The sequence below is a fragment of the Akebia trifoliata genome, chromosome 3, assembly GCF_017979445.1.
Source record: "Akebia trifoliata isolate Shusen 1 chromosome 3, ASM1797944v1, whole genome shotgun sequence".
In the NCBI taxonomy this organism is placed as follows: Eukaryota; Viridiplantae; Streptophyta; class Magnoliopsida; order Ranunculales; family Lardizabalaceae; genus Akebia; species Akebia trifoliata.
This window is the reverse complement of record NC_141377.1, coordinates 6,430,140-6,564,720: the sequence shown is the minus strand read 5'-3', so window position 1 is coordinate 6,564,720 and position 134,581 is coordinate 6,430,140. Positions and strand designations below refer to the sequence as shown.

Genomic DNA, 134,581 nt, shown 5'->3' with positions numbered 1-134,581 from the left:
GGGGACCATGAAGAAAGACAATAAAATGGTTAAAGGGGATAAAAGAGACAAGTTGGTAAAATTGGAGGAATATCTTTGAAAAAGAAATGAAGAGGAGAGGAAAGCCAATAAGTTGAAGGTGGTGGATTGGGAAGGTGTAGTTGAATGAGATGTGTGTCCCCTACAAAATTTTAGTTGAGGGAATGTTTATCCTCCATAAGTGGACGCAACTGTTGTGTTTTATTATATAGATTTATAATATATATATACTGTTCACCAACAAACATTTTGGCAAAACATTTTTCAAAACATGGGTTAGAGGTTTTGGAATAGGCTGATTTTTGGTGAGGATGATCTCTACGGTGAGGAGATCATCATCACCAAAAATCAGCCTATTCCAAAACTTCTAACCCCATCAAAAATGGTTTACAAAAATTGGACGGTCCACGATTTTTCAACTTGTAAACTGGGGCTAGAAGTTTTGGAATAGGCTGATTTTTTGTGAGGATGATCTCTACGGTAAGGAGATCATCCTCACCAAAAATCAGCCCATTCCAAAACCTCTAGCCCATGTTTTGCAAAATGTTTGTTCCTGAACATTTCCTATATATATATATATATATATATATATATATATATATATATGAACAGCGTTCCTAAGACTCATATTGGGACTCACATTGCGACACACCGTTTTGTCTTATATGGGCAAAAATATTTGGAATGGGCTGATTTTTTGTGAGGATGATCTCTATGGTGAGGAGATCATCCTTGCCAAAAATCAGCTCATTATGAAACTTCTAGACCGTCCAATTTTTGTTGAAAAATTATAGACCGTCCAATTTTTGTAAATCAATTTTGATGGGGTTAGAAGTTTTGGAATGGGATGATTTTTTGCCAGGATGATCCCCTCATCACAGAGATCATCCTCACAAAAAATCAGCTCATTCCAAACATTTTTGCCCATATAAGACAAAACGGTGTGTCGCAATGTGAGTCTCAATATGAGTCTTAGGAACGTGACCCTATATATATATATATATATATATGGGTCGGGTTCCTGCAACACACATTGCGACACACATATAGACAACGTGTTTGTGTTATATGGGTAAAAATATTTGGAATGGGCTGATTTTTTGTGAGGATGATCTTTGTGATGAGGGGATCATCCTGGCAAAAAATCATCCCATTCCAAAACTTATAACCCCATCAAAATTGATTTACAAAAATTGGACGGTCTATAATTTTTCAACAAAAATTGGAGATCATCCTTGCCAAAAATCAGCTCATTATGAAACTTCTAGACCGTCCAATTTTTGTTGAAAAATTATAGACCGTCCAATTTGTGTAAATCAATTTTGATGGGGTTAGAAGTTTTGGAATGGGATGATTTTTGGCCAGGATGATCTCCTCATCACAGAGATCATCCTCACAAAAAATCAGTCCATTCCAAACATTTTTGCCCATATAAGACAAAACACGTTGTCTATATGTGTGTTGAAATGGTTGTCCTTTGAACCTGACCCATATATATATATATGGCGCGGTTCGAGGGACGTTTTGGAAACCGTCTTGAAAACCCATGCGTTTCACTCGTTGGATATTTGGGAAACAACGGATAAGATTTCTAATTGGAAACAGGAAAGAGAAATTACAGTTTAAAAAAGAATTCTTGGATTTTTAAAAATCTCCTTCTATTTTTCATTACATTAAAAATAAATCCCTGTTTTTTATTAGTCTCTCTCAAGATATGTTCTCTTGAACCCTTCTCTCCCACGAATCTCTCGACAGGAAACCAAAAAAACAGTGGGATAGCTCTCTCTTCCCTCACGTATATATTTTGAAAGAGAGAGAGATATCTACTATATAACTAAGGGAAATGATTTGAGGGGTAAATCTACTTCGAAGGCTTTGTGATTATTATAAGAATGTCCTGAAATCACAAAAAAGTGCTTACCAAGTAACCATCCGAATTAAGAAAAATATAGCAGGGCAGGGACGATTCGAAAAACATGTTTTGAGATTAACAAGGATAAAAGATTGCTCTAATGCCTCCAACTAGGGCAGAATTCTCTCAAATTGGGAGAATCTTGAACCTGGTGGACTCAACATAAAGGAACTCCAATCTTGGCCCACACATGATGAATCGTTTTGAACCACCAATAGAATTTCTTCATTCCACTCCAATGACATCCAGCCATAGCAAGATCTTCTGAGCAACTAAATCCATATTTGATGATAAGAGTAAAAACCCTCATTCAAAGCAATTGAGATTACACAGCCTCAAGACAACGTGAGTGTCAATGATAACATGATTGAAGAGATTTGAGGAAGGGCCCTGACCATGGCAAATAAGGAGACCTTGATAGACTTTGAAACAATATCATCATCTTGCTCATCCTCATGAATTGGAATATTGACAGAGCGATTCCAAATGAGAGAGAGAGAGAGAGAGAAACACGTGAAGGAAGAGAGAGTTATCCCGTCATTTTTGAGGGTTTCCTGTCGAGAGATTCGTGAGAGAGAAGGGTTCGAAGGTGTTCTCTGTATGTGTTATTTCTGCAGAGAGAACATATCTTGAGAGAGACTAATAAAAATGGCCTGTTGAGAACTTGAGATTAAAACAGGGATTTATTTTTAATGTAATGAAAAATAGAAGGAGGTTTTTAAAAATCAATGAACTCTTTTTTAAAACTGCAGTTTCTCTCTCCTATTTCCAATTAGAAATCCAATCTTATCCGTTGTTTCCCAAATATCCAACGAGTGAAACGCATGGGTTTCCAAGACAGTTTCTAAATCGTCCCTCGAACCGCCCCCATATATATATATATATATATATATATGGGTCCCGTTCCCCACCCTAAGACAAAACATGTTGTCTATATGTGTAGAAATGGTTGTCCTTTGAACCTGACCCATATATGTATATATATATATATATGGGTCCCGTTCCCCACCCTAAGCTTTACCCTACACTTTAACAAACGTGTTTTGTCCTACATGAGTTAGAAGTTTTGGAATGAGCTGATTTTTGGTGAGGATGATCTCTATGGTGAGGAGATCATCCTCACAAAAAATCAGCTCATTCCAAAACTTCTAACCCCATCAAAAATGATTTACAAAAAATGAATGGTCCACGATTTTTCAACATGTAAACATGGGGCTAAAAATTTCGGAATGAGCTGATTTTTGGGGAGGATGATCTTCTAATCATAGAGATCATCCACATCAAAAATCAGCCCATTTCAAGACTTCTAACCCATGTAAGACAAAACACGTTTGTTAAAGTGTAGGGTAAAGCTTAGGGTGTTGAACATTTCCCTATATATATATATATAGGGTCGGTTCCGTAGACACATAAAGCTACTCATATTGCGACACAGTGTTTTGTCTTATATGGGAAAAAGTGTTTGGAATGGGCTGATTTTCTGTGATGATGATCTCTATGGTGAGGAGATCATCCTTGCCAAAAATCAGCTCATTATGAAACTTCTAGCCCCATGTTTACAAGTTGAAAAATTTTAGACCGTCCAATTTTTGTAAATCAATTTTGATGGGGTTAGAAGTTTTGGAATGGGATGATTTTTTGTAAGGATGATCCCCTCATCACAGAGATCATCCTCACAAAAAATCAGCCCATTCCAAACCTTTTTGCCCATATAAGAAAAAAATGGTGTCGCAATGTGAGTCGCAATATGGGTTGTAGGAACGTCACCCATATATATATATATAACTCCACCATGTTTCCTTCTGCGCCCGACACGCTTCATCACTTTTGATTTGTCGACTTCTTCATATTGATCCACACCATGAGAGAAGTTTGATGATAAACAAAAAGCTCAAGCATTGACGGACACCAATTGAAGAGCCCTTTTCGCAGCTAATTTGCTAAGATCAATGCCATGATGTACTCTACAAGCACCAAGAAGGATCCTCCAAACCAAACCATCAGCTTCAATATAAGTGTACTGTCAACAAAACTTTCTACCTCTTTCTGTTTCGGCCTTACACTATTGTCTTTGGTCATTGACCTCAAATGGAAATAGCTTTGTTCCACCAAATCATCATCACTAGAAGCAAATAAACCCAATGTTTTAAAAACCGAACCGATGATCAAACTGAATTTTACTCAAATGGTCGGACTGGGGCCTATCTAGGGTTCAATTTGGTTGAACCGATTATATTTATTAATTTATATATATATATATATATATTAGACACATAAAGCTACAATGTTTTTGTCTTATATGATTAAAAAGGTACGGAATGGGCTGATTTTTTGTGAGGATGATCTCTATGGTGAGGGGATCATCCTTGGAAAAAATCATTCCATTCCAAAACTTCTAACCCCATAAAAAATGATCTACAAAAATTGGACTGTCTAAAATTTTTCAACTTGCAAACATGGGATTAAAAGTTTTATAATGGGCTGATTTTTGGCAAGGATCATCTCCTCATCATAGAGATCATCCTTAAAAAAATTCAGCCCGTTCCAAACATTTTTGCCCATATAAGACAAAACACGTTGTAGCTTTATGAGTAGCTTTCTGTGTATAAAGATCCTAATCCATATATATATATATATATATATATATATATGGGTCGCGTTCCGAAGACTCATATTGCGACACACCGTTTTGTCTTATATGGGCAAAAATGTTTGGAATGAGCTGATTTTTTGTGAGGATGATCTCTGTGATGAGGGGATCATCCTGGCAAAAAATCATCACATTCCAAAACTTCTAACCCCATCAAAATTGATTTACAAAAATTGGACGGTCTATAATTTTTCAACAAAAATTGGACGGTCTAGAAGTTTCATAATGAGCTGATTTTTGGCAATGATGATCTCCTCACCATAGAGATCATCCTCACAAAAAATCAGCCCATTCCAAATATTTTTGCTCATATAAGACAAAATGGTGTGTCGCAATATGAGTCTTCGGAACGCTGTTCTATATATATATATATATATATATAGGGAGCGGTTCAGCAGCCCTAAAGTTTGCTAAGTTTGGTGCCAAACATTTTTTGTAAATCACTTTTGATGGGGTTAGAAGTTTTGGAATAGGCTGATTTTTTGTGAGGATGATCTTTATAGTGAGGAGATCATCCTCACAAAAAATCAGCTCATTTTGAAACTTCTAACCCTAATTTACAAGTTGAAGAATTGTGGACCGTCCAATTTTTATAAATCACTTTTGATGGGGTTAGAAGTTTTGGAATATGCTGATTTTTGATGAGGATGATCTCCTCATCATAGAGATCATCCTCACAAAAGATCAGCTCATTCCAAAGCTTCTAACCCATATTTTGAAAAATGTTTGGCATCAAACTTGACAAACTTTAGGGCTGCTGAACCGTCCCCATATATATATATATATATATGGGTCAGGTTCAAAGGACAACCATTTCAACACACATATAGATAACGTGTTTTGTCTTACATGGGCAAAAATGTTTGGAATGGGCTGATTTTTTGTGAGGATGATCTCTGTGGTGAGGAGATCATCCTTGCCAAAAATCAGCTCATTATGAAACTTCTAGACCGTCCAATTTTTGTAAATCAATTTTGATGGGGTTACAAGTTTTGGAATGGGATGATTTTTTGCCAGGATGATCCCCTCATCACAGAGATCATCCTCACAAAAAATCAGTCCATTCCAAACATTTTTGCCCAAATAAGACAAAACACGTTGTCTATATGTGTGTAGAAATGGTTGTCCTTTGAACCTGACCCTATATATAGTAAATCGAATTGGAGAGAACATTAAGAATATAGTTTTTGCAAAGAAAATCATCCATATTTTGTTTCTTATGCCTTTCTTTCAATTCCGTACTGTTTTCTAGAGTAGCCTCAGGAATGAATTCTAGATCATCATCTAGAACGTAGGCTATGTTCAATGTAGTAAGGAAGAATAACACTTTTTGTTGTCATCTAGTAAAGTGTTGTCCATCAAAACAATCAAGACGTGACATATCTTGATTCATCATTTGGAGATAATGAAATGTCGAAACCTCCATCAAATAAGAATATTTGTCTAAAACTATTGGATATTAATGGGAGTAATTCCATTAAGGAAGAAAATAACTTCTAGGCTAGAATCCGATTCGATCTCTTTTAGACAAATATTCTCCCCTACTGGTTGAACCAAAGTACACAAGGGATCAATGACCAAATGCCTTCAGGATACAAAGAACTCTTACACACAATTTACTAAATCAGATTATATACGATCCGATTTAGTCTAGAACACTCGAAAAAATAAGAAATTGATGATGCCTAGATCTTAAGTTTAGATAGAGGAGAATACAAAAAAATTTAGTGAAGAAATCTAAATTCTGGTTGGCTTTTTATAGTCATTTTTGTATTTGTTGACCAAGAGTCATGATTTAATATCTCTTAATTTAATAGTCGTTAGATTGTGTCTGATCTGAGATCTAACGATCCAAATTACACCCTATCGAAGGTATGTGTCTCATGCCTTTTAACTAACAGATTTTAGTTTAATCTATTTGATCTAGTGGCTCTGATCACGTCCGATCAGTTACCATTTGATCTAACGGATCCAATCTTTCCTGATCGGATACCAATCATGAACCAACACACCTGATCGATTATGATTGGGTGGGTACTAACTTGATCCAACGCATCGGATCGTTTCTGTTCCAGTATTAATTCGATCCATCGTATCCAATCAGATACTAACTTGATCATGCGGTGTTGATCGCACCCAATCCATCATATGTGACAGATCAACCACAACCGTTGGATGATTTCATATCTCGAAAACTTTAAGGCTCCCCAGTTCCTCGAGATGATGCGAAGCGCAAAGTGCACATCAAAGCGTCCAATGCAACCTAAACGCCCAATCGCTCTTTCGCACGTCGCGCATGCACAGGTGATGCTTCGCACCACCTCGAAGCACTGGATCAAAGCTTTAAAGGTGTGACACAAATACAACTAACTATCTTGACTATTACTTATAAAATACACCACTTTCTTACTTGTGAACAATATGGGACTAAACCTTATATACACAAAAATCTCAAAATCTAACTTAAGAAAAAACAAACCAATAAACCACAAAAATCTTATTTTATTTTGAAAATATTCAACATTAAATGAGTGGGGTTTGATGATTTTGTAGTTAATTAAGACCAGGTGCAACCTACAATTACATTAGGTGTTTTTTATTTTGTCATCGCTTGGACGTTGCTTTTTATCAATAAATTTTGGCTTATAAAAAAATGTCTTAAACATCTAGCTTTACTCAAGGTGACGTCATATTTTTTTAAAACTATACTTACTGTGGTTGCATCAATATGTTAATCCATGTAAAAGTTCAAATGATCCTTCCAAAACCTTGGTTTTTACCTTTTCGGCAAATAATAGAGAATAAATTTTGCATCCATCGCTCAATTTGTCATCAGTTTATATCTGTGTATTTTTAACTTTGATCTCAAATTGATGGCTCTGCTTAGGGACCTCAATTGGGAAAGAATTTGAGTTTCAAACATTTAAAACTTAGCATATATTCCGTTTCAATCAAACAGAAAGTTGAGGGCCAACAAAAAGCCTTAATCCACCTCAACATGTATAGTTGGATAAAGAAAGACTGTACAGTAAAATCATGAACAGAATATATCTATCAAACAAACTCAAAACTTAATCACTCAAAGCAAATAAACATATTCTTCTAGTCTACATCGATTGATCACGTATAGTGCTTACTTGTAGAATAACTTGTAGACAACTCACTAGGACACGAGGGAGAATCCCAAGGAAAATTGGATTTCCATGCATCAGAAGTAGTCGAAGGAAGAGCGAATGGAAACTCTACTGATCGAACGGTTCCCCACTGATTATTAACACTTGGTATGTCTGGATTTTTCCTCGTGCATGTATTTTCTTCTGCCATGCCCATATTCCCCTGCATCTCATGTGCTAAATTCATCGAGAAGCCACTACCAAAGTCTACACTCTCTGAAGCTTTACCGATGTCTCCAAATAAGTTAGGAGACATGTTTAAAAGCATGGAAGCAACATCGTCGTTATACTTAGCTTGTCCTGACATGTCGGGAGCCGAGAACATGAAGCCTGAGGGAACGTCTCCATTTGAAATGGGAAGTAGAGATGACTTACCAACCATTGGGTTAACAGGTTTGTAAGTGGAGGTATCGATAGGGGAAAAGCTAGTAGTAGAGGTGTGTAAATCATTATTATTACAATAAAATTGGGTGGCCGACCCCCTTTCAGTTACGCAAGATGTGTTCTCCGAACTGAACTGAGTGAAATGTGTTGCATGAGTAAGTATATCAGATCCTACGGTTTCAGGAAATGAAGAGACCCAAGAATGAGAGAGAGCTCTTTGTGCAATGGAGTTGGTTTTTTTGAAGATCCTACAAATAGCCCATGAATCCTGTTGTACAAAGAAGAAGAAAAAATCAGTTATTTTTCACATCGATATCACCTAAGTAGAAGCTTGACACAAGACTTACATTAAGAGGAAGGTTTTTATCCATGGGCCTCTTCGGTGGAGCCGAGTTGGTGAGAGAAGGCAATCTGAACTCATGCATCATCCAATCGGTTTTAATCCCTTTGGCCGCTCTACCTCTGTAGAACACGAGGGACTTCTTTAGGCCAATGCACTTGATACCTTCGGAGGAGTATATGGGCCGATCAGTTCCGGTGGCTTTCCAAAACCCAGCTCCGGTTACTCGGTTAGGCCTTGCGCTGTTCCTATATTTTCGGTCTCTTGGGCAGTAGAAATACCATTCTTTCTCTCCCGTGGCCGCCAACTCTTCTTGCAAAAATGAGGATAATAGTATTTCGTTAAGTTTCAAAATAAGTTATGAAGGAAACAATGAACTAAACCATCCATAATCAGCCCTTAAAAGCTTTGATAGCTCAATAGGTAAAAAGAAAGAAAATAAAAATATGTATATCCACTAGTTTTAATGAAAAATGAGGCGATCGACGGTAATTTTAGCGATAGTTTGAACGCTTGTGAGCAGAAAAAAATCCTTCAAATCTTCGAACTTCTGCTAAATTAGCATTTAAAACAACCCAATGAAGGGTGGCTTTAAACCTTTGTGTGTCACTACAAAAGAAATTTAATATATGGTCTCAACATAAACAAAACTAGACAACAAAATAAATCATGTAGTATAGTAGAATTAGCATACTTGGAAGATCCCATGGATCATATTTGTAGATATCGAGTTGTTTAATAAGCTCGATAGAGAGAGGCTGCTGTTGAATCTTTCTCTTTAAATAGAACCCAACGAGTTCCTCGTCAGTGGGATGAAATCGGAAACCAGGCAACATGATCTCATCTATCTTATCAAAATCGTGCTTTTCATCCATAACTCTTAATAATCAGAAACTAAGAGAACCCAACTTTCTAAAATGCTAAACAAGAACTATGAGATAAAAATCTTGAACAGTTGAAAGCTAGATGAAGCAAACTATAACATGAACTTAAGAGACTTAATTTCACAATGAAATAGTCACTTAGTTCAAAGCCATTATATGCTTCCTATGAAGGGTGTTTGCTTCCGAAGCTTCAGCCGCCTTTTTGGGATAATTGTAATGGAAATCGTGCCGCGGTGACTCTAAGAGAAGCTTAAACAGAGTTACCTTAAGAACAACTACCAAGAAACTTAAGTCAAGAGAAACTATTTAATTCATCACATCCCTTCATGAATCCATTTAAAGGGTTGTTTAAAATCCATAGTGAGGGATCTCAAGAGACTACAAAATCAGCAGTTTTTGGGGATTTTCAAATCAATTTCTTTTCACACTTCTCATGCACATCTCATGGACCTTCTTCTTGTTCTTTATCAATCTATAAATCAAGACAAATCAAGCTTCCAATGTAATAGTGTTTTTTTATAATCTTTGTTTGAATTGTTTTTTGTTAATGTGGACTGAACCAACTTCCAATACAAAAGCTATAATTTTATATTAAATCCCAAAGATTCTTTTTTTTTTTAAAATATTATAAGACCCATTTAGTCAATTTTTGATAGATTATAGATATTATTTTATTTTTAGTTCCTCAGGATCCAAAAATATCCCATTTCTTCTATTCTTTCACAAAGCTTCTATTCCTCATTCTTCCTCTCTGACCTGTCAGACTGATTGGTATAGATAGATAGATACCAAGTATAAAAAATAGTGGGGCCCACTTATACTAATAAGATCAAAGTAAAACATCACCAAACCCCTTAAAGGTAGGCCCACTTTGAGGACAGCTAAAACCATCCAACTTTTAAATAAATTGGCATATTTTGGATTTGTTTGGCCGTGGAAATTAAATATTTCTTCTGACATGATGACTGTTTTGGCCTTTGTTTTGGCTTTAGGTGTGTGTTTTGTTGGCCTTTGTCTTGGCTTTACATTGTTGAGGATAAGTAACATGGTTTTAAATGTAGGAGAAATTATTAAAACAGTCAAGTATTTCTTTCAGAATTAATAAATCAAGCCTTTTTTAATATTTATGAAATGGTTATATGTTACATTTTCTGTTTTTTTTTTTTTTTTTTTTTTTTTTTTTTTTTTTTTTTTAAAGCAGTTATGTGATGTATGGAAGTTGTATTCATAATTAGACGAATTTGCCCTTGTACCTTTCAGTCGAACGCATGATTTCAAATCTCGTCCAAGATCGAGATGACTCATCTGATACGTTTTAGTATCATCCACCAACAAGACGGATAGACAAGTCAAACATATCGGGCGAGATTTAAAACTAGGGTTCATTTTTCTCATTGTTGAATGAGAGGGCTCAAACATATTGGGAAACTCATCTGAGACGACTCAATCTCGTTCAAGAATGAGATGTCAAAACGAGTTTCAAAACCATGGTTGAACATAGATTCACATGAGGGTAAATAAATAAATAGGAAATGTTCAACACATACGAGTGTAATTGATTTAAGATAATATAAGTATTTGTTTCTTCTATAAAAAATAATAATAATAAAGTAAAACTGGATTAATATATGCTACGATCACCAAATCTCATTTTAAACAATATTTAAATTATGAAATACTATTTTAATATATTTAAAAAGAAAACATTAAAATCTCTTTTAATCATAGATTTGAAAACATTAAAATCGAGTCAAATCGAAATAATGCAACATTGTATAACACATGTTTTCAATATAATGGCTGGAAAAATAAGGTAATCAAACATTGTAAAACTCAACTCGACTCGACTCAAATGTCCCAACAAGTCAATCCACTCAAAAACTCATGATAAGTTTTTGTTTTGCACAAAAATATTATGTATAACCAAATAGTTATGTCAAGTTTTTAATCTGATTTGGTGCATTTTCAAGTTGACACATTAGTTCCATCAAGTTTAACGGTTGAATCACATCGAAATCCAATAAAATTGAGTCGACTCAAGAAGTTTTAAAGATATGGATATTAAACTGGTGATTCAGGCATAAAAAACACTGATTAGGAGAAAAAGAGCATTATATGGTCATAGAAGACATGAGTCAAATTACCCTAATTTTCTGGGCCTTGGAGAAAAACCAAACATGGGCTTTCCCATCATATTTAAATTAATTTTGATTACTTAAGTTTGCTAACCATGTCTGCTATATAGAGAACAAGAGTAGTACACCTCTAATAAATGGAAAGCTTCCAAGTCAGTTAAAACCAGCTTGATACAACAAAATTAGTGAAATACCCCTAAATCTAGACCTCGATTTGAACCCATTTTGTCTGTCCTTGACCTAGGGTTTTGCAACCCATGCGTGCAAACCAAGTTGAAAACTGAGTCAAACTCTTCAAACCGAAGTTCTCCTTACTCTTTCTAGGTCAACATTAGCCAGATTTACTTGGGTGTGCACAGACTACCATGCCACCTATCTACATCACACTAAGTACTACATAGGAAATGGTTAAATGGGCCCCACCTATCTCTCTCTCTCTCTCTCTCTCTCTCCACATTTCCCATATATGTAACATACATAAAAATAATGTAATAATAATAATTTTCAAAATATAGGTTAAAAGTTTATTTTTATAAGGATGAACTCTATGATAAGAAGATCATCCTAAAAAAAAAAATCAATCCAATCTAAAACTTCTAACCCCATAAAAAATGATGTAGAATGTAGACCATTGATTTTTTTATCAATAATTTTTAAATCGGTTTTGATGTAGTTACAAATTTCAGATTGAGCTCATTTTTTTGTGAGGATGATATGCTCATCATAAAAATCATCCTCACCAAAAATCGGCTCAATTCGAAACTTCTAACCAATATTTTGAAGAATCATTGTTTATATATGTATATATATATATATATATATATATGATTAGGATCCGTATACACATAAAGCTACTCATAAAGCTACAACGTGTTTTGTCTTATATGGGCAAAAATGTTTGGAATGGGCTGATTTTTTGTGAGGATGATCTCTATGGTGAGGAGATCATTGTCGACAATAAATTTCAACGGATCTACCTCGAGATTTGTGAAATATTATCGCAAATGATTTTATTGATTTTTGATGAAAAGTGGATACAGATCTCAATGTTTCCTCTGATTAACAGTCAAATACAAAAATAATAGTGATGATGATGTATGTAGCTTTTCTTCTCTCCGTGCTTCGCGCTTTATCGATTGAGAATGATGCTTTGACGTTGGCTTTGTTTTGTGCTTGATCTTCTGTAGAAGCTTCTGTCCGTGCTTCGCGCTTTGTTTTCTTCTGACGTTGGCTTTGTTTTCTTCTCTCCGTGCTTCGCACTTTATCGATTGAGAATGATGCTTTGATGTTGGCTTTATTTTGTGCTTGATTTTCTGTAGAAGCTTCTGTAAATTTTCTTCTCTCCGGGCTTTGCGCTTTATCGACTGAGAAGGTTTTCTTGACTTCCAAAGAAGGGCTTTATGCTTAATATTCTTTTTAGTCGGAGTCCGGATCTCTGAAGAACCTTCCTTTATCTCTAGAGGAGGGCTTGCGAGCTTCTTCTTCTCTAGAGGGAGAGCTTCTATCTTCTGAGATAAAGTGATCTAGATACCCTCTCAATGAGGGAGGCTCTTGTATTTATAGACTTAAAGGTAATTTAGCTTTCCAATTATACCCCAACTTAAAGAGATTTAATTGATTTGTTTAAAAAACTAAATTTGTCCAAATCCAATTTTCAAGGATTCTATAGATTATTATTGGGCCGAACTCATTTGTTTGGGTGTAAGGCCCAATATTTTAATGTATGGATTACTTGTATTTACTGGATCATGGGTTTTATCTGCGAAAACCCAAAATCCAGGCTTGTAAGAGGCACGTTCCTATTGGATGGACTCAATTTGGGTTTGAGGCCCATTAATAAAATTAAGGATTTTTTATTTATAAAAATTTGTAAAGGCCTCCTCAAAATTTTGGTGCCTACAATCATCATTGCCAAAAATCAGCTTACTATGAAATTTCTAACCCCATGTTTACAAGTTGAAAAATTTTAGAACATCCAATTTTTGTAAATCAATTTTGATGGGGTTAGAAGTTTTGGAATGAGATGATTTTTTGCAACGATGATTTCCTCACCATAGAGATCATCCTCACAAAAATCAGCCTATTTTGAATCTTTTTAACCATATAAGACAAAAACGTTGTAGCTTTATGTGTCTACGGAACCCGACCCATATATATATAGGGTAGCCTTCTTTTGATATAATCCTAGACAATATTCTAGACAAAGCATTTTATCTTATATGAGCTAAAAGATTCGGAATGGGCTGATTTTTTGTGAGAATAATCTCTATGGTGAGAACCTCATAAAAAATCAGCTAATTTTGAAATTTATAACCCTAGCTTATAAGTTGAATAATCGTAAACCATCAATTTTTTACTGTTAATTTATAACCATTTTTCATGGGATTAGAAGTTTTAGAATTAGCTGATTTTTTGTCAGGATGATCTAATCACTATAGGGATAATCCTCACAAAAAATCAACTCATTCTGAAACTTGTTAGCCATATAAGACAACTTTGTCTAGGATTTTGTCAAACTTTGTATGGGAAATGTTCAGCAACAAACATTTTTCAAAACATTGGTTAGAGGTTTTGGAATGGGCTGATTTTTGGTGAGGATGATCTATACGGTGAGGAGATCATCATCACCAAAAATCAGCCAATTCCAAAACTTCTAAACCCATCAAAAATGGTTTACAAAAAATGGACGATCCACGATTTTTCAACTTGTAAACTGGAGCTAAAAGTTTTGGAATGGGCTGATTTTTGGTGAGGATGATCTCCTCACCGTAGAGATCATCCTCACCAAAAATCAGCCCATTCCAAAACCTCTAACCCATGTTTTGCCAAAATGTTTGTTGTTAAACGGGACCCTATATATATATACAGGATCCCGTTCAGCAACAAACATTTTGACAAATATTTTGGCAAACATTTTTCAAAACATGGGTTAGAGGTTTTGGAATGGGCTGATTTTTGGTGAGTATGATCTTTACGGTGAGGAGATCATCCTCACCAAAAATTAGCCCATTCCAAAACTTCTAGCCCCAGTTTACAAGTTGAAAAATAGTGGACCGTCCATTTTTTGTAAACCATTTTTTATGAGGTTAGAAGTTTTGGAATGGGCTGATTTTTGGTGATGATGATCTCCTCACTGTAGAGATCATCCTCACCAAAAATCAGCCCATTCCAAAACCTCTAACCCATGTTTTGAAAAATATTTTGCCAAAATGTTTGTTGCTGAACATTTCCCATATATATATATATATATATATATATATATATATATGGGAAATGTTCAGCAACAAACATTTTGACAAACATTTTGGCAAACATTTTTCAAAATATGGGTTGCAGGTTTTGGAATGGCCTGATTTTTGGTGAGAATGATCTCTACGGTGAGGAGATCATCATCATCAAAAATCAGCCCATTCCAAAACTTCTAACCGATCAAAAATGGTTTATAAAAAATGGACGGTCCACGATTTTTCAACCTGTAAACATGGGGCTAGAAGTTTTGGAATGAGCTGATTTTTGGTGAGGATGATCTCCTCACCGTAGAGATCATCCTCACCAAAAATCAGCTCATTCCAAAACCTCTAACTCATGTTTTGAAAAATGTTTTGCCAAAATGTTTGTCAAAATGTTTGTTGCTGAAAGGGACCCTATATATATATAGGGAACGGTTCAGCAGCCATAAAGTTTGCCAATTTGATGCCAAACATTTTTCAAAATATGAGTTAGACTCTTTGGAATGAGCTGATTTTTTGTGAGGATGATCTCTATGATGAGGAAATCATCCTCACCAAAAATCAGCCTATTCCAAAACGTCTAACCCCATCAAAAGTGATTTACAAAAATTGGATGGTCCACGATTCTTCTACTTGTAAACTAGGGTTAGAAATTTCAAAATGAGCTGATTTTTTGTGAGTATGATCTCTTCACCGTAGAGATCATCCTCACAAAAAATCAGCATATTCCAAAACTTCTCATCAAAAGTGATTTACATATATATGGGAGCAGTTCGGCAGCCCTAAAGTTTGCCAAGTTTTGTGCCAAACATTTTTTATAAATCATTTTTGATGGGGTTAGAATTTTTTTAATATGCTGATTTTTTGTGAGGATGATCTCTACGATGAAGAGATCATCATCACAAAAAATCAGCTCATTTTGAAACTTCTAACCCTAGTTTACAAGTTGAAGAATCGTGGACCGTCCGATTTTTGTAAATCACTTTTGATGGGGTTAGAAGTTTTGGAATAGGCTGATTTTTTGTGAGGATGATCTCGTCATCATAGAGTTCATCCTCACAAAAAATCAGCTCATTCCAAAACTTATAACCCATATTTTGAAAAATATTTGACACCAAACTAGGTAAACTTTAGGGCTGCTAAACCGTCCCCTATATATATATATATATATATATATATATATATAGATATAGGGTCAAGATCAAGGGCCATATGTAAAAACAATGTAACATTAATAAATTTTCAAAATATGGGTTAGAAGTTTCGGATTGAGCTGATTTTTTGTGAGGATGATCTCTATGATAGGAAGATCATCCGAAAAAATAATCAAATCTAATTGGAAACTTCTAACCCATTAAAAGTGATTTAAAATGTGGACCTTCTATTTTTTGCCAATTGTTATCAATCATTTGTAAATCATTTTTTATGGATTTAGAAGTTCCAAATTGAGTTGATTTTTTGTGAGGATGATCTTCTTATCATAGTGACCATCCTCGCAAAAAATTTGCTCAATCCAAAACCTCTAAGCCATATTTTGAAAAATCATTGCTTTTACATATGTCCCTGAACCGCCCCCATATATTTAAATATTTATGGAGGTGGTTCAAGGGACATATGAAAAAATAATGGTTTTTCAAAATATGGGTTAGAGGTTTTGGATTGAGCCGATTTTTTGCAAGGATGGTCACTATGATGAGAAGATCATCCTCACAGAAAATAAGCTCAATCAGAAACTTCTAAATCCATCAAAAGTGATTTACAAATTATTGATAAAAATCGACGGTCCACATTCTAAATCACTTTTAATGGGGTTAGAAGTTTCAGATTTGAATGATTTTTTTTTTTCGGATGATCTTCCCATCTTAGAGATCATCTTCACAAAAAATCAGCTCAATCTGAAATTTCTAACCCATATTTTGAAAATTTATACATGTTACATTGTTTTTACATATGTTTTCTCAAATGTCTCTTAAACCTGACCCATATATATATATATATATATGGTAGCGTTCAATGGCTAACTTTTTGGCAAAACATGAGTTAGAAGTTTTGGAATGGGCTGATTTTTAGTGAGGATGATATCTACGGTGAGGAGATCATCCTCACCAAAAATCAGCCCATTCCAAAACTACTAACCCATGTTTACAAGTTGAAAAATCATGGACCGTCCATTTTTTTGTAAATTATTTTTGATGGGGTTAGAAGTTTTGGAATGGGCTGATTTTTGGTGAGGATGATCTCCTCACCATAGAGATCATCCTCACCAAAAATCAGCCCATTCCAAAACTTCTAACTCATGTTTTGAAAAATGTTTTACCAAAAAGTTAGCCATTGAACGGGACCCTATATATATATATAGGGGCCGGTTCGAGGGACGTTTGAAAAACAGTGTTAGAAACCCATGTTTCTAAGTCATTGGATTTAACGGTTCAAACAGCTTAGATTTCAACTGGGGAGACAACCGGAAAGAAACATGGGTTATAAAAAGAGTTCATATAACTATAGAAAACTCCCTCCATTATGGGATTTATTAAAATTAAATCCAATCCAATTCTACAGAAAATTCACTCCATTTCTCTTTTGTTTGAAAAACAGTGTTCGAAACCTTCTTCAACCCTTCGACCCTCTCTCTGTCTCTCTCTCTCTCTCTCTCTCTCTCTCTCTCTTCTCTCTCACGATTTCTCCTCTCCCATCGTTTTATCTTTACAGATTAAATTTTTTGAGACAAAAAAACAAATAGTAACAAAATAGCCATAATAGCTCCCTTCTCCATTTTCATCATCAACAAACTCATACCTTTATAATAATGATCGAAACTTTTGTTGTTTTAAGATAAATGTCGACCAAACCTAGAATAATAATCTCATAAAGAAGAGAATCTTAAATTTTTAGCAACCCAAACAGTTAGAGTGACAGATTTGAGGGAGACAATATTACATATCTAGTAACAAACAAGCTAAGATCTTTGGGCTTTGGGTTAGTAAATATGGGTTAGAGGGAGAGATAAAAAGATGGTTTATGGTATCGGTGACTTTCTTGTCTTCTCTCTCACAATTTCTCCTCTCTACCATTATTTGGGATTGGTTGGTTATAAGCTGGACTTCTACCCATATCATGTCTTCTTGGTTGCAGTTAACATCAAACAATTGAATGACAGGATTAAGCACCATAGATCACCAAATTGACCTTGAAAAAAAATTAAGAAATGAAAGAATTTATTTTATGGTTTAATAGATTTTATTTTAGGATTTTTTGTAGAGATGAAACGATGGGGAGAGGAGAAATCCTGAGAGAAGAAAGGGTTTAGAAGAGAGGGTTATTTGCAAATAATTCAAAAGTTTGAAAGTAAAAAAAATGGGATCCAGCTAGAACGCAAGAGATCTCTCTAGAAGGGGATCTATCCGTTAAAATGCACCAAATCCCATTGTCTTTACATATGTTTTCCAAGACGTCCCACAAACCGCCCCCATATATATATATGGGTCCCGTTCAATGGCCAACAGTTTGGCAAACATTTTGGCAAACACTTTTTCAAAACATGGGTTAGAGGTCTTGGAATGGGCTGATTTTTGGTGAAGATGATCTCTACGGTGAGGAGATCATCCTCACCAAAAATAAGCTCATTCCAAAACTTCTAGCCCCAGTTTACAAGTTGAAAAATTGTAAACCGTCCATTTTTTTGTAAATCATTTTTTATGGGGCTAGAAGTTTTGGAATGGGCTGATTTTTGGTGATGATGATCTCCTCACCGTAGAGATCATCCTCACCAAAAATCAGCCCATTCCAAGACCTCTAACCCATGTTTTGAAAAATGTGTTTGCCAAACTGTTGGCCATTGAACGCTACCCTATATATATATATATATATCAATCAGGATCAAGAGACATATGTAAAAACAATGTAATATTAATAAATTTTCAAAATATGGGTTAGAAGTTTCGGATTGAACTGATTTTTTGTGAGGATGATCTCTATGATGGGAAGATCATCTGGAAAAAAAAAATTAGTCCAATCTGAAACTTCTAACCCCATTAAAAGTGATTTAGAATGTGGATCGTCGATTTTTTGTCAATTTTTGTTAATAATTTGTAAATCACTTTTGATGGATTTAGAAGTTTCAAATTGAGCTTATTTTTGTGAAGATGATCTTTTCATCATAGTGACCATCCTTGCAAAAAATCAGCTCAATCCAAAACTTATAACCCATATTTTGAAAAGCCACTATTTTTACATATGTCCCTTAAACAGCCCCATATATATATATATAGGGAGCGGTTCGAGGGACGTCTCACAAACTGATTGAGAAACCGATGAGTGGGCTTCGTTGGATCTGAGGGAAACAACGGTGGGGATTGCATATTCAGGTAAGTGCGAGACAGCTGGAAATGAAACAAAATATTTAAGATATTTTCAAATACCTCCCTCATTTTGTCTTTTTCCTTTTTTTAACTTAAATAAACTCTCATACTCTCTCACTGTAATCCAACGAAACCTGTACATTCTCTTATCTCTTTCTCCCTATTGAAAACACAGAGAACTCATAATTCTCTCTCTCTCTCTCTCTCTCTCTCTCTCTCTCTCTCTCTCTCTCTCTCTCTCTCTCTCTCTCGACTCTCGAGAGACGACTTCAAAGAACTCGAAACATAGAGAGTAGAACAATTCGAGCTCTCACACATTCTCTCCCATCGACAGCTTCACACACACTCTCTCTCTCTCTCGATCTACGGCTACGGTTAGAGATTGTGGGACATCTTCCTTCTTGACAATGATCGTATATCAATTACTTGGTACAAAGAAATATCAGTCATGGTGACCAACAATGAACGTCCAGGTTTGATCGAACTGTGATACTCTCCACAAAGAGAAGAGGGAGCTTCAAGGAATCCTGTAATTTGTTTGTCCTTTTTGATAATAAAGGAAATTTGCAATTTAATTCTCATTCAAAATCATGATAAATGAGGGAAAGGGAAAATTTTGTTCTATCTATGCTTGAGTTAAAATTACTGTTATTAAACTAATGATATATTATTGTTGAAAGTTGCTCAAAATTCCTTACGAAAGGGCTCCATAACCAAAGGTAGTTCCAACAACTGTTGAGGGAAAGGGCCAAATCATCAAATCTAGAAATCAATGGGGTATCCTAGAATAGATTTGATAAACCAAACTCTCACATTCCAGTTGACGGATGAAGGCAACCAATCTACAAACTATGGAGGATAAAAAGGTTGTGTTGATGTGTGCCTCTATAGCTCATCAATGGTAGGGGCACCTCAACACAAGTGTTGTATGTATAGAATAATGCGCCAAGATGTAAACAAAACCAAGAAAATAAAGCATAAACCATAGCCAAACAACTAAAGATCCAGATGCACATCTGTCTGTGTTTTCAGTAGAGAGAAAGAGAAGAGAATGAATTGGTTTCGTTGGATTACAGTGAGAGAATGAGAATTTATTTAAGTTAAAAAAGATAAAAGATAAAATGAGGGAGGTATTTGAAAATACCTCAAATATTTCGTTTCATTTCCAACTGTTACCTGAATACGCAATCCACGTTGTTGTTTCCCTCAGATCCAAGGAAGCCCACTCATCAATTTTTCAATCAGTTTGTGAGACGTCCCTCGAACCGCCCCATATATATATATATGTGTGTGTGTGTGTGTGTGTGTGTGTGTTTGTGTCGTTCGGAGACCCTAAAGTGAGCTCAAAATTGTGTTAAACATTTTTCAAAACATAGGTTAAAAGCTTCAGAATGGGCTGATTTTTTATGAGGATGATCTCTATGATGAGGAGATCATCCTCATCAAAAATAAGTCCATTCCAAAACTTCTAACCCCATCAAAAGTGATTTACAATAATTGGACGGTCCACAATTCTCAACTTGTAAATTAAGGTTAGAAGTTTCGGAATGAATTGATTTTTGGTGAGGATGGTCTCTTCACCGTAGAGATCATCCTCACAAAAAATCCGCCCATTCTGAAGCTTCTAACCCATGATTTCAAAAATGCTTGACACAATGTTTGACTCTCTTTAAGGCCTTCGAACGCTCCCCTATATAGATAGGGGGGATGACTCATGGGACATATGTAAAAACAATGTTTCTTTAAAATATGGGTTAGAAGTTTCGAATTGAACTGATTTTAATGATGATGGTTTCTATGATGAGAAGATCATCTTCACAAAAAATTAGCCCAATCCGAACCTTCTAGCCCCATCAAGACATCTTGACCTTACAAAAAAATTTTAACGTGCAACAAAGTAAATCAAGAGCCCATGCAATTTCGAACACATGATTAGAGGGAGCAAATACATGTCGCTAGTTTTACCATTGGGCCAACACCGTGAGGTTCTACCGAATTGATTGGTCCAATGATTTTAGCCCTTTTTTATCTAGAGTTTGTTATTTAGTCACATAAAATCTGATCCATTCTGATGCTATAACTCCGGATACATATCAAGGATTTGGATTTTGATTAGGACCGGATTGGATAATCTGTTTGAAAATATATAAATTATGAATATTTTTAGTATATATTTTATCTAGACATATAATGTATAGCATATTTTGTGTATACTTTATCAAATTGAATCGGATTGGATTAATATTGTTATAAAAATAATGATTTTTGGGATTGGATCTGAAACAATACACATATTATATCAGATCGGATCTCGAACTTAAATTGATGATATTGGTCCGGTCTGGATCGAGCAATTTCATATCAACCTGATCTAAACACAATATCGACTAGAAATTCAATATGTTCATATCAGTTAACTTCTTATCTGGATCAAGGATTTGGATTTGATATGGATTCGATGTGATAACCTATCAGGTCAGTTCTAAAATCCAAAAGTGCCCTAAAATGCAAGAAAGTTTTTAAAATCTATTTTGTTTAAATGTATGATGTTCATCTATATTTTGTATATCAAATCGGATTTGATCCAATTAATGGTTTTAAAACTCTGTTTCATGTCTCGTCTCGTCCATGCCAGATACCAAGTTGTCGCGGACAAGATTTTGGATACGTTTCAGATGTCTCGTTCTAAAATGAGAAAAATGAATGTGGGGTTTCAAATCTCGTCCAAAAAATTGACTTGTTCGTCTGTCTCGTCTATGCCCGATACCGAGATGATTCGGGCGATATGTCTTGATCTCGGACAAGTTTTGAAACCATGGATCCAATCTGACTGAAAATCTTGTGCTGTGATATAAACCATTGGATCAACGGACTAATGCCCATTTCTTTTGATTGATCAGATACGCATGAAGAAAAAAAAAAGTCAACTGGTCAATTTTGTGTGGTAGATTCTCCACGTGGCACAAATTGAATGGTTGGTTCTCATCCTTAGGATGAAATTCATTGGTCTGATTAGAATTTACTCAATTGATATTCATGCATGTCCGTTTACAAAATAGGTTCGGTTCGGACCTGGTCGGATCACCAGTTGGGTCCAGTTTTTAATATATGGGTAGAAACCCAATGTAGAATCGGTTTGAACCAATTTCAGAAGGTTCGACTCTGCTCAGTTGGTTCAAAATTCTGGACTGTAGAGTCCAACACTGGGCTCGAGAAAGTCGTTTTCAGTGAAGTTCGAAGGGTCCAAAAAAATTTACAACACACTCAAACGTCAATTTGTTTGTTAAAGTAATAGTGTCTCTTTGAAACCAACTTTGATTTTAATATTATTATTTTTCTTATTTTATTTTTGTGATTTTTATAATCCATATTTGCTCATCATACCTTAAACGGTAAGTTACCATTAAGACATATACGGCCACAAGTGAACTCTAAGGATCTATCCTAATCTAATAAATAAATAAATATTATAAACATTAATCATAGTTGATTTTGTAAATTTCATATTTACTATTTAGACAACTTTGGAGTTTTAGGGCTGTCGATGGATTGGATTAGACCCAAAATATAATTGAATCCAATCTAACAACTTTGGATATAGATCGAGAATTGGAGATCCAATAAGATATGTGAAGGGAAGCATTTGTGGGATAACCTAATTTCGGCATGACACGATCCAACAACTCTTTTCAGATAGGTTACACAGATCAACCCTGATCCAAATCTCTTAGACAGCGCTGATGGCACTAGAGTGAGTGGTGTCGGAATATGTCATCAAAATCATAGGCTGATTTTCAACCATCTGATAGCAATAAAGGGTTCATGTTTATTGGGAAGCTATCGGGCTGCAGCGAAGATAGGTACGACCCTAATGCACCAACCCCCATCAAAACTCTATAGTTAAACATACTTGGACTATAGGTAAACATATTTGAATAAGAGTAGTATTTGGATGGGTGACCTCTTAATAAATCCTCAGTTATATTTATATTTTTTTTAAACTGATCCGAGAGCCTTTGAGTCCATGTTTTGTTTTATTTGTGTAATGATTTCCTCGGGATATACAATCATAAATCTTTTTCTCATGTATCCCAAGGCAAATGATTTATGCTTCTTTGATACAAGTCGTTTTGCTTTTTTTATTGGTTTTTGAGACCTTTATGTTGCCACTTAAACCTAGTTAACAATCAATTGGAACGCCAAATTGTAAAGTATCTGTGGTGATTTAAGGACTACAAGCAAAAGCCAACATAAAAAGATACTTGAGCAACACTTGATCATTCTATATCAGTTTTATTTCTTGATGTAAAGACACCCCAACCACACATTAAAAAAGAGAGGATTCTTTTGGAACCTCGACCCCAAAAATAACAAGAGAAATAAAATACAATAACAAAAGTTGATACAATCAATCTAGACTTGAGAAAGCTAACACTGCCAACGTTACAATGGACCAGCTATTTACTACATCAAATCAAAGCAAGTGTGATGTAAATAATAAAAACAGACTAAAAATCCACTAATATCCCCTAACACCTGAAATAAAAATTCCTTGGTTACACTACATTCCAAATGTTAATACACACAAGACATCAGAGATTTCTCTCTTAATAGAAGAATCGACAAGCTGATGAAGTTGACTGCCAATGCACCAAAAATACAGTGATATTGGCTCATGTTGTGAAGAAGTTCCACAGCTTCTTCCCTACAGAAGCTTCACCGGGATGTTCAGACTCCTCCCCATCATCATCTTCATCTTCCCCATATTCATCCTCCTCACCACAATCTTCGCTCACAAATTCACCTTCATCAACATACTCTCCAGTACCTTCTGTTGCCCCATTTACCTCCTCACTCAACACCATATTTTCAACCAACTTTGTTGCATCGGCATTGTCACCATCATTCATTGTCGCTGCTTCAAACTGTGAAGGAGAAAAATAAGATACCCAAAGTTAGATTTAGGACATAAAATGAATCGGATTTTATCTGAAATCCGAGTGACCAAATCTAAATGTAGCGGGTTTGGACTCTTGGAGTAGAGCCGAATAAAAAATGGGTCAAATCCGGATCAGGATTTAGTGAAAGCAAAATGGTTCAGATATGATTTTAGCTAATAAGATCCGAGTTGGATTTGGATCTGGATCCAAATAAAAATTAGGATATGGATATATACTCAGATCTAGTCTGAAAACGACCCATTTTAAGCCCTAACCACAATAGTGAATAGTCAACTAAACTGCTGCTGAGAAATAGTAACTAAAGCTGCTCTGAGAGAGGGGTCATTACCGTGACCACCCTATCTGACGAGAACTCATGCACCTCCACAATGCTTTTTAACGTTGTCACCTGCACCATTTGTGTGCTTTTGCCATTGTCACTAGCAACCTCAAGAGAAGGTGCAATGCCTGTTTCGGATTTAGAAGCATCTTCCCCTATTGCAATACCACGATCAGCTTCTTTCACCTTACCTTTGGTCAGCTTGGATGAGGCTTGGGCTGTTGAAGCAGTTTGCACACTGTTCACCATTTAAAAACAACTTTAGATGTCTGATTAATTGCTTATATAAAGGCATAAGAATGGTTTCCAAGCAGGGCAATTGCATGGCTTGGAATGGTGGGGTATCTTCTCTATAATACTCGGTTCATGCACACATTCGTTATGACCCTTCAAAAGATATTGAAACACCTCCTGGAAAGCCTGAAGAGCAGGAATTACACCTACCAGGTAAATTCCTAATCACCCATCACAGAAAACCTGATAGAGAATCAATGCAACTAATGATCCCCAAAAAAGGTTTATTAAGAGAGCTGCTATTGGCACCCCAAGTTGTATTTATTACATCGCAATTAAAAATAAAGAAAATAAGCGAATGATTGATAATAAGTAAAAGTTGGGGTGTCAATTGAAGCTCTATTTTTCGGGGGCGTTTAGGATTTTATTTCTATCAGCCTAATCATACTTGTAAACAACTACAGAACTTGTTGAATAAGTGTTATAATGTTTTGTAATGTTGAGTCTAAAGATTACAATTTGAACCAGACCTTTGTAATGTTTGAAGTGTGCGTTTTAATCTTCAATAGGGTGGTGATGAATATTTAAATAACCTGGGGTGTAATAAATAAACATTCGGGTGCCAATAGCAGCTCTCTTTATTAATCAGATGATTGGAATGGCTCATTCAGATAAATTCAGGAGCCATGGCCCTTTCAAGAGGTGCTATGAACGACGAGTACAAACCACCAATTGGTGTGTAGATCCCAAAGTCATCCACAATGATGGGTTGCTACACCCCTACTAGTCAAAATAAATGTGAGAACTTACGTTTTAGGTCGCCGAAGATTGTATCGTTTTTCTCCAGGAGTTTGCAATCCCGGATCAACAGTTTGCCGCCTCTTCCTGCGCCCTCCTGTTGTAATACTACTAGAACGGGCTTCATTTTCATCAACATCCGGCTCACTCGTGGAATGATCAAGGTGCCGCTTTTGCCCGACAGTTTCAGTTCCTTTATCCGCAAGACTAAAATTTCCTCGACTTTCCTCATTTATATGGTTGGGATCTTCACCGTTTCCATTTGGCTGACTACCCTCTTTTTGGTCTGAGGTTTCCCCAAGTATAACCTTGGACTCTTTAACAACCGCCTTCATAGTGCGTGTTCTCCTAACTCCCGGATTGCGTTTCTTGCGAGGTTTACCCTGGCCATTCATCAGCTCTGAATGCTGAGAATCTTCTCGAACTTCTTGTTCACCAAAAGATAGAATGGGTTCCCCTTCAACCTCATTGTTGTTATTATTCGATTGGATCCTCTGGACATCGAAAGAATCATTTGGTATCCCAGCGGATGGTTGTGGTACATTATTGGTGAAACCCAATCCTTGTGATGCTTCTCTGTTAACTTGCACGACAGATGGAGGTGTCTCCTCAACAGCGTCCCTAGTCCTCTTAATCGGGGACAAGTTTATTATCTTTGACGTACATTTGCGAAGCCAAGACATGCGCCCACCTGACATACCAGAACCTGAACCAGTTTCCAGAGGAGAGATTTCAGTATTTGGCCTCTCAGAAATCAAATTATCTCCCACAAGCCTTGGCAGAGGAACTTCTGAATCCTCCATTTCTTGTAAAGATTGGAGATCAGATAGAATGAACTCACTAATTACTTCTCCACAATTGTAACAATTCTTGTGCTTCTGAGCAAAATTTTTAAATTGTTCTCGTTGATCCTTGAGCTTCTTAATAAGGTTATCCAGCTTGTCAATGTCTTTCCTCATGTCAAGTTGTTGTTCTTCAAGATGCTGTTTGTCTGTTGAAACCTTCTGTTTTTCTTGTTCAATTTTAAGCCTTTCAAGCTTCATTTCTTCCATTTCCCTTCCAGCTACGTCCCTCAAGTAATTGATATTAGAAAGATCTCTCTCCATCTGCTCATTAAATGCCCTCTCTCTTTCATGCAGTTGTTTCTCCATTTCCTCACGCTTACTCTGCATATCAGCCTCAAGTTCCCTTTTCCGCAACTCAAAGTCCCGAGCCATATCGTCGTGTTCACTTTGGGTTTTTTCAGCTATCACCGATCGTTCATGCTCCATAATGGCTTCAAATGATTCCTTCTGCAATCTGAGACCTTCCAACTCCCTCTGAACGTAATCTTGAGTTGTCAGCTTCTCGTTCTTCAATTTTTCCTCCTCAGAGTGTTTCAGTTTCTCAAAACTTTCCTTCTCCTTACTAACCTGTTTTAACTCTTTAGTGATCTCGACTCTTTTCTCATCCAACACTTCCCACTCCCTCTCAAAGTTCTCTCTGTCCTGCTTCAGTTCTTCATGTTCCTTCAAAAGCAATTCTTGCTGAAGTTTGCACTTCTCTATCTCCTGTTTCAGTTCCGATTTCAGGCGGAGATGTTCTCTCCTCTCTTCTTCAGTTACTTTGAGATTTTCTCCCTCTTCACGTAACCGCAGTTGTCCCTCTTCAATGTCGGCCCTTTTCTTTTCAAGGTCCGCAATGAGAACCTGCAAGTTTTCTTTATCAGCAAGAATCTGTTTCTTCTCCTCCTCCAAGTTCTTCTCCTCACTTTTGATAGACCTCTCCCTCTCTCTAAAAGCTTTCAATTTTAATTCAAGGTCTTTCTCCTTCTCCTTAGACTTCTCTGTTCTCTTTTCTAAAGCCTGCTCAAGTTTGCTGATCTTTTCCTCTTTGTGGTTGATCTCAATTTCCTTCTGCTCTACTGCAATGACCTTGCTTTTCAGCTCCTCATCGAGAGATTTTCTCTTATGGTCCATTTCAAGCTCAAACTCACGTTTTTTTGAATCCAAGATGGCATTGTGCTCGTCAAGAAGCTTCTGAATCCCCACCTGAAATAACTCAATGCATAAGAAAACCTTAAATTTATTTTTTATTTTTTAAAAGAAATCTTTTACTAATCATTAATTACGATAACTCAAAATCTGACACAATGAACCATCTTTTCTGTCTACCTTTGGCTCTTTAGAAACATCAAAACAATAAATTGTAGCCTTGAACCAAACTATTCAAAATAACCAAAGCATAATGATGATAATATCCTAATTCGGTTGTTAGAGCCTTGACCTGAAGAATCGACAACATTTGATCTCATTGTTTCTGATATCAGTTCTTTTATAAATAATGGTCATGATTTTAACACACTTTAGTTATTAACTTAAAGTGAGCCAAAACCTAAAAATGAACCAGATCTAGGAACATGTTCAATTAAGCAAGTCATTCCAGCCTTCACAATATACGTCACCAAGTAGAACAAAGGTATCATCCAGATACGATTCGATAACATATGTTTGACGATAACTCAACCTCATGATCCATGTTTTCCAAGTCACAAGTTGATAAGCCACACAACACAATAGCAGAAACATAAAGAAATACCCCATGAGGTTTGAGAAAGCCAAACCACAATAACCCAAAAACGAAAGCATATTTATTATAGTATCTTCCTCAATTTCAAGTGTAATGGAGCATTCTATCCACACAAAAAAAAACATGCGCACCCTTTCTCTATCATTGAGTTTTTCTTCTAATGCAAGTAGTGCCCTCTCTTTCATCTCGAGGTCCTTTTTCACAGTGTCAGCTTCCTGGAATAAAAAGAGAAAAGAAAAGATTTAAATATAAAACCATTTAAGGAATGAAAAATATAAGCAACAGCTCAGACAGAAGAGAAACTTGCCCCTTCTTTCCCAGCTAGATTCGCCAGTCTGGTGTTTATATCATCTTCTTTCTTTTTCAAAGTTGAGTTTGTTATCTCAATCTTCTTTTGTGCCTCTTCCAGGTCCATCTCTTTCTGCTTAACACACTTATCATTCTCATTCGCCCTTTCTTCTCTCTGATTGAGGATTCTCCGACCTTCAATTAGCCTCTCTTCTCTCTCCTGCAGCATTCTCTCCCATTCTCGCAATTCTTCTCTTTGTTTAGATAAAGCCATTTCATGCACACCTCGCCTGAATAATGTAACAAATTTTGAAATTTAAAAGGGAAAATGCTACTCAAGAGAATTTTGTAAGGAACAAGAAAGCAACTGAGAGAAATAAAGTTGAGATATGATTAAGGGTATTTTAGTAATACGGCCATGTTAAATTAGTGATATTAGGTTTACCCCCTTGCCAAATGCAAGATTAGGTTTACCCCCCTTGACCGTAAGTCAGCATTGCATTTTCCTGATGATTTAACAGTGAAATTTTGATTTTTTCCAAATTTTGATGTTGTAATTTAAGTATTTGAAAAGCATCTTTAAATTTCACCGTTAAATCATCAAGAAAACGCAACGTTGACTTACGGTCAAGGGGGCAAAACCTAATCTTGCATTTTGCAACAGGGTAAACCTAATATCACCAATTTAACAGGGGGTTGTACCCTATGAATAAATGAGCAGCCAAAGGTTTAGGGCATACTCTGCATTAAAAGACTGCCGTTCACTTCGAAGCAAACTTTCACGAGTCTCCACTTCTTTCAATTTCCTCTCCATCTCCGAACTCTTACGGCTTGCTTCAGCAAGCTTGGCATCAGCAGCATGCAGCTTAGCTTCTACCTCCAAAGATTTCTCTTCAATGCCAACAACCAAAGCATGAGCTTCAGCCATTTTTGCATCAGATGTATATTTGATTTCAGCAGATTCTGCTCGCATCTCATGCAACGCCTTCTCAAGCTGCAGGAATAAACATTCTGAGGATATGAATACCTACTCAAGTAGCAAATTTATATTCATAATAAACAAGAGTTCATACATAGAATAAAAGAACCTCCACATATAGAAGTCAACAGAGACTAGCAATGCAGAACACCATCAACCTGAATATCTATTTTGCTCTTATACTCCACTAGAAGGTGGCATGTGCAAACACACATGTATCTGAAGGGTTTATCTGTAATTTAAAATTTATTTAAAAAGTGGTTTTGAAGATTATGGATATTTTTGTAATTATGAAAACTAACCAGCAATTGCAATTTTCTAAGTTTTTTACCAAAATGACCCTGATTATATTAAAATGTTAAAATGGGGACATTTTTGGAATCCAACTTTTGGTGTCGAACCACTTCTACTCCGCCTTCTCTTCTTATAATAGTAAAGACGAGTAGTAATAATGAAACCAAAGAAGAATTAAATATTTAAGAGACAAAAGCTGTAAATGGATCAGATAAACAAGTAACAAAACAATCAAGTAAGCAGGCTACTTTAGTCGGATCTGGATTTTATGGACGATGGATATTTCTAAACCAAGATAAAAAAATATCAAAGGACTAAGTGATTAGAAATTCACCAATTGAGAATAAACAACACTGAATTTTAAGGGCCTAACTCCCCATTTGCACTCCTGCTTAGATGGGCGTATGTCGGTTTCATGTTAGACAACTCAACCATAAAATAAATGGTCCAAATCTTGAAGACCATCCTCACAAAATTTCAATCCGTTCTAACATACTTAACCACATTAAAAGTTGACTTGAATTTGGAGAATATGGACTGTTAATGTAAGAAAGTTTTTAACATACCATGCTGAGAATGACTCCATGCATGGTTGGACATCTAAAATGTAATCCATATCGACCCCACAGGAAAGAGTAAAATGGGGAGCAAGTATAGAATACCTCTGATATAGGACATATCAATGAGAAGGGATTTTTAAGATTTACATCGATATCACAGTGGTAGTCAAATACCACATATAGGGATGCATCTCCGGCAGGGTGGTGTGGTTGGAGGCCAACCCAATCTAAGAACTCAGGTCAGAGAGAGAGAGAGAGAGCTCCTTTCTTACTGGTGGTTGTATCCAGCTAAAAATTCAAAGATGATAAAAAATTCTATTTATGCTAGTTATTGCATTCATATTAAAAAATCCAAAAGTGATCAATGCATGTTTAATATAAGAAAAAGAAAATACAGTACCACCACTCATGCTCTATGTGCCAAAAAAATAAAAAGATTTTCTTACTCGCCACCCATCAAACAATTGATCTTCACCATGTAAACTTCTTATCTAAGTTCAGAGATCATCAAGAGCTCTTCTCCAGTGAATCAATGTTGATGCCAGATTATGGTGGACAACAACACTGAGACACCAATAGAATAAGAGAACAAGATAGGAAATAGAAGGGAGAGAGAGGGAGAGCGATGAGAGAAAAGTTGATATGAAAAGTTAATTCAAGATATATCCGGCATGTATAATACAACAAATGTCAGGTTCAACTTGGGTGGATTGCCCAATGCTTCCAACCCAACCTAGGATCAGACTTTGATATACAAATCCAAGTCCAAAAAATTTCAACCCAAGCCCGAACAAGTAAACCCAACGAGCTCGGGTTGAGCCCAACAAAGTTGCAACTCTAACCTCAAATCTGACTGTAGTCCAAGCAAAATGAATCTCCCATTGCTGAAATGCCCTCCTACGATACTAGACTACCAGAGCATTGGATTCTACTCTGTCAAACTGCCCTATCAGGGATTAGTTCTACAATGCACCTTTCATTTCTCAATTTGGGCTTGGATTTACCATCTCGAGCCATGGGTCGAATTGGATTAGAGTTGAGAGATATAGAACCTGAGTTGCAATCTACACTGAAAAAACAATTATTTTTTTCAAATTTCTTGGGGAAGGTTTTTGACAGTACATTCTTCACCAAATAAAACTCAAAATGTAAGATATAAGCCGCAGGATTCAGACATGATGATATAGAAATTTTGGTATATCTCAACCAACCTACCAAAGGAGTGAAACATAAGCCTCGTTTTCAAAGTCCGGATCACAATAAATTTGAGATAATGGATATGGGATACAGGAAAATGAAAACTTAAACTATATGTCAAGGATGCAGTAAACTTAAGACTAATTTATCAAACTTTGTTAGAAAATGAAGTGCTTGTAACAAATTCATACTCATACTCCACAGAGTAATAAGAAATAAAGTAAGTTGAACACAAATCATAATTCATCATAGAAACCATAAACACTACAACATATAAACTTCGTGAAGAGATCATTTTATTCCCTAATTCCTGATCAAACAGCACAAAGGAAAGAATTGTCTAAGGTTAGAATTTTACATTATCTTCTTCTTTCTTTCAGTATAAAGCTTTTGAACTCATTGAGAAAAGAACCATGATAAATTTTAATCAATGAACCAACTAATCACATGTTCGACATAAGATAACAATATTAGAACCCAACACCAACATCCTCATTCATGCATAGAGAAGATTTGTGAAATGTTTCTACTTCCATGAAGAAAATAAAGGAGAAAAAAAAAATGCAGATACCGTACATCAGCCACACACTGCTTCTCCACCCCCAAGGTCTTCTTCAAATTATCCTCTCGCTTCTCCATTTCGGAAATTCTAACTCTGTGTGCAGTTTGTTCCCGATTGAGAATCTCTTGTGTTTCTGCTAATGTTTGTCTGAGCTCTTCATACTTAGCAGGCCACTCTTTCTTCTCAATGAGGAGAAGCCCCATATTATATTGGTATTCAAAAAGCTGTTCATCAAGTCAGTCAGACAAATAAGAAGAAAGCATTGTATGCAGTATGAAAAATGGAAACAAATCTACGAACAAGAAAAGGCTGCATTAAGTCCATGATCAACTAAACAAAAACAGATATAATACACTGAAGATCACATAGTCATTGAGTTACAATAAGAAAAAATGATAAAAATATTTAGATAATAATGTATTTCAAGAAAAACAAACAATGAAGTTGACCCATGCAACTACTGTACCTACTATAAAAAAATTTAAAATTTTCATTTACAATTGTAGATCATCAAGATTACTGTTACCTTGACATTTCCAATATCCAAAAATTTCAGTGTCTACATGCCAACACGACACTTCTAGGCATTTTCCATGCGTATGGTGGAATCAATTTCCCCATTTTTTTTCCTAAAGTAAATTAACATTAAGCGTTTGGTTAATGTACTCTAGTTAGATCGGTAGCTATCCAACTCAAAGTTTCCTTCATGTGCCAAAAATAACTAATTACCACCCATAATTATACGCCGTACCACATGCATGGACTTGATATTGGAAATTTTGCAGGGTATCATGTCGGACACCTTGGTGAATTGAAAGTTTGTTTGCAGTCCAACAAAGGTTGGGGGCCTAGGAATCAGACAAACTAATCAGGCTTTGTTGGGTAAGTGGCTGCGGAGATTTGGGTTGGAAAAGGATGGGCTGTGGAGAAAGATCATCAAGGCTAAGTATGGGGAAGAACCAAGGGGTTGTAGTGTTGAGAGAAAGAAACCCTTTGGAGTGGGGTGTGGAAAGGAATTCAAAAAATTGCTCCTCCGTTTGATAAGTTTATTATCAAGTTGGGTAGAGATGATAAGATTCTTTTTTGGCAAGACTGGTGGTGTGGCAACTCTCCTCTCCGAGTTAGTTTTCCTGGTCTTTACACTATGTCCACTAAGAAACGGATGCCTATTTCTTCCTTTATGTTGTGAATGGGCCAGTATGTGTCTTGGGATTTTTGTTTCAGAAGAAGCTCCAGTCTCATCCCTTATTAGCCTTTTACCTTCTCGTGACTCCCCTTTTCTTGTGGAGGATTCTTGGAACTGGGTGGGTATGTACTTTCAATGGCATATCCAATGTTAGATCTTTTTATTCGCTCTCTGGTGCTATCGAAGATGATCCTTTCCTTGTTGCCTCAGTTTGGCCTAAATTTCTTCCCTCTAAAATTGCTTTCTTCATGTGGCTAGTGGCTTCGAATAAGCTTCTAACCCATGACACCTTAGAACGATAGGTGTGGTTCTCGTAGAGTTTTGTTCTCTTTGCAAGTCCAATGGTGAGTCTATTAACCACCTCCTAATCCATTGTGCGATGGTTTGTCAGGTTTAGTATTTTATTTCCAATCTTTATTCAATTTCTCTTGGTGCGCCCCTCACTCGGTCTAAGCGTTATTTGATTCTTGGCGGTCCACTGCCTTTGTTGGAAGGTAGAGGATGTTTTCGAACTTTATTCCTCCTACTATCTGTTGGGGGTCGTGGAAAGAAATGGATGGGCGATCTTTGAAGGGAATGGGCAATCTATTAAGGAAATAAATTTTAGCATTGTGGGGTTGTTGTTTTACTGGTGTAAGTAATTCCAAGAGTTTGAAGACTTCTTGTTCAGATGGGAGTTGATCTGTAGCGGGTGTTTTTTGTTTGTTGGGGCTGGATTGTTTGTTGGTTGTGTTTTGTGTTATGTTTTTGTTCTCTTTTTCTTCACCTTTTTGTTCGTCCTTTAAGGACTCCATGTCCTTTTCAAATAAAATTTTGGTTATCAAAAATAAATAAAAAATTTGCCGGGCACCTTGAAAATTAGCAACCATGCTACTTGTCAAGCTAAAATTGATAATCCAAAATTAGCAACTTTAAGACACCACATAACGTCCATCTCGGAGTAATGAACACTTGTCAAAGATATTATAAACAATACTAGCCTCAGGATTTCTAAAAGAATAATCAGTACATGGCCATATTAAACATTAGACTCTTGGGCATCACCAGATATCATACCATGAATGTATTGTAAATATGCAATAGCATACAGGTAACAAGGAACAACCCAAAATCTGCAATAATTCCCAAAAGATTTAAATGGATACATATCTTCACCCACAAAACCACTTATCAATTTGCCCATGAAGTTAAAATATTAAAGTCATACAGATGTGACAAACATAGTCTCAAGAATGCCACCCCTTATAAAAGATGAGAAGATTCCTTGTCAAACATTCTTATGTCAGGTCCATATTTTTGAGCTAGCAACGCTTCACCTTGCATTCAAATCAGGGACACGTTCACAAATAGATATGGGACAATTTTGGTATGAAATGTTGAGACACAAGTTCAAACTCCCGGGCCAAGTGAAAGTAGTGGTGGTGGAGAGTACCACACTTACGCATAACACCATAGCTCAGATTTAAAAAATGAATCTTCAACCGCAATCTTTCCAAATATAACATGTGATTCTTTATTTCTTTGTTATTAATGAACCAATAACTGTCTCTTGTGCATGGTTTTAAAACTCATTTTGACGTCTCGTCTCGTCCATGAACGAGACCGAGTCATCTCAGACGAGTTTTCCAATATGTTTTGAGTCATCTCGGATGATTTTCCAATACGTTTGAGTCATCTCGGACGAGTTTTCCGATACGTTTGAGTCGTCTCATTCAACAATGAGACAAATGAACCATGGTTTTAAATCTCGTCCAATAAGTTTGACTTGTCTATCCGTCTAGTTGGTAGACGATACCAAGAGGTATCGAACGAGTCATCTTGATCTTGGACGAGATTTAAAGCCATGCTTGTGTCCCTTGAAAACTAGGCCTCTTTTTTAATTAAAATTGAGACATAAAGTCTTATCATGGACATGATAAACAGAATATACCAAAGTTTTTTTTTTTTAATCAGTCAATATACCAAAGTTTAAATCTTGATCAATACTGACTTATATCCAAATTGTATTGATTTTGAGAGCACCGATACAAATTGCTCAAACAAGTCATTAAGAACTTCATAAATACAACAACAAATCCTTGTCCCAAAGATTTGGGATCGGCTTTAACATATAAATCTAACAATAAGTTGGCTGAATCTTGCAAGAATTGAATAAGTCAGTACCAGTTCATATCAAATTATTCCTTAATTCCCCAGCTAGACACTTAAAACTAAGTTTCTAAAAACTCGAAAAAATTAAAACTTTACTAAACAAAATTACACAAATCAGCCGAGATTATCTCCATTTCACAGATACTTGCACAAGAATGATTCTTTCTTTTCTTTATCTAATAAAGTGGATATAACTAATATGAGAAAAACACTAAGACATCCAAATTTTAACAAAAATATAAGTGTAAAATTGAAATTAAAACCTCATTTTCGAGCTTCAAGACCCTCTCCAAGAGCGCAGCTCTGTCTTTCTTCTCCAACGAAGCTTCATCCAACAAACCCGCCTCCCTAAACTTCCTCCACACATCTGGGTCTCCACTCTCATCGATTTTCCCCCCATTTTCTTCTAACGAAGCCAAAGGAGGTGGCGGACCTTCAATTAAATCAACACTTTTTCCTTTTGAAACACTTCCATCAGCGTTTCTAGGGTTTGATCCACCAACGTTCTTCTGTGGTGTAAGAGACCAACCAGACCAAACCTTTCTCTGAGGCGTAAACATCACAGATTTCTCTCTTTACGAAATCGAAAGTTAAAGATCTCAGATTTAACCTTCATAAGCAAGAAATCAAAAGAATCGAAACCGAAATTCGCTCTATTTTGAAACCCTAGAATCCGTTAAAAACCCTAACTTACTCTGCAAGAAGGGTACGAAAGAAGAAGAAAAACCAGAAACTGTAGACGGACGTGAACGGAATTCAAAATTTACGGCGAATCTTTGCCCTGAAATCCGAAGAAAGAGAGAAACACACACACGCTCCCTCTCTCTCTCTTTCTCTCTCTCTTTCTCTCTTTACTGCGACCGCAGCCTCTTTTTCGCGTAATTTATTTTATTTATTGGCTCGACAGCATTGCTACCTTGCGCTTTTACTGAATTACCCTTACTTATTAAGTCGATTTCTATTTTATACCTTTTGGTAGAAGGGTATTTTGATCATTTCATTTGTTTTCTTTGCGGTTCATCACGTGGGGCATTTGAATTTTTTTTATCGTGACGATAATACCCCTTTGTGGTTTAGTGAATATTATAATATGCTCCTTGACCTCAATCTCTTATTAAAGACTTTTGTACAATGACGTAATTGCCCTCATTTACAACCTCTAGCTGAACCACTCTTCACCCGAAAATCGGTGATCTTAAACTATTTAGGGGCTGTTTGGAAAAGGAGAGTTCAGCCCCCAAAAGTTGAGTGTGAGAGTTAATTTTGAATGTATGTGTTTGGATGTCATCTGAGTTCAACACTTCAACTTCTATGTGTTCTCCCCCAAATTGCAAATAGAAAAAATATATCAAAAATATTTATCAACACAATATTGAGGTTTTGTTATGTGCCTAAAAATTATCCTCTTGTATCAAGATTTGGTGCATCTTGATATATTTTATTTTAATTGTTTTAGAGTTTCAATTAGTTAAGGAGTCTTATGTAATATGTATGTAACATGTGATTGTGTGATTACGTAACGTGTAAGGGTAGTTACGGATTATGTAGAAGTTATGGTTATGGGTAGTTAATTAAGGATAGGAGTGGTTCTTAAAAAAGTTGTTGTGTATCTATATATCTTAATTGGAATGAAAATGAAAGTCAAATTTCTAGAAAATTATAATTATTTAGGAGGTTGGTTGCCTTCGAAGTTATCTAATATCTATAAAATTGCTAAAAATAAAAAGGCATGTAACATTGGTATCAGAGCGAAAGATCTTATTATTGCTTAAGGAACAAGGAATTCTAAGCTCGATGAGGCAATTGCGTTGTTGAAGGGAACTACTGAAATCCATTGCGAAAATGTTGCAAGATTTGGTACAACAGATGGATGCCCCTTAGGGAATCTGATCGCACCATTCAAAGTTGAACATCACAATTAGATTTTCTACGGTTCAATAGAACCAACCCTACAGGTTGGTTGTATAGAGCAGAACAATTCTTTCTTCACCAACAAACCCTTGCTTTTCAAATGTTACTCATGAATTCCTTCCATATGGAAGGAAAGGTTCTTCAATGGTTCGGATGGATGGAAAGGTCAATAGCAATTCCCAGTTGGGAAGATTTTGCAAACGCTCTACTGACGAGGTCCGATCCATCCCCTTATGAGGATCCCACAACCTTATTATCAAAACTGTGTCAAACTGCTTCAATTGAGCACTATCAAACTTAGTTTGAAGAGTTAGCAAATATAATTGAAGGTCTTAATGAGTCTTTCATGGTAAGTTGTTTTGTGAGAGGAATGAAGGAAGAACTTTATTTGAGTGTTCAGATGTTGAAACCAACAACACTCACTGATGCAATCGGTCTCGCTTGCATGCAAGAAGAAAAAAATATTGGTTTAAGGGCGGTTGAACAACCTTACAAATGACACCAACACAAACATTCATTTAAGAAATATTAACAAACTATTAATGATTTCTTTCATACAACTCTCACTTATAGATATGAAAGAACGTAGAGACCGCTGGTTATGTTATAATTGCAATGAGAAATTCTCCCTAGACCATAAATGAAAAGTTCATAAACTTTTCCTTTTGGAGGGAAATTGGCCAAACGAAATAGGCGAAGACGATGGGCGATGATGAAAATGAAATTGAAAACGAAAGGGGAGGGAATACTTTCTAGATTTAAACCTTAAGGATAAAGTTTTTTATAAGGGGTAGAGAATTTTATGTGCCTAAAAATTATCCTCTTGTATTACAATTTGGTGCATCGTGATGTATTTTATTTTAATTATTTTAGAGTTTCAATTAGTCAAGGAGTCTTATGTAATATGTATGTAACATGTGATTATGTGGGTATGTAACGTGTAAGGGTAATTACAGATTGTGGAGGAGCTATGGTTATGGGTAGTTAGTTAAGGATAGGAGTGATCTTAAAAGAGTTGTTATGTATTTATATCTCTTAATTGGAATGAAAATGAACGTAAAATTTCTAGAAAATCATAATTATTTAGGAGGTTGGTTGCTCTCAAAGTAACCTAATATCTATAAAATTCCTAAAAATAAGAAGGCACATAACAGGTTTTGTTCCTTGCTCTCTCTCTCTCTCTTATTTTCATAGTAGAAAGAGGTGGAGCAGTCAATCCCAAAGTTTCTTTTCATATACTCTCTCTATCTCTATTTTAGATTTGGTGAGTTATTGCATAAATTCAACTAAGTTTTATTCAATCTATTGGTGGAGAAGAAGAAATCATTATGGAGAAAAGTCATCTTTTGATGGAGAAGAAGAAATTAATCAAGAGAAAATAATTTTCAAAGAGAACATGAGGGAGATGAAGAAAATGTGAAGTATGGGTTTTAAGTATTCATAATTCACAAGAGAGGGGATGAGGATGAGAACCTACTTGCAGGTTTCCAATGCACTTGATGGAGAGACACGAAGAACAAATTATTTGTTGGACACATTGAGTGTTCACAACATTCACCATTTAGGGTAAATGTTGAAATGTAAAAAAAATCATGACTTCAAAAGCTCATGAGTTGGCAACTCAAACACACCCTTAACCTCTTTAGTAAAATAGTTTAACCTATTCAATCTTATATTAATCCATCATCTTCAATTTCATTTTCAACTTTGTCCCCAACTCTTTAAATATAAAAAATAAAAAAATCTTGATTTTTACTCAAATTTTTTTTTTTCCAATTGTTTCTTGCTTTTGAGACAAAGATTTAAGGAGATAAAATCTTAAGATTGAAAATGGGGTAAAAAATGTAATCTAAAGATTAAATATAATTTATTATAGGAGAAAAATCATGATGATTTGGCTAGATATTGATGAAGTATTTTAGAGTAAACCAAGATCAAGGTTGAAGATAATGTGTTGTGGGGAAATTAAAATCAAGACTGGTTAAAGATGAGGGTTTTAGGTCATTTTCTATTCTTTTTTAAGGGTAGAACAAGGTCAAGGGGCTTGTCACCGGTTTGAAAGTATAGCAAGGTATCTAAAATACTTACCAAGATGTGGAATCTCCTTGTCTAAATCACTCTTCTTTTTCACGTTGAATTTTTGATTGGCTACCTAAAGATGAGAATCATGAGAATGGCGGCTTTTAGTTTGGTGTGCATAGTAAATCTGGTCTGAGAGTAAGGTTAATTTCGTAATTGTGATTTTACATAAAGCTCCATAGGATAAGGTTTATACTTTATTGAGTTGCCTTTATATGCTTCTTGGGAGTGGGATCCTATGCTATCTCCCCCCAACACAATGCCTCCCTTGCACACCACAAGACACATTCTTTTAAGCTCTTGGAATCATTAGTGTTTGGTGATTCGTCCTAGTAATTTGACAACAAAATCTAGGGTTTCAATTGGGTTTGTTGGCCCACCAACTTGGCCAGGATTGATTAGAAACTTAACAAAAAAAATGAGTCATGATAATATGACGCCCCCCTCTGACATATGCCCTCATCACAGAATCCTAAATCATTTGCTTTGGGATACATAAGAAAAAGATTTATGATTATGCGTATCTCGAGAAAAATGATCTACAATTCTGTGATGGGGGTGCAGGGGAGCGAGTGTTAGAGGGGAGCGTCAGAAAATCATTACACTAAAAAATTAGTATAATTTAAGGCCTTTTGATTAAATTTTGTAATTTTGAATAGTCAATTTTAATGAATCATGTTTTTCTATAAAATTAAATGAAGGTAATTTAAGGAAAAAATGTACATATTTTAAACTTTTTAAGGAATATAGATCAACCATAGTCAGACCAACTTGATAAATTTTTGGGTTTCCATGTCGATAGGTTTAAAAAATATAGTTTTAACTCGTAGAATAGGGGTGGACTCGTAATTATCAGCCTTATGAAATTTGCGTGCACATAGAATTTGATAGGATCAAACCCTTAATAAGGCACTAATGTTGGAACATGATAGTTTCGTTTTCTAAAATATCTTAGGTTGTAGAATGTCTTTAGATGTATCATGCGTTGGCTTTTTCTTAACTCTTCTCATCCTATATAAATATTAATTTATCGTTATTTTTATTATTTTACTTCACCTATTTCATCAACACTCTCATATCAATATAATAATAAAAATTACAACTTAAAAATGATAATATTTCTAAGAAAGTAAATCAATTTTATTTTATTATTAATGAAAAAATATTTTATTTAACTATTTTACAGTAAAACGTAAGCATTATGTTCTTATTCATAATTCAGTTATATTTTCATTCATCACATATATATAATTTCTTGTGTTTTCTCTTACCCTAGTATACTCTATTTACTAGAAATAAATATTTAATGCACTTTTAATGATTTAAAGTTTCTAATACTTGAAAGATTTCATATTATTTGCAGGTGGCAACTAGATTAGTTGGTAAAATCTTTCGATGATGATACCGAAGACCAGGGTTCAAATTTCGACAACGTTGAGTTACTAAACTCATTAAAAACATACTTACCAATTAAACAAAATGATTTCTTATTATTATGTTGTAATTTGAAAAATATTTTAGTTTTTAATCAAGATTAGTTTACGAAAAAGAGAAAAACTAATAAACTAGGCGGGGGATGCAATAAGGTTTTCCGTATGGAACGGGTTTCCAACGTTTGGAAGGATCTAGTCATTAAGGTCGAGTCCAACTTGACGGAGAATAATATGTTAAGTATATTGATTGATATCTCTTAGATATTGGGACTATCTACTTGTCGAATGTGTTGGGTCAGATAAATTATCTTAATAAAGTTAGTAAAGAATATGTAAAATTCAGCAAGATCATATAAAATTTTGATTAAGATATTAAATACACGCCGACTCATCTTTCTTACAAAAATAGGATTTGGACATGATATTACATATAGGCTTTGTCAATCTATCTTATTTGAATATGCAAAATTTTCTTATTTTTAAGAAACATATACCCTTTCCTTTTAAATGCCAAGAACTTCACTCAATGATCTTTGATAAAAACAATTGAGGGTGCGACTCATATAAGTTGGAAAGGTGTGTGGAGTGTTGACCCCATGAATTAGGCTCAAGTCTTGTTGAACCCACTTTCACCCTTGACCATTGATCCCCTTCTTGCCTAGAAAAAAAAAAAAAGAACTTGATTACAACAAAAAATATTAGAGGAAGTAGTATTATAGTTGCAACTAACTTGGGCCAAATGTAAGAAATGAAAGTTAAAAAGTAAGGAAAAAACAGGATCGATATAAGAAAAAAAGGGAAGGTATTTTGTGTGGTGTGATGATAAAAATTTGGTGTGAATATATAATTAATGTGTTATAATAATAAAAAATGGTGTGACAATAAATGTTTTAACAATTGATACGTCATAACTGATCTATCATCATTTTGATGGAAATAAATCATACAAAAGGGGGTTTAAGGATAATCTACCTAACTCCATTAGAAGGTAAAGCCGAGCATCTTTGTAGGCAATTGATCACTTGTGTAGTCGAAATCCTGGTAGGGCTGACACCTCAATCTTCTCAAACAAATGCCATGGCATACGTGCGAAATGACCAATCCATTAGGAAGTTGACTTTTAGACTTTGATTAGCATTTTTCATTTTGACTTTCTCTGAGTTGTAGTCTCTTAGAATCACTCTTACATTTTTTAAATACATTCATTTTTTATTTTATACTTCTTACAGTCAACAATTGACTCTATAAGGCATAGTTGAACTTATTACCATTTCATATATTTAATAAAACACAATTGTAAGGCTCACTTTGTTATAATTGTCGGGATAAACGTTTCATCCATTACAGTTTTGTGTGAGATAAACATCCTATCAACTATAATTTTGTGATTCCACATAATTGCTACTCCTCTTCTTCCCTTTCAACTTTATTACTTTTTCTTTTCTCCTCCTTGTGATGTAATGTCTTTTCTCTCCCTCTCCACTCCTTTAATAATATTCCTTTAACTTTACTATCTTTCCCTTTTTAACCATTTAATGTCCCCTCTACCTACACTATTAGATTGGGGTCCACATTAGCCACCTCTTCAACTTTAATGTATTTCCTCTCATTCTCCCTTCTAATTTTTAATAATATCCCTCAAATTTTACTATATTTCCTCTTTTTACACCATTTTACAAAAAAATCTATTTTTCTCTTTTACCCCTTTAACTTTATTGTCTTTCATCTTACCACCTTCCCCATTTTCAATTATGTCATTCCAATTTTAATATCTCTCGGGTGAACTCTAATGTATATGTAATGTATATATATAGGACAACATTCAGTAGTAAAATTGCAAACAACATTCTAGACAAAGTTTTGTTTTATATGGTTAAATTTTTTTGGAATAGGTTAATTTTTTGTGAGGATGATTTCTATGGCGAGGGGATCATCCTCACAAAAAATTAGCTCATTCCGAAATACTAACCCCATCAAAAGTAGTTACAAACTAATAGTAAAAAATTGATGATTCATGATTCTTCAACTTATAAATTAGGGTTAGAAATTTTAGAATAGGTTGATTTTTTTTGTGAAGATGATTTCCTCACCATAGAGACTATATCCTCACCAAAAAATTAGACCATTATGAAACTTTTATCCCATATAAGACAAAACACTTTGTCTACAGAACCTGACCCAAATATATATATGGGTCAGAAGTTTTATAATGGACTAATTTTGTTGAGAATAATCTCCATGGTGAGGAAATCATCCTCACAAAAGCATATAGCCCATTCTGAAACTTTTAACCGCAATTTTACAAGATGAAGAAGTGTGAACCATTCATTATTTGTAAATAACTTTTGATGGGTTTGAAGTTTCAGATTGGACTGATTCTTTGTGAGAATGATGTCCCCAGTTCCCACCACATATCATCCTTACAAAAAATCAAATCATTTCGAAACTTTAAATCTGTACAGGATAAAACACGTTAGCTAAAATGTTGGCTTCTTTAGGGTCAAGGGGATATAAAGGAAAAACAATAAAGTTTGAGTGGTATTATTTGTCTAAGGGGAGAAAAGAAAATTGAAGGGTAATTATTGAAAAAGGTAGTAGAGGACAAACAATAAAACTAGAGGGATATTCCTAAAAAGAGAGGTAAATGAGGAAAGAAAATAAAGTTGGAAAGGCATTTTTAAAAAGAAAAAGAAGAGGAAATTATTAAAATTAAAAATAGTCCTCGATGGGAAATGTTCGGCACCCTATGCTTTACCCTACACTTTACTCTATGTGTTTTGTCCTACATGGGTTAGAAGTTTTGGAATGAGCTGATTTTTAATGATAATGATCTCTACGATTAGAAGATCCTCCTCACCAAAAATCAGCTCATTCCGAAATTTCTAGTCCCATGTTTACAAGTTGAAAAATTGTGGATCGTCCATTTTTTGTAAATCATTTTTGATAGGATTAGAAGTTTTGGAATATGCTGATTTCTGGTGACGATGATCACCTCACCATAGAGATCATCATCACCAAAAATCAGCATATTCCAAAACTTCTAACCCATGTAGGACAAAACATTTAGGGTAAAGCATAGGATAAAGTGTAGGGTGCTAAACGGGACCATATATACACACACGCAATTGGATTGGTTTTCATCTGTCCCATAACACTCATGATACGTACATCTACCTTAATCATTTAGCTTTGATTATATGGATAATAATTTTATGTTATAATTGATATGCTTTTATTATACACGATAGAGACATCCAGATCGTGTTTTTCATCACCCAACACTCAATCAACTTTTAAATTGTACTCATGCATTCAAAATTAGACAGTCCTCAAAAAAAATTACAAAGTGAGTATTAACAACCTAGGACCTCATTAAAACCTATTGTCATCTTTATTAGATGGACTTACCCTATGTCCCATGACATCTTTATGCGTCCAATGAAGGCCGCATACATGCATTTAATAGCTTTAAGCTATAGCCAAAAAAACATCTCCCTTCATCCCATACATGCAAAAATATTTAATAAACCCTCTAATGGGAGCCTTTTTTAATAAATGCTCCTTAACTTTTAAGGGGGTATCTTGATATCACAATTAATAAAATATTTCTTTCTTGATGCTCCTTCACCCTATGAAACGTAAAACTCAAATCATTCAGATCTACTATTCAAATAATTGAAATTGACCAGTCGAATAGTCAATCTCGATTAATTTGAATCACTGATCTCAATGATTCATCAAGATTTGCATTTTTAGAATCATTGACTTGGACCATTGTAAAAAAAATCAATTTCGATAATTCGAAGAAAGTTTGAACGATCGATCTCAATAATTTTACATTGAAAGATTGAAGACTGAGGAGCATTAAAAAAGAAAGATTTTCCCAACGTTAGGGTTGATTAAGTAATTTTCCCTTAAATTGGGTATAATACAAAAATACGCACCTTAGACAATTACCATTAATCAACGGTTGGGACGTGATGGGTCCACTTGGAAGATTGACTTATAACTCCCACCAAAATTCTTTGATGACAAGAGATCTGTCGGTGATTGACTGACTGTGACTTATCTATCACCAATCAGAATATTTTCTTTTCCTCTATTTGATCCAACGTTTGTAAATCGGACACGTATAGTTTTGAACTTCATGATCGAAAAGACCAAAATTATGGTCAAAAATCGCCCTCTAAGACCGATTTGGATGTGAAAAAATCTACATAAGGCCGAATTACTGGTCAAACATTAATTGACCTTGTGGACCAATAAGGCTGTGCCACGTGGCATTTATTTAAGAGAGTATCTGATTTTGATGGGCCTTACTGCCCAGCCAAGTTGGTCTCCATTATTTTTGTTGGGTCCCTCCACAGAGACTGGTGCTTGGCCCACAGAATGCTTTTCAAACCAGGGTCTAGTCCATCTCGTATCGACTCATAAACAGGGTTGACTCACCCGACTCATCTTAATTTAAAACTAATAAAATCAATTAAACGAAACCTAAATGACTCGGACGAGTCATATCGTTCTCGAACGATTTTTTAAAACATATGGGCGCCTACCCATTCGATAGAAACGCGGTTCTTGAATATCTCTGCCACTCTTCGTCTTCTCTCTCTGACTCTGCCTAATTTAGAAACACAGTCTTTAAGGCTTTTTTCCTTTAAAATCTCATACTTTGCTCCTCTTCTTCTACAATTCCAAATCTAGGGTTTCGAAAAGTTAGCAAACACATCTCCTTCGATTGAACGATCCAGATCTCCTCCTTCTCTCAGTTTTTAATTTCTCTTTCTGCTCCGAATCCACCATTGTAGAGCAGAGATTCTTTGTATCAACAATGAAGTTGGCGTGATTAGTTATATTTTACGAGATCTAGATTCTGGAATTAGCTTCCTTTTTTTCTTTCATGAGATTTGTAAGTCATTTTGAGCGTTTATTATAGATCTGATTTCTTCTCAATTATGATTCGTTGTGTTGGATCTTTTGTTTCTTTTTTTACTGATTTTGTTGTTGTTGCTAGATTTGATGTGAGAATTACCTTTTTTTTTTTTTTTTTTGGTGAATTTTTAGTTGCTGCTGTGGATCAGTGTTATTTAGTTTGATCAATCTGTTTTACTTTAGACTTGCTTTGCTGAGTAGAATATTTGAATATATTAGATACTTAGGTTAGCTGTTTGTGCTGTGCTCAGAAGTTCATGTTTTTATTTTCTTGCCTAATATGGGAAAAACTTCTTGAATTCTTCAGAGAGATGCTAAAGGTCTGTTGAAAGTGCAATAGTTTGTTAATTTTATATTGATTGTTTGGTGATTTTTACAAACATGGCGACAGACTAAAGTTACTAACGGTTCTTCAGTATCTTTCTTGCTTTCATGGATACTGGTGCTGTTGTCTACTTTTTACTTATTTTTGAGTTATTTTGAAGTAGTAATTTTTAACAGGGAAAATTAGCTGTAAAAAGTCAGGTTTGCTTTACTGTTCTTCAATCTTCTTATTAACTTAGATGCATAAGTCCAATGCGGAAGAACACTCACTCCTTGTTTCACACTATGGAATTATATGAAGAACTAAAAAGAGAAAAAAAAAATAATCTTTCACAGCAGGCGGCCGTCATGATCTACTAGTTACGATGTATAGTAGAGGTCATTTTGGGCCATGAGTTCCTCCGAAAAAAAAAAAAAAAGAAGAAGAAGAAGAAGAAAAAAACCTTATCTTTTGCAGTCAATCCTCATGTTCTACTAGTTATGATAGATAGTAGAGGTCATTTTGGCCATGGGTTTGTCCATCGAAGATCTTTTTTTAGAGGGAAAAATGACGAATTTTCGTTTAATTAATCACAATATTATTCTCTTAATAGTTATCCTCAATGGGCATTTATTAAGCTCGAGTTGTTTTAAATTGCTACAATTTTCAGGGTTCTTATGCTAGTACTAAAATGGGCTGGGAATTATTTCCAGGTACACCATGGCGAAAATGCATCCAGGAGATAGTAGAACTCGGAGCTCCGTGTCTATAGTTATTGTAGTTGGCTTGTGCTGTTTCTTCTATATTTTAGGTGCATGGCAGAAGAGTGGTTTTGGTAAGGGAGACAGCATAGCTTTGGAAATCACCAAGCAGACAGATTGCAGTATTATATCCAATCTAAATTTTGAAACACACCATAGTGGTGAAGCAGGGGCAACAATCGATGAGTCTGAAATAAAATTCAAAGTTTTTGAACCTTGTCATGCTAAGTTTACTGACTACACGCCTTGCCAAGATCAAAAACGGGCGATGACCTTCCCTAGAGAAAATATGAACTACAGAGAGAGACATTGTCCACCCGAGAAAGAAAAGCTGCATTGCCTTGTCCCTGCACCGAAAGGATATGTGACCCCATTTCCATGGCCCAAGAGTCGTGACTATGTACCATATGCAAATGCTCCATATAAGAGCTTGACGGTTGAGAAGGCTATTCAGAATTGGATTCAATATGAGGGCAATGTGTTTAGATTCCCGGGTGGAGGAACACAGTTCCCCCAAGGGGCTGATGCGTATATTAATCAACTTTCATCTGTGATTCCAATTAAAAATGGGACAGTGAGAACTGCATTGGATACTGGCTGCGGGGTATGTTGAAATCTTTGAATGATGCTTAATCTATTTATTTTCAGCAAGTTTTGATTTGGTGACTGCTATTTATTTTTATTTTTCTAGTTGATCTGATAAATGAGGGAAAATGTGATTAGGTTGCAAGTTGGGGTGCGTACCTTTTGAAAAGAAATGTGATAGCCATGTCATTTGCACCGAGGGACTCACACGAAGCACAAGTGCAATTTGCTTTGGAAAGGGGTGTGCCTGCAGTAATTGGTGTGCTTGGAACCATAAAGCTCCCTTACCCGTCAAGAGCATTTGACATGGCTCATTGTTCACGATGCTTAATTCCATGGGGGGCAAATGGTGAGTATAGGTAGTGTAGTCTACGTGTAGAAGTGATGTCTTTTGGACAACTCCCAAATTTAAGTTTAAAATTCAATGGTGAAAAATATCTTTTGTTTATTTAATATTTTTTGCTTTCAAAGTTCATAAAATTTTGTCCTCTACAACCCTGTGGCATCGGATCATGTTTTTGTATGCCACAAGGTGAGGTCAACAACCTTTAGTAAGAATTGATATCTTACTGAGTAAGGCTAGTCGGACTCTTTACTTGTTTTGGGCCTGTTGAAAGTACCTGGTTAGACACACCCCATATGCATGTCTGACATTAACACACGTGCATTTACATAGAACAAACGTCAACTATTGCAATAGTTAACCTCAGAACATTTTCAGTTTTTTTTTTCTTTTTCAAGAAAGTATTTGGGTCATTGCATAATGATTGTGTGGACTGTCTGATAGCATTTGAACTCCTCTATTTGCAGATGGTATGTACATGATGGAAGTGGATCGTGTTCTCAGACCTGGTGGTTACTGGGTACTTTCTGGTCCTCCCATCAATTGGAAAAATAACTACAAGTCATGGCAGCGTCCCAAGGAGGAACTCCAGGAAGAGCAAAGAAAGATTGAGGAGATCGCCAAACGACTTTGCTGGGAAAAGAAGCACGAGAAGGGTGAAATGGCGATTTGGAGAAAGAGAATAAATGCCAATTCATGCCCTGGTAAAGATGATTCTCAGGCTAATATGTGTGAATCCACAAATGCAGATGATGTTTGGTAAGTTGATGCACCAATTATTGTTATTATTTTTACTTGGAACCAATTTGATTCCGTCTTTTGCTAATGTTAGGAGCAAAGTTATGGGTAGAATTGAAGGTGCCACCTTGGTGAGATGGTAAAGTTCGTGAATGGTAGTGCCATAGACTTGGATCAAACCATTTCATCACACTTAAACTAAGTTCACAAATTCCCTAGAGCCAAACTTATCAGGGTACAATATATGATCTTTATGTGGAACATCACTTACTAGTAGCTACATCAAACTTAACTGCTCTACTAGATATTAAATTTCCTCTATGAAGTCTTACCAAATTTAACAAAATATTGTAATAAGAGAATGGAGTGATATGGTGCTAGATCTTACTGTGATCATTATGCTTCCTCGAATAAGATTTAGTCAAAGTTCTTTCACTACTAAGCCATGCAAAATCATTATATTTATTGCAACTAGAATAATCACATTATTACAGTAAATAACCCATTACAATAACTACTCAACTTCCTTTATTCTCATTATCATAACTACCCTAATACATCTCAACCACTATGTCATCACCATCTGTTGTTCCTCACATGGAGAAACTGTAGGGGCCTAAGTTCTTCATAGTTCATGGCACAAAAAGTCAAGCTGCAGCCTGGCTGTTATTGCTCTCGTTTAGCAGTTGTGCATTCTGTAGCACACTTATGACATACTTGCAACCTGGCTTAGAGCACTCCCTTTTGTATCATGCTTGCATTCTAGAACTCATATATTACATGGCTTTTGTTAAATGTTAATTGCACTTTGCAGAGTGCCCAGATCACATTTGACTACCCATCAGGGATTTTGTCGTTCTTTATACACACAACATTATAAGGTCATTGGAACAACTACGGGGTTTTCTCTCCTTCTGATGAGTTTTGTAGGGTTTTTTTTACCCTTCTTTTTAATCATTAACTTGTGAGGAAGGAATATGATCATATGTTTTTTACCTGTTTTAATGAAAGTTTTTATATTTTCAGTTTGGGTTTCTATATTTTGTCATCATCAGCTTTGCACCCTAAATATTTTTTTTTTCCTTTTGGGGATGTTTTAGGTACAAGAAGATGGAGGCATGCATAACTCCTTTTCCCGAAGTTAACAGTCCAGACGAAGTTGCTGGAGGCGAATTGAAGGTGTTTCCTGACAGGCTTAATGCTGTCCCTCCCAGAATATCTAGTGGATCTATTCCTGGAGTCCCTGTTGAGACATACCTAGAGGACAACAAAATATGGAAGAAGCATGTAAAAGCATACAAGAAGATAAATAAGATCATTGATTCAGGGAGGTATCGCAACATTATGGATATGAATGCAGGATTGGGCAGCTTTGCAGCAGCAATTGAGTCTTCAAAATTATGGGTCATGAATGTTGTACCCAATATTGCTGAAAAGAACACTCTGGGTGTTATATATGACCGGGGGTTGATCGGTATATATCATGACTGGTACATCTTTCTGAACTTTTGACTTATTCTAGTCATTGTGTTGAAAGCATTGCACTTATTGTATGCTTTTCCCAAATATCGTTGCTTCTAATTACCTTATGTATTGAGCTTATTTGGATAGGGTCCCTCGTAGATTCCAAGGTAAAAGAACAACTTCATTGACAACCACGTGGATCAAATTGATATACCTATTTCTGGATTCTTGTCTTGTTGAATATTTTGACCTTACAAATGGCCATTATATATCATATGCTTACAATTTTGTTCTCTTTGATTTTACATTTTATGCTTCTATAGACACAATAGGATTAGTACTCAGACTAGATATACCTTTTATGTAAATCTAGGGAATCTTTTTTCCCTTTTACACTTTTTGTTATCTTGTATGTATTAATAGTTGCGTCGCTTACTAGTTGATATGTCAAGCCCTGGATTTTGGGGATCTGCAACCCGGCATATGTCCCACAGCTTGACCCGCAATCCAGAACGTGGGGGTAAGATGAAATGTAACCTTAATAATACACACTCTTATACATGAGTCAACTCAACTCACATCATAACTCGGTCGAGACACCTTCCCCACTAATTTATTTACAAACTTTTTATTACTAGATAGATTGACTTTTAGTCAATTGGGTGATAGAAAAGTTACTCTTATCATTTTTTTCTTTATTTATTTATGGGTTGTTTGAAGTAAGGTGTCAAATCTGAAAATTATGTGCTGTCCAAAATTTGGTCCGACTTGGGATCCAATTTGCTTGCACCCGCTTCCGTGAAGAATGAGAATCTGGGCAAACCTGAACAAAGTTATGATTTTCATTACTCTTTTCATATCAAAAACCCTTTTGCAAAACCATTTAGAAACAAAGTGTAGAGGAAATTTCTATTATAAGGAGTTCTAGATTTCAATGTGTTTAACAAGTACCTTTGTTAAATTATAGTGCTTCCACTCCAAGTACATTATCACATAGACATTTACACATACATTTTGATTTGTCATTTGAGTCAATCATCCAACGGATGTGAGAAACGCTCAAATTTGGGCTTCAAAGAACTTGTACAAAATTCCGATTGCCTAAAAGTTGATCTATCTAATAATAAAAAAATTAGTTAGTACGAAAAATAGTGCGGGAGTGTCTCGATCGAGTTACGGTGTGAGCTGACTCATGTTTATGTGTGTATTACTAAGGTTACATTTCATCGCGCCCCCCCCCCCCCCCCCCCAAGGTTCTGGATCATGAGACGGGCTGTGGGATATATACCAGTTCACAGGTCCCCCAAAATCCAGGGCTTGACATAGTAGTATACACAGCATGAAGAAGATCTATGTTCCTCTTGTTTATGTCCCATCATGTATTGCTTAAAGCTTTGTGACTGCTGCTCAGATTTTTAACCTTTGTAGGCTGCCCTTGAGTGTAAGTCTGTGTTACCACATACAGAGCACTTTCTCCTCCATGGTTTCTACTTACGCTGCTTTGCAAATGCTTAATAATCACCCATCTTGACTTGAAGCCAATTTTGCTGTAATGTGTTTGTCTACTGGTCTTGCATGTCCAAAGTAGTCGTTTAATATTTTTGTTCTGAGATTGGTTCACTTTATTATTATTATTCCAACATTTGTCATTGTTCTTGGTTCATTTTCAGGTGTGAAGCCTTCTCAACATACCCAAGGACATATGATCTTATCCACGCTAATGGTGTTTTCAGCTTGTACAAGGACAAGTAAGTCTTTCAAGGGTTTTGTATCCCTTGGATACACTTGATACTATACAGTAAGAATTGTTAAAAAGTAGCTAGGGTTATGATTATGACCTACTTTGTACTTCATATTGGTATAAAAGTTTCGAACCATGGTCCTTACACTTGGTACTAGTTACGTTTTATATTGTTACCACTCTCACTCTTTAACACGTTTAAAATTAAACCAGATGTAATACGGAAGACATTCTTCTGGAGATGGACCGTATTCTGAGACCAGAAGGAGCAGTCATATTCCGAGATGACGTCGATGTGTTAATCAAGGTGAAGAAGATTGTGAGTGGGATGAGATGGAATACAAAGATGGTCGATCACGAGGATGGTCCCCTTGTTCCCGAGAAGATAATGATTGCTGTCAAACAGTACTGGGTTGTAGGTGAAAACAACTCCACAACTTCATCATGATAATTGGATAATAAAGATAGGAAAGGTTACGTCCAGCAGGATTTTCAGCATTCTGCAATACTGTTCTCGGGGGTCTGTGTTTGCAAAGAGTATTTTTAATTCCCCTGAGCATATTTTATTTGTCAAATTGGTTGACAACCCAATGGAGATGGGGTTTCTACAGTCTTCTTGAGTGTATTAATTATTTTAATCGAGGCTGTGTTTTGTTGTGATGGTAATAGGTAAGTCTAGTTTCTGTCCCACGCTCCATAATATTCATGTTGTATTATTTAATTTGCAATTTTAAGATTGTAATGTTTACGTCTCTTAGAAAACAACTCTAAACAATGGGCCGTTGTCTGATTCTAGCTTTAGTCGATCCCGAGCCCTTTAAAATTATGAAAATTTTGTTTGTTCTTGTTGGCCAGCAAAAAAAGGGGAAGAGTGAATTAGTCAGAATGGAGTTTTTGTGGAAACCACACAGAGAATGATCAGTTATTTAGTTTTACTCGGTTATGGATGAACTTAGTCCATCACAGTAAGTAAGAGCAGACTCAAAAGGTTTCAAGTTGATCGTGTGTAATGAAACCATTCTGATTAGTAGGAACTCTCAAGTTGAAAGTAAGTAAAGAATAAAGAAGAGGTAGAATAAAGGATTGAAGATTAACAGATCAGGTTGATTATTCTTAATGAAAATAGTTAAGGATGAAGAATCTTCTCGATTCTATATAATTTGATTAAAAAAATCAATCTTATATCATGAACTTTAGTTAAGAAACCAAACTTAAATCTGTTTGATCAAGTGATTCCTTAACAAGATCTTGATTTAATAATAATATATAAGATTCTCCCAACTTTTCCCCATTTTTGTTCTTTAAAAAAAAAAAAAATAATAATAATAAAAAATAAATATATTGAATATATAAAATGACATTTTAGTAATGATAATAATAAGTCTTAGGACTAGGGAGGGTATTTTGAATATATAAAATCAAATATCAATATAATATTTTTATTTTTATTGATTGTCTTGAAATAATTATATATATATATATTCTAATAGAAGGGAGAGCGCTCCCATCACCTTTTGGGCACCTCAACATGGACGTGGAGTGGGTTATTCTGGGAATGGAGGGAATATAAAACGCAAAAGCAGTAGAAGATGGTTCTAACAAGCTCTACTACAGAAATCTCTAATTAATATCTCAACTTTCAAAGAAATTGGGCTCACATTCCTCGACTCAAATCAAACAAATAAATTATTGGGATTTTATCAGGAATATCAAGTACAAACATCTCAGCACGGTCTGCAAGGCACTGTTATAAATGGTTCAAATTTTATCGTAACGAATTTATTGGCTGGTACTTACTGATTTTTTAACATTTCAATACAAATATTCTGAGATTTGGGTTCGTGTTCATAAGCTCTACTTACTTATGGTTGGTACCCGTTATTACCATTATTTCACTGAAGCATGGCCAATTTTATGGCTAAAAATGAAAAATAACCATAACAACTCATTTTCAAACCATACGTCAAAGCCAAGGAAAGAATCTAAATGTCAAGAAGTAAAGGCCATAGCTGGGTCATGTAATATTTTAACAATTTGGCTTAGAGTCATGCTGGAGTGACCTCAGGCTGGAACACCTCATATCACACTTCTTGACATGAAAGTGGATAGGAACCGTAGATGCTTTTTCACTCGTATCTCGATTAAAAGCATCTATGATTCCCATACATTAAGAAGTGTGATGTGAGGTTCAGAGGTCACTTCAGAATTATTCTTTGGCTTAAACGCAGAAATGAAAATCGTAGAGCAGTGTACAATAAGTCCCAAGTGTGGAAAGACCAACTTCACAATGGCTGTCTAAAGCTTTTTGTTTTTTTGTGGAAAAAAAAAAAGTATGTTCTAGGGAACTCTGAACTTCATTCAAGAGAAGTAAAATATAAAACCAGATAAACAAAGTACCAATAATATACACAAATGATTTAAGTATTTTGGCATAGAAACAAATAAACTACTCCTGAAATTCTCGTGGCACACAAAAAGGCAATAATACAAAACAGATATCCCATCAGTAATCAATCAACCCTGTCAGCTTTTGTGGGCCGTGCTTCAAACCCCCCACTCTCTCTCTTCTCAAGAGAATAAGGCATGTAGGTTCCAAGAATTCTATCCCAAATATCGAAGAATGGCTGAGAAAAGTTGTATTTGTTTCCATAAAGCTGATGATGGACATCGTGATAAGCAGTGTTGTTTCTAAAGAACACATGGAATAGATTTCCGGGAAGCCACAACCCACAGTGGTCATCTACTGTTTTGATGGTAGCAAAAGAGAAGAAGAAGATCGAGGCTCGAGGAGACATACCAGAGAGAAGGAAAGATAATGCCCCACCGATTGTGTCCAAGAGAAGTCCCTCTAAAGGGTGATTGTATAGAGCTCCAAAGGCATAGGGAACAATGAGGCGATGATGTTGAGAATGGATATGTCGGTACAAGAACTTGTTATGGTGCATGTATCGGTGCATAAAATATTGCCATGTATCTAAAACAAGCATCGCAATCAAGAATTGCCTTGCTAGCACAATGAAGGAAGGTCGGAGATCTTTGGCAGTACTACCACTATCATCTCCTGTTACCTACACAAACAAATAAACACGTCATAACCCATAATGATGTTTGCAATATTAAAACATGCATATAGCCATGTATGTTTGTCATGGTGGTAGGGTCAGTCATGGTTTGAAATATCAGAAAGTATTGGTAACGGCCAAGATCAATGTTCCGGGAATGTATCAGTTTGTATTGTTGAATGTATCGGCTGATACAGTAATGGTTTTTCCATTAACCAAAACATTTAATCGATACGATATTTTAAACCATGGGGGTAGTAGGTCGTAAAGGTAAGTACAACATAATAAAAAAAAGGCTGAGATATTTATTGAAAAGGACATCTTTGATTCGAGTACAATTGACAGAATTTAATGAGATCAACAGAATATCAAATCAATTGGCACCTGACTAGAAAATATCTCAAGGAAAATTTCTAATTTGATTAGATGATCACAACCATCACATACATAGTTTTCTTTCCAATGGTTGAATATTTTTTGAACGATCCAAAAGTTTGTGATACAGTCGGGCAGAGCCAGGATTTTTTTGCAGTGGGGGCAAACTATAGTTAATGGTATGGTTGAAGAGCTTGAAGATGAATGGTTTTGGGGAGAAATTCCAGAGGTTTTTGATTGGAAGTTGAAGAAAATGATATTTCGGTCTTTTCCAATTAGTCTGTGGGAGAAGGCCCAGTCAAGAGCCAAAGTCAACTTCAAAAACTGAAAGGGGGGGGGAGGTGAGGGGGTAGGGGCAAATAGGGAGGGAGGTGAGGGAGTGGGGGCAAATGAGACACGTAGTTAGTTGAAAAACACGGTTATCTCAAAGTTTTGTGGGGACAATTGCCCCCACAGGCTCTTTACTAGCTCCACCCCCGGACACAGTAGAAGGTTACAATTATCTCCTTGGATTTCCTTTTAAAGTAGAAGTTCCTGCATGTGACACCAATCAAAAGGTGGTTCCAAGGCTTCAATAAGTGAGCCATATTAATATTTCCTTTATAGAATGGAACGCACTGTCTATGCAAACAGAATTATAGGTCAATAATGTTCTAATTTGCTAGGCCAACATTAATTAGTCATTGAAGATGACATCTCTTCATCAGCGAGTGAACATTTGGAAGCTTTGTTGTTGACATATTGCAATGCAACATAGAGAATAAATTTTTTGTTTATCAAATATGAATATGTTTAAATTTTGTGGTGCACTTCCAGAGCAGGAAAAGAAACAATTTTAACTAAACTTCAACATATACCAGCTTTTTACACTATCAGTCTAAATTTCTATAACATATGGTTCGTTGAGAGCATCTGTTGCAAATGATGTTCTAGGGTATTTAATTCAATCAGATGAAGCACAATTCTCCTTATATGCATGAGCATGCATAAGCACTCTTAATTTCAAGTCAATGGCTGACATTTAATAGAATGCTCAAGGATTTGGTATTATGAAACTTCAAGATGTTCAACTATATAACACATTTCTACATGAGCTCATGAGTAGTAGAGATGAAGATAGTACCCACTCTGAACATAACAAAAAGCCTGAGCAGCCTAACTTCCAAACTACAATGTGGTCATTGATAAAAGGGGAAAAGCTGGATGAAGTCTGAAGAAAGGTAAGTAAAGGGTGGTAGGGATGTGTGATTAATCTCAAAGATTTAGCCAGAAGACACGAATTTGGAGGTTCGTTTAAAGGAGGGGCGTTGTTCATAGGCTCAAACTTGATTTAAGAACTTTAAAGTTTCAATACTCCAAAAGACCGATCTTTTGGAGAGGGGGAGAAGTATGAATATAAGTGGGTCATGGGGGCTTAACTGGGGTATGACACACCTGAGGGTGGAGGAAAATATACACTCAACATTGGTGGAAAGAATCGAACCCGTGACCTATATGAACCTAGCACTCTGATACCATATTAACCAACCAACTACTCCAAAAGACTGATCTGTTGGAGTGGAGGAGAACTATGAATATAAGAGGGTCACCAGGCTTACACTCAAGAGTGGGAGGAGAATATACACTCAATATGAATCTTGAATAGCCCAGAGGAAAGAAATGAGGTTTGTGGGATTCTTTTAACTCAGATCAGAACAGACGGAGATGTTCAAGATAAGAAATCCAAGGAACCAATCTCCAACATGTGCCTCACTTTTGGTAGAGAACAGTTAGTGGGGGGTTAAGCTTCTTCATCAAAAGTCTCCCTTTGGGCCTCAAAGGTCTCCCAACCAAGTATTGTTGCATCTCTCTCTCTCTCAGAATCCATTCCTGATTGAGAAAATAAGTACGAGGATTGCATCTTTTATCTCCATTTTCATGTTTCCCGATGTTAGATTGGTGGTAGTTGACCACTTTGAGGTCTCAATTGTTTCCTATCTTGCATCTGGATTGGCGTTCCTTGTTTCATAGGATTTACTCAAAATACTACTGGTTTCTATCTAATCTGTTGATCACTAGGACTATTGTTCCAATGGTGATTCTTTGTCTGGTGGTCTTTTAGAAATTGTTGGGGATATCAGATCAATGTGAGTATTTTGATTAGGGGGTTCAATGGAAGGGATGAGTCAACGGTGGCTCCTCACCCTTGCTATGTTGTTGAAGGGTCTCAGGATTCTCGATTCTCTTCCATGATCATCTTTGTTGTCGGGCAGATATGCAGGTTGTCCCTCTCATTACTGGGGAAAGAAGTTCAATGAACAAAAAAGAAATGGTGAGCAGGAACTAGGTCGTATGTTTCTCCATGGAGGACATGACAAGGATGTCTGATTGGCTAATAAAAAATGTGCTGGATGTCATTAATGGGTTAGATGGATAATGAAATGTGTTTCTTTGGCATCCTCCATCTTGGTGAATGGGAGCCAATAGGTTACTTCAAGAGCTCAAGAGGCCTGAGACAAGGAGACCTGCTAGTTCCATTCTTATTTCTCATGGTGACTAAAGCTCTAAATCAAATGTTGAGAAGAGTGATCAACATTGTATCAATACTGGGTTTCCAGTTTCAATGCAGGAATAATTGGTCCGAAGCTTTTTCATTTGTAATTGCGGACGATACAATCATCTATTATCTGAAAATCAAATAAAGTTCCTCAAAGGAGTTTTCTTTGTTTTCAGGCAACTTCGAGATATCAATCAATCTAGGAAAGAGCAAGATGTTCGGAGTTGGTCAAATCGCATGTGTTTCCCTCCTGGCTAGTTTGCTTGGTTGCATAGTTGACTCTCTCCCAACCTTATCTTTAGGCCTTCCCTTAGGTGCACCATACAAAAGCAAATCCATTTGGGATCCGCTAATTGATCGGATAGGAAAAAAATGACCTTGGTAAACGAAGTACCTCTCAGAAGGAGGAAAAATAACATTGATAAAAGTACCCTTTAAAGCATCCAAATCTACTTATCATCATTGTTTTCTATTCTTAGGAGTGTGGACTTCTTAGGTAATGACAAGAAAGGGAACAAGAAATTGCATCTTGTTAAATGAAATCAGATTTGCCTTCCTAAGAGAAATGGTGGCCTTGGCATATGAAAGCTTGGGTCGATGAATTAGGCTTTCCTCAAAGAACGGGCCTTGGAGAATTGGGGAGGAAAGATATAGTTGTGGAAGGAGATCAATAAGGCATAGTATGGAGTTGGGATATTTGGCTGGGAAAGTGGCTCAAACAATCTGCTCACGAATGTGGTCTTGTAAGAGGTATGTGTAATATTCTTCCTAAATTTCGACGAAGGATTGTTTTTAGGATTGGGAAGATTGTTGGTGAGGTACATCCACACAGAAAACAGAAAACAACAAAGAAAGAAAAATAATCAAGATGCAATTACACACAGAAAACACAAATTTTACGTGGTTCCCTCAAGATTGAGGTACATCCACAAATCACACCGATTCCACTAACGAGAAAATTTTCAGTTATAGATTACACCCTTCTGCCCAAAAGAGAAACATATATACCCAAGGATAACATAACACTAGGGTATTACATAATATCAATGAAATTATGGAAATACCATTGGAAGTCCATAGTTGTCGTACCTTCATCAATGTTATTCACCAAATAAAAGGCTTGATCATGAAGACAATCTAATTATCTGAGCTGGATCAGTTGAAACCCTAACTATTTGTTAGACAAACATATTTCCTTGGAAAATCAGTAAATACTATTTTCTAGGGATCTAATGTAGGTTTAAAGAGAAGTTGTCCAAATAAAGATTGAGATCTTAGAAGGAACTTTTGAACCCTAAATGGCACTTTCAGGAAAAATAACTGGTTCAAGGAATTCAATGATTTGTAAAACTATGATTTAGAAATCTCTGCTATTTTCCCAAACACGAGTATTTTCTCCCAAGTAATCAATCTATGTTAAAGATAATATGTCAATTAATTTAGACAATTCTTGAATTTCCTAAATCGTTAAAGCATCTTTTAAAACTGGGAACCCATGTGATTTGTGTTATGGTTTGTGGAGCCTAATGGTACAGGTCAGCAAGGAGTATTGTTCATCATTTAACATAGTATTTGTTGGTGCAACAGTGCAAGTGTGCCATGATGCAAGTTGAGAATATCTTCTAAGAACTGCTATGCAAAACTTATTGGCATATTTGGACAAGAGCATTAAAACACAAACAATAGTTTTGATTCCAAAGCCTGAGAGATCACTTGAATCTTCCTTCCATGGATGATGCAAACATAAAAAGAAAAGATGAATATCCACCAAGAGGCATCCATTGGAAGTAATGTCGGACTTATTATACTCTGAGGATAATATTTTCTTCTTTTGTCAGTGGAAACAATGTCTCCTTTCTTAGAAACCACGATTTCTCTTCCTTTGCTGACTTAGCCACCTTTGGAAGTTTCTCCTCTTATCTTAGTGATTTCTCCTCCATTGTCAATATTTCTCCTTCATTTTTAGTAGTAATTTTTTATTTTCTTTTTTTTAACTATCATTTATCAATGTTGATTTTTTACTTTTTTCTCATCTGGTAAATCAATTATGGTCTCAACAATGATGGCGGCAATTTCTCATTATTTTCTAGTCTCAGCACCGACAGGATTGGAGATTATTTTTAGTATCACAACAATGACAGTTTTCTCCTTCTTCTTTTCTAGTCTCAACACTGGCGACACTATTGAGACTGGCACTGTTGAGACCACCATTGATCTACAAGTTGAGAAAGAAGAAAACCCAACCTTGAGAATGGAGGAGACATGACAGCTAAAAAAGAAAAAGAACAAGAAAACGCCACTAAAGACAAAAAAGAGATGGTTGACAGTAGAGAAGAAATCACCAAGAAAGGCGGAGAAATTGTTGTTTTTTGAGAAAGGAGAAATTGTTTTCCACATACAAATGAACAAAATATTATATGCGAAGTATACTGATCTTGACATGACTTCTAATGGATGACTCTAGGTGGGAATTCATCTTCTCTTTTTCTGTTTGCATCATTCAATGAACGAGGATCTAAGTGATTTCTTAGGCTTTGGAATTGACACTATTGTTTGCATTTTTAATGCTCTTGAGGAAACATACTAGTAAGTTTTATATAGTAATTCTTAGATCTCCACTTGTTTATATCTAGAAACTACTGAAGAAAATCATCAGATTTTTTTCCAACATTCTCCAAAGAGCAGTTTCTCAATTGATGGCCGTGGTGTTAAACGAATTTAAAACCTAGCACATCAAATAAAAAATGTGAAAATTTTATACTAATTCTAACAACAGTAACATTAATGAGTTTCAAGAAAAGTGTTTTGATACATGTTGTGGCTATCATGGCATCATGTATTGGATGGTTCCTATATTGATCGTGTATTATCCATCAAAAGTACATCTGAACAATTTTGGAAGGGCTGGGTTATGGCGTGGTTAGTGAATTAGCTATCTATCTTGGTAGTTGGAATTGTTCAATCAATATAATACTTTCGACATTTTTGCTAGTAATTATCATGTTGTAATAGGTAACGTTTTTTATGTTTATTTTTTTTCTCCATTAAATTAATTTTTCAAAATAGAGAATAGTACGAAGAAGCAAGTCGATAAGCAAGCAATGGGCAAATGTAGTATTTTGATTCATGGTGGTCAATTTGTGTTTGATTGTTTAAAATTTCTTAGCAAACACATTGTGTGGTTGAACTGTGAGCATCACCATTCGATTATTGGTGTTTCATGAGACCTTTTCCTACTATCATGTTGGAAGTATTGGGCAAAAATTTTTGGGATGATTGCCATTACTCAGGGATTGTTTATTAAGTGATCATTAAAGGATGTTGAATATGTTTGGGTTTATGGTAACAAACTACCTTTGAAAAATAATTAGTAATATATTTTATAACGTAAGGAATACGCCCTTTTGACCAAGTCCTGACATGACTTGCAATAGAATGTGACTTGCATATCTTATTCTATTTTTGATAGGCAAAACAATTCTATTAAAAGGCGGTTGAGATGACCCAACCAAAAACAATTGACATGACAAAAACAAAACCAAAACCTTACTAGGGAACAAAGAGCATCCAATCTAAAAACAAAATCCTCAAAAAAGACACCTCTAAAAGCTACATCCACCTTACACCAATAAAACAACAATCCTAATACAAGCAAGATCATCTCTTGACAAGGCCTTTCAACACTAGAGAAAATTCTCCTATTCTTCTCCAATCAAGTACCCCAATTAAATGCAAAGGCGAGTAAGGCCCAAAAAGTTTTCTTTCTACCTATGAATCCTATTGTACTCCAACCAAAAAAAAGAGACAAGGATGTAGGAGGAAGAACCCAACTCACATTGAATAATTGCAGAAAATGAGCCCAAGTCATTTCCACAAAAAGAAAATGAATAAGGATATGGACAATGGATTCCCTACAAGCATAACACAAGTAACAAAAGTTTGATGTTATAAATCCTAGCCTAATAAGATGATCAAGAGTGAGTAGTTTAGTAGACACTGCTAGCCAAGCAAAAAATGATACTTCTGAAGGGTTTATTGCCTCCCAAATGGTGGCAATTGGGAAAGAATCCACCCCATGGGGCTCAAGAACTTCCCTAAAAGAACTAGCCAAGAAACTTCTCACCTTGTTGCAAGTCGATTCACAATCATCCTTCCCAGAAGGCTCCAAATGCAAATGGTCCAACTTAAAGGATAGATTTACGAGCTCCTGGGTCTCCCAATCATTGAAAGCCCGTGTAAAACGCAAGTCCCAGGAGAAAACATTCCCATCTTGGTTCACTAAGGAAGAGATAGGCAAATCCTTTTTCAAGGATAACTCATAAAACATATGATAGTGTAAAGATAGAGGAACCTCGCCAACCCACTTATTTTCCTAGAACCTAACCCTTTCGTCATTACCTACTGAAAACGCTATGCACTATCTAAAACCTTGGCTCACCTTCACTATTCCTTTCCACACCCCACACCCAAAAGAATGTGACTTGCATATCATGTACTCGTAATTAATGTCATCATTAAACCAAAATACCCTATGTGATATTCCTAGCTTGCACCGTGGCATACTTGCACGGCCGCATAGACGAGCACTAAGTTAAATGATGAATAGTACTCCTTGTTGACCAGTACTATCAGACTCCACAAACCACAACACAAATCATAAGGGATCTCAATTTTAAAAGAAGTTTCAATGATTAAGAAATTCAAGAATTGTCAAGATTAATTAACATCTTACCTTCAACACAAATTGATTACTTGGGAGGGTAAGATACTCGCGTTTGAGAAGCTAGCAGAGATTTCTCAATCATAGTTTTACCAATTGTTGAATTACTTGAACCAAATTTTTTTCTTGAGTACCATTTGGGATCCACAAATTCATTTTAAGATCTTTCTTCATTTTGATAATTTCTCTTGATAAAATTCTAACTTTGAATCAGCTTATGCCAAAATGAATCTCCTTGGTCAATTTTTGCTTCTTATATAAATCAAATGGTAAAGCAACTGACCATATCCTCATTCATTACTCTTTCGTTTGTGAGGTATGGGCTCATTCTCTTTCTATATTTTTTTTGTCTTGGTGTTTCCCTATTTGATAATGGAAGGTGGAATTGAAAAAGGAGTTGTTGGCGGAGTTAGATGAATTGGACAAGAGTGAGGAGGGTGGCCTACTCATTCCAAGTGGAAAGGCTAGAAGGGGAGTAATTCGGGAAGAATATGTTAAGAGGGTGAATATGGAAGAAGTTTGTTGTAAACAAAAAATCGAGGATTCATTGATTAAAAGAAGGGGGCTATAACACTAAATTCTTCTATTGTATGGAAAATGAGCATAGAAGGGATAATTACATTTCTAAGATTAAAATTGGAGGGAGTTGGGTTGAAGGGGAGGAAAAGGTTAAGAAAGGGGTGGTAGATTTTTACACCGACCTTTATTCTGAATCACACTTGGAGAGACCAAAGCTAGCGGGATTGCATTTTGATAGTATTTTGAATGCGCAAAGGATTTGTTAGCAAGGCCATTTGAGAAAGAAGTTTTTACGTCTATCTCTAGTCTTTATACGAATAAGGTCCCTGGCTCGGATGGGTTTACTCTATGGTTCTTTAAAAAGTGTTGGGAAATGATCAAAGGGGAGCTAATGAATGTTTTGCTTGATCTCTTTGAGCATAGTGCTTGGGATATCGGGTCGAATTGTTCATTTCCAAACTACTTGCAACAAAAATGAAAGAGGTTCTAACTGCAATTATTAGCCAAAGTCAAGGAGTTTTTGTGAGCAGAAGACAGATCTTGGATGGAGTTCTCATAGCTAATGAGTGCTTAGATTCGAGGTTAAAATCTTGGGATTTACTTTAGGGAGACTTGCTTTCGCCTTTTTTGCTCTTAGTGGTGACAGAGGCATTGGGTAGAATGGTTGGTAAAGCAGTTGGAAAATGGAGATTTGAAAGGTTTCGTCCAAGTACAAGGGATCCACTGGTTACCCAGTTGCAATTTGCATATGATACTTAGTTATTCTTTGATGCAGACATGATCAGGTTGGATTCCTTGGAGGCTTACTATATTGTTTTGAAGCCATTATAGGTTTGCCTGTAAACCTTCAGAAGAACAAGGTTTACCCGATGGGTTTTGTGCTGAATGTGAAATCTAGCAGCTACTTTGGGGTGTCATGCGGGTTTTTCTCGACTTCTTACCTAGGCCTTCCCTTGGGTGCTCACTATAAGAGCGAAAGTATTTGGGAGCCGGTGGTTGAGTAGGTATATAGAAGATTGAGTTTGGCAAGCAACTTACCTATTCAAGGGTGGTAAATTAACTTTGATTAAAAGTGTGTTGTTTAGCATTCCAGTCTATTTTCTTTCTTTATTTTCAATTCCTAGAAGTGTGGAATTGAGATTGGACAAATTGTTTAGAGATTGCTTGTGACATGATAAGGAAGGAAGAAGCAAGCTTCCCTTGGTCAACTATAAAAAAGTGTGTACGGTCAAATGTTTGGGGGTCTCAATTTTATGAAGTTGGGGACACTTAATGGGGCTTTGCTAGGGAAGTGGATTTGGAGGATCAAGAAAGGTTGTGGTGGAAAGTCATAGCGGCAAAATTTGGGGAGGACCTTTGGGGTGGGAGAGTGGCGTTACTAAGAATCTGTATGGGTTTGGGCGGGTGTGGAAGGATATCTTAAAGATCTTTCCTCAATTCAAAAAGAGGATAACCTTTAAGGTGGGGAGGGGTGGTAGAGTAAGATTTTGGGAAGATGCGTGGTGCGGGGGGGGGGGGGGCATTGAAGGAGAAATTTCCTTCAATTTTTGCAATCTCGAGGAAAAAGAACCCTCTTATTGGATCTTGGGACATCGGGGTGGGATTTGGATTTTAGGAGATCATTGAATGATTGGGAAGTTTCGGAGATTTCATAGATGTTGGGTCTTCTATATAGAGAGTTAAGAGGTTGAAGTGAGGAAGATATGAGAATTTGGAAACTCAATAGTTAAGGTTTGTTTTCAGTAGTAAGAGATTTTATTCAGACCATACTAGGACTGGAGACCCCACTTTTCCCCATGTTGTTGTGTGGGGCCCAAGGGTTCCATCCAATGCGGCTTTTTTCGTTTGGGAAAGGATTCAAACGATAGATCTGTTGAGGAAGAGGGGTTCTTGTGGCCCAAATGTTTGTTATATGTACATGATTAGGGAAGAATCAATTAATCATTTGCTCATTCATTGCGGGGTCGCAAAGGAGGTGTGGGGTCATTTTCTTTCTTTGTTGTATGTACATGATTAGGGAAAAATCAATTAATCATTTGCTCATTCATTGCGGGGTTGCAAAGGAGGTGCGGGGTCATTTTCTTTCTTTGTTTGGGGTGGTTTGTTGCTTTCCTCGTTCGGTTAGAGAAGTCTTAACCAAATGGCTACAGTTGGGGTTGGGCTTCTGCCATTCCAGAAAGTTGATTTGGAGTTTAGTCCCTTTTGTGATTACTTGGGACGCTTGGAAAGAAATGCGAGAACTTTTGAAGGAAAAACTTAGGCCCTGTTCGTTTGGGCTTTCGAAGCCAGCTTTTTTAGCTTTTTGGACTTTTAAGCTTAAAAAGCCAGATCAACCACGTTCGTTTGGGCTTTTTTGGCTCCAACGAATATCAACAAAAGCCCAAAAGCAGAGGCGTGTAGAGTGGGCTTCTATTTTGCTTATGCGCAGAGCTCGTTACTGAAAAACCGCTTAGGTAAAAATACCGAAATACCCTCCCTCTTTTTTGGAATTTCCAACGAAAATGTAAATCGATTTTCAGGCTTTCAGCACAGACGGCGTCACTCTTGGTTGCAAGAGACAATCGAGAAGGGTTCGGAGAAGGTGGATACAAAACCCCAACTCTTCTCTTCACCTCTCTGTAATCTCTTCTTCTTCCCCAAAATTACGCATCAGCCAACTCCTCTCTGTTTGATGTTTGTTGTTTATTGTGAACAAGAAGAAGAGAAAGGAGGAAGAACTTGGCTTAACTTCCTCACGAAGTAGGGAACGGTAGGGGGACAAAGCGCTTCGTCTTAGGGAAGTTTTGGGTTTTAAAACCCATATCTCTCTCTTTTGAGTTTCACTCTTCAGGTCTATAACAATCTCAGTCTCAGACTACCACTAACACTTCTCTATTATTCAGTGTTTCAATCTAAAACCCATGTAACAACGGAGGCCCAAAACCCACCTTTTAAGCTTGCTCGCTCTTTAGATACTAGTACTCTCTCTCTTCTTTCATCATCACCCACAAAAATTTTGGTATTTTGTTCCTGTTTCTAGGTTTTAATTCTGATCTAATTTGTGTTTTTTTTTTTTGAAAAGGAATGGGTTTGATATGTGGAGGAAAATCACTAGCAATTGGGCTTGATCTTGGCCTTGGGTCTGGTCTCACCCATGGAAATCCTACTTTCACTTTACTTCAATTTCAAGAACTAGAACACCAAGCTCTCATCTTCAAGTACATGGTTTCAGGTGTCCCTGTACCCTCTCATATCATTCTTCCAATTTGGAAAAGCTATTTTAGCTCTCCTAGCTATAAGTCCAAAACCCTCTCTTGGGTTTCTGTTAATCACTCTAATTTTTCTTTTTTTCAATGGGTTTTTGCTGATTTCTTTGATTTTTCACATTTTTTTTCATGGGTTTTAAACAGATTTGATTTGGGTTTTTATTTTTTACCTTGATTTTAATCTTTTTTTCATAGATTTTTAACAGATTTAAGATGACTTTTTGTTTATTTCTTTGGTTTTTTACCCTTTTTTCATGAATTTTTAATAGATTTGAGATGGGTTTTTGTTTGTTTATTTGATTTTTACTTTTTTTTCATGAATTTTTAACATATTTAAGATGGGACCTCACATGATGATGATGATCAAGCTTTCAAGTTTTAAAGTTTGATTGGTGATTTATTCATGGATAATTTGACCATTAGATTTGATCATTAATTACTGTCTAGATCTAATGGATAGAAATTACTAATCATGCTGAGCTTTTGTATCTTGGGCTATGAAGAGGTTGGTTCAATATTTCTTTTTGTTTCTCCTAAATTATCCAAAATTATGAAACATACCCAAATTTACAAAGTTTTCATGCAAGTTGAAAATTTATAATAGTTAAAATATTACAATAATTATTTTTAAAGCATAATTTGTATAAATATGAATGATTGTACAACTTGTATAAATTATTCATAACTTTTGTAAATTTAATAGGAAATTGTCTCTTTGGCCAGTGATCTTTAGGATTTTATACAATTGTCTTAATAAAATTATAATCATAAAATTTTAGAATAAAGTTTGATGCATGTATTTTTTTTTATCAGGAAAATTTCATACGTCCATTTTTAAGAGGAGATGTTGTCGAAATTTCGATAGAATTATAAAATTATAAATTTATTTAAATTGAAAATAATTATTTTTATAATTTTTTTAATATAAATTTATTATATATATAGTGTAATTATATATTTATTAATGTATTCTGATAATTGTTTATGCATTCTGGATGTATTATAAATATTAAGGGTATTTTGGTCATTTTACCAGAATCCAGTACTAAAAAGCTGTCAAACGAACATCAATTTCTAGCTTCTATGCTTCTGTAACGAACAGGCTTCTGCTGGATATGGCTTTTTAGGCTCTGGGCTTTTGCTTCTTCCAGAAACCAACTTGTGGAGCTGGAGCTGGAGCTGGCTTCTGTAAAGAACAGACCCTAGTCTACTCAAGAGTTTATTGTTTCAGTTCTTAAGTTTTTGTTTTTTGGGTGCAAGGCATTCAAAGAGTTCAAAGAGGTGTTTTTTGAGGACTTTTTGATCCAATGGGAGAACGTTTGTAACATTTTGACTCCCTAGTTTTCTTATCGTTGTTTTTGCTATTTTTTGCTTTTGGGGAGGGTCACTTCAAACTTTCCTTCGTTGTATTTTCCCTTCAATCTATCAAAAAAAAAATGTTGGCATCTGAATGATTTTTCTCAAAAAAATGATCATTTAGTCTTTAAGTCCTTTTGCTGGATGTTGGGGTATCTAATTGAAGAGGAACAACAGGATCTTTAAAGGAATGGAACAGCATAAAGTTATCACCTCCATAATGGGGTTGATTTTCTATTAGAGTGGGATCTACAAGAAGGGAACTTTTTAAAGGATGGTTTGTTTAAGAGGACTCTTTATGCCACTCGTGACTACATAGTTATATTTTGTTGCTTTTTTTATATTATTATTTTAAAATAGATCAGCGGATTTCTGAAATGGAAAGTCCATATATAAAGGGAATGTTTATTTTTTTAACATCTAATCGATTCGATGAATTATTCCTAATGGTTCACATCATAATAGTGCTAGAAATTTGGTCTTTTTTGCTTTTTTTTGTATGTTCGGTAAGTGGCCTCCATGACCATGCTCTTTTCTTTTTTCTCTCAATAATTTTTTTTTTTTACCTGTCAAAAAAATGTGTTGGATGTTGGGGTTGCTATTGGTTTGTCTTATTCAAAGAAAAAAGAAGAGGCAATGCTGCTATTCCCCACAATCATCAGGAATAACAAAGAGCTATGGATTTGCTTCAAGAAGAAAATTAGGACTGTTCAGGCTAATAGCGGGGGGAACCAATTCTAATAAGGTAGTCTCCAACCTACCCATAAGGAGTCCCCTCTTCAACATAGTGATTCTGCAACAAGAGATAAAAAACACAACAATAATTCAAATGGCCAATTATCAAATATGGGATCAGTGGTGGCCCAGAGTAGTAAGGTGTTCATTCCGAGATTACTTAAAGAACTCGAAAGGCTTGGAACTAATCTATGAGTTTTCCTTATTTAATTTGTAAGTGCAAAGAAGAAGGGGAGGAATGTGAGCAGATTGGATGATAAAACCAAGAGAAGATTGGCTAAAGCAATGATAAAATTTAAAGGATCCATTTAGAGGTATTGCAAGAGACTAAGTTGGAAGATTTAATGAGTCTATTATTTCTTCCCTTTGGAGTGCTAGAGATATAGATAGGTGTGTGTTGCCCGCAATTTAGTACTTCTCAATGTATTCTAGTTATGTGGAATAGGAAATGTGTCGATGTGTCAGGTCCTTTAGTGGGGGGCTTTTTGGTTTCGGCGTTATTAGGTCTTCACAAGGGGTCTATGGGCCCAACTTAGATAGAAACAAGGACCAATTTTGGGAATAACTAGATGATGCAACGTGGTGTCTAGGGGCAGACTTCAATGTGATTAGATTCTTGTCATAATGATTGAGTAAATCCAAGTTAACAAGGGGTGGTGTGAGGGATTTTGGTCCTTTTGTAGCACAAAATATGTTGTTGGATATCCAATTGGGGATTGGATCTTCCACCTAGTCAAATAATCAAGACTTTCTTGCTATGTCCAAACAAGATAGATTCCTCATCTTAAGTTCCTACCAGGAGTATTTCAATCATATATCCCAATACCACTCTCTAAACTTACCACATATTCCTAAAAAATAGTATTTACTAGTTCTCCAAAGAAATATGTTGGTCTAACAAACAATTAAGGGGTTTCAATTGATCCATTTCAGATAATTAAATGGTCTTTCTAAGCAAGCCTTTTATTTGGTGAGTAACATCAATGAAGCTACCACAACTATGAATTTAAAAGTAGAGAGGAAACTTGAAGAAATGACCTAAATACATTTGGATGTGTTGAACTAGAATTCGAAATTGACATGTGTTTGATAGGCTGCTTTGCCAGTTAACAAGTAAATAAACAACATGGCACTGACTCTTAAGTAAAAAAGTCTAGCACAAGCAATGGCCACCTCCGCATTGCTTCCATCTATCCTTTTTGCCTAACCTAGCCGGCCTTGACTCTTCGTCCATAATTCCACAACGGGATAAAAGCAAAGATTTTGCAACTTGTAATTATGTTCACAACTTTTTCTATTTCATAACTTCTTTCACATCATTACCTCCCTCAACACTTTCCAAGGTAGACTGGTCTTTCCAAGATATCATATAAGAGCAAAGATTTTGCAACTTGTAAACTACGTTCACTTCTTTTCCTATTTTATGAGTTATTACCATCATTATCCCCCAAAAGATCTTTCTAAAGTAGGCTGGTATAACCTTTCTAACACTTAGAATTAAAATTAAATAAAATGAGGATGAAAAATCATCTACAGCTTTCCATTTATCCTTCATAAACAATAGCTTGCAATTCTCAGATTTCCCCCTATAGACCTAACAAGATAGAGAGAAAGTAATGGATGGGATCATTCAAAGATTTCAAGTTGGAATTTCCAACACCAGTAACATCAAAAGGTCTCTTGCCTATCCAAGCGGGAACAAAAAAAAAAACCTATTACATTGTAAGATCAAGGAATGTTAAAGACACATGCATACAATATTTAACCAATCTACCAAAATGATCATGTTTGTCTTTAAAGGTTTAGTTGCCTTTTGTTAGATGACTAATGACTCGCCAGGTTTTCCTATTAGTACCAAATTGATCGTGAGCGTTTCACTTTGAAACAATTCCTCAAATTTACCTAAGAGGAGATTTTTAGTAGGGGATAGATTATATGCGAGCCTTGGAATTAAACTTCAAGACAAGTTATAGGATCACAATGTTGAAAAAATCTCAAAGGCATTTACTTAGATACATATGGGCTCAAGACCAGTGGGGTCTTCCAGTAACAAAACATTCTCTAAAGTCTCCCTTTGTCCCTTCAAAATACCTCATTCTCTTTGATTCTCTCACTATATAACTCCCTCCCTCTAACAAATCTTCACCAACAAGAGATGTTCATGATAGAAAAGCCGCATTGCCAATGTCCTTCCAAAAGGCTGATGGAAGCCATTCGCATACTTCAAAGGTGTAACACTTACCTCAAGTGCTTGAAACCTCAATGGCATGGAATTACTTAAACAGATGATCCAGGCAAGATGAGCTGAAGGACTTTTACCAATTTATAAAATTAGTCTCACTAAAACTCTTGATTTAGCTCACAATTATGGATCACAACCAGCCAAAACTTTCATGGACAAGTACTCATTTCCCAAGTCAAGTTCACAAAATCTTCTTGAAATTCCAGAAGGACATCTGAAAAAGCAATTTCCAAACCAGAATGGCCCAACTGCACATCTGATAAACAATCCAGATGACATAAGTGCTATTGTCTTGGGGCAATGGGGGCACTTGCCCCCACAAGATTTTTTTTTTAAAACCATAATAAGTTATATGTTATTGTGACTAACTGATAACAGCAGCGGAAAACAAAATTAGCCACTACTGCCCCCACAATGTTTTTAAAATTTTATAATCTTAATTGCCCCCACTTAGACAAAATCCTGGCTCTACCCCTAGTATTGTCCATGTCATGTATATGCCCTACCATGGAGTTTACATTTCACCTACAAATGGTAGCAAAGGGAAAAGGAAAAAATAATCTACTTTTGGGCAGCTAGAGCTGAATTTCCCATGTGGGGAGAATCAGAGATGGTAAAATTTGAGGACCCCATTGGGTCCACCACCACAGCTGTAATCACTCATCACCCTCAAGCCCTCCACTTCACTGAACCCTTGCTTCTTGTTTGTTCCAAAACCGTAACTTTGCATCATAAACCTCATCATCTTCATGCTTCAGAGTAAAAATTATCATTCCAAATGTTTTTGTTCGAGTACGTCTAGTTACAAAAAGACCATGAGATGGGGAGGGCGAGAATACGAGTTTGGTAACTGAAATGACTCTTTCAACATTTAACCCTTCAAGACATGTCAGGTTCAAAGATCCAAAAGCTTAAAACCATTTACCGTTTTGAGTACTCTTTCAAGGTGTCTCACAAGATGTACCCATCTTTTATAAATAGTAATTCCCATTACATCTTAGTTCTTCCACCACAAATGGGTCTCCATTAACACATAAAGTATGAAATACCATTAATGATACCCACCAACCATAAAGCATAAAAAATTAAATTCTAACTATAATTCTAATTTTTCTCCATGGTTTTACTGATTTTCATATTGGGGAGTTGTCTTGTCGGTTAGCTAAATCAGAACTATACCATTACAAACCAAATTAGGGGAAAAAAGCAAAAAAAAAAATAAACCTACCTAAATCTCTAAAGAAAATAGACATGAAAAAAATTAGCAACAAATTTTGAAGAAAAATTAGCTCGTTTGTCAAGTGTCTTAAATTCCTAAATAAACCAAACAAAGAAAAAAAAAAAAAAGTTAAATTTCAAAATAATTACATACAGTGAACAAGATGATCGCAACCACAGCCTGAATCGTCTGTTGGAGAAGAACACCTTTGAAAACAGTCATCTTCGATACCAGATTCTTGACATCTTCATCTTTCCTCGAGTGCAAACGATAATTATCAAAGGAACCCAATAGCAAATAAATACCCGAATACACCCAATAAACCAAAATAGGCACAAAAGTTCCCAAAAATTCGTCTGAAATAGAAAAATCCATGGGTTGCAGAACCAAAACACAATTCAAACGCACAGAATTAAGATTAATCCTCCAAATTGTGAAGTAGAGCTACAGACACGCCTGATTTCTCATCATCTTAAACTTAGCAGAGGAAAATCCACAAAAATAAAAATAAAAACAGAATTTTTCAGGGTTTTACACTTACGGGTTAAGGCAAAACGAGAGAGAAAAAAAACCTGATAAAAAAATTAAATCGATTGGAGATATAAAATCGATCAATTTACGCGAAAATCTAACAAGAGGTTGAAATCCGATGAAGAGAAACCAAATCGATAGGTTTCAGAAACTTGATCGAATTATAAAAATCGAGAAACCATAAATCTATTATCCATCAGGGATTTATAGAATCTCTAAAACGGAGTATAATGGAAAGGGAGATCAAGCGCAAAAGAATTTTCTAGGGTTCTTTGGAGATAAGAGAGAAACTCGGCAGCGAGTCGTGGGAAGAGGTGACTCTGAATCGAAGATGACAGAGAAACGAGGGGAGGGAGAGAGATGAAAGAGTGCGGCTCGTATGCACTAGGGTGGAGGATTGAAACCTGCTCCCACACGTCAATACACGCCACGTAAGCCTCAATCCAAGGAAAGTTTTAAAAGGATGTATTTCTAAATTCATCCAGAGTTTTGGGGGCCGCATCGTAATAACTCTTCTTTTTTTTCTTTTTCGATGAGTAAGCAACTAAGCAGTGTAATATTGAAACGGCCAATTCAAAATTTCAAATCTTCAACATTGAGATTCAGATTCTCGAAATCAATAATTCAATTTGTGATCTCCACGATTCAAATTGTTGATGAAATTTAGATATTGATCTCGATGATTCATGTTCAAATGTCAAGATTGACAATTTATGATCTTTGGTATCGATGATCGTACCAGTGATCTTGACGATTAAAACAAGGATCAACTTCAATGATTTGATTAGTTAATCTCAAAATTCTGAATCATGGATCTCACCAATTTAAAAAGAGGTCAAGGCATTAAGAAATATAAATATTGGTAAATGTATCGTAAAGTTTTCCCACAAAAATTAAGGGAAATTTAGAAATAAATACGTAATGGAGCGTGCATTAAATAAGTTTATCAAAAATAAAAGTCATGGTGGACTTTTCTTAGGTAAGTTGGATGCTCCTTCATGGAGTCTTCATTGTGCATTTAATCATGACTAGTGAAGGACCATTAGATGAATCAACAATAAATCAAAATTAGCATGATTGGTGATACATAGATAAAGTGATTTAAGTCTCTCTTTTTTATGATGATTAAAAATACAATAATTAGATTCAAGTCTCTCATAATGCTTGCATTCAATAATTGGAATTTCTCCATTAAAGTTTATTTTTGGAGTGTGTAATGATGAGATTTTCAACTAAGAAAAATCTCGTTACCATTTATATTTAGAATGGCTATCATTTTTTTTTAAATGGGTATGAATGAGCATCTAAAAATGAATTTTTAAGGAAATATGACATTGTAGTTATTCTCTTTAATGGATACAAGTAATTGTCTACCTAGAATCTACGTACAGGATACAGTTAGAGAGTAAGGAAGGTGTTAGGTACCCTACTATCTCCATCCTAAAACAGTTTACCTTATTAACTTGTCCATTTTGAAAATATTTGAAAATATATATCATAAAAATACACAATAGGATGCATGTTGAATGGGATTGTATGCATGTGAGCAAAAGAATGTCCTTGTTTCTATAGAGGGATGTTGATGTTAGTGTAAGATATAAGGGATCATGGTATAAAGAAAGATATCCCTAGTAAGTCTACACTAGAGGCATGTATGTCTGAGAGTAGTGTGATGTTGGTCTAGGTATTTAGGGACATTTCATTGATAGAACTCCCCTAATATCATAACTTTAGAATGCATGCCTAAACATGACTAGAATCTTGGCGATTCAACGTCAAGAAAAAGAATACCTTTATCATTATTGACATGCATAGTATATGCGTACAAGAGGTATACAAAATGATGAAGCCATTTGGCTAAGTCCTGATGACAATACCATGGTGGCATGATCTTGGTAGTGTTTAGGTGGTAAATGAAAAGTTATTTTATGAGAACAAATGGGGGAAAGACATGTTGAAATAAGGTCTTTGGTTTCTATTTAATTATATTAAAAAGTATGGACAACCAGAGAAAGTACATATTAGGTGAAAAGTGATTTTGAAAACGTGAATGAGATAAAATAATATGTTAAGGTGACGTGATTGGTAAAAAGTGATTTTTGATAACATAAATGAAAGGATGTCATGTATAAAAGTAATTGATAAAAATGATATTTGGTTATCACGTAAATATCTCAAAAAATATATGTAAATATACATTTTCAAAATGGACCCTCTTAGAGAATGACATGTGACAAAAATGACGAAATACATATACTTTAATTCTTTCTGTTTTTTAAGGCAAGATAGTCAATTTTCATGTCTTTTGACAAATTTACAGAGACCCAAGCACTAACTTTATCAATTCTATATTCCAATAAGCATAGGTGAAGCCAAGATTTTTGGTCAATGGGGACTAGATCACCATATTTTCGTTCAAAGAGATTTATCAAGCAAACATTACTATTGTATTTTTATTACAAAAACTCCAAAAGAGACTTACTTCATCAACTTTTTTACCCAACAAACATTTGAGTGGGACCCACACCATTTAAAAATATTCAATACCTATAATACCCTCATTACATTCAATCGAATACCTTTTATATCATCTCTCTCTCTCTCTCTCTTCTCTCTCTCTCTCTCTCTCTCTCTCTCTCTCTCTCCTTAACATTTATTCTCTCTTAAAATCACGAATCAAACCTAAATTTTTTTTTATTATTTAAAAAAAAAACTGAGTTTCATCATGAAATCCAAATGGTTGTGGCGTTGGATTGCCAATTTGTCTATGTAAACTCGACAATGATTTTGGGAGAGATAATTGATGTTGAGAGGAAACAGGATATGATAGGTATTTAATTTAAAAAATGATGGTATTTAATCTTTTAGGAAAATGTAGGTCCAAATTTAAGGTTTGTTGGGTAACAAACTTCATAAAATAATGATAAAGAAAGAAAAAAATGAAAGAACCGCATGGATATGACCAGCAATTTTTAATCACCAATCAATAGAAAATAAAGAGAGACTATCATAGCCTTTGCATGGATATGACAATCATGAGCACTACAACCAATGCATGGACAAAAATATGTTTGTGCTCAGATCATGCCAAGATAGGTTCATAATCCCCCAAAAAAATTGTCAAGTAGCATCGATTAAAAACAAATTACTTCTCTAAGGAATGAAAAATTGGACTAGTCGATGATTCTTTTAATTAAGAATCTTATGTCAGAGGACTATGTTTTCCTTTGCTTTTGAGAGGTAGCTGAAAATAAATTTAATTTTATTTGTGATTATGATTTTAATTATTAAGTACATGGAAAGGGTCAAGCAGATTCTGTTGTGATAATCCCAAACTGTATAGGGATGAATTTTTAGAAATTAGTTTCTGGGGTCTATGTACACATTTTCTTGACTCTAAATAATTACAAATTGTGTTGCCCTTTTTTTATTTTTCTTTGGTTTCCCTTTAACAAATTAATATATTGATAGGTGAGAACTTGAAGTGTGTATACATACATATTTCATAAATACTAGTTTTTTTCATCAACATTATTACTTGGTTTACCTTAGTTATTATGAAGCACACACTTTCAAAATGTACTAATTTGAAGTTTATCTATAGACCCATTGGAAAGAGTTGACTGAATTGGTTTGATTTTTTTTAATTGTCAATTGTGTGGTCTATGTGTTTGGATAGATTTCAAAGTAACTCATTTAAAATTCATTAGTAGATATATTGAATTCTAACATTAAAACTCAAAATATGATATGAATCATATAAGCCCACATGTATATCACACGTATAAGGCCATTAATCAAGTGTAAATGAAAAAAAAAATGAGAGAATTTATGAGATCCAAATTCAATATCATGTGTCAGATCATTTTCTTACTAGGGGGAAGGGGTGATGTGGCGCCATCTATTTATGTTAGCATTCTATGGAACTCGAAGACCTGATAATCTATTATACAACAAATCCTGTATATAAGAAATTACAAACACGAGATAACAACGGAAGACTAAATATATCTAACACGTGAGTAGATCAGAGTGTGAAAGTTTAACAATATACAGGATTACAAAAAGTACTCTCACTCTAACATAAACCTAACATTCAACTCCAAAATCTATATATATCCTGGACGAAACTGACAACACTAAAGGGTGTAGCCCTAGTGCTCACCATGCAACAGACTCTGATCGTCGATCTGACTGACCAGGTACTCCTCACTTGTTGACTCCACGCCTACCTCGATATCTGTAAGTTCTAAAACTAAAAAAATAGGAAGAAAATGAAGATTAATAATGGTTACCCAATAAGTCCACAACCAATTCCTACCAATAACATTTTCTAAATATGATCGAATAAGCATACTGAACATTTTAATACATGCAAAGTTTTATAAAATAAAATACGATCAACTGGTACATATAGCTAAGGATGAGCAATTAAACAGTTTAAAGGTTAACATAACATCAATCATCAATACTCACTATACATTTTCTTTCTTATACAAATATAATTGACAACATTGAAATGACAGACATACTTTTCAATTTATATTTCGAAATAAAACAACAGTTACATAATACATAATGGTGGAGCAGTAGAATTAGAGAGTTGAGATTCACGACTGGATCACTCCTAGTCGGGACATGATATTCCTCAAATAATTAGTAGTTCCTGATTTTGTTGTTGGTCGCTGTTTACCACATTTGCGGGTCCATTTATCCAGCTCAGGCTGGTCGTTTAACGTGACCGTAAGCAATGGGTCTCTTTTCAATGTGTCAGAACATTTGACTACTACTAGATTGTTAGTGATTACTAACTAATCATCTTCATCTATGCCTATCAGGAATGCATGTGATTCCCAAGTTATACGCTCCATTCGTATACGATCACTTTTACAATACACGTTCACTGGTAAAGATAGAAATGAATAGACTCGGATTCCAATTGTGACTCAGTCTCATACTGTGTATGAGCTTGATGGTCCCTACCGTACATCCCAGGATAGTACACTACTCCAGATGATATGATATACTATTCCTTTAGGCATTCATAGGTTTTTTAATGGCTCACAAATAGCTACATATATTATCATTTTCATTTGAACACAAAAGAGAAATTAACAATACAGGGTTAAGAATGGATATCCAGTTTCCTATCATGCAACTGTGGCCACTCAACCTAAAATAAACAACAGTACTCGGAGCCTCTGCAACAACATAATTTAAATAAATATGCAACCATTCATTATCCCTGGATATCCCTTCACCAACCTACACACAACATACAATGTAAAATGCAGACATCACTCATCGGGTGTGATTCTGACATTATACCGTTCATCCCTTTTTTCATTCTTTCGATGTTTTCACTTTTTGACTTTTCAAACCAAATCTTTTTTTTTTAAGCTTTCAAAGTCACTTTGATCATTCAATCGACAAAATCATTAAATTTTTGATAAAATGGGGTCTCAATGGGTACGCAAAGGTAAACTACTAAAATTAAAAAAGTTGGTGAAATTTTGGTTAAGTATTGGACACTCAATTTTTCAAAGTTCTCGAAAATGAAAATAGATTTTTGAAAATAAAATCCTTGAGCATGAGATTTGACACCATGTAATTTTTACAGTCTAATTCGCGAAAGATATTAACTTTTGAAAGTTTGCCAAAAACATCGAAATTTACGTTTTGTTCTTCAAATCAAAATTCAAATTTTGATCCTTTGAGATTTGGATCTTGAAACCATTCCTATTGTTTCGAAATGGGGGGTAAAACCTTAATTTTATTAAAGAACTTAAAGTAAATGTTACTTAAATATTTTTAATGAAATAAATGGTGAAAAAATGTGTATAAGGCATGAGGAAGAAAATCCAAAAGTTAGAAAAGAGTTTTGAAAAGTTTTTGTTGGTGGTTGTCGGTGGCAGAACCTTGATTCTGTTGGTGGGACTGACAGAATGGTCATCGGTAGGTGTCGGTGGCACCAATAGCTCCTGCCGACAATACTGAACTATTACATGAATTTTCGATTTTTCAATCCATTGTTCAGATTTTTCTTCCGTTTTTCAAACCCTTTGACCCACCCACGAATATCTTGTCAAAACTTAATAAAAACACATTAAACCTTTAATTCTAAGATGAATTTAATATCAAACATAAGATTTCTACGATTTAAAAACAACCAATAAGTTTCGTTAAAAACTTAAATGCACATTTCCAAAATCTAAGGTTACTACTAAGAATTGAGAATCCCTTACTGAAGTTTGTGGACGTCAAATGTGATGAACTAGCACGAGAGCCTAGGTTGGATGGAAAAAAAGTTGAGGTTGGGTTGAGTTTGGTGCAAAACGGGTGAGGGTTTACAAAGCATTCGACGACGGCACTCTCCTTCGCTTTTACAATGAAAGGTAGATCTAACTCCTACTTGATGAAACCTTTGGGTAGAAGGTGTAGAGTTTCCCTAGAACTATATGACTGGTTATTGATGGAGGATTGGAAAAACGAATGAGAATAGGCAAGTAAGGATGGTGAAGTTGTAGCTCTCGTCGTGACCGACAACTTTGCTTTCTTCGTCGAGATTCAACTCGGCCTCGTTCACGCTAGAACTTGATGGGAATAAGTCAAAACCCTTGGGTTGAGAGTGGTTGTCATTTGGTTCTTTGGAGAATAAGAGAAAGGAAGAAAAGAAAGCTAGTTTTCTTTTAAATAGAAAGTGATGAGGGTATATTTGTAATTTTCTTCTCATCGTTTCTAGTTCAACCGTAACTTGATTATTCATACTCGAAAAATGGCAAATGAATATTCTATTTCGAATATTTTTTCCTTGCGGACCTAATGGTGGTGTCGAATTTTCTTGATTCTTGCTTTAACAAAATTTCACTATTTTGGATCCCACTTAACGCGAAATTCAAGGATTTTATAACTTTTTCCTCTGAACTCGAATTCGAACTTACTTATAAACTAAAGTATATATTTCGACCTTTTTGAATTTAATGGTGAAGTCGATTTTCCTTAAAAATAGACAAAACAATATCCGAGTATTTTATTGTAAGACCTTATTTCGGAATTTTCCTCAAAATATCACCATTTGATTTCTTCGATATATGAATTAAAAATTCGGGATATTATAGGTGAGAAAAGATTTGTTGCCTCAAGCAACAAATCTCATGCACGTGACTAATCATTTTCTCCGTCCTTTTTTATTTTTATTTTTACACTCAAACACTGTAATATTGAAGTCTTGTATTCACACATTTTCAAACTTGAATCAAATCCCCCCAAAAGAATATTTTTTTGAATTTTTTTTATTTCAATTATTGTTTTTCATGGAATTTAAAGGGTTATGGTGTTTGATTGCAAATGTGATAATCCATTTGAACTCAAGGATCATTAGTAAAAGTTAAAATCTGACTAAATTAGTAGGAAAATATTTTTCTAAGAGAGAGCGGATATTATATATGCATTCAACACAAACCAATTTAAGCATTTGCGCCAAATGGCTATCATAACCTGAATAAAAAATCCAATTACAACTCAATCTATCATTAAATATCCAACATTGAAAATAAAGTTCATCTTAGTAAACATAAAAAAGATGATTAAACCACTGTTAAACAAAAAATGATAATATATATATAAAATGTCCTTATAAAAAAAACAATCACGCTGAAAGTAATACAATCATTCGGTAGTTCCAAATAGAAACAGAAGTACAAGGAGACATGGAAAAAATCTCAAGCAACAACAGTATACTAAAACAAGTATGATTATACAACTTGTAATAATAGAATTACAAATGAAGTCGAAGGCAATGAAACTACATTGAAAATATGATGAATTATAAGCTAACAGACAATAATATTTTCCTTTCAATATCAATTGGGGTTCAAAATATAGATATAGAAATCAATTATAACTGGTTTAGATTTTGATCCATATTGCCATGACAAATATGATATCATTACACATTAAAAAAATGCAAACCAAATGAAAGCATAATCATCGTTGACAAATAAATAAGAGTGTGACATATACATAAAATATAAACCAATAGTGACAGGTTATGATAACCAAACTAAATATGTTGTTGGTTACAAGAGCAATGCCTATTGCTCCTTTAATGATGTTGATGAAGTATTGTTTGTGGCTCACTAAGGTCTTGTAAACAAATAAAAATTTATAAAATCTTAATTTGATAAGGCAAGTAAGGGTTGATCCATAGGAAAAAGAGAACAGTCTTAATCTAACTTAGAAAAATTATCCAAATCTCTTTAAAACAATTAATTTTATATAAAAAAAAAGTTAAAAATTAGGAAATTAAAAAACTAAATTAATTGAAAATTTTTGAAATTAGAAATTTTTTAAGAAAACTAATCTACCAAATATCTAAGTAAAATTAATTTATTTTCAAAAAAAAATTTGATAACCCAAATCAAGAAACCAATAAAGCCTCTTGATTCTAAAAGTTTTACTTTAAATTTTTTTTATTTAAGAAATCTAGTAATTGACTAAGATTTTATTCCCTTCAAAAGTATTATTGCCCAATGATCCTATATCTTAACGAGCATCCGATATAATGGATTTCTCCAATAGTAACGAATCACGCCCGAGATGAGGATAAAGAAAATAAATAAAAGAATACTAAGAAACTAAGGTATTGAAATATTTCACCCTATTGAAATATTTATATGTGGTTTCATTGGACTCTTTTTCACTTTTCATTTTTCTTTCTTAAGTTTTTAATTTTTATACTTTTGTTTTTATTTTTCTTTTATTTATCTTTTATATTCTTTTCATTTTCCAAGAATAGTAGGAAGTCAATTTCAAAGTAGTCAATTTAATCCTAAAATTACTGTTTAAGACATAATATCTCAATTTTATTTTTCTTTTAAGTAATCAATTTAAGGATAAGGAAGTTAGAGTTTACTGGACCTAATTTTTCCTAACACTCTTAATGTGGTGCCCCGCTAAACGCTAACACAAGTCCTCATGTCAGATCTCGAGGTACTAGGTGGCACCTCGAAATTTCGGCATAGTCTCCTATGTTTATGTTAGCATTTCAAGGCGTTCAACTTGCATCTAATAAACAACATACAATCCTGTATATATACATACAAAATATAATACTAGAGGAAGCCTATATACATCTAATAACGAACGAAAAATCAAAGTGCGGAAAATGAAATTTATACACAGGATTATACAAAAATTTCTCATTCTAACAAAAGTCCTAACGCTCAAAACAACATCTATAATACTCTTGGACAAATCGACACCACTAGGGGGTGTAGTCCCAATACTCACCAGGTGATGAACTCTGGTTGTCTATCTGACCAACCAGATGATCCTCACTAGTGCTCTATACCTGTCTTGCCAAGCTCTGAATCTGAAACTAAAAAAATGGAGAATGAAAGGGTAAGTAACAATGATTACCCAGTAGGAAATCAAATAATTTCTACCAATAACTTCTCCTAACATGAACGAATAAACATACTGAATCATTTTAAAATATGTAAAGTTTTATAGAAAAAACTACGATTAACTGGTACATATAGGCAGGGATGAGCAACTAAACATTTTAAAACTCGCATTACATTGATCAGCAGTACTCACTATAACATTATCTTTTTATACAAATCTAATTGATCAAATAACAATATTAAACATGCATTTCATTTTATATATCAAAATAAGGCAACAAATACATAATACACAATGGTGAAATATTGGAATTAGAGAGTTAGGATTCACGACTGAATCGCTTCTAGTCAGGACATGATGTTTATAATAAAATATTAGTTTATGATTTTTTGGCTGGTTGCTATTTACCACACTTATGAGACCATTTATCAGGCTTAGGCTGGCTGTTTGACGTAACCGTAAGCAATGGGTCTTTTTTCGATGTGTCAGAACATTCAACTTCTATAGATTGTTAGTGATCACTGACTAATCATTTTCGTCTATGCCTATCAGGCGTGTATGTGATTCTCAAATATATAAACCATTCGTATACGACCACCTTTACATTACAAGTTCACTAGTAAAGATAGAGAAGAATAATCCGGATTCCAGTTGTGACTCCACTCTCATACGCATCCCATACCACGTATGAGCTTGGTGGTCCCTACCGTATATCCCAGGATAATACACCACTCCGGATGATATGACGCACTATCCCTTCAGGCATTCACACTCTTTAACAGCTCACAAAATAATTATATATATATTATTTTTCTTTGAAAACAAAAGAGAAATTAACAATACAAGGTTGATAATGGATATCCATTTTCCTACCATGCAACTGTGACTACCCGACCTAAAATAAATAATTGAACAGAAAAGTAAACAGCGCTTCGTGCTAACAAAAAGTAAATAAATATGCAACCAGTAACATTATCCCTGGATATTCGTCCACTAACCTATACACAACACAACAATGTAAAAGACAGACATCACACCTCATGTATGATTCTGACATTTACCATTTCATACCCTTTTTTTCCTTTTTTCCTTTTTTCCTTTTTTCAATTTTTACAATTTTTACAATTTTCAATCTCTCAAATAAAATATCAATTTTCTGATATTCATTATTCAATATGAGTTCATTGAATATTAAATCATATTTTCCAACTATAGAATTTATTTTTATCAATAATATTGCAAAAGAACAAAATTTATATCAAAACGAGGTCTGAGTAGTACACATGACCCAACTGATGGAAATAATTTGTTGAAATATCCTACCCACGTATAATTTGTTATAAAATACAATTAAACATATCGAATATACAAGTTCTGGCGTGAATTTAAAATAATCAATTGAATTTTATATTTTTGAAAACTCACCACAAATTTTTAATAAAATCCTAAATGTAATTTTCACAATTTACGATTACTAATAGAAATTGAAAGTTCATTACCATCTCTATGCGAAAGGATTGAAGTACGTGCACGAAAATCGAGACGATCAACATGAAAATCAAGATGGACCAAACTTCGAGACTGCTGATTTTTGAGTTTGACTTGGTGGTTTCGAAGAACTTGACGTCGTCGTCTTTTCTCCCTTCTACAGCAGATAACGATTTGATCCCGAAACGGATAAAATCTGAGGTCAAAGTTTCAAAACCCCCGTATATAAATACAGCTGATTTTTTATGATATGGGGTGAAAAAGAAAGTGAAACGAAAAAAAGTTTGGTAGATTTTGTAGAGAACGAGGTTGCAGACGTTTCTCCCTTCTGCGTCGATCGTCGATGGCGAGCAGTTCGCGATAAATCTAAGTTGGACCATTGAGAAAAAAAAATGAATTAAAAAAAAAATCGTTGACTGGTTTTTTTTGATGGGTTGGGGAATACGATGATAAAAAAAATTAAAAAAATTTATTTATATAATTTTGAGACGAAATCGGTATTTTGCCTATTGTTTTGATCGACGCTAACTTAACCATCCGGACTCCAAAACTAACAAACGAATACTCTATTTTATCTAATTTTTCATTTCAGATCTAATGGTATGATCAATTTCTACAAATTTTATCTCTAACAAAAATTTACATTTTTTGTCTAAGGTGACCCTTAAAATTGACGTCATTTTCATTTTTGACGATAATTCAACTTCCTGATCTTCAAAAATGATAAATAAATAGTCCATGTTCAATAATTTTTTATTACGAACTCAATGGTATAATAAAATCTTAATAATTCTTACTCTAGCAAGAAATTACTATTTTATCCTAGTCCGACTCGGTAATCGAGGATTTCGCAACTTTTATATTCGGACTCGTACTTGAGCGTGTTTATAGGCTAAAATATGTTTTTCGGTCATTTTGAATACAATGGCAAGATCAAATTTCATTAAAAATAATCAGAACAAGGTCCTACAATTTTACCCTAAGTCCCACTTTCAAGATTTTCTCAAAATTCTACTATTTATTTTTTCTCGAGATACAAATTGAAAACTCGGAATTTTACACTTAATAAATAGACATTTTACTCTACTCCAATCAATTAAGTCTATAAGAACTAATCAAATGTGTAGTGAATTTTTCAGAGATATAATTATTTAAAAGAAAATCTACTAAGTAAATAATAATAAAATTACTCAAATCTAAAAATTCATTATTGAAATTATAATTTTTTTTAATTTTAATAAAATATTAAAAAGTATTTATTCATGTTTTATTTTGATAATAAATATAAAAAATATATATATATTTAAAAAAATTAAATTAAATTATTCAACTTATGTACTTCCAGCAATTATAAATTAAATTTAGCATTCAAAGTTTAAAAATTATATGCATGCAGTACAAATAGAAGATACTAAGTGAATAATATCTAATAAAGATTTCTATATTACAAGTAAAATCATGCATATAATATACTACAGGTCTTAACTGTTTTGAATTTCATAATGTTTATCTTAACTTTGGATAAAAACTTAAATTCAATAAAACATACAAATTAATGATAAGTTAATAAATAAATAAATAAATAAAATATATTTGTATTATTTTACTTAAATGTTAAACATCTTTTGAAAGTGACAGAAATTATTTTAATGTTACTCATTCAGTTTTTATCGTTTAATAACATCTAAGTAATTCAAATATTTTATTTTTTATTTTAGATTAAAAAAATTTGTCAAATCTATTTTCATTGATTAATTAAAATATATTAAAATAATAAAATATTTAATAATAAAATTAAAATAAATAATAAATAATTTATACCATTTTCTCAATTTTATAACTTCTTTAATTTAATGATTAATTCTTGATATTGAATTTGTTGTAGAGAAAAGAGACAATTATGTATAAAATATAAAAAAAAAATTGATAAGAGATAATACCAATTAAATATAATAACAAAAATAAAAAACTAATAAATACAAATAATATTATTTAAATATATTTAAATATAAATCTCTAAATAATTATTATAAGATTATGTTTAGCAATTTAGCAAAGTTTATTTATGAGAAAATTGTGTTAGATTTGCTTATAATGTTAAATTTATTGGAATGAAAAATTTATCAAATTAAATAAAATAAAATTTTAGTATTAAATTAATTTAAAATAAATTATTAAGATTTTTTAATTTATTATAATAATAAAAAAATATTCTTAAATATATAATCAAATTATTACTTAACAATGATTTATTTGATATATGTTATTATATTATATAATATAATATTATAATATTATTATATAATATTATATTATATTATGTTATAAACATATTATAAGTTATAAATTTGTTAATAGTTTAGATATTTGATCTCTTTATTCATTTTATATATTATATTATATTATATATTAATTCTAACAATTCTGAAAAATTATTATTAAATTATTAATATCTAACCGTCATACTTAACAAATAAATTATCACAGATAATTTGTATTCTTAATTTGACAAAACAGATATAAAGGTTGCATTGGAATATCCTCTAGTGAATCATCGTAAATTTAAATGTCTTCTTCTTTTATGTTCTCTTAAAAGATTATAAAATTTAACATCATGACAACAATACCAATCATCACTCCCTAGTTTATATCTATTATCTCTTGCAAATTTAAAGAATGAATTAACTTCTTATCGATATTAAATGAATAGTCTTGGTGTCGTCATCCATTATTTTGTTAGGGGTATGGGCGATGAAGACATTTTCTACAAATGGAATAAAACATTAATTTATTATTGGTGAAAGAAAGTGAATAAAAAGTTGAAATAAAGCTATATAAATGCCTTAACAAAATATTTTTATAATACATAATTTTCTATTTTCATATAAACAAAATATTAAAGGAACTAATTTCATATCAGTCTGAAATAAATGTGTTTTGGATACATTTCTACACTTACTAGAGTAAATTTTTGTATTTTTCTTGTCTTCAACGTGTTTGGTATGCCTATTACAAACAGAAATGCTGATAACTAAAATTGAATATCAATGTTCCATACCTAGTAAACTTTTTCAAATCTCTCAACAAAATGAGTCAAACCATAATTTACACCATTACCAATGATATGACAGTAATAATGCAAATTAGTTACCAAAGTAGATACATATCTTAATTATAATTGCTAAATAAATAATGTATCTATTATAATAATAACATTATTTATAGGAAATATCTTTTTTTTCCTGATTAGTGTGAAATTATACTAAATTAAGAAAATAAGTACAAAAGAAAAACAGATTGATAAAACCTACCTGAGAATTGAACCTACATAAATAAATTAATGAATGAGATATGACAAGATCCTATACGCCTATGGACAGTCTTCAATACACATACATAAATAAATTAATGAATGAGATATGACAAAATCCTAGACAATATTCTAGACAAAGTATTTTATCTTATATGGCTAGAAAATTTATAATGGACTAATTTTTTGTGAGGATGATCTCTATGATGAGAAAATCACCATCACAAAAAATCAGCAAATTTTAAAATTTCTAACCTTAATTTATAAGATGAAGAATCGTGAACCGTCAATTTTTACTGTTAGTTTGTGACTACTTTTCATGGGGTTAGAAGTTTCAGAATTGGCTGATTTTTTGTGGGAATGATTTATTGACTATGGAGATCATCCTCACAAAAATCATTGCATTTCAAAATATTTTAGTCATATAAGACAAAACTTTGTTTAAAATATTAGCTAGGATTTTGTCAAAAGAACATTACCTTATATATAGGTAATATGGTGATAATAAGCATGCAAGTTTATGATAACCCAAGATATGTTCATTAAACTTGACTTTCCAATCAATGATACTGACATGTGAATACTTCTATACCAGGATTACACAGATTTAACTATCAAACTTATTTTTATATCTTGAAATGGTAAGAAAATTATGGATAATAATTCAGAAGGTCTCATATTCTGATTATATGAATCAAATGATATCTCAATGGTAGGCGCCATTATTTGGACTACACAATATACATGTAAACCTTTATCATGCAAAAATGGAGAAGATGAAGGAAAAAATATATATATAGATGCATTAAAATAAGATGATTTTTCATTATAGGTAAAAATATAATAAAATATATGAAGGGTACCCCATATTCCCTCGACAAAGAAAGGAGCCAAATTGCTAAGTTGGATGAAGTATGTGTGTGTTGATACCAAGACCTGAGTTCAAAACTCGCATTCACTTTCACCTAGTAATTACAAACCACTAAGTATTGTCATAGAAATTCAATTATAGATTGACTTCTTCAAGATTTGAAAACATCAAGAAATGTAAATATACCAATCCATGTCAAAAACAAAAAAAATATTAGGAAATGCTAGTAATTTGCAATTATAATATGAAGATGAGAAAAAAAGATAAATAAATCAACATAAATAATGTAATGCCTTGAATTTTTTTTACATATATCGAAAAGTTAAATAAATTATATTGACCTACTTTCCTATTAAGTTTAAAATAAAAATATAAAAAATAAATCGTAACATTGTTGATTTAAAATAAAGATTTGATAAAAGGTGAATTTGATAAATGAAATGTACGATTCAGAAAATCTTACCATGATTATGATTAGATAATTAGAAGATTTAGTTAAAGAAAGTAAAAGTCAAAATTTTATAAGAAACTCTATTAGTTAAATGACCATCATCGTTGAGTTCAAAAATATCGAAAAACAAAATTTTGACTATAAACAAGCTTAAATCCTAATTTAATAAGATAAATTATGAAAATATTAATTTTATCAAAAGAACTTAGGGCTTAAAAGATATTTTGATCAATAGAAAAAAATCAATGAGGAATTTCAAAATTTTGAGATACATAGTTTACATTAGTCTAATATAATAATATATTATTTAATTATTTTTTATTATTAAAATATTAAAATATTTTTTATTATAAAATTATGTTTAATTATAATTATTTATATAAAAGTGATTAATTTGAAATTATTAAAGTATTAAAGGGGTAAGGTGTAATATAAATATTATTATATTATAATATACTTTTACGCAATCCATAATAAAATTACTCTTTTTATTAGAGTTATATGTTATTATTCCACAAAACTACAATTCAATTAATTCTGCAATTAGTAACTGTAAGTAACGTCAATATTGTATCTAGAATTTTTTTTTCAAGAATCAATAATGTGAACATTATAAATTTCTTTCGCATGCATAAGGATTGAGGAATATTATTGAGATAACCATATTAGGCTAATAACTATAAGAATTGTTATTATTTCTAAAATGATTGAATCCATCTGTTGCATATCCTAATCAAACATTATGTGTTCTACCAGTAAATGTATTTCATTTATAATTTACTTTTTTTAAACAGGAAGAATCTATTAAATGACACAAACTTAATTTGTTCGATATTAAATCCACATCTTCATGGCATGTCAAATTCTTTACAATCCACAATATATATATTATATTTTTTGTAGTCTTGATGGTAATAGAAAATATTTTAACTTTTTTCACGATAAACGTGAATTTTTTGTCTTTAAATCGTTTATTGATTTTCATTTATTTTCACCACATATAGAATATCTATTTTTATTTTAATATTTTCTCTAATATGATAAGTAATCGTTATGACATGCATAGATAATCTCGCATTTTATATTTGAAGACTTGACAATCTTCTTATCAATGAAAATATTATCCAATAAAGTATTTTCATCAAGCAAATTACATCTTCAAAATTTTATTCATCAATACCATCGATAACATATAATAGTAGATAATAAAAATATAGATCACTCTTACCTTGCATATTTATCCGTAAATAAATTTTTTTTTTATTTTTTTCCATATATATAATTTTGTCAAATGTGAAAAAATAATTTTTGTTCTTATAGCTCGACATACATCACAAAGAACTTGTATGAAATTTCTGTCAAATACTAGAACCTTACTTTCGAAAGATAAGTTAGAATTTATTATATCTTAAAAATTTTAATCAGATGCCTCAATTATTAAATTTTTTTTACAAATGAACTTCATCCCAAAAAATTAATTTTGTTATATATATTAATTTTGTAAAATTATTATGCTTATGAATGTCAACATAAATATTTAAGTGATTAAAAATAAGAGAAATTTTTACGTTGTGCGTCTATTAAGCATGATACCTGTAGATATACCCAAGGTTGTAGTAATTGGAGCAATATTATTATTTACACATATTTGAGAAAGTAATGCATGATATAATAATATTTTTTTAGTACCATTTATATTATAAATAAAAAAGACATCGCTATTATTATCATTGATTATACCCATTATAGTTATGAAATCATACAATTTATCTGAATTAAGTATATCAGTAATAATTAAGTCTCTGTCAAAATATTATCTCTAGTGGGAAACCATCCAAAGGCAGCCGCCCATGTGCTGTTAGAGATAAGAAAGAATATTTAAATAGTATATCTTATTTGGATCTTTAAAAACCTCTTATCCAACCTGCCAAAAGTTTCCCCCAGCCTTATCTCTTATCTTTCAAATCCCAATATCAAGATTCCCATTATCAAAATTAAAGAAGATGTCAAAATCCTATCAAGAATTGAAAACTTTTTATGTTTTTCAAGATCCTTATCCTTTAAAAAGTATAACCCATTATCAAAAATCCTGTTCGGACTCCAAAGAATTTGTTTCAAGTTCGTAATCTATAAAAGGAAGAAGAAACTTCATTTGCAGGCATCCGAAAAAAGAATCCGACCTTCGAAGCCCTTGAATTTCCTTCTAAGCCCTTGAATTCCTAACCATCCACCCAATCCTTTAGCCAATCATCTTCTATCAAAGATCCAAAAAATGAAACTATTTAGGTAATCTTTTTAACTTTTAAGTTTGAAGTATAATTTTCCAAGTTATCCTTATTTTGTAAACTTTGTAAGCAAGTTTTACTTTGTAAAGCAAGACTGTTGAAGAAATCTATCTGCTTATATTATCAGAAATATTAAAGATGTATTATCAGGAATTATACAGTATACATTTATCTTATAAAAGAGAAAACAAACCAAGAGATGAGGATTATGAAGAAAATTATCAAAGACTATTTGAAATTAGACAAGAATATTTAAAGTTACTTTTACATTAAAAGTTTGTTTAATTATGATGATCTTATCATAATTATAAATAAGAAGTAAGTTCTACTTCAAATAATGAAAAATCTGATTAAAAAATACTGAAAGACCTTGTAAACAGAACGACAAATTGACTTGTTAACAATCACAATTCTTTTTATAATTTTTTTAATTATTCTATGTATGAAAGACTAAGAATCAAATATTTTTTTTAAAGAAACATCAGATTTTGTCTCTTTTAATATTTCAAAGTTATAAGCAAGTTTTGAAATACATGTGTTGAAATATATAAAGTCTATTTAAAATTTTATTATTAATATCGTAAAAATATAATTAAATAAATCTTACATTATCGTTAATAAAATTAAAGATTAAATAACATGTTAAATTTATCCTTAAATTTTAAATTTACATACATTAAAATTCATATCCGTCAGATTAAATAAAATACGAAATTTATCCTTAAATTTTAAACTTATATACAATAGAATTTATGTTAATTAGATTAAATAAAATAATAATATTTGTCATTTATTTTAAACATATACACTAAAATTCATGTTGACTATTTCTCTATTCAATTTAGTACTTATTAAAATAAAAGAAAATGCATTATTATAAACACAAATAAAATCTGTAAATTTCATACACTTACTTATCTCAAAAGTAAATAACTCAAATAAACTTGTAAACCTATAATAGATATTTAACTTAACATTTTTTTTTATAATAACAAAATTATGAGATTCAAATTTAAATATTTTAACATGTCAATATACACAATCTAAAATTATTTGAGTGATATATTTATCACTAAAATATGATATCTATTTTTTCACAATTATTTTATTGTAGTAAAAAATGTAAATTTGTCAATTTTTTATTTAACAATACAATCAATATTAAAAATTACTTATTTATTTATGAAAATTATATAAATTATTTTTAATATTTTTACCTCAACAATTTCATTTATCCTAACATATCGTTGACGATCTTTAAAATATCATTAATTTTTTACAAATCAATATTTTAACAATATTTGTCTTATAATATATTAATATGATAGTAAAAAAATATATGAATAGCTAATAACATTTTATATAATATGATTTTTTAAATAATAAAAAATCTTATTGAAAAAAAACTAAAAGACTTTGTAAACAAAACGACAAATTGACTTGTTGATAATCACGATTCTTCGTAATTTTTTTTTAATTTTTTAATTTTTCTGTGTAAAAAAGATTACGAATTAAAGATTTTTTTGAAGAAATATAAGTTTTTAGCTCATTTAATATTTTAAAATATAAGCAAGTGTCGAAATATATGGTTTAAATTTTTATTATCAATATCATAAAAATACAATTAAATAAACCTTACATGATTATCAATTAAAATGAAATATAAAATTTATTCTTAAATTTTAGACTTATATACATCGGAATTCGTGTTAGTTAGATTAAGTAAAATATTAAATTTGTTATTAAATTTTGAACGTATATATACTAGAATTCATGTTGACTATCTCTATATCCAACTTAACACTTATTAAAATAAAAGAAAATATGTTATTAGAATCACGAATAAAATCTTAAAATTCTATAAACTTACCTGTCTCAAAAATAAATAACTAAAAAAAAAAAATAGTAGACGTATGATGGATATTTAACTTTACAACTCTTTTATAATAACAAAATTATGATATTCAAATTTAAATATTTTAACATGACAAAATACACAATCTAAAATTATTTAAATGTTATGTATCATTAAAATGAGATATCTTTTTTTTCACAATTATTCTATTTTAGTAAAAAAATGTAAATTTGTTAATTTTTTATTCAGTAACACGACAAATATTAATAATTATTTATTTATTTATAAAATTAATTTTTTCTCAAATCAATATTTTGACATTATCTATTTCATAATAGATTAATATAATAACAAAAAAATCTATGAAGAGTCAATGACATTTGATGTAATTCGATTTTTTTTCAAATAATAAAAAATCTTATTAAAAATATTGAAAAATTTTGTAAACAAAATGACAAATTGACTTGTTGACAATCACAATTCTTTGTAAAAAAAATTTAATTTTTCTATATAAGAAAGACTAAGAATCAAATATTTTTTTGAAGAAACATCAGTCTTTCATACCTTTAATATTTCAAAGTAATAAGAAAGTGTTAAAATATATGGAGCCTATTTAAAATCTTATTAAAAATATGAAAAAATTTTGTAAACAAAATGACAAATTGACTTGTTAACAATCACAATTCTTTGTAAATTTTTTTTAATTTTTTCATATAAGAAATACTAAGAATCAGATATTTTTTTGAAGAAACATCAGTCTTTCATACCTTTAATATTTCAAAGTCATAAGAAAGTGTTGAAATATATTGAGTCTATTTAAAATCTCATTATCAATATCGTAAATGTTAAATTTATAATTGAATTTTTAACTCATATACACCAAAATTCATATTAGTCAAATTAAATAACACATTAAATTTATCATTCAATTTTGAACTTATATACATCAGAATTTTTATTAATTAGATTAAATAAAATACTAAATTTGTTATTGAACTTTGAATTTATATATACTAGAGTTCATATTAACTATATCTCTATCCAATTTTACAGTTATTAAAATAAAAGAAAATGCATTATTATAAGAACGAATAAAATCTTTAAATTTTATAGACTTAACTGTTTTAAAAGTAAATAACTCAAATAAAATTATACATGTATGATAGATATTTAGCTTCACATAATTTTTATAACAACAAAATTATGAGATTCAAATTTAAATATTTTAATATGATAATATACATAAACTGAAATTACTTAAGTGACATGTGTATCATTAAAATGGGATATCTTTTTTTTTTCACAATTATTTTATTTTAATAAAAAATGTAGATTTGTCAATCTCTTATCTAGTAACACGACTAATATTAATAATCATTTATTTATTTATGAAATAAGTTGTATAAATTATTTTCAATTTTTTTCATCTTAACAACTTCATCCATCCTAACATATCGTTGATGGTCTTTAAAATATCATTAGTTTTTTCTCAAATCTTAAATTAAATATCATGAAATATTAACATTAAATTATGGTTAAATATAATTTAGTTCTTAAGTTCTAATAATGATTCAAACAAACATGTATTTAAATTAATATGATTTCTAATTAAGTAAAATAAATAATTATTCTATTGATTCATTTCATTCTTACAATAAATATATTTCAAACAAAAAATCTTTTTAGTCTTATTTTAGTTCTATTTTCATTTTCTATTATTTATACGATTCTTTCTTACTCTAACAACTTAAAGTTGTTTACAATACATTCGGGTGGTAAACCTATGACAACACAAAATTTGAATATTTTTTTCTTATTTTAATTGGATTAAAGATTTGAAAATTCTCTCAAAACCTTTTAAAACTTTTTCCTAAACCATTATCCAAACCCACCATCAGTCCATCCTTATCTATAAGCTTTCAGAACTAGTTAGCCTTCAAAAGAAAGGAATTATTTAGGTAATTTTCTCAAACTTTTTAAGTTTTAAGTTTTGTATAATCTATAAGTTTGCTTCAGTTTGTTCTTGTAATAAGTTTTCCTGAATATCAAAAGTTTTCTTATATGCCTCGTTATAGTTTTGATGTTGAAGAAATATATGAATTACTTATAATATATTTTACTAATCTAATTTTTAAAAAATTATCTTATTCTAGACAAAACAAACCCAGAGACGAAAAATATTAGGAAAATCATCAAAAATTAGTTGAAACCAGAGAAGAATTTTTTAGGATTTCAAAGTTAAGATTTGAAGAAAGAAACCCTTGGATTAGATTTTTAACAGAAGAAGAACGTGTAGGTTTTAGATTCTAAATATTTCTAAAATTTTAAGATGCTAAGAGTGAATGGTATCAGAGCCATGTTTTTCAAGGTAAATTCAATTAAAGAAGAAATATTAAACTCATCTGTAGAAATTTTCGCCTGACCAAAGTCGTGTACTCCTCTTTAAGGCCAGCTGAGCCGATTTTTGATAATAAATCGTTGACAGTCCGAAAAATTTCAACATATAAGTTTAAAATGAATTTCTTGATAAAATTGATTTCTGAAAAACACAAATCAGATCTAGAAAACCCAAACGTCTTAAATATGGAAGAAAACTCAATAATAGACATAGGATCTAGCCTCCATAACTGGAATATTCCCATGGTTCCTATCAAGAACATATACAAGAAAGAAAATTTTCTCACAAAAACAGACTTCACAATAGAAGTCTGTGAACAAATAATCCTTTTAGTTTCAGAACATCAAACAATAGAATTATTTTCAAGAGATTCAATATTAAAACATCAACAAAAACATAAGTTTTTACATATAGGATTAATTCAAGTAGGAATCAAATCATTAACCAGAATAGGTCTAAAAGTCTCTGTATTATTATATTTAAGAGATAAAAGACATTTAAAATTTTCAGATTTTTGGTTAGGATTAGTCGAATCAAGTCTTTGTGATGGACCTATCTATTTTGATAGTTTTTCCAATTTCACAGTAGCATTAACAGATCTAGAAATAATGAAAGTTTTAAGTCTAAACGTTCAAACCTCAGGATATAATATGATACCAGGATCACAACCATTAGCCTTAGTATTCAGAATTATTTATAAGACCATGACATCAACAATAAACCCAAGAGCTCTGACAAAACCCTCATTAGAAGGAGAAACTTTGCTTTTACAGAATAATATTTATAAATCAAACCGATTAGTCCCTAAAAGAATTTCATGGAACGATGTCCAACTACCAGCAACCTGGAATTTAACAGGAGAAGGTCAATCACAAATACCAGAAAACAAAGAACCTGAATCAATTATTTAGTACCTAGATGGAAACATAGAAATCAATTTCCCAACATTCAAAAGATTAATAATATTAACAGATGAAACTAGTTCTATAACTACAATACATTTACAAGATAATTTAATCCCAGGAAGAGTATCCACTAGTAGAACCTTTGCAAGTAGAGAACTAAAACTCAAAGGAGTTAAATATGAAACCATGCCAATTCCATATTATCAAGACCCTAGAAAAATAAATTGTACTCAACAATCTCCCAATTCGTCCCCTACACAATCACAAATGCAAGATGATTCACCTCAAATCTATATAATAGAAAAATAAGAATTTAAACCAAATATCCCACAAATAAAATTAGATTATCTTTTATCACAACACAGAAAAGAATTCGAAGAAAAATCAGAAAAATATCAAAAATAAGTTTGGGAATTTTATTATGACCATTTAGGGAAAACCAAGAAAGTAATTTCATTTTTTAATTGGTATTACAAATATTTTAAGAAACCCTTAATAAAGAAATAAATGTTATAAAATCAAATCTCTGGGATGTCCCCAGAATACGACAAATAAAGTCTATTCATCCATGTAACACCCCGAATTTTTAATTCGTATCTCGAGGAAAAAATAAATAGTGGAATATTAAGAAAATCTTGAAAGTGGGATTTAGGGATAAAATTTTAGGATGTTTTTGATCATTTTTAATGGAATCTGACCTCACCATTAGATTCAAAATGATCGAAAAATATAGTTTAGCCTGTAAGCATACTCAAATGCGAGTCCGAATATAAAAGTTGCAAAATCCTCGATTATCGGGTCGGACTAGGCTAAAATAGTAACTTTTTATTAGAGCAATAATTTTTAAAATTCAATTATACCATTGGATTCATAACGAAAAATTATTCAACATGGACTATTTATTTGTCATTTTTGGAGATCAGGAAGTTGAATTATCGTCAAAACGAAAATGACATCAAGTTTATGGGTCACGTCAGGCAGGCAAAAAATGTAAATTTTTGATGGAGACATAATTTGTAGAAATTGACTATACCATTGATCTGGAATGAAAAATTAGGCGAAATAAAGTATTCGTTTGTCAGTTTTGGAGACCGAATGACCAAGTTATCGTCGATCAAAACAATAGGCGAAATACCGAATTCGTCCCAAATATTATATAAATAATATTTAAATTTTTTTTTTAATCTCATCTTCCCCAACGCGTCTAAACAGCCAAGACCTATACGAAATGACATTTTTTTTTCTCTTCGACCTTCCACCTCAGATCTCTCGCAAACGGTCCACTTTCGACGATCGCCGCAGAAGAGAAAAAGGTCCGCAGCTTCGTTCTCTACAAAACCCACCCAACCTTTCTTCATTTCACTTTCTATTTTACCCGATATTGTCAAAAATCAGCTGTATTTGGATACGAAAATTTCGAAACTTTGACCTCGGATTTCGTCAGTTTCGGGGTCAAATCGCTTTCCGACGCAGAAGGGAGAAACGTCTGCAGCCTCATTCTCTACATAACCCAACCAAGTTCCTTCCGTTTTCTCATCTTTTTCACCCCGTATACTCAAAAATCAGCCGTATTTTTATACGGAGATTTTTGTAACTTCGACCTCGGTTTTCGTCGATTTCGGGGTCAAACCGTCTTTCGCCGTAGAAGGGAGAAGATACGAGTACATCGAGATCTTCGAAACCACTAAGCCAGTTTCGAAAATCAACCGCTTCGAAGTTCGGTCCGTCTCGATTTCTGTGCCATTCACCTCGATTTCCGTGCACGTGCTTCAATTCCATCGCCTAGTGATTATAAGGAATTCTCAATTTCTATTAGTAATCATAGATTGTGAAAATTGCATTTAGGATTTTATTGAAAAAATTTGGATGTATTTCCGAAATATAGAATTCTTTGTTTATTTTAAAATTCACGCCAGAAATTGCATGTTTGATATGTTTAATTGTATTTTTAACAAATTATACGTGGGTAGAGTATTATAACGGGTTATTTCCATAAATTGGGTCTTGTGCACTGTTCGGACCTTATTTTGATATAAAAATTGTATTCTTTTTCAATATTATTGATAGAAATAAATTCTATAGTTGAAAAATGTGATTTAATATTCAATGAACTCATATTAAGTTGATGAATATCAGAAAATGGATATTTTATGAAGAGATTGAAAACTGTAAAAGTCGAAAAAAGGGAAAAAGGGTATGGAACGGTAAAATGTCAGAGTCACACCTGAGGGGTGATGTCTGCATTTTACGTTGTTGTGTTGTATGCAGGTTGGTGAACGGATATCCAGGGATAATAATACTGGTTGCATGTTTATTTACTTTCTGTTAGCGCGAGGCGCTCTGTTATGTTATTTATTTTAGGCCGGGTGGCCACACTTGCATGGTAGGAAACTGGATATCTATTCTCAACCTTGTATTGTTAATTTCTCTTTTGTTTTCAAATGAAAATAATATATATGTAACTATTTTGTGAGCTGTTAAAGAGTTTGTGAATGCCTGAAGGGATAGTGCGTCATATCATCCGGAGTGGTGTACTATCCTGGGATGTACGGTAGGGACCACCAAGCTCATACGTGGTATGGGACGCGTATGAGAGTGAAGTCACAACTGGAATTCGGGTTTATTCCTCTCTATCTTTACCAGTGAACTTGTAATGTAAAGGTGGTCGTATACGAATGGTTTGTATATTTGGGAATCACATGTACGCCTGATAGGCATAGACGAAGATGATTAGTCAGTGATCACTAACAATCTATAGTAGTCGAACGTTCTGACACATCGAAAAGAGACTCATTGCTTACGGTCACGTCAAACGGCCAGCCTGAGCCGGATAAATGGTCAACCAAGCGTGGTAAACAGCGACCAGCCACAAAATCAGGAACTAAAAGCCCGAGAAGAATTGTAACATCATGTCCCGACTGGGAGCGATCCAGTCGTGAATGCCAACTCTCTAATTCCAATACTCCACCATTGTGTATTATGTATTGGTTGCTTATTTTGATATATAAGATGAAATGTATGTTTATTGTTTCCATTTGATCAATTAGATTTGTATAAAAAGAGAATGTTATAGTGAGTACTGCTGATCGATGTAATGTGAGTTTTAAAATGTTTAGTTGCTCATCCCTGGCTATATGTACCAGTTAACCGTAGTTTTCTTCTGTAAAATTTTGTTTATTTTAAAATGATTTAGTATGTTTATTCGTTCATGTTAGGAGAGGTTATTGGCAGAAATTGTTGCTTCCTTACTGGGTAACCCTTATTACTCACATTTTCCTTCTCTATTTTTTAGTTTCAGATCTAAAACTTGGTGAGACAAGTATAGAGCACGAGTGAGAATCATCTGGTGGGTCAAATAGATAGTCAGACTTTGTCACTTGGTGAGTATTGGGGCTACACCCCTCTAATGGTGTTAGTTTGTCTAGGTAGTATTATAGATGTTGTTCTGAGCGTTAGGACTTTTGTTAGAGTGAGAAAATCTCTGTATAATCCTGTATATAAATTTTCTTCTTCCGCACTCTGATTTATCGTACGATATTAGATGTATATAGGCTTCCGCTCGTTATTACATTATGTATGTAAATGCAGGATTGTATGTCGTTTATCAGATGCAGGTTGAACGCCTTGGAATGCTAACATAAACAGAGGAAACCATGCCGAAATTTCGAGGTGCTACATAATACCTTGAGATCTGACATGGGGATTTATGTTAGCGTTTGGCGGGGCACCACAATCCACCTCCAATAAATGAAATAGTAATCCCTGTACACAAGGACACAATCATAGGTTCCCCATATAAGTCAATTGCATTCAAAGATGGAGAAAAATAGCCTACACTTAAAGATATCGATAACATAATGAAACAAAATAATTATATAAATAAATACCTCACTTCCCTTGGAGAACAATTAATAAGAATAGAAAATATGTGTATAAAAGCTCCCACTCCTAAAGAAATAAAAACAAGTACTCATCAAGAAAATAAAATCCCCATTTTTACCCCTTATAAAATACCAAAAAAATTAAGAATAGTCATTCCAGATAAACAAGAAATGTTACAAGAAATAAATGATAAGTTTGCTAGACTAAATCTAAGAAAAGAAAAAGAAATTATAGTACTAGACCAATTAGATAGTTCAGAATCAGAAACAAGTGCTGAAAAACAAGAAGAATTTAACATAACTGATAACGAGCTTCAAAACCTTACCCTTCAGTTCCAAGATGAAGTTAACATGACCACAACAATACACAAATCTAAAACTAAACCAATGATGCACAATTCTTATAAAAGACCAACTCCATCAGATACACAATACGAAGAAAGAAGTATGATGACTCAATCAGTCTATGATGGAAAATCTCTTTATGAATGGAATATAGATGGATTATCTGAATATAATATCCTATCATTATTACAAGAAATGACAATGGTCTCTACTGCGGCCCAACCATATGCTTCAGGCCATTAAATAGCACAAAGATTAGTTTCAGGATTTACAGGACAACTAAAAGGATGGTGGGACAATTATATCACACAAGAACAAAGACAAATTGTTCTAACAAAAATCAAAACTACAGAAACTGGAATACATATAAAAAATGAACAACGACAAGATATATGAGATGCAGTCAATACCCTGATTTATGCTATAATAAAACATTTTATAGGAGAACCAGATCATTATCGAGATAGATTCACAGAATTATTAACCAATTTAAAATGTCCAAAACTTCATGATTTTAGATGGTACAAAGATGTATACCTCACCAAAGTAATGGTTAGAACCGATTGCAATCAACCATTTTGGAAAAAAAAATTATTTCAGGACTCCCCACATTATTTGCAGAAAGAGTAAGAAATAAAATTAGATCTCTTAACAATGGAAACATTTCATACCTAGACCTCACATATGGACAAATCATTTGTTTCATCCATTCAGAAGGATTAAAATTATGTAATGATCTCCGACTTCAACATAAATTAAAACAAGACAGATTCTCCAGTAGAAAAGAATTAGGCCAATTTTGTGAGCAATGTGGACTTCCTTCACCTTTTGCTTCCTCGCCTTCCAAAATCTCCAAACGTTCAAAAAAATTTCGCCCCCGATATACTAAATACAATAACAAATCTCAAAAATAATATTATAAGAAGAAAACATACCAAATAAGAAACCTTTTGACGTTCTAAAAAACAACAAAAACAAACAAGAAAAATACCTACATGTTATAAATGTCAAAAAATAGGGCATTACAAAAATTAATGTAGAGTAAAACAGAAAATAAATGAGTTGGAGATAGAAGAAAACCTAAAAACCCAATTAACCAACTTAATGATCAATTCAGACTATTCAAACAGTGATATAGAAGAAGAATCAGATATAATTCAAAGTTCCAATGATAATGAGAACAAAACACAAATAGAAGAAAACGACAAGTCATTACAATTTTGTAATACTACCTGTAGATGTAAATCCATCAACACCTTAACAAAAGAACAAAAGATATTATTTGATTACATAGACAAAATAGAAAATCCAGAACTACAAAAAGGATACTTTTTACAATTAAGAGATACAATAAAAAAGGAAGAATTAATGATCAAAGATGCCCCAGGATATAGTCTACAAGAAGTATTCAAAAGATTTAAAAACCCCCAAGAGAAAGAAACAACAATTCAAGACTTGCAAGGAAAAATAAACCAAATAAAAGAAGAAATCAAAAGGCTACATATAATAAATAAAGGACAACAAGAACAAATAGATATATTAAATTTTAATAAATTCAAATAAAAGGAAATTCAAATTCTAGAAGAAGAAGAAGAAAATTACATACAAATAATAAATAAAATCCAATATCAAAAATGGTTTATTAATATTCAATTAGTAGTAAATAAAGAGTTCACGATAGAAACAGTAGCCTTGATAGATTTTGGAGCAGATCTAAATTGTATACGAGAAGGTATTATCCCAACAAAATATTTTGAAAAAACTACAGAAGGAGTATCTACTGCAAATGGATCAATTTTAAAAATAAAATACAAACTTTCGGATGTACATGTTTGTAATCAAGGAATATGTATAAATACTCTGACAAAGCTTGTCATTCTAGGCACACCATTTTTAGCCTTAATACAATCTTTCACAGTAGATTCTACAGGTATTAAATGCAAACTACTAGAACAAGAAATACAATTCAAATTCATACAAGAACCACAAGAAAGGGAATTAGATATAATAAAAAACAAAGCCATAAAAAATACAGTCAATCTTGTAACCAGAAAAGAGAAACAATTGAAATTTCTAAAACAAGAAGTAAACTTTTTAAAAATAGAAGAACAACTAAATGACATAAGACTTAAAGCAAAAATTCAAAAATTCAGAGAAAACCTGAAAAATGAAGTTTGTTCTAATCTACCTAATGCATTTTAACATAAAAAGAAACTTGAGATTAGTCTTCCTTATGAACTAGAATTCAATGAGAAAACAATTAAAACTAAAGCTAGACCAATCCAAATGAATAGAGAAACTTTAGAATATTGTAAAAAAGAAATATAAGATTTGTTACAAAAAAGACTCATACGACCTAGTAATTCTCCTTGGAGTTGTTCAGCATTTTACGTACAAAAACATTCAGAAATAGAGAGAGGAGCCCCCGGATTAATTATAAATTAGAAGCCCTTAAATGATGCACTCAAATGGATAAGATATCCAATTCCAAACAAAAAAGACTTATTAAATAGATTATATGAGGCAACAATATTTTTAAAATTCGACATGAAATCAGGATTCTGGCAAATACAAGTAATAGAGAAAGAAATATATAAAACAGCTTTTATAGTACCATTTGGACACTATGAGTGGAATGTGATGTCATTTGGATTAAAAAATGCTCCAAGTGAATTTCAAAAAATAATGAATGATATTTTCAACCAATTTTCAAAATTTATAATAGTATACATAGACGATGTCTTAGCATATTCCAAGTCCATAAAACAACATTGGAAACATTTAGAAATTTTTGTCAATACAATTAAGTTTAATGGTCTAGAAGTTTCAACTCCGAAAATTGTATTGTTCCAGAACCAGAAAAAATTCTTAGAATACAACATAAAAAATGGAACAATAATTCCTATAGACAGGTCTTTACAATTTGCAAACAAATTTTCAGACGAAATAAAAGATAAAAAACAATTACAAAGATTCTTAGGCAGCCTGAATTATATAAAAGACTTTTACCAAAATCTTCACACGATAGCTAAACCATTATTTCAAAGATTAAGAAAAAAGACTCCAGAATGGACACCAGTCCATACAGAAGCAGTCAAACAGTTAAAACTAAGATTATGAGAAATATCCTGTTTAAATATTCTAGATCCCAAATTACCAAAAATTGTTGAAACTGATGCAAGTAACCAAGGATATGGAGGAATATTAAAACAAGCAAATGATAGTCAAGAACAACTAATCAGATATACTTCTGGTGCTTGGAACCCTACACAACAAAAATATTCAACAGTAAAAAAGAAAATTTTGTCAATAGTTTTGTGTATTTCAAAATTCCAAGAAGATTTGCTAAATCAAGAATTCCTCTTGAGAATAGATTGTAAGTCAGTAAAATTTGTTTTAGAAAAAGATGTAAAAAATATTACTTCAAAACATATTTTTACCAGATGGCAGACTATACTATCTATTTTTTATTTCAAAATAGAATATATAAAAGGAGAAGCTAACTCTATACCAGATTTTCTTACCAGAGAATTCCTACAAGGTAAAAAAGATGACTAACAATCCTATAAAACCCAAGTCCAAAAGTTCTTATGCTATGACTCCCCAGCACCTAAAATAACCCCAGTAAATCCACTACAATTTGGTTCACCCAGTAATCTTTCAAACAAATTCCAAGTTTTAGGCACTACCAGTCCAATAAAATCCCATTCCCAAACAGTAACAGCCTCTTCTTCTCAAAGTCAAACAGAACAAGAACCTACTCCCACTTTTTCTTTAAGACCTTAGTATATTTACAAACCCAATCTAATTTCAATTATAACAGTAGAACCTGAGTTAGAAAAATCATGTCCAAAAATCTTTGCCCAGTCAATTTTCATAAAACCAAACCAATTTATATCATCAACTTCAACAAAAATCCAAAGATTTTATGAGTTTATCCTAGTAGACTCAGACTTTACTTTTATAACTCATACTACAGACAAGAATGATCCCAATAAGATTTCCCACTCCAAATGTCAAATATTAAAGATTCTCACCCTCACCACTTGGGGATAAAATCTTAATACCATGAAAAGATTATCTCAGTCATTCAATCCCCAATACTACAACTATTGGGATTACCAGAAAGCATGATTCAACATTTTTACTTTTCAGAATGACCAATATAACCATTCATGATTTTTCTTGTTCAATGATCAAATAAAAATACAATTTCCAAACTGGTTTCCTGAATGGTGGAACCAGTATGGACCAATACCAGCTATTCTTCCTGCACCAGTCCAAGAAGGTTTCCAGTATTTTATCCAGAATTTCATGACCCTAGAACATCTTAATCAAGTTCCAAATCTGTTAATTTTCTTTGCACAATTTTTCCTAGCCTGGATTTCTTGCTGGGAATATTACATAGGGTCCATTTCATAATTTCATCCCATTCCTACTCTAGCAAAAAAATTTAAGGTAAAATGGTGGGCAAACTTACGTTTCGACAAGGCTACCAAAACAAGTGTTACAGCATTGTTACATAGTCATCCTCAATAGTCAAGGATTTCTGCACCAAATTCTTCAGAATTTTCATTATCCAAGTCTCAAATCCAGTGAAGATTAGTAGGAGCAACAACTAAGGCAGAGATGTGCAAACATCTACTAGAAGCTTTATCCCAAGTTGATGAAAAAGAAGAACCAGAAAATTTTGAAGATTTTACCCCTCTTAATGAAGACGACTGTGAAGGAATACTTCCTCCCTGTCATTACCACAACATTTAATCAACTCAAGAAAAAATAATAGAAACCAAGAAGAATTCAGAATGCTATAAATTATTGTAAAAATACTGTATAATTACTATATTCTCAAAAGAATCTTTAGTGGGAGACCACCCAAAGGCAGCAGCCGCCCATGTGCTGTTAGAGATTCTTTTGTCTCTCCCTCTCTCTCTCTCTCGAGAAAATTCTCTATAGTTCTTTTCTTTTGCTTTAGACAATCCCCATATAAAACAAGCCAACTATCCCATTATCTTACTATTCTCTTTGACCAACCAGTCTAAGCTTATCAAGACAACAACCTTCAATAATTCCAGCCAGCTGTAATTCTTATCTCATCATTTCTCGAAAAATCCAGTCCACAAAGTTCCAACCACTTGTCCTATCATGTTCGGACTCAAATTTTTTTTTCAAATCCGTCCTCTTTAAAAGGGCAGAAGACTTCAAGAAGAAGGCATCCGAAAAATCAACAAAGCCTTCTAAATCCAAGAAATTTTTTGAAAAAGCCTTCAAATTCTCTCAAAATCTTCTAAAATCTTTTCCTGAACCATTATCCAAACCCACCATCAGTCCATCCTTATCCATAAGCTTCCAGAACCAGTTAGCCTTCAAAACAAAAGAATTATTTGGGTAATTTTCTCAAACTTTTTAAGTTTTAAGTTTTGTATAATCTATAAGTTTGCTTCAGTTTGTTCTTGTAATAAGTTTTCCTGAATATCAAAAGTTTTCTTATATGCCTCGTTATAGTTTTGATGTTGAAGAAAGATATCAATTACTTAGAGTACATTTTGCTGATCTAATTTTCAAAGAATTATCTTATTCTAGACAAAACAAACCTAGGAACGAAGAATATTGGGAAAATCATCAAAAATTAGTTGAAATCAAAGAATAATTTTTTAGAATTTCAAAGTTAAGATTTGAAGAAAGAAACCCTTGGATTAGGTTTTTAACAAAAGAAGAACATGTAGGTTTTAGATTCTAAATATTTATGAAGTTTTAAGATCCTCCAGAATACTGTAAATTATTGTAAAAATATTGTATAATTATTATATTCTCAAAAGAATCTTTAGAGGAAGACCACCTAAAGGCAGCCGCCCATGTGCTGTTAGAGATTCTTTTGTCTCTCCTTTTCTCTCTCTCGAGAAAATTCTCTATAGTTATTTTCTTTTGCTTTAGACAATCCCCATATAAAACAAGCCAGCTGTCCCATTATCTTACTATTCTCTTTGACCAACCAGTCTAAGCTTATCAAGATAACAACCTTCAATAATTCCAACCAGCTGTAATTCTTATCTCATCCTTTCTCAAAAAATCCAGTCCACAAAGTTCCAACCACCTGTTCTATCCTGTTCGGACTCAAATTTTTTTTTCAAATACATCCTCTTTAAAAGGACAGAAGACTTTAAGAAGAAGACATCCGAAAAATCAACAGAGCCTTCTAAATCCGAGAAAAATTCTGAAAAAATCTTCAAATTCTATCAAAATCTTATAAAACCTTTTCCTGAACCATTAACCAAACCCACCATCAGTTCATCCTTATCCATAAGATTCCAGAACCAGTTAGCCTTCAAAAGAAAAGAAGATCATCAATTATATGTTAGGATGGATAAAGTTGTTAAGATAAAAAATATTGAAAATAATTTATACAACTTATTTCATAAATAAATAAATGATTATTAATATTAGTCGTGTTACTAAATAAGAAATTGACAAATCTACATTTTTTATTAAAATAAAATAATTGTGAAAAAAAAGATATCCCATTTTAATGATACACATATCACTCAAGTAATTTCAGCTTATGTATATTATCATATTAAAATATTTAAATTTGAATCTCATAATTTTGTTGTTACAAAGATTATGTGAAGTTAAATATCCATCATACATATACAATTTTATTTGAGTTATTTACTTTTAAAACAGTTAAGTCTATAAAATTTAAGGATTTTATTCGTTGTTATAATAATGCATTTTCTTTTATTTTAATAACTGCAAAATTGGATAGAGATATAGTTAATATGAATTCTAGTATATATAAATTCAAAGTTCAATAACAAATTTAGTATTTTATTTAATCTAATTAATATAAATTCTGGTGTATATAAGTTCAAAATTGAATGATAAATTTAATATGTTATTTAATCTGACTAATATGAATTTTGGTGTATATGAGTTCAAAATTCAATTATAAATTTAACATTTGATTTAATCTTTAGTTTTAATTGATAATCATGTAAGATTTTTTCAATTGTATTTTTACGATACTAATAATGAGATTTTAAATAGACTTAATATATTTCAATACTTTCTTATAACTTTGAAATATTAAAGGTATCAAAGACTGATGTTTCTTCAAAAAAATATCTGATTCTTAGTCTTTCTTATATAGAAAAATTAAAAAAAAATTACAAAAAATTGTGATTGTCAACAAGTCAATTTGTCATTTTGTTTACAAAATTTTTCAATATTTTTAATAAGATTTTAAATAGACTCCATATATTTTAACACTTTCTTATAATTTTAAAATATTAAAGGTATCAAAGACTGATGTTTCTTCAAAAAAATATCTGATTCTTTGTCTTTCTTATATAGAAAATTAAAATTTTTTTACAAAGAATTGTGATTGTCAACAAGTCAATTTATCATTTTGTTTACAAAATTTTTCAATATTTTTAATAAGATTTTAAATAGACTCCATATATTTTAACACTTTCTTATAATTTTAAAATATTAAAGGTATCAAAGACTGATGTTTCTTCAAAAAAATATCTGATTCTTTGTCTTTCTTATATAGAAAATTAAAATTTTTTTACAAAGAATTGTGATTGTCAACAAGTCAATTTATCATTTTGTTTACAAAATTTTTCAATATTTTTAATAAGATTTTAAATAGACTCCATATATTTTAACACTTTCTTATAATTTTAAAATATTAAAGGTATCAAAGACTGATGTTTCTTCAAAAAAATATCTGATTCTTTGTCTTTCTTATATAGAAAATTAAAATTTTTTTATAAAGAATTGTGATTGTCAACAAGTCAATTTGTCATTTTGTTTACAAAAATTTTCAATGTTTTTAATAAGATTTTTTATTATTTGAAAAAAAATCGAATTAGATCAAATGGCATTGACTCTTCATAGATTTTTTTGTTATTATATTAATTATTAGTTTTTTCTCAAATCTTAAATTAAATATCATGAAATATTAACATTAAATTATGATTAAATATAATTTAGTTCTTAATTTCTAATAATGATTCAAACAAACATGTATTTAAATTAATATGATTTATAATTAATATTCAAAGTAAAATAAATAATTGTTCTATTGATTCATTTCATTCTTACAATAAATATATTTCAAACAAGAAATCTTTTTAGTCTTATTTTAGTTCTATTTTTATTCTCTATTATTTATACGATTCTTTCTCACTCTAACAACTCAAAGTTATTTACAATACATTCGGGTGGTAAACTTATAACAACACAAAATTTGAATATTTTTTTCTTATTTTAATTGGATTGAAGATTTGAAACATGGAATTGGATATATAGTCTAACTATTGGTCTTTTTTTGTAAATAAATTCATTTGTACTAAACCTAAGTGTCAAATATCAATATTGAGAAAGTTTTAATATTTTATGACTTAGTATCTTGAAGATGACCATATCCTATATTCAAAGATAATGATATGAGATCATAATGATATAATTTGATAAATAATAAAATAAATTAGAGTAAGTTTCACACAAGTTCGGGCTAGAGTACTTCACAGTCATTGATATCAAATTAAACTTTTTAAGTTGAAAAATCACCTTGGTGGCTATTAAATGGTAGTCTTTCATTTTTGCATTTATTTTTTGTGTGGTTATCATTGACTTTACTTAAATTTATATGATTGGAAAATAAGAAATTGCATTCACTTGCATGTGTTGTTTGTTTGTCATATGATTGTCTATATGCGTGCAAACAAATATTTGAAATGTGTATAATTATGATTTTAGAAATCATTGTGAAATTATATTTTCGTTCATCAAAAGTAGAAAATGTGTTTGGATCCCTTAGAACAATTTCATTCTAATTTTTTAAATCAATTTTTTTATATGATTAAATTTTAAAGAATTATTTAATAATTTTAATCAATTATCCTAATAGATACACAATCGCATATATTTATGGAGTCGTACAATGTGTATCCCGAGAAAATATATGGTTCTAGCCTATGCCATGTTAGAGAGCATATGTCAAAAGGGTCGTAAGAAAAATATGACTCCTTAAAATAAGAAGAGACATGTTAGTTGAAAAACAATGCATAAGTGATTCAGGAAAGAGAAACTCCTAAAAATAGCGTAAAATTAATATTTTTTAAATAATTAATTATTAAGTTATTGACTTATGAAAAATCAATTTGTTTTTAATAAGGTAGAGGATATGTGTTTAGAAAATGTTTTTTAATTTTTGGGACAATGACCACAAAAATCTATTTTTAAAAAATATGTACCAAAAAGTCCCTTATAAAAAATATGGAGTCTTTAGTACTCACTTTATTAAATATTAGTCTAAAATAAAATTTTGAAATGAAAATATTGTAATTACCCTTTCGACTATTTTTGAGGTTAAAAAAATGTGTTTATTTGATAATTTTTGAGCTACTCCCGTGTTTTAAAATTAATGATGTGCCCATTAACTATGATCATCTATTATAGATCAATGAAAAAAAAATATATCTTGTTTTCTTTTCGCTTTATCATTACGTCACGTATCATCATCATTAAATTGATTTGGTCTATGTATTTTAGATTCATTAAAATATGAAAATAATTTTAAATAATTAAAGAATAATTTTAAAACTCAACGTGAATTTTCATCGGATTGATTCAACTAAAAAAATTAGCAAGTTGACTCAAATAAAATTATATTGAATTTATAGATAATTTTTAATAAATAAAAAAATTATTTTTATTTTTCACTGAAATATTGATAACAAAATAATTTGGGCAAGTTTTTAATTTGACTCCGTATATTTTTAGATAAAACCACTTTGTAAAGTTGTTACAAGGGTATTTACAATATTTTTCTTAAAAAAATCTTCAATAGATTATTAATATTAATATTTTAATAAGTGATACTTAATGGTCTGTATTCTTTACTAGGGGACTGTTCAGTATATATTCTTAATAAAGAGTCCTTTACAAGCATTGTCCCTTAATTATTTTAACAAAAAAAAAAAAAATGTAAGAAAATTAACTTATTTTTTTAAGGAGGTAGAGTATATAAACAAAAGGTTATTTTGATCAAAAATCATAAAATTGCAATCGACGACCTTATATCTATGTAGTTAGTTTTTAAAACTACAAAAATATCCTTTTTAATTATATAATCAATATTTTAAATTTCAAGTAAACCCTTTGTGCACGTCCGTTTGGTTATATATATATATATATACAATTCAATTTAAATGAAAGAACATAAAAATATTTTCTATGTGATTTTTCATGATGCGCTCAAATAGTGGAAAATGATTTGTCAATACATCATTTGCCTAACAAATCATTTGTTAATGTATATTAATATGAGATTTTCTTTCTACATACCCAAAATGGAGTAAGCAATTTTTCTAAGTAAATACCGCCATCTTTGACAAAAGTTTTAAAGTACCCAAAATACCATTCTTCACCTCTTTTAAATTAACTATTTTTTTTATTATTTATTTTTTATAATGATGATTGTGATCCATTTCGATAATTTGTATGGAAAATGATGAATGACGAATGTATAACAAGATACCCATAATTTAAAAAATTTAGATGTAAATTCAATTTATTCTAACGATAAATAGAATAAATCATATGTTAATAGAAATTATTTAAAAATAGCATCATACCAAGATGTCATTTTTGTCGACCAAGATGATGAATCATATTCACAATAAAGCATCAAGTCGTTGTTGTTGATTGGACAAAGTAATATTTCTAAATAAAAAAAAGTAAGCTTGGATACTCTTTAATTTTTTATTTTCACTTTTTAAAGTTGATAAGTAAAAAAACTTATTTGGGTTAACTAAATATTTTTTTAAATAAAAATCTAAATTTAAAAAATAAATAAATAAAAGAAAGTTTCTATCCACTCTCTAAAAATTACTTTATACTTTATATCTAAAATGGTTATAATTGTTTTCAATATTTTTAATAGTCATGTCGAGATGATACAAAAAAGGACATAGGGGTGATACAAATTACGTGACCATAGATATTTTTCCATGAGATACAAGTAAAAAAGCATCTAAGATTATGTGTGCTCCACCACATCATTTGTGTCACCCCCCGTGTCCTCATTTGTGTCACTCCAGCATTAGTATATTTTTAAATATCAAGATGATTCATTAAAGATTCACATTATTAGTTCATCATATTATATTGTCCCATCTAACGCAAGTCAAGTGCTTTCCATCATTGGATGTTGACCATTTATCTATACCTATAGAGTAGGTTGTTGGACAAAAGCCAATAACTTGATTTAATGGTACCATATATGTTGGAAACAATATGAAACTGTTAGGGTTCAGTGATATCTTCTAGAGTTAGGGTTTTGCAATAAATGATTTTATAAAGAGTCAATATCTTGTACTCTTAAGAGTAAAGCCATTATCCAACTTACAACTTCTTTATAAGTCATGTGGATGTGGTAGACCCTACAATAGGGATTTATTTCTAAATTGTACCTCAACTTTTTACAGGTAACTTAACAATCCAATCTGTAAAATCTTTCTTTCTTAATGCCCCTCCTCATCGATTCATGTCCAAGCTTCGTGATTGATGATTTATAATAGTTGATCTTGATGGTTGTAAAAAGGTTGATATCAACAATTTGATCAAAGTTTGATCTCAATGGTTTGAACTATGTATATTAACTTGATTATTAGTTATTCACAAAAGTTAGGGAGTATTTAAAAAGAAATTTGTCTATTAGGGTTCAAAGAAAAAGTTGGTTTTGAGATAGAAGTTCTCTATAATTTTTAAGTTAGGATCACTAAAAGATGAATTAAAATTGATGTATGAAAAATGGTAGAATCATGGGCTCGTACCATAGTGACAAAGTCGGGAATAATTCAACAAGAGAAAACTTTGAAAAAATCGAAAAAGGCCCATATAGTCAGGAAAACATTGGATATATTAAAAAGTAAAAATAATTGTTTTAAGTATAAAAATATATATACTTAAAAAAAAATACTAAAACAAAAATAATGTGCGATTTTTTCAAAAACTTTGTGTTTTTTTGTGTGTGTGGAAAAATTGTGATTTAATTGCGACTTTTAAAATAAAAACACAGTTTTTTGTCAATATGGTTCGCGGGGCCTCAAAATCAAAATCATATGACAAGACCCATTATTGGATGGAAACGTCTAGATCTTTAAGATCTACTATGCTGCAATCTTTTCATTTTTACATCTAATTCCTTCATTTACACATTTTTTAAAAGCAATTTACCGTTTTAGGAAAATTTTGGTTTTGTAATACCCTTACTTATTGAAGTCAAAATTATGTACCGTCGATTATGCCTTACTTATAGGTTTAAGTAATATCTATTTCCATGCATATTTTGTTTTTACTATTTTTAATTATTTTCATGTTTTATTTGGAATATATATATATATAGGGAAATGTTCAACACCCTACACTTTACCCTACGCTTTACCAAACGTGTTTTATCCTACATGGGTTATGAGTTTTGGAATGTGCTGATTTTTGGTGAGGATGATCTCTACGATTAGAAGATCAACCTCACCAAAAACCAGCCCATTCCGAAATTTCTAGCCCAATGTTTACAAGTTGAAAAATCGTGGATTGTCCATTTTTTGTAAATCATTTTTATGGGGTTAGAAGTTTTGGAATGGGTTGATTTTTGGTGATCATCTCCTCACCATAGAGATCATCATCACCAAAAATCAGCCTATTCCAAAACTTTTAACCCATGTAGGACAAAACATATTTGGTAAAGTGTAGGGTTAAGTGTAAGGTGTTGAACGGGACCCATATATATATATATATATATATATATATATAGGACCGTTCGTAACTGTAATGCAAAGGCATTGTTGAATCAATAAAGTTCTCTTTTATATTAGATTCCAAATTTTCTTAGTTATTCTTCAATTGTTTCACGCTACGTAAAAAATGAAAGGTGATTTATGCATATCCTTTCACTTTTGGATCAACATTAAAGCCACGCGTGTTTTCAAAATTCATACTAATGACATGCGTGTTTAACCTCTAGAAAAACCACTTTGATCTTCTACTCCTCAAAACTGATTAATCTTCAACATTAACTAGGTAAAGGTTTTTAACTCTAATCTTCAACCTTCTTAAGATTTTATCTTTTCCAACCTTTAATCGTCAAGAAAAAGATTTTTTTTTAGAGAAGTAAAAAAATAGATATTTGATAAAAAAAATCAAGGATTTCTACAAGGCATTGAATACAAGATTTAATAACAATTTGAAAAGGAATCATATTTAGGGTCATCTTTAATCTCAAGATTCCATATTCTTCAACTTTCAAACATAAAGAACATGATAGGATTTGCTAGAGAATAATGGACTTTTTGGATTAAAAAAGTCAAGGTTTTTCTATGACACATTGAAGACAAAATTGAAGGAGTTAAATATACTTTAACCTAGAGATAACAACTTAAAGATGACCAATTTTGCGGAGACAACCAAGGAAATCTTGCGAAAGGTTGAAGAAAAGGACTTTTTAGTCATTTTATAGTCTCTTTTTACAAAAGCCTAGGTCAAGAGTGCATATCATCACTTTAAAAAAAAAAAAAAAAGAGTCGTGCTGAATTGAATAAAAAAAAAAAGGATTTTATTAAGGTGTGCTTGCAAGGCACATGTTAAGATACATTAAATACACCTTCGAAATAAGCATTTGAGGGCATTTTATGAAGTAAAGGTTTTTTTTTTTTTTTAGGTGTATTTGATGCATCTTAAGGTGTACCCTTTAAGTAGATGTTAACATCACTTTGGAAAAACATACTCGAACATATTGAATTGATATGATATGTGCACGGAACCAAAGATTGTTTTCTCGAGATACTTAAGAAAAATTTATAGTTCCATGTACATGCCATGCCAGATGAGTATCTTTGTGGAGTTGTGTTGGAGTGACCTCAAGATGAAATCTCATATCACAATTATTGACGTGAAAGTGGTAGGAATCATAGATGTTTTTTCATGTTAAGAAGTGTGATATGAGGTTCTGAAGTCACTTTAGCATTACTTATTTTTTTAATAATGCTAAAGTGATCTTAAGTTGGAATCTCACATCGCACTTCTTGTTGTGAGAGTGTATGGAAATCATAAATTTTTATTCACTTTCACGACAAGAAGTGTGATTTGAGGTTACATCTTGGGTTACTACTCTCTTTTTATTATTATTCCACGCGTCTTTTTATTTATTTTATATTTTTTTAAAGGAAACGTGGAATCCAACTCGAAGAAGTAATCCCTCAGGATTCGATCACAGAAAACCCTTAATCCGACGACGATCCCCTTGGACCCACAATGTGGGTCCCACCGACGTACGAAGAATCCATTTAATAGAACCTATTTATACAAACAACACTTCGCCTTCGCCACTATCATATTTGTTTCAGAGACGCCTTAACCCTCACTCCGCCACCACTCTATCTTTCCTTCTTCACTTCCTCTTTGATAAATTAGGGTTTTAGAAGATTAGAAAGAAAAAAAAGTAGGGTTTTTTCTTCGAAGATGGTTGCAGATAAGGGAAAGAAATTGAAAGTTGCAGAGCGAGTTGAGGAAGAAGATTCAGATCACATTGATGGCGAGCTCGTCCTCTCAATCGAGAAATTGCAAGAATTACAAGACGAACTCGAGAAGGTATTGTGTTTTTGTTTGTTTTCGATTGTTTCCGCGATTATTTTTAGGTAATATTCTGGTTCAGTTGCGAAAAAGAGAGATAGGGTGCTAACCTATTATTGTTGTTTTGCAGAGAATTTTTATTTTTATTTTTAATATCTCATTTTCGCTAGTAATGGACTTGAATTTTCAATTTTTCATAGGTTGTTTCTCAATTGAACGAAAAAAATGTTTTTTTTTTTTTGGGTTCTATTAGTTGGATTCAGCTATTAAAGATCTTTGTTCAAGTAATCTCATTTTCATAGATTAATGTAGAATTATTAATCTTCTGTAGTACAGTCCCTCTTTTATCAACCAAAGAGAGACTGAAAGAGATTGTTGCACCACTATATATTTAGAGGAATGGGAATCTGACTATCAGTTTCTTACTATAATTTCAGAAGCAGTAGTATAAGGAAGAGAATATATAAAAATCAAACTCAATGTAGTATCCAAAATACAATTTCTACTTAAAAAAAAAAAAAAAAAAACCTTCTTGCACATTGTGAAAATTTTCATCGGAAGGGAATAATTGAAGGGTGAAATTTATGTTCCCTTTTTCTTTTGTTTATTTTAAGTTTGCTCACACATTTCTGCAAACTTTTCCTCATATTATAATCGAGATTATCTAACTTAGATGTTGTGAGATTGTGCTCTCCTTTAATAGTGAGAGTGGATATAAAGGCCTATTTTTCTTTTCAATTTTTAGTTTGTGGGATGATTTTGTGGAGGCTTGTTAGTATCACTTAGTGATTGGAAGATGGTATGTTGTTCTAAGAATAGTGGTGGCTTAGGGCTCAAGATGTTAAAATATAAATAAATGAATTCACTGCTCTTGGGGAAGTGGTCACGGGGATAGATAGGAAGTCACTTGTTTGTGGAGAAAAGTTACTCATAGAAGTACTTTCCTAATTTTGGGTGGGAGTGTAAATTGTTTGTTTTCCTTGCGAATTTGGGGAGTTTCAGTGTTCCTTTCCTTTGTTAAAGGCTTGAGATTCAAAGTTGGGTGCAAGGATAGGGTTCACTTTGGGAAAACTTTTGGTGCAATGACATTCATCTCAACGATATTACGTGGTTCTTTGTTTCATATAATAAAGAAATACTGCATGATTAAGGGTTTTATGCTCCTGTATGGGGATAGTGTCTCTTGAGATTTTGATTTTGGAAGGAATATGAATGATTGAAAAATTGCTTTGGTTACTAGTATTTGAATTGTAGTTCTCTTACTTTCTCCCCCATTTAATGATGATTCATCAGTTTGGGATTGTTCTGTCACTTTCTTGGATGTTGATTCATCAGTTAATGGTGTGTAATCATAGAGGTTTCTTCATACTTGGGTCCTTTTTCTCAGCTTATCGTTTTCTCATACTAGGATATCATATTTTGTGCTTTTATTTTGGTGTTCGAAGTACCATCTATGGTGTTTTTTTTTTTTTCTTTTTCTGTTGGGAAAGGTTGTTCTACACAAAGTTTTGATTATTGACATCTTATTTCATGAAAAAAGTTAATTATAGATTTTTGTTTCCATGTGTTAGCATAGTCATCAAGTTTTGTGACTTATTAAAAAAGTCGTGATTAAATCATGACTTTTTTCCTTAACCGGTTTAATTGCGACTTTTGCCAACTTTGCAATTAAATTGCAAACTTCACGATTAAATCAGTAAAAAAAATGAAAGATGATCTTAATGCATTAGTAAGAGGAGATAGCACTCATGAAGATGATAGTGACCATTTTACCGGTGAAGCACCAGATAATGAGAATGACATTAAATTTGATGATTTTTACCAATTGATTAATCGTAACTTGGACTCATGATTGCAATCTTTTTATATTTTGAACAATATAAACCTTGAATATGTTGTGAACCCGTGGTTATGTTTTCTGGATGTATGGATGATATCAATATGGAGTTTGGTGATTTACTATTATAATTTGATACGGGATTTGATGATATAGTATATGAACACTATTTAGTAGAAACAATTACACAGCCCTAACGCTAGCTTAATTTTTTTCCTTGATTTTTTTTTTTTTTTAATTTCCTAAATAAACCGGATTTTCCCCTTGCCAACTTATTCTAGAACCCAACTTGGTGACTATAGGTGTTAGGCCAACGGGGAAACTATTAACCATCTTCTCATTCATTGTGATCGTGCTAGATCTGTTTGGAGAACCTTTTTTATGTCCATAGTTTGAGATTCATTGGATTTTTCCTAGTTCCATTGTTTTAGTCGGTCACAATTGGGCAACAATGCTTTTCAACTGTAGAAATTATGTTATTTTGAGACTCATTTCCCTAGGTAGCTTTGTGGAAGTAAAGAACCAGAAGTGTCTTCAATGAAGGGAGAATGAGGTCCAGGATGTCGTCACTGTTATAAAATGTTTTTTTTTTTTTCATGGTCCGAGCTCCTGAAGGATTATAGAGGTTTATTTTTTGAGGATTTTGTTTCCAAGTAGGAATTGTAGGATAGTATTGTTATTGGATGGGTATGGGTATGTTTTCAGTTTGCTTGTTCTTTTTCCACTAACCAATGATCGGTTTCCTCGATCTCCTTGGCTCTCTGTATTTCCAACTTGGTTTTTTTAATGACTTATATACTTATACAGAAATAAAGACTCTGAGTGCGTTTACCTCTGTACTGAACTTTTGAGATGTTCTATTAGACACTGATGTTTATAAAAGTTATTAAGTGTTTGCCGGTGGTCATCAGGTCAATGAGGAGGCAAGCGACAAAGTCTTGGAAGTGGAGCAGAAGTATAATGAGATACGCAGGCCTGTCTATGATAAAAGGAGTGAGATCATCCAATCCATTCCTGACTTCTGGTTAACTGCTGTTCGTGTTCCATCCTCAATCTTCTTTCAAGTTTATTTTTCATTATTAGAGTTTTGTTTTTCAATGGACATGGTATTTGGTATTGTCTTTCTAAGAACTCTTTCATCCAGTTGACTTGTGCAATGTTGTCATTTTGCAGTTTCTTAGTCATCCTGCACTTGGTGATCTTTTGAATGAGGAAGACCAGAAGGTTTGGCTCCTGTTCCTAATACAAATGAAAGCTTATTTTTCTCGAATTCTTTCTCTGCCCCGTTTTATATTAAAATTAAATTTCCTCATCACCCATTTTTACTGGACTTTGGGATTTGATTTTAATGCCCAAATTCATGGTTGGCTGCCTCCAATTTGCTGATGCAGATTTTCAAGTACCTAAGTTCTCTGAATGTTGAGGATTTTAAAGATGTGAAATCAGGATATTCTATTACATTTGTGAGTCTGCCTCTTTATTTTGGAATTTGGATTTTCATGCATAGATGCTCTTTTTTTTTTCTTTCCCTTTTTAATATCTTTTTGAAGTTCTATTAATAGGAAATTCAGTTGATGCTGTAATTTTGATGTTTATTAATGATCAGAATTTCAAACCCAATCCTTACTTTGAAGATACAAAGCTTACCAAGACATTTTTCTTCTCTGACGAAGGAACTACTAAGATAACTGGTACAATGATCAAGTGGAAAAAAGGCATGGTAAGGGATATTTATCCTTGTTACATCAGGCAACCTATATTTGTTTTAGTTATAATTTAATTTTTGGGTTTTTGCTTTGCATTCTCAGTATTTGAAGGACATTGCTAATGGTGATAGTCATGAGAGAAAAGGGAACAAGAGGCCCTTTTCTGAAGAAAGGTTGGTGTCCTTAGCCCTTTACCCCTTACCCCTGGTATCTTTTCCTCATATTGTAAAATAAGAGAGCTTGTATGGGCACCCTAACTTTTACACCCCAATTAAAAGTAAAGAAAATAAATGAATGGTTGAGAATAAGTAAAACTCGGGGTGTCAAATGAAGCTTTCTCATTTTTTTGCTAGATTTTTATTTTCAAGGTTTAGGATTTTATATGAGTCTAATCATTATTGTTAACAACTACTGATTGTTTGAACGAGTGTCATAATGTTTTGTATTGTTGTGATTATAATTTGAGCTAAACCTTCATAATGTTCGAAGAGTGTGTTTTAATCTCTAATCGGGGTGTGATTAATAATTTAAGAAATTGGGATGTAATAAGTAAAAGTTGGGGTGCCAATAGCAGCTCTCTAAAATAATTGTATGTATTGGCTATTTATATAAACATTTCGATCATTGAATTGGTTCCCCATTACTGTAGTGACTATTAATAATAGTTTTTCTGTGACCAACATAGTAATGATCCAATAGGAAAACACGTACAATTATTGTATGTGTTTTAATCTCTAATCGGGGTGTGATTAATAATTTAAGACATTGGGATGTAATAAGGTAAAGTTGGGGTGCCAATAGTAGCTCTCTAAAATAATTGTATGTATTGGCTATTTATATATACATTTCGATCATCGAATTGGTTCCCCATTACTGTAGTGACTATTAATAATAGTTTTTCTGTTACCAACATAGTAATGATCCAATAGGAAAGCACTTTCAAGAAAAAAAAAAATGATTCTGTTGGCAAGCTTCAATGAGAATGATGGACTTTGTTTTTTTGGGAGGGGGGGCAGCTATCCCTGCCTGAGCTTGGTGGGCTCACCTGACCATGGGCTCGGGCTCAGATTTCATTGCCATGGGTTTAGTCCTTGGGCAACCCTATGGAACCTGATCCCAATTTATTAACTTATAACTACTTCTGTAGTTTCTAAAGATGTTACAGATATGAAGTATTGCTTTTGTTTCTACCTGGCCAACCCAATGTAGCCCAAGCCAGGCTTGGGTTTTGTGATTGTCAGCTCGGCTAAGCAGGTTATGCCCGAGAGTGGGCGGGCTCAGGTTGACCCCCTGCCACAGACGTACTCTAAGTGTGGTTACGTTCCAAGTAGACCAGCAGATTTTGGGACTGATTCGATCCAGTCCCGAAGTTATCAGATCGGAACAGATCAGATTTTGGGTCTGATTTGATCCATTGACAGCCCTACATGAATGTATGCCCTTTCTTTTTGCTACATGGAGGCGTATATGATATGGTTGTGGACTTGTTTCAATTGTCTATATCTGTAATTTCTTTAACAAACCGGACACTCTAGATTTGTGTGCTTTTTATATAGGGGTCCTTGCAGCAAGGACCTTGCACCTTGCTGAGCTCATATATTTTGATTGCTGTGCAACTTAAGTTTCAAACACATGCACCTTTTCATTATTTACATCAATATTTTTACGATGCACATAGCTAGCTATGTGTACAAAATTTCTGGTTCTCAACTTATGTGTTGTGGTGCAGCTTCTTTAACTGGTTTGGTGAGACTCAACATGATATTGCAGAAGAGTCTCATGATGAGGTAACTCTAGGCTGATATGTTTTTTATTCATTTTACTGCCCTTTGGTTTTGACAAAATCGGATCGAGTATCACAGTTCTGGTGGGATTGAACTGAAATGACTCTTGAAACTTTCCCCATTTGTTCTTTTCTCATAACCGTTATGTTATTTTGTTATTATTATTATTTTACTTCTACAATTGTAGGTTGCAGAGATAATCAAGGAGGATTTATGGCCCAATCCTCTCAGATATTTCAACAATGTAAGTTATTTTTTCAGCTTCTTTTCTTATTTCTGTCATCTTTTGAGGACATGTCACCTCAATAGGGATTAGTGCTGCATATTTTTCTCTTCTCCTGAGGTAATTTGCAACCTTAATGGCGCAGGAGGCTGATGAAGAGGATTTTGATGAAGACGAGCATGATTATAATGATGATGATGATGATGATGATGATGATGAAGAACAAGAAGAAGAAGAGGTAAATGAAAATGGATTATTGGTATCTCTTTATAATATAGATGTGTGATACTTACAACTACTGATGAATGTGGTTCTCTCTATTCAGCTTTTAGAGTTGCCACACCTGAGCTTCTTTGTACTTCGTAATTGTTTCCTTTTTTTCAAGAAACTTCATTCATTTTGAAATAAGTTAATTGACATACATCTTGTTTTTGACCTTCATTGGTCACAAGCTTCAATTAATATTCTTAGAGATTTTATACGAGCAAATAAGAACATGAATTATTTTCACTAGTAAAATCAGATTATGCAAAGCTTCCCAGTCAAATGAATTGAATCCACCCTAGGCATACTGCTTCAAGACCCTAGTTCATGCTGCTTAATTTATCATGAACTACCTTCTATCAGTTCATAAATACTGCCCTGTTTATTAGCATTCTTTAGAGATATGTGTGTGCGTGCCCATTCACATTCTAGAGATATTTGGTTGGTTGAGGTTTGATTTGTTTTGAGTTTTTTTTATTGAGGCAATGCCCTAAGAGACCATCTCATGGTGGTTTCACTCCCTTCATTGGAGGGGGCTAGATGAACATTTATGAGGAGACCATGAGCATGAGGGTGTACCCATGTTAAATGAATGTGAGCAAATAATTTCTCTTTCACTTGTAGCTTTTGTAAAATATACGTGCTTGAATAATTCATTTGTCAAATTTGAGATTCAGAAGAAAAATTTGCTTTCCCTCATGTCTTCTATATATATTCTTTTTGATATGTTCTTTGTGTTCTCACTTAGTATTGTCAAATGCAATCGCATATGCTATTTTTTATCATTAAATCGCATATGCCATTGTGGCATATGCGATTTAGGATTTTGGGATCATTATGACACGCATACAAAAGTATCAATGGCATATGCAATCACATACTGAATATGCAATGACATATTACTTTAATGGGAAAAGATTTAACTATTGTAGTATTAAGTTCAACTTTTTTTAATCTTTCTCCTAAAAATACCCTATTTCCATCCCCTATTCCTGCATTATTACAAGCTATTTCTTTTATTTTTTCATTTGCATATACTCTCTTTAAGTTTTATTTTTACTATTATTTTTTCAAAATATTGAGTTTATGCATTCTAACATAAGATCATGGTATTAAACTATTAAAGTGTTTAGAACTAGAACTTGATAATTGAAGTAGGGCCACCTTCGTATCATGAAATATTTTATACATTATCGACTATTTGTGTCATGCCCCAGGATTTAGGATAACGATTATCCTGAATCCCAAGGGTGAACTATTATACAGATCATAAAGATTCTTATTCAGGTAATTCTTGGAAAAAATTCGATAGTATTTTGTAATAATAGGATAAAATGTTATGCATAGTGCTTGATTGGAGGATGGATTGCATGCATGGAAGTATAGGCCTATAGGGTGTGGTTAGATAAAGATTAATTTATGAAATGTATTTATACAGGTTTATCTTTATCAGGAAATTTTTTATAAGTCCAATTTATAGATGAGAGGCAGCCGAATTTTCTATAGAATTTGATAGTTAGATTTTATCATTTAACTTCCATTCTAATGTGAACTTAATGATGTGATTGATTTGGATAAATGGATAGTGAATAATTAATTGAATTATAGCCATTTTTTGATTTGAGGTAAGTTCACTCCTTGAGATTTGAGGAGTTTGGATCTTGGGGGGTGACAATTTGGCTTCTCGAGTTCTTATATTATTGTTACTAAAGGACTAAATGTAATCAATTTTATTCAATTTGGAAAATGAATGCTATCCAAATATATTGTTCTAGGTTTATTTTTATTTTCTGATTTTTTTAAATTTCTCCTTTTTTCTTTTCTTTATTGTTTTTAAAAAATTTTTAAATAAAAAAATATTTTGTGGCATATGTGATTTCGCATATATACTGGTTGCATATGATAACATTGGTCTCACTATATTTGGTTTTTTTTATCAAACCATCATTTCTCAACTTCACAACCTGTGAGCTTTGAGCTTTATAACCACTTTCTCTGGATTAAAAAAAAAGTCGCACTTGTAGCTATTATTTAGGTCTTACATTCTACTCAAATGGTCACATTAATGTGAGATGCAAATCAATCCAACAGTCACGGGTTGCAATGACAATTTTGTAATCATTTAGATGGTCTTATTTGGGTTTGGAGTAATTTTTTTATCACATTTATTTTGTTGGGAGTAATTTTAGATTAGTTTTGAGTTGTTTATTTATTTTGGTTAATCTGGAGTTTGATTTGAGGTGAAGTATTATTCACGTTATTTTTTCTTTGGGCCTTACTTTAAGGGGTCAAAGCTTGTTGTGTTAGGTAGATTTTTGTGTCACATAAAAGGTTATTCAATGACCTACCCAACGTGCCTAAGATTTTGTGATTAACATGTGCGTGTGCGTGTGTGCGCGCGTGCGCGCATGTGTGAGGCCATCTTGTAGTGATTCCAATATGGAATAATAGTTCTCTTCTTGACATTTTTCCAGTGATTGGATATGGTGTGAGGCCATTTTGGTGTGATTCCGAGGTACCTCTTCATCTTTTTTGTTATCGTTTGCTCCATCTATTCTTTTTCTTTATCGTTTTTCTATTTCTCTTTACATCATACCCTGCTGCCATAAAAAATACAACACCCTTTGCGCTTGCCAAACCATCTCTTTGGATCTCAAAACACTACCTAAAATCCCTCTTAGACCCAATCATAACCTCTCCATAACTTATGCTGTCCCTATACCCTAGTTTTAGTTCATTTAGAACCTAAAACCTAACCCTTTCCCCCATGAAACATATTCATCCATATTGAAAAACTTTGCATTTTCCCTTTTGTCCTGCTGCATCCACTCTGTTATGTATCATCAAAGAAATTTCTTTATGATTGAGAGAAAATTTAAGTGTACGCATTTGTAGCTGATCAAGGGTAGACAGCTTAATCAAAGGGGTGTCCATATAATAATCGCTTGGGAGGACTTTGCATAACATAATCTTCACTTATTGTTAAAACATTATCCCCTCTTTTTTTTTTTTCTTTTTCTCTTTCTTCCGTTGCATCCCTTTTTAATCACCGGGTACTATACAACAGTTAAGAATGGAGTTATATATCCATCGAAGAAAGACGATCTTGTATACACTTCCGGCCCTTATCTATTTGCTACCTGACAGGTAGAATTGATTGATTTCCACCAAATGACTACCCGAAAAGGAAAGCTTTACCTGAAAAGGAAAGCTTTTTCAAAGTAGTCAAGAAACCTTCCCTTAAGCTGAAACCACTTAACGAAAAAAAAAAAAAATACATTTAAAAAAAGTACTGCCCTCACTGCCTCTTGCTCTAGCTCCACCCAATGCTTAGAATGGTGAGTTGATCGAAGATTTGAAATGACCTTCCAAGAAATGGCGATTTTTTGAAAAGAATTTGTTTAAAACGCGTCTTGCACCTTTGCTGATTAAAAAACGCGACCTTTTTTCCTTCGTGACAAAAAATGCTATTTTATTCCTGTTTTTTTCACTTTTTTTTTTTCCATAGAAAAAAAATTAAACACTTTCTTGTTTTTTCAATGTGGGATTAATATATAATTGAATTTGGTGATTCATAAATGTAAAAATATGGGATTTGATGATAATAACTTGATTTTATGAATTTCATTAGATATATATTTTTCATAACTTTTAATATATATTATTGTTTTTTTCCCACCTTTTTCTCTTTTTTCCCCATTTTTAATGTTTTTTTCCGAAGTTTTGCCTTTGCTGATTTAAACCCGTACTCCGACTTTGTGACTATGCCTATGACAAATAAAAAGCTTAAAAATACTTTTTTTCTTCCGTATAAATGAAAGTCTCCCACCGGGATATATCCTGGCTTACTTGGTATGTGGTTTGTCGGGTATTGCATGTACTTGGGGATTTGGGCGAGAAATGGTGCTCTAAGAGGCCAGTGCTCAGTTGCCTCACCCTTGTTAGTCGGGCCTACGGGTCCAGACAACCCCGTCTTACAAGAAAAAGAAAAGAAAAAACAACAAAGTCTTCTAAAGGGAAAACCATCCACTAGTGGAAGACCTTAGACCAACTGAATAGCACATACTGAATTTTGATCACAGTGTCTTCCACGTTTTCCACCTCTCCTTCTAACACCCCTTCAATTTATCTCCTTCCAAATCTCCCACTAGATAGCAAATGGGAGAAGCCTCTAAAGAATTCTCCTACCTGGAATGAGGTGTCACTGACACTGTTTTAGGTAAACTCCAAAATGAGCAACAAAAATACCCCAAATGAGAAATGTCAAATTACAATTTGATAACATGTCATCCACACTTTCCCATGGAACATATATTTCTTAAGTTGGTCTACTCTTGATTTGCACATGTAACATATATTTCTTAAGTTGATCCTGTATGGTTTCATAATAATTGTGGTCTACTTGAGAGTGTAAGACCAATCAGTTAATGGCTACCTGATATTTCTCATTGCCATCTTGCCATTTCTTTGTACATTTCTATTAGTTTCCCCCAAAAATTTTAGAGGTCATTTCCCAATTTCGTTTCCAAATTTCACGTGGGAGTAGCCCAAAGAGGTGATCAATTAAGGGGTAGTCGATTAAGATGGATGAAGGCTTTGATGATTTTTATGAAACATATTTTGGGCACCTATTTTCCATTTTGGCCACTATGATCAACCTTTATTTTGATTTCTTAAATAATAGCTTTCTGTCATTGACTGGATTGGTAAGAAACCAGCAGGGAAGGCTGACGGCTACGTTAATGTGTTGAGAGCTTGAATTTTTTTTTTTGATGTGTAAGCTGGACTTGATTTGAGGCCAATTTTGTTTTATTTCCTTAGCATGCTTTGATATCTGTTACTAGAGTTTGATGAAATGGAAAGTACTATATATCAGAAAAGAGTAATGAAATGTAAAGTGCTTCAATGCAGTGTGGATTTCATTTCTGTCTCCTAGTTTGCTATGTTTTGTTTTTGTTTTGTTTTTTTGGTGTGTTATTAACTTGAGTTTGATTATAGATGGGAAGTTTTTGAGGATTATTTTTATTTTGTCTTTTCTGTCTTCCTGTAAAATGGAGATAATTTGTTAGTTTTGGCAAGAAAAAATCAACAATATTGAATGGTTACAACCAATGATCCTATATGTGGACTCTTCTCTGGATGCTTATCACTGTAAAAGAACGTCAGAGATTGGCATGGCTAAGAATATTCAACTGGGTTGACTTTTGACCTTAGAGATATGTTAGTTTGGACAAATTAAATGTGGTTAAAATAGGACACATTTACCTTTTTAGTTCTCCCTTTATTCCTTTTGTTCTGATGTGTACTCTTCTTGTCAGGGAAAGGACGTTGATGGTGAAGGGGATGACAATGACGATGATGTTGAAGGGGACGACAATGATGAGCAAGACGACGATGAAGATGGTGACGAGGAGGAAGACAACTAAAATCTCCTGGCATGCATTTTAAGTTTTTTGACTTCCGTTGCATCATTGGTTATGCCTCATGTGAAGCAAAACCTCCTACCAGTTGCAACAAGTGCCAGATAACAAGGGATTATGGCACTTTTGATTATATTTGATGGTAGCAATCTTCTATCTTGTAGGGAACTTACTGCTACCATTCGTATTTATATGTTCTGTTTTTTTCCATTTTTTTTTTCTTTATTTTGTTGGGGGGTATATATAACGTGTCAGGGGTTTATGTGAACATGTCAGGAGTTTATATGACGAGGGTATATTGCGGTTTATTTGTGGTAGGGAAAGAGTATATTTTCTTTTTCAAAAGAATAATGCTGAAGTGACCTCAGGCCGGAACCTCATATCGCATTTCTTGACGTGAAAGTGTATTGGAAGAGCATCTATCCGCTTTCATGTCAAGAAGTGCGATATGAGGTTCCAGTTGAGGTCACTCTAGCATGACTCTTTTCAAAATGGTATTCTGAAACCTTCCTTTAGTTTCATAATTCATGGTTATATGTATGCCGTGGAGTTGCTTGGGGTTTCAACTTGTCTGGTTGACTGGATGGATTGGTCCGAGACTTTGCACTTCTTGACCTATTTTTTCCCTTCTTCACTGCTAGCCTGTACGTCGAAGTTACATTCCTCTGTACGATACATTAGAGAACATGGTTACAGTGAAGTCAGATAAGGATTCACTCGTAAGAAAAGACTCTTGGTTTGGACATTGACATTTGTTTAGCCAACCCCATATCATTGGAATAAGGCTTTGTTGATGATGTTGAGCTTGAAGATGAGGGATTTTGAGAGAAAAATATAGGGTTTTCAGGTTTGAGGTTGAAAATATGAGAGAGAGAGAGAGAGAGTTGAGAAGGGGGAGGAAATATTTGATGGCACCCCAACTTTTACTTATTCTCAATCTATTACTTATTTTCTTTATTTTTACTTGGGGTGTGATAAGTAAAAGTTGCGGGGCCAATAGCAGCTCTCTTAAAAAATGCTCCATGCATTCATTGCACCATCATCATCATCTTCTATTTTCTTTTATCTTTTGATTGCTCTGTATGGGTATGGCTGCAAGACTGTGCTTACGAATAACACAAAATAGAAGTGGAGAAGACCTGAGATTGTTGAAAGAGGTCACTAAGACCTTTGATGAGATACAACTTGATGGTTTAAGATAGGAATTTAAGGAAGTAAAGAGGTATTTAGTGAGGTGAAACTTCAAGGATTAAGAAAGAAAAAAAGAAAAAAGGTATTTCTTTAGGTTAGGTGCGCAGACCTTTTGGTAACTACATTAAAATTTTAGAATTTTTGGTCATTGAATTTCATCAAAAGGGGTCATTGAATTTCAAATTTTGAGAGGTTTTTTCATGTCAAGGCAAGGGTATTCTTGTCTGAGAGAAGGCACATTGGAAGTTAGAAACGGATCCGTTCATGTTAGGGCTGCAATTCGGGCGGTTGGGCCGGGTTGAAGATTCAACCCATGCTCAATCCGCCTAAGGCTTGAAATGCTCAACCTGAACCCAACCCAACCCAAGAAAGAGGTATGTAAAAAAACTTAAAACTTACAATTATTTGTATTAAAATATTGTTTCAAAATTTAAATACGAAAAAAATGAAGATTAATTAAAGCTAGCATTTTAATTTATTTACAGTTAATTATAATTTTTTCAACAAAACAAACAATTACATTGTATGACAATAGAATTACATAAACAAAAAACATTGATAACAAAACAATTGTTTATTAAATTAAAAAAAATATCACACATTAGTTTTGATAGATAAAGAAATGAAAGTTTACATATATACTAAATGAATACAAAAGAAACCAATGTACAAGAAAATTTTAAATTATCGTCGTGTTAAGTTCTTGTTCGGGCAAATTAGATTGCCCGATGGTTATGCCTGAATCCAACCCGATTTGAGTCAGGCAAGTTTTTTTTATGCTGAACCTGAGACCCAACCCAAGCTAATTATGCCCAGACCTGACCTAAGGTCGGGTTCAACCCACCCCTAGTTTATTGTGACTTCTAATTAGTGAAACTCCCTTCTCATAAAAAATTGCTACAAGTCTAGACATCTTCAATCTGATATCTTGTGGGAAGGACAAGGAGTGGGCCAAAAAGTCATGAAGTTAAATGTAATTGGGAAAATTACTTAAAAGGACCTTGACGGAGGGTTTTCTTTTTTGAATAGTCCTTGAAATTTGCGTGGTGGCTTGACAGTCTATTTAGTAAATTTTTATTTGCGAGCTCACCAATTTTTATTGCCAAGTTTGACATTTTTTATAGTTGAACTTGATAATAATTTTTTGAGTTTTTTTTTATTAAAATACATAGAAAGATCGACTAAAAACTTGACATAACATCTTGTCTAGATGATTTCAAACCAAAAGAATCTCCTTGATTGAATTTCATCTAAAATCGCAGTAGAAAGAATTGAAAATACCTTAGTTTTTTTACAAATATTTTCAAAATGCCTGAAAATGGCGTATTTTTCCTTCTCAAATCCTTTACATCGGAATGAAGTCTCCGAAATTAGATTGTGATGTCAAAAATCAAAATTTTTTGGATGAAAATGATGAGTTCGAATGGTTAGGGCACATTCACAGTTCAATCTTGAGAAATGTGAGGAGTGAGGTTCAGGGACTGTTTAGGAAAAAAAATAAAAATTCACTAAATGGACTATTAAGAGAAACCCTAAAACTTTAGAATTAATTAAAAACAAATCGGCCCATCAGTTAAGTAATTTTCCCAATGTAATTTGACATCAACAACACATGGCACAGCTATACTTGTGTCCAACAACTGGAGTTTCCTCCTAGTTGAGGCAGGCCAATCTTTCTGTTAGGTTTTTTTTTACTCTCACGAAATTGATGGCCCGCCTTTAGTCATATTTAAGTGTAATTGGGAAAATTCTGATGTTCTTCCACTAGGGTTGTTTATAAGCTAAATGGATACCCAAGTCATGATTTTCAATCTCATTTCGAGTCATTTTGGTTTTTCAGATTAGATGAAAGTTTTTTTTGTTTTTTTTTTGTTTTTGGTTTTCTTTCAATTAGATCTAATAACCAAAACGAAGAAGAATGGGAATCTTGTCATGGCATCTTGTTCCCGAACGAAACCAAGATGATTCGGGCAAGCTATCTTGGTCTTGGATGATTTTTAAAACTATGACTTGATTTTGAACTAAATAAATTCTTTTCCCTAGAAGTAGTAAATAAATCAATTTTTTTTCTACTACATAGTATAAGTTACAATGGTGGAAAAACATGATGTCTAGGACTTATATGTGTGGGTTGAACAATTTTCATGTGAAAAATCAACTTATTTAATGCCCAATCAAGATTGAAATTGTCAACTATATCAATCAGACAACTTAGCACTAGGGTTTTCAATGGGTACCCATTTAATCGAAACTAAAAATCTTGATTCTGGTTCTCTTTTTATTGGAATCAATTAGTTGGGTCTAAAATGGAATCGAACTGATAGAAATCAAAACCGTTAGATTCTATTCAATGGGTACCCACAGATATTTGGAACTGATTTATTTTGTCATATCTTTTATACTATATATGATTTAGCGTATTCTTTTATTTCAAAATTAATGCATGTTATATAAAAGTCTTCAACTTTGCACATAAATTATTGATTGAAGCTTAAAATGAGTTATCACTTCTAAAAATTTATTACTTTTAACTAAGATAAATTTTTATTTTTGAAAAAAACTCATTAATTTGTATCTTTTATATTAATAAACTATAACTAAGTTAATAATTTTGTATATAATATGTTAATGTTTTGAAAAGGAAAAGTTTTATAATAATTGAAATATTTTTTTCTCATTTGATTCTTGAGAATCGGAACCGAGGGGTACCCGTGTTTTTTTGGAGATTCCGATTCCATTTATTCTGACATTAGATTTGAAACAGACAAAAATCGAAATCGAAATAAATATAATGGGTTATTATTCTAAGTTCCTTAGTAACCGGAACAGACCCATTAACACCCTTACCAAGCACTATAAAATGAATATTCTCCACTTGCTTTAGATTCGGTTGACCTAAAGATTGTCTTTAGCTGTAATATTAAATGGAGATAGATATTTTAAATACATAGGGTCTTGTACATTTTTGAAAGTTCAATTAATATACATAAATAATCTTGAAGTGCATTAAATTATATTATTAAATATGGACAAAATCAAGACGACCAAACATCATTAAAGAGTTATAAATGATATATTATAGTAATAAAAAGAGAACTTTCAAAGAGATTCTGAAATTTAAGTTGTTGATGAAGGCCTGCATTAAAGTGTATTAAATAATCATTTATCTATTTGTACAAGCTAGGTATAGGTGTGTCAAATAATAATATTATTTATTTGTATAATTCAAAATACAAAAGACCATTCCTACAACATTTTGGTTAGGGCTAGCAATGATTCGAAATATACTTGATGTCCGAATTAGTTCGATTTGAAAAATCATAAAAAATCGGATTGAAATCTTAGATCTGAAACAATTTCTGATTGGATTCGAATGTACCCCAATCCACTCTGAATTTTTTTTGAAAGTTTAATAATTTTTTTATTCTTAATTGCATATAAATACATACAAATAAAATGTTCCAGTCTGTTTGGTTTCCCTCTATATTTGTAATTGAAAAGTAGATTTTTTAAAATTTATATGATTTTGTATTTTTTTAATTTTTTTTGAATATTGATAATTTGAAAATAAGGCATGTGTTTGAATCGGGTCGAATCAGATCGGATTCAGATTAAAAATGAAATGAAATGGATTGGATTCGGTTCATATATTCATTAATCCGTTCGAATCGGGTACCGAACCAATCCGTTGCCATTCTTAATTTTGGTAAATATATGAGATACCCATGTCTTCAAACTGATGACATATCAACCTTTCCTTTAATGCATTGGTCTTCAACCTCCTTTAAAAACCCTAATTTTTTTACCAAAAAATTCGTCGTGTTCTACCTCCCCAAAATGCGATTTTTTCTTAAGATTTGAAGTTGAAGGAAGGAGATTAAATCTTAAGGTTGAAGATAAAAGGTGCATAATTTTCATGAAGGTTGAATAGGATGGAAACTAATGACAAAAATCAAAGATCTTTGCCCTATAGGTTGATGATGAGAGCATTTAGGTCATTTTCATTTAGTCTCTCAAAGAAGACTAAGATCAAGGGGTAAGTCATCGGTTTGAGAACACAAGGGGTTTGTCAGTTTTACAAAATAGGGTATATGAAATATTCACAAAAATGTGAAGGGGCATATCAAAATTTTACTATTTCATGAAGAAATAATTTTGGAATCTCTTGAAAACAATACCCCCTTAAGGAGGCCATAAATGGATTGGGTTTGGGTCACATTGGTAGTAAAATGGTATTAAACTGATAAATTTTTTATTAGATCTGGACCCGATCCAATCTGTCACTTAATGATCTGGACTGGATCCCAATAATGTGCCATTTCTGGATCCGATCCGATTTGATAAAAATACAATATATTACACATCTAAATGACATTATAATATTATAATCTTTACTATTATATTGTGAAGGCAGAGTACTCTACTGTTGATGTCTAATTTATATATTTAAAAAAATGCCTCACATTATCATATTTATGGTAAAAATTATAATTTTTAAAATTTATTATTATAAAATTTTCAAATATGACCATGCCCTTACATTATATATAAATTAAAGAGCTTCTTAAATTAATAAAAAAGACAATTATACCCTTATAAAAATTCGATATTTTGAAAAAGAGTCATGTTGGAGTGACCAGAAGCGAGAACCTCATATCACACTTCTTGACATCAACACTACTGGGTCGAGACATGGTTGATCAACTCAAATCTATTTGATGGGTTATCAAATTGGATCCTTATAAGATCCAGTCCTCATCGGAGCTTCAATCCTTAATCTGGATCTAGAGTTATCGGATTAGAACGAATCGTGTTTTGGATCTGATCCAATCCATTGATTGCCCTACCCCTTTTATTTGTCCTCTTCATAAAGCCAAAATTATGTCTGGAATCCCACCCCACCACCTAACAAAGCCAATATATATCTCAACTTTTTTGTCTTAAATGGTTCATTTTTATTATTATTATTGCACATTGAATAATACTGACAAGTGGCATACAACAAGAGAATATTTAGTTTAATCTTTTGTAAAAAGTATAAGATTAGTGGGAACTACAAAACTTCGTGGTTTTTTTAGCTTCGAAGCTTTAATGGATAGCAATAGTACTATTCCTACGGTGGATCTCTCTCCTTTCTTCAATGGAGATGAGAATGGTATGAAGAGAGCCAAAGAAGTGATTACTCATGCATGCTCTGAGTATGGGTTCTTCCAAATTGTGAACCATGGTGTGCCACTTGATTTAATGGGTCGAGCCCTCGAGCTCTCTAAGGTATTTTTTGAGTACTCGAAGGAAGAGAAACTTAAGTCGAGTCCCGGGGTGGGAGCCCCTCTTCCAGCAGGTTACAGCCGAAGTTTGGAGGGCTCGGGGGACAACCATGAGTATTTTTTGATGTTCCCTCCGGGGTCTAGCTTTAATGTGTACCCAAACGATCCGTTCGAGTTCAAGTATGTTTCACTTTGATTCACTTTATTTTTTTTGCTAAGCAAGCAACTTAGTGGTTAGCTATTAGTAGGTGAATATGTGTTTTGAACCCAGATCGTGGCATCACCACTTGCAAATTAACCAACTTAGCAAGCTAGCACCTTCACATCTTATGTGTGGGTAAAGTCCCAGATACCCTCTTAAGTGACACTATGTGTAAAAAAGGGTAAATTTGACACAACCCTTTTAAGTACTAAGAAAAAAAAGGTTTAAATCTGATGGATCTTTTCGTCGAATTTACCCATTTTTTCACGTAGTACGATAGTAGCGGTAAATGTCCCTCGAACTAGCCTACAAATCTCACAGTGACACATGTAGGGTATATATGAATATACGAGTAATTTCTTATCCACAATTAGAATAAGGTCTTGTATGAACATGCTATGTTGAAAATTTATTGACTTTGTTAGGGAAATATTGGAAGAGATGTTCTCTCAATTTGCAAAGAAAGGATTGTTTGTGGAGAACATCGTGAATGATTGCTTGGGTCTCCCTCCAAACTTCCTCAAGGAATACAATCATGATCGAAGTTGGGATTTCATGGTGGCGCTACGATACTTTTCTGCAACATCAGACAACATCGATGATAACAACGGACTTAGCGAACACCAAGATGGGAATTGTGTCACCTTTGTGTTTCAAGACGAGGTAGGAGGTCTCGAGGTTCTCAAGGATGGTGTTTGGATTCCAGTAATTCCCACCCAGGGCAGCCTCATTGTCAACCTAGGTGATGTCATTCAGGTAATACTCAATTGAGTCGACTCATAATTTTATTGAGTCAACTCAGATAAGTTGATTTTTTTAGTTGACTCAATAAAAGGCCTGTTTGAACCAAGTCACTTGGAAACTCATCAAGTCATTCGCTCCAAGTACGTTGAGTAAAATTTGATGTAGTGTAATGATTTTCTAACTCAACCTCACAGAATAACTCAAAAACTCACTGACGTGACATGTGCAAGAACTGTAAATATTTTCCTTGTGATACACAAATGCACATAATAAGTTAAACACTCACTGATGTGGTATGTGCAAGAATCCTAGTAGATATTTTCCCTTGGGATATACAATTTCTATCTATTACGTTTCTTGCACATGCCACGTTAGTGAGTTTTTAAGTTATTATGTGAGATTGAATTAGAAAATCAGCACTCATAGATAAACATTACATACACCCACTTATATGAGCCATAATCACATGTAAGGCTAGTGATTATAGATAAGACTACCTAGTCAGCTTTTAAATAATCCATGAACGACAAATAAAAATGACAAAATGCCTTCCAAATAATGCCAAGCCACCATTGTCGGTAATGTTTTCTTTTTGAAAAACTTGTTAAATCTCGTCTTCAACCCTTGATTTTTCTTTTTAAAAAAAAGAAGAAAAAAAGAAAAAAGAAAAAAGAAAAAAGAAAAAAGAAAAAAGAAAATCATGTTATAAAGATGATATAAATGGTAAAATGCGCATTATGGTAGGGTACATGGCACCTTTGTCACAAGGGATATTTATGAAAAAGTGATCAACTTTTGACGAATTTATGATTCCAACTCATTGTGCATTTCATTTTAATTACCAAAACATGAAAGATTACGAATATGCAGGTTAGTCTCTTTTAACCTGCGAAATTGTCACTTTAAACTGCTAAATAACCACTTTAAAATCGTCGAATTCACCATTCTGATTTTTTTAAAAATGAAAATGGGATCATTCATGTTTTGATAATTAAAATGATCAGCTAGCCAGAATTATAAATAACTCATTTGCAACTCACAAGATGGCACTTCACCCTTGCCACAAAATCCTTAGAATTTTGTAGATAATTTGCTAAAATGTCACCAAAAAGTGGGTAATAAAAAAATTGATGATTTTGAGTATCACTACTCCAATTTTTCCGGCCCACCTTTTTGCCTAAAATTTTCCCCATTTTTTTGTCTAGAATTTATCCAAACTAATCCTTGGCAAAGTCTATAATTATCAAATCCGAACTTGGTTACTATGCATAGCACAACATATAGGTTAAGGACACGAGGAATTCTGTCGTAACTGTGTAGATTTTCTTTTTTTAAAGAAATAGTCGTGCAGGAGTGACCTCAAGATTGTGATGTGGAAGTGTGTAAGAACCTTAAATGCTTTTCACTTGTATCTCAATGAAAAACATTTATGGTTCCTATATACACACTTCCACGTTAGGAAAGTGAGATGTGAGTACAAGCTTGAGGTCACTTCAACATTATTCTCAATGCAAATTAATATTTCTAAGTTCTAACCCATGAATTTTTTTTTTATTGTTGGATATTTGAATACATTTGGAGAAGGTGTTAAGTAACAACAGGTTCAAGAGTGCAACTCACAAGGTGGTGAGAAAAGTAGGAAGAAGTCGTTACTCCTTTGCCTTCTTTTACAACTTATTAGGAGAAAAGTGGGTAGAACCATTGCCCAAATTCACAGATGAGATTGGAGAGGCAGCTAAGTACAGAGGATTCTTTTACAAGGACTACCAACAACTGAGGATGAGAAACAAGTCACACCCACCTTCTAGACCTGAAGATGTCATCCATATCACACACTATGCCATCCCTTCATAGGATATAAAACATTATCTCCCCTCCCTAATAGAAATGTATGTATGACTGATCATCATACATTGATTGTAATCTTTATAATCATATCCGTCCGATGGTATTAATAGCTTGATTGTGATCGAAGTAATATAAATCATCAACTGATTTCCTATGTATAGGGCCACCAAGAGGGGTGGGCCAAATATTCTTAGGGACAATGGGCTGGTGAGTATTAATGTTGTGATTTTTGTGTGTGTTCTATGA

At 33.0% G+C, this 134,581-nt stretch overlaps 6 protein-coding genes across 7 annotated transcripts in view; 3 read left to right on the top strand and 3 right to left on the bottom strand.

The window, feature by feature from the left end:
* Nucleotides 1-7,700: 7,700 nt before the first annotated feature.
* LOC147405779 (protein FEZ-like) lies at nt 7,701-9,427 on the bottom strand. The gene is made up of 3 exons (XM_086432733.1): nt 9,172-9,427; nt 8,485-8,789; nt 7,701-8,405 (listed from the first exon to the last, which is right to left on the bottom strand). Exons 1-3 carry the CDS (start codon nt 9,350-9,352, stop codon nt 7,701-7,703), a joined length of 1,191 nt encoding a protein of 396 aa, XP_086288859.1. The 5' UTR covers nt 9,353-9,427.
* Nucleotides 9,428-23,452: 14,025 nt separating this feature from the next.
* LOC147405778 (nuclear matrix constituent protein 1-like) lies at nt 23,453-36,039 on the bottom strand. Its single transcript, XM_086433623.1, has 8 exons — nt 35,445-36,039; nt 31,859-32,068; nt 28,993-29,246; nt 28,268-28,542; nt 28,096-28,175; nt 25,409-27,426; nt 24,374-24,602; nt 23,453-24,009 (listed from the first exon to the last, which is right to left on the bottom strand). Exons 1-8 carry the CDS (start codon nt 35,739-35,741, stop codon nt 23,758-23,760), a joined length of 3,615 nt encoding a protein of 1,204 aa, XP_086289749.1. The 5' UTR covers nt 35,742-36,039; the 3' UTR covers nt 23,453-23,757.
* A 9,136-nt stretch (nt 36,040-45,175) lies between these two features.
* On the top strand, nt 45,176-52,262 carry LOC147405777 (putative methyltransferase PMT2). The gene is made up of 7 exons (XM_086433621.1): nt 45,176-45,513; nt 46,554-47,205; nt 47,325-47,535; nt 47,997-48,288; nt 49,368-49,757; nt 51,402-51,479; nt 51,686-52,262. Exons 2-7 carry the CDS (start codon nt 46,561-46,563, stop codon nt 51,918-51,920), a joined length of 1,851 nt encoding a protein of 616 aa, XP_086289747.1. The 5' UTR covers nt 45,176-45,513; nt 46,554-46,560; the 3' UTR covers nt 51,921-52,262.
* A 1,563-nt stretch (nt 52,263-53,825) lies between these two features.
* LOC147405776 (sphinganine C4-monooxygenase 1-like) lies at nt 53,826-72,389 on the bottom strand. The gene is made up of 2 exons (XM_086433622.1): nt 71,635-72,389; nt 53,826-54,540 (listed from the first exon to the last, which is right to left on the bottom strand). The coding sequence occupies exons 1-2, from the start codon at nt 71,854-71,856 to the stop codon at nt 53,983-53,985; spliced, it is 780 nt and encodes a 259-aa protein (XP_086289748.1). The 5' UTR covers nt 71,857-72,389; the 3' UTR covers nt 53,826-53,982.
* A 41,185-nt stretch (nt 72,390-113,574) lies between these two features.
* On the top strand, nt 113,575-125,391 carry LOC147405775 (NAP1-related protein 2-like). Its single transcript, XM_086433620.1, has 10 exons — nt 113,575-113,867; nt 116,598-116,720; nt 116,860-116,910; nt 117,078-117,149; nt 117,293-117,406; nt 117,495-117,565; nt 119,122-119,179; nt 119,364-119,420; nt 119,545-119,637; nt 124,982-125,391. Exons 1-10 carry the CDS (start codon nt 113,739-113,741, stop codon nt 125,087-125,089), a joined length of 876 nt encoding a protein of 291 aa, XP_086289746.1. The 5' UTR covers nt 113,575-113,738; the 3' UTR covers nt 125,090-125,391.
* Nucleotides 125,392-131,312: 5,921 nt separating this feature from the next.
* Nucleotides 131,313-134,581, top strand: part of LOC147405774 (1-aminocyclopropane-1-carboxylate oxidase 5-like) — a 3,503-nt gene continuing 234 nt past the window's right edge. The window contains exons 1-3 of one of the 2 annotated variants that reach the window (XM_086433617.1): nt 131,313-131,721; nt 132,169-132,499; nt 134,069-134,581. The exon at nt 134,069-134,581 is cut by the window's right edge and continues 234 nt beyond it. In XM_086433617.1, the coding sequence (XP_086289743.1) occupies nt 131,366-131,721; nt 132,169-132,499; nt 134,069-134,341 (960 nt within the window). In that variant the 5' untranslated portion in view covers nt 131,313-131,365 and the 3' untranslated portion in view covers nt 134,342-134,581. The remainder of the gene's footprint in view (nt 131,722-132,168; nt 132,500-134,068) is intronic. The other variant, XM_086433618.1, reaches the window with a different exon arrangement.

Excerpts from the sequence above, each read along its gene's own strand:
- LOC147405779 (XM_086432733.1), bottom strand. The coding sequence starts at position 9,352 with ATGGATGAAAAGCACGATTTTGATAAGATAGATGAGATCATGTTGCCT. Across the intron at positions 8,790-9,171 it reads TGATCCATGGGATCTTCCAA|AAGAGTTGGCGGCCACGGGA; the intron begins GTATGCTAATTC and ends CATTTTTGCAAG. Across the intron at positions 8,406-8,484 it reads ATAAAAACCTTCCTCTTAAT|GATTCATGGGCTATTTGTAG; the intron begins GTAAGTCTTGTG and ends TTTGTACAACAG.
- LOC147405775 (XM_086433620.1), top strand. The coding sequence starts at position 113,739 with ATGGTTGCAGATAAGGGAAAGAAATTGAAAGTTGCAGAGCGAGTTGAG. Across the intron at positions 119,421-119,544 it reads CTCTCAGATATTTCAACAAT|GAGGCTGATGAAGAGGATTT; the intron begins GTAAGTTATTTT and ends TTAATGGCGCAG. Across the intron at positions 119,638-124,981 it reads AAGAACAAGAAGAAGAAGAG|GGAAAGGACGTTGATGGTGA; the intron begins GTAAATGAAAAT and ends TCTTCTTGTCAG.
- LOC147405778 (XM_086433623.1), bottom strand. The coding sequence starts at position 35,741 with ATGTTTACGCCTCAGAGAAAGGTTTGGTCTGGTTGGTCTCTTACACCA. Across the intron at positions 28,176-28,267 it reads AGCTGGGAAAGAAGGGGCAA|CTGACACTGTGAAAAAGGAC; the intron begins GTTTCTCTTCTG and ends TATTCCAGGAAG. Across the intron at positions 27,427-28,095 it reads AACTCAATGATAGAGAAAGG|GTGGGGATTCAGAAGCTTCT; the intron begins GTGCGCATGTTT and ends GAGTTATTTCAG.
- LOC147405776 (XM_086433622.1), bottom strand. The coding sequence starts at position 71,856 with ATGGATTTTTCTATTTCAGACGAATTTTTGGGAACTTTTGTGCCTATT. Across the intron at positions 54,541-71,634 it reads TTGCGATCATCTTGTTCACT|GTAACAGGAGATGATAGTGG; the intron begins GTATGTAATTAT and ends TTGTTTGTGTAG.
- LOC147405777 (XM_086433621.1), top strand. The coding sequence starts at position 46,561 with ATGGCGAAAATGCATCCAGGAGATAGTAGAACTCGGAGCTCCGTGTCT. Across the intron at positions 47,206-47,324 it reads CATTGGATACTGGCTGCGGG|GTTGCAAGTTGGGGTGCGTA; the intron begins GTATGTTGAAAT and ends AAATGTGATTAG. Across the intron at positions 51,480-51,685 it reads TTCAGCTTGTACAAGGACAA|ATGTAATACGGAAGACATTC; the intron begins GTAAGTCTTTCA and ends AAATTAAACCAG.